This window comes from Tachyglossus aculeatus, chromosome 2 (assembly GCF_015852505.1).
Source record: "Tachyglossus aculeatus isolate mTacAcu1 chromosome 2, mTacAcu1.pri, whole genome shotgun sequence".
Lineage (NCBI taxonomy): Eukaryota > Metazoa > Chordata > Mammalia > Monotremata > Tachyglossidae > Tachyglossus > Tachyglossus aculeatus.
In genome coordinates this window covers 43,289,863-43,434,041 of record NC_052067.1, presented here as the reverse complement: position 1 = coordinate 43,434,041, position 144,179 = coordinate 43,289,863, and the positions used below count along the sequence as shown (strand labels likewise).

At 45.1% G+C, this 144,179-nt stretch overlaps 2 protein-coding genes and 1 non-coding gene across 3 annotated transcripts in view; 1 reads left to right on the top strand and 2 right to left on the bottom strand.

Annotated features, from left to right (window-relative positions):
- The window catches only part of DCLK3 (doublecortin like kinase 3), an 18,849-nt gene extending 12,435 nt beyond the window's left edge, over positions 1–6,414 (top strand). The window contains exons 8-10 of the mRNA XM_038761894.1: positions 370–502; positions 3,292–3,459; positions 6,123–6,414. Of these exons, the coding sequence (XP_038617822.1) occupies positions 370–502; positions 3,292–3,459; positions 6,123–6,316 (495 nt within the window). The 3' untranslated portion in view covers positions 6,317–6,414. The remainder of the gene's footprint in view (positions 1–369; positions 503–3,291; positions 3,460–6,122) is intronic.
- A 32,184-nt stretch (positions 6,415–38,598) lies between these two features.
- STAC (SH3 and cysteine rich domain) lies at positions 38,599–134,264 on the bottom strand. Its single transcript, XM_038772683.1, has 12 exons — positions 134,148–134,264; positions 100,270–100,546; positions 80,528–80,628; positions 78,415–78,496; positions 75,971–76,086; positions 73,448–73,526; positions 61,196–61,260; positions 57,082–57,159; positions 56,226–56,314; positions 48,401–48,452; positions 48,171–48,308; positions 38,599–40,059 (listed from the first exon to the last, which is right to left on the bottom strand). Exons 1-12 carry the CDS (start codon positions 134,262–134,264, stop codon positions 39,961–39,963), a joined length of 1,293 nt encoding a protein of 430 aa, XP_038628611.1. The 3' UTR covers positions 38,599–39,960.
- LOC119925127 lies at positions 116,000–116,137 on the bottom strand. The gene has a single exon (XR_005449795.1). It is a non-coding gene; the product is annotated as a small nucleolar RNA SNORA7 (small nucleolar RNA).
- Positions 134,265–144,179: the final 9,915 nt, after the last annotated feature.

Sequence of the window (144,179 nt, the reverse complement as noted above, 5' to 3'; positions counted from 1 at the left end):
TACTGGAAACTCTCCAGGTACCATCCAGAGAGGGGACAATCCCCATAGTTTCCTCTTTAGTTCAGGAAGCTTGTTTTGCCCTCGCCAAGATTTGGTCAAAAATTATAATTTCTTCTTGGAAAACAAACCAGGTGAAACAAGGTACTTTCTCAGAATGGACTTGTCTAGTCATTTGGTTGTGGTAGCTTAAAAATAAATATATATATATATTTTGTTTTTGGGCTCCAATAATAGACTGTTCTTATTCTTGAATTTGCCCCACTTAGCTAAAGGGTAAACCCAAAGTTCTGCTTTGATCTCTTATTTCTCCTTGGCTTGAATTTTTCACTCCCATTTCTGACACATTTCCTCGTTTATATCTCGTGGCAGGTTCAGCGCAACGCAGACAAATCTACCACACTCAAACTGGCTGATTTTGGCCTCGCCAAGTACGTCGTGAAGCCCATATTCACCGTGTGTGGGACTCCAACTTATGTGGCCCCTGAAATTCTTGCCGAGAAAGGTCAGTGTGCTGCAGAGGAGCAACAACCCCTTCGAATGGTAGAAACTTATAACTCTATTGCTACTGTGCTCTGAACCTCAAACAGGCATCTGAATTTTTTTTTTACAGCATTAAGCTCTTATTATGTGCCAGGCACTGTACTAAGCACTGGGGAAGATACAAAGTAATTAGTTTGGATGCAGTTCATGTACCACGTGGGGTTCACAGTCTTATTCAAGTGATTAGTACAGTGGTCTGCACACAGTAAGCGCTCAATAAATATGATTGATTGATTGATTGATTATTCCCCATTTTATAGATGAAATGAGGGAACTGAGGCGGAGAGAAGTGAAGCAACTTGACCAACATCACAGAGCAGTCATCCTGTACCTCCCCCAGGGCTTGGCATAGTGATTGGCATTTTGTAAGCACTTGGCCAATGCCACCATCATTACCACTATTCCATGGATCCTAAAATCAAAGGGTGGGATCCCAAGATGTATGGGGAAACCCATAAGGCACAAGTTTTAAAAACTCAGTTTTAACAAATCAAATGGGGATTAAGACTGTGACCCCCATGTGGGACAGGGACTGTGTCCAACCTGAGGATCGCCTAACTTCTGCAGCACTTAGAACAGTGCCTGGCACATTGTAAGTGCTCAACAAGTACCACAGTGATGATGATGATGAGGTATCTGTCAGCAGTCTGCTTTTTTGTTGGCTTGATTCTTTTGAAAAGTGTAGCATTTTTAATTGGAAATGGCCACTTGTCTGTGTGTGACCTTAGGTAAGTCACTTAACTTTCTTATGCATCAGTTCCCTAGTCTGAAAAATAGGGGTTAAAACTGTGAGCCCCATGAAGGAAATGGACTGTGTTCATTCATTCAATCGTATTTATTGAGTGCTTACTGTGTGCAGAGCACTGTACTAAGCGCTTGGGAAGTACAAGTTGGCAACATATAGAGACGGTCCCTACCCAACAGTGGGCTCAAAGTCTAGTGTTCAACTTCGTGACTTTGAATCTACCCCATCGCTTAGTACAGTGCCTGGCACATAGTAAGCACTTAACAAATACCATAAAAAAGGTCAGAAACCACAGAGAAAGTGGGCTTAAGTGGGAGGAAATAGTTGATGCTTTTTGACCTAAAATCATTAACTCATTAGATGAGATTGTAATTGGATTGAAATTCAGTTAGATTGCAAACTCTTTTAGGGTAGGGATTGTCCTTTTCTTTTGCTCCCAAGTGCCTAGTACAACTCTTTTCCACTGGGAAAGAGCATGGGCCTGGGTTTCAGAGGACCTGGGTTCTAATCCTGGCTCCATCACTTTGCTGTGTGACCTTGGGCAAGCCACTTTACTTCTCTGTTCCTCAATTTCCTTATCTGTGAAATGGGGATTATACCCTGCTCCCTCCTATTTAGACTGTGAGCCCCATGTAGGGCGGTGACTGAGCCCATCCTAATTATCTTGTAACTACTCCAGAGCTTAGTACAGTGCTTGGCCCATAGTAAGCATTTAATAAATACCCTGAGTATTATTACACAGGTTGCGTTTTTGAATGAATGAAATCCCTGAGGACTTTTTTCCCCCAACAACCTTTCCTTATTGAGAGGAATTTAGGGGTTTAGACTAGTTTAAGGATCCTGAAAGGCAGTTATCCTAAACTCCCCATCGCCCCCCTCCAAAATCCTCTGATTTAGACTGCATTTTCATGGGCACAGATAAGTGTAAAGTAGAGGCAGTTGTCAGGATAATTCAGACCTTAAACTTGCACATTTAAAAAAAATGGTATTTAAGTGCTTATTTAACTATACTAAATGCCAGGGACTATACTAAATGCTGGAGTAGAAACAAGCTGATCAGGTTGGACACCTATGGAGCTCACAGTCTTAATCTCCATTTTCCAGATGAGGTATCTGAGGCCCAGAGAAGTCAAGTGATTTGCTCAAGGTCACACAGGAGATATGTGGAGCTGGGATTAGAATCCAGGTCCTTCCGACTCCCAAGCCTGTGCTCTATCCATTAGGCAACACTCCCCTTCAGTCAAAGAGTGCTCTGTCTAGATTGATTTGGATTGGTACTACCAGTAGTGCCATTTATTGAGCACCCAGCGAGTTCAATGCACTATTCCAAGTCATTAATATGAATGAATAATTTGTGATTTTTAATTTAAAGATACGTACATAAGTGCTGTGGGGTTGGGAGTCCTTGTGACTCCCAAACCTGAGTGCTATCTACTAGGCCACACTGTTTCTCCTGAGCATCATCAGTGCTGACCTGAGCCTTGAGATGGGGAGATCCCAGGAGAGAAGCAGCATGGAGTGGTGGATAGAATCAGGGCCTGGGATTTAGAAGGACCTGGGTTCTAGTCCCGGCTCCTCCCCTTGTCTGCTGTGTGACCCTAGGGAAGTCACTTCACTTCTCTGTGCCTCAGTTCCCTCATCTGTAAAATGGGGACTAAGACTGGGGAACCCATGTGGGACAGGGACTGATAACATCGTATTTACCTCAGCACTTAGAACAGTGCTTGGCCCTTAGTAAGTGCCTAATCCCAGCTCTGCCATATGTCTACTGTGTGACCTTGGCAAGTTGCTTCAGTTCCTCATGCCTCACTTCCCTCATCTGTAAAATGGGGATTAAGACTGGGAGCCCCATGTGGGACAGGGACTGTGTCCAATCTGATTAACTTGTATCTACCCCAGTGCTTAGAGCAGTGCTTGACACATTTAAGTGCTTAACAAGTTCCATAATTATTAAATGCCATCATCAATCATCATTATCAGAGTGGTGACTGTGTGGTCCTCCGCAGGCTACGGGCTGGAGGTGGACATGTGGGCGGCTGGTGTCGTCCTCTACATCCTCCTGTGTGGCTTCCCCCCATTCCGCAGCCAGGAGCGAGACCAAGACCAGCTGTTCAACATCATCCAGCAAGGCCAGTTTGAGTTTCTCTCCCCCTACTGGGACAACATCTCTGAAGGTAATCAATCAATGGGTGGTGCTTATTGAGTGCTAACCATGTGCTTGGAACTGTATTAAACACTTGAGAGAATTAAGCACTTGAGAGAGTATGTTAGAACATCATTTTTTTTAATGGTATTTAAGTGCTTACTATGTGCTGGGCACTGTATTAAGTGCTTGAGAGAGTATGTTAGAACATAATTTTTTTTAATAGCATTTGTTAATAATAATAATAATGTTGGCATTTGTTAAGCGCTTACTAATAATAATGGTATTTATTAAGCGCTTACTATGTGCAAAGCACTGTTCTAAGCGCTGGGGAGGTTACAAGGTGATCAGGCTGTCCCACAGGGGGCTCACAGTCTTCATCACCATTTTACAGATGAGGGAACTGAGGCCCAGAGAAGTTAAGTGACTTGCCCAAAGTCCCACAGCTGACAATTGGTGGAGTGGGGATTTGAACCCATGATCTCTGACTCCAAAGTCCGGGCTCTTTCCACTGAGCCGTGCTGCTTCTCTATGCTTACTATGCTTACTCTATGTGCCAAGCACTGTTCTAAGTACTGGGATAGGTACAAGGTAATCAGGTTGTCCCACGTGGGGCTCACAGTCTTCATCCCCATTTTACAGATGAGGCAACTGAGGCCCAGAGAAGTTGTGACTTGCCCAAGGTCACACAGCTGGCAATTGGCAGAGTCAGGATTAGAACTCATGACCTCTGACTCCCAAGCCCGTGCTTTTTCCATTAAGCCATGCGGCTTCTCATAAGTGTATTGTTAAGTATATTAAGCACTTGAGAGCGTATGATACAATATCATTTTTTTAAATGGTATTTGTTAAGTGCTTACTATGGGCCAGGCACTGTTTTAAGCACTTGGGAGAGTAAACGTAATTTTTTTTTTTAATGGTATCTGTTAAGTGCTTACTATGCACTTGGGAGAATAAACAGAATTTTGTTTTTAATGGTATTTGTTAAGTGCTTACTATGTGCCAGGCATTGTTCTAAGCCCTTGGGAGAGTAAACATAATTTTTTTAATGATGTTTGTTAAGTGATTACTATGTGCCAGGCACTGTTTTAAGCACTTGAGAGAGTAAACATAATTTTTTTTAATGGTATTTGTTAAGTGCTTACTATGTGCCAGGCACTGTTCTAAGTGCTTGGGAGAGTAAACATAATTTGTTTTAATGGTATTAGTTAAGTGCTTACTATGTGCCAGGCATTGTCCTAACCTCTTAGGAGAGTAAACATAATTCTTTTTTAATGGTATTTGTTAAGCACTTACTATGTGCCAGGCACTGTACTAAGCACTGGGATAGATGCAAGCTAATCTCAGGTTGGATACTGTCCTTGTCCTACATGGGCCTCAATGACTTAATCCCCATTTTACAGATTAGGGAACTGAGGCCCAGAGAAGGGATGCTCCCCAAGGTCACCCAGCAGACAAGTGGTGGAGCCGGAATTAAAATCTTCTGCCTTCTGGCTCTAGCTACTAGGCCACACGTCCCCCACCCATAATGGATTTATAGTCTAGAGGATTTGGACTCAACTGACGCAGCTGGGATGAATCTGGGTGTGGGGTCTTATTTTGGGGTCTCCAGACCGGAGCCAGAAGGTGGTCTGTTTCCATCACAGCTGCTGGGAGGAGTTTGTGAGCTCTCAGAAGACATTGGTGCCTTTTGGATCTGGTCACTACGTCCCTTCCAAGCTGCTCCCCAAGTCTTGCTCAGCTCCTGGAGGGACACAACATGTCAGGAGGCACTTTGCCGCTCGCCAAGCCACATGACTCGCCTGCTTCTTCCTCAGCCCACAGAAAGAGTTTGTTCTGCTGGGTGGAGTAGGTGTATTCTCCCAAACTCACACAGCCTCCTTTAAATGCAGTCACTCTGGAGTAGTATATTCTTTTTTTCTTTTGTATTTGTTCAGTACACTGTACCAAGCGCTTGGGTCGATTCAAGCTAATCAGGTTGGATGGAGTCCAGGTCCCACATGGGGCTCACAGTCTTAATCCCCATTTTATGGATGGGGTAACTGAGGCCAAGAGATTAGAAGCCTGGTTCTTCTGACACCCAGGCCGGTGCTTTATCTACTGGGCCATGCTGGTTCTCTTGTCAAAGCTCTTAGTCAAAGTTCTTCCTTGTTGAAGCTCCAGGTTCTCAGGGCTTGCAGAATAATGAAGGCTTTTTCCATCTGATTTCAGCTTTGGAAGTGGTTGGGGAGCCCAAATAATAACAATAATAATAATAATTGTGGTATTTAAGCTCTTGCGATGTGCCACATACTGTACTGAGCACTGGGGTGGATACAAGCAAATCGGGTTGGACACAGTCCCTGTCCCATGGGGCTTTCAGCCTTAATCTCCATTTTACAGATGAGGTAACTGAGGCCCAGAGAAGTTATGTGACTTGACCATGGTCGTACAGCAGACAAGTGGAGGAGCTGGGATTAGAATTCCTCTGACTCCCAAGGCTCGGGCTCCACCTTCTAGGCATCACTTTTGAAAGTCTGACTTTGGTGCATTTATGGGGGTGGAGATGTCATTTTGTCAGCTTCTGGCTCGTCTGACCCTCACAGAGCACATTGAGTGCAGTTAGGCTGGAGCCAGACTGTCTGCGCCTCAGCCTTCTCACGGCCTCTTCCTTCCTCTTCTCCCTGTGCCTTCTCTCCGGGACGGATCGAGCAGCCGCCAAAGATCTGGTCAGCAGACTTCTGGTGGTAGACCCCCAAAAACGCTACTCTGCCCACCGAGTCCTTCAACACCCCTGGATCCAAACTGCCGGCAAGGCCAACAGCGTCGACCTACACCGGGAGGTGACGACCAACATCGAGCGCCACTTCCGGAGCCAACCTAAGCATGACCGAGGGGGAAACACGTAAAGCTGGCCGGGTACCTGTTCGACGAGATGGGGAGGAAATGAGGGACAGAAGGGGTAGAGCATGGGACAAGGAGACACACAGAGAGAGAGAGAAACAGAGAGAGAGAAAGTGGAAGGAGAGAAAAGGATGAGAGGCCGGGGGATGAGGAGAGAGAAGACAGGGAGAGGGGAGGGAGAAGATGAGGAGAGAGAAGACGGGAGAGAGAAGACAGGGAGAGGGGAGAGAGAAGACAGGGAGAGAGAAGACAGGGAGAGAGAAGACAGGGAGAGAGAAGACAGGGAGAGAGAAGATGGGAGAGAGAAGATAGCAGAGGGGAGAGAAGGAGGGGGAGAGAGAAGGAGAGGGAAGATGGGAGAGGGGAGAGAGAAGATGGAAGAGGGGAAAGGAGGAGAGGGAAGATGGGAGAGGGGAGAGAGAAGATGGAAGAGGGGAAAGGAGGAGAGAGAAGACAGGAGAGGGGAGAGAAGGAGAGAGGAGATGGGAGAGGAGGAAACAGGATGGGGAGAGAAAAGACAGTAGAAGGGAGAGGAGAGAAAAGATGGGATAGAGGAGAGAGAAGGCAGGAGAGAGAAGACTGGAGGGGAGACAGGAGGGAGAAGATGGGAGGAGGGGAGAGAAGATGGGAGAGAGGAGTTGTCAGAGGGGAGAGAAGGAGATGGGAGAGGGAAGGGAGAAGATGGGAAAAGGAAGCGAGAAGACAGGAGAGGGGAGAGAAGATTGGATAGGGGTGAGAAGATTGGAGAAGGAAAACGAGACAAGAGGAGAAAGGAAAGAGAGGAGATGAGAGAAGAGAGAGGGTAGATGAAGGAGAGAGAGGTGAGATGAGAGAGTGGGTAGAGGAAAGAGAGAGAAAGGGAAAAGAAGATTGGAGGTAGAAAAATTAGGTAACTTCCATCTGTCAGTCAATCTGTGGTATTTATTGAGCACTTATGGTGCGCAAAGCAGTGTACTAAGAGCTTGGAAGAGTTTAGTGCAACAGAGTTGGTAGACACGTTCCCTGCCCATGGGGAATTTACAGTCTAGAATGGGAGACAGGTGTTAAAAAATGAATTACAGATTTGTACAACAGTGCTATGGGGCTCAAGGTGGGGTGACTATCGAGTTTAAGGGGGACAGAACCAAGAGCATGGATGACTAAAGGGAGAGGGAGTAGGAGAATTGAACAGACACATGGTGAATCTGGAAAGAGAAGAATCAAGTACCTGAACAATTCATATTTTTATTTTCAACCAACTGGGCCTTAGTATTCAAAAAAGGAATAAAATGTTTCTCTTTGGGTAATTTTGGACTACCTAACCTCTGTGAGTTTGTTCTGTGTAAATGACTGTCAGTGACAAATTTGCTTGTTGTAATCAGTTTGTTTCAGGCTGCATTTCTACCAGGTGAATGATTCAAAAGGAGAAAACCACCTTTGGGAACCCCAGTTTACAATGCAAAAAGTCAGAATCTGTCTATTCTAATAAAAGGTAGCAAAAAATGAACCGAGACTTGGAATTTAGAGTAGAATTTGGGTTCTCCCTGGACTGAATTTGAGGTTGCTTTGCTGTCTTTTTGTTTTCTTAATGGTATTTGTTACATGCTTACTATGGGCCAGGGACTCTACTAAGCTCTGGGGTATGTACAAGCAAATCAGGTTGGACACAGTCCATGACCCACATAGGGCTCGCAGTCTTAATCCTCATTTTACAGGTGAGGTAACTGAGGCACAGAGAAATTAAGAGACCATACGGCTGACAAGTCAAGCAACATGGTGCAGTGGATAGAGCATGGGCCTGGAATCAGATGGTCATGGTTTCTAATCCTGGCTCCTCCACATCTCTTTTGTGCGACCTTGGGCAAGTCACTTTACTTCTCTGGGCCTCATCTGTAAAATGGGGATTGAGACTGGGAAACCCAAGTGGGATAGAAACTGTGTCCAACCCAATTTGCTTGTAGCACTTGTGCTTGGCACATAGTAAGTGCTTAACAAATACCATTATTAATATTACTATTATTAGGTGGTGGAGCCAGGATTAGAACACAGGTCCTCTGATTGCCAGGCCTGTGCTCTGTCCATTAGGCCATGCTGCCCATAAATCAGTATCAATTCCAGACATCCTGTATTGATAAGGATCAAAGGAAGCTCAGAACCTAGATATTCCACCCAAGAGCCCATTAATAAAGATGTATTAGATGCAGTGCAAACAGGATTTAATTCAGAACACAAATAGAAAGATGCAATGTGGACTACTATTTATACTAGGGACACCTCCACATAGGTCACGAACCCCCTTTTTTAATGGTATTTGTTAAGCGCTTACTATGTACTAAATGCTGGGATAGATACAAGCTAATCATGTCCCACATGGGGCTCACATTCTTAATTTCCCACTGTCCCAGGGACGGGGACTAATTTGCTTATACGCACCGCAGCCCTTAGTACAGCACCTGGAACGTAGTAAGTGCTTAACGAATACCACCATCATTTTACAGATCAGGTAACTGAGGCCAAGAGAAGTGAAGTGACTAACCCAAGGTCACACAGCAGACAAATGTCAGAGCACAGGATTAGAACCCAGGTCCTTCTGGCTCCCAGGCCCGTGCTCTATCCACTAGGCCATGCTGCTCTTCTGTGGTCTACTTTCCCTGGAAGTTAATTAAGAGGAGAGGGGCTTCCCCAGGTAGTTCCAGCTCTGAAGTAGATCCTCAAGAGGGGAAAGCCCCAGAGCAGAAATCTTTCCACCTTTATCAAGAGAAGCAGCATGGCCTTCTATTTATTTTATTTTGTTAATATGTTTTGTTTTGTTGTCTGTCTCCCCCTTCTAGCCTGTGAGCCCGCTGTTGGGTAGGGACCGTCTGTATATGTTGCCAACTTGTACTTCCCAAGCGCTTAGTACAGTGCTCTGCACGCAGTAAGCGCTCAATAAATACTATTGAATGAATGAATGATAGAGTCCGGGCTTGGGAGTCAGAAGGACCTGGGTTCTAACCGTTGCTCAGATATTTGTCTACTGTGGGTCCTAGGGCAAGTCACTTCTCTTCTCTGAGCCTCAGTTCCCTCATCTGCAAAATGGGGATTAAGACCGTCAGCCCCAGGTGAATTAAGGACTGTGTCCAACCTGATTTTCTTGCATCTACCCCAGTGCTTAGTACAGTGTCTGGCACATAGTAAGTGCTTAACAAATGCCAACTCGGTTGTATTCTCCCAAACACTCAGTACAGTGCTTGGCACAAAGTAAATACCATTGATTGATATATTTTTTAAAAAGAACTAACTCCATTCCTCCCACTTCCTGTTCCTCCCCCTATTTTTCCTTCTCCACCTTCTCTCCTCTCCTATCCTCTCCTGTCTTTTCTCACCTCTCTCTGTCTCTCTCTCGCTCTTGCTGTCTCTCTCCCCTTTTCTCCTTTCTTCTCTTTCTTCCCACTTTTCCTTTTGGGAATTTACTCCAAAGATATTCGTTAGCAACTGCAGCACTATTCTTATATTTCAGGCTTTTTGGTCCTCCAGTGTTCATCGTTTATCACTCCACCACTTTTGTTTCTTTTTTTATGGTTAAGCACTTACTATGTTCCAAGCACTGCATTAAGCGCTAGGGTAGATACCAGCAAATCAGGTTGGTCACAGTACCTGCCCCCATATGGGGCTCACAACCCATTTTACAGATGAGGTAACGGAGGGACAGAGACGTGAAGTGACTTGTCCGAGGTCACACAGCAGACAAATGGCAGAGCCGGGATTCCCATTTCCCAAAGGGATTAGGCCTCTTTCCCAGTTTCTATGGTAAAAAAACACTATTGTCAGCCAATCTGCGTGGAACACTAGGGAAGACTGTGGGTGGGGTGTTATCTCTTTCCCTTTAGAAGCTTAAAATTAGATTTTCTACAGTCAGGCCTTCGACTAAAAATGGGATGAATTCTCTGATCCCAGGATAACTGTGTGTGGCATGAATATTTGTACAGCAGAGGGGATGGTCTCGGGCATGTAGAAATGGACCCATCCAGCAAAACTTTCCCCAGCATTTTGTTTCCCTCTCCTGCATCACTGGGCTTTTATTTAGACACTCACACATTTTTAGGTGAATTCCACCATCAGCAGGGTTGTCTGAGCCAGAAGGACTCTGGGATGGACACACCTTTACCTTTGGCGAATGGGTCTGTTTGTTGTTATATTGCACTCTCCCAATTGCTTAGTACAGTGCTTTGCACACAGTAAGTGCTCAAAAATATGATTGAATGAATGAATGAAAGAGAAAAGAACTTCTGCCCCTGAAAATGAACTAATGAATGGATGAGAAACAGCATGACCTAGAGGAAAGAACATGGGCTTGGGCCTCAGAGGGCCTAGGTCTTAATCCTGGCTCCACCACTTGTCTGTTGTGGGACCTTGGGCAAGTCGTTTCACTTCTCTGGTCCTCAGTTACCTCATCTCAAAATGGGGATTAAGATCGTGAGCCCCGTGTGCGACAGGGACTGTGTTCAACCCTGTTACCTTGTATCCACCCTTGTGCTTAGTACAGTGCCTGGCACATAGTAAACACTTAAATGCCATTAAAAAATACAAAAAACTGGGGGGATGTTCATGTTACCTAAATGGCTGGGAAATGGAGAAGAGGAGAAGCAGCGTGGACAAGTAGATAGAGTGTGGGCCTGGGGGTCAAATGACCTGGGTTCTATTCCCTCAATTATTATTATTATTAGTACTCTATATTATTAGTACCATTTTATGACATTATTATATATTATTGTATTATTATATATTAGTGCTATTATTATTACAGCTAGTACTACTAATAAATAAAAGCCTCCCTGAGGGCTGGTTGAAAGCCCTGAGCCAGGAAGATTTTCTTAGACCCTAATTCGCCTTTTCAGTCACCAATTGAATGCCTTTTGGAAACAGAACACTAATATACCGTTTCAAACATAAACCCCGCACAGTTAGCTTCAGGGCATTCAATCAACTCTCCTCTTCTTGCCTTATCTCCCTGATCTCTATGTTTTACAGTATTTTTTAAGCACTTACTGTGTGCCATTACTGTGTGCCAGGCACTGTCCTAAGTGCTTGGGCAGCTGCAAGTGAAGTGGGACACAATCCATTTTCCACAAGGGATTCAGTCTTAATCCCCATTTTATAGGTAAGAAAACTGAGGCACAGAAAATTGAAGGGCCTGACCCAAGGTCACACAGCAAACAAGTGGTAGATCCAGGATTTAGAACCCAGGTTCTTCAGGCTCCCAGGCCTGTGCTCTATCCACTGGGCCAACCTGCTTCTCGCACCTATCTCCTGCTACAACCCAGCCCCCACACTACACTTTTCTAACACCAAGCTACTCATTGTACCTCAGTCTCGTCTATCTCGACACCAACCTCTTTCCCATGTCCTCCCCCTGGTGTAGAACTCCCTCCCCTTTCACATCTGACCAACCACTACTCTCCTCATCTTTTTAACCCTGCAACCCCTTCCAAAATCACATTTCTTTCAAGAGGCCTTCCCCAACTAACACCTAATTTTCCCACCCTACCCATTCACCTTTTTGCGTTGCTGTATCCTTTGAACGCTTGAGTCCGTAACTCTTAACTCGTAACTCCCCCTTTTAGACTGTGAGCCCACTGTTGGGTAGGGACTGTCTCTATGTGATGCCAATTTGTACTTCCCAAGCGCTTAGTACAGTGCTCTGCACATAGTAAGCGCTCAATAAATACGATTGATTGATTGATTGATTGATCTTAAGCCCTCTGAGACCTGGCCTTCCCTCAGCTCCAGAGCACTTATGTTACGATCATCGTACTCTACCGTCTCCCTTGTCTCTGTTTTATTTTAATGTCCATCTCTCCATCTGCACTGTAAGCTCCTTGAGGGCAGGGATCATGTCTACCAATTCTGTTGTATATTCCCCAAGCGCTTTATCCAGTGCTCTGCACACAGTAATCACACAATAAATAGCATTGATCGATCAATGGATTGATTGACGTGTGAACGTTCTGACTCTTAGGGCGCACTTGAGATCTCAACCCCTCAGCTTGTGTGGTAAATTTTTTGTCTTACGCTGTCGAGTCGTTTCCAATCCTTTGCAACTCCATGGACGCATCCTTCCCAGAACGCCCCACCTCCAACTGCAATCGTTCTGGTAGTGTATCCAGAGTTTTCTTGATCAAAATACAGAAGTGGTATACCATGGTTTTCCATTGCCGCCTTCCGTGCAGTAAGCTTGAGTCTCTGCCCTTGACTCTCTCCCATCCCGCTACTGCCCAGCACAGGGGACTTTTGAATTGTAGAAGATTGTCTTCCACTGTCTAGCTACTGCCCAAGTTAGGAATGGAATGGGTAGGCCTCTGCTTGACTCTCCCTCCTGTAGCTGAGACTGGTGGAGTCCTGGAAAGTCTCCAGGTACATCCTGAAAGGGGTGTGCGGTAAGTTCTGTGTGGCAAATACTGTTGAGTATTGATAATAATAATAATAACAATAATGATGGTATTTGCTAAGTGCTTACTATGTGCAAAGCCCTGTTCTAAGTGCTGGGGAGGTTACAAGATGATCAGGTTGATGGAGTCGGTTCTCTATGGGGTGGGGAAATATGTCTACCAACTCTGTTGTATTGCACTCTCCCGGGTGCCTAGTATGATACTCTGCAAGCACTTTGTCCAGTGCTCTGCACACAGTAAGTGCTCAATAAATACTGTTCATTGATTGATGGGTTCATTGACGAGTGAACAGTCTGGCTCTTAGGGTGTACTTCAGGTCAGCTTACAAGAGGCCATCTTGCCTGCTGTGAGGTAAACGTTGTTGAGTATTGATGGAGTCAGCTTGTTGTGGGTAGGGGTTGTATCTACCAAATCTGTTATGTTGTTCTCTTCCAAGCACTTAGTACAGTGCTCTGCACATAGTAAGCGCTTAATAAATACCATTGATTGATTTTTCAGGACCATAAGTGTCACCTGAATCACCCTCCTCAAGGCAAAAAAAGAATGAGCAATCAGTCATTGGTATTTATTGAGTGCTTACTGTGTGCAGACCACTGTACTAAGTACATGCTCTTTGTGGCTAGGGGAAGTGTCTACCATCTCCATTATACTGTACTCTCCCGAGTGCTTAGTCTGGTGCTCTGCAATCAATCCATGGTATTTATTGAGTGCTTACTGTGCTCAGGGCACTGCACTAAGCACTTGGGAGAGTACAGCACAGCAATATTACAGATACATTCCCTGCCCACAACGACCTTACACAGTAAGCGATCAATAAATACCATTGATTGATTGATTGATTTTTCAGATCATAAGTATCATCTGAATCACTCTCACCAAGCCAAATTATTAAGTGCAGTCGAGTTGTTTCCGATTCATAGTGACTCCATGGATATACTTTCTCCACAACGTCCTGTCCTCTGCCATAATCTGCAACCTTTTTAACGGTTCTTCCGTTATCGTTGTTATGGTCTCTCTCCATCTAGCTGCCGGTCTGCCTCTTCCACATTTTCCCTGGACTTGTCCTAGCATTAGCGTCTTCTCCAGAGAATTAGTCCCCTTGATTATGTGTCCAAAATTTTTTAATCTAAGTTGAGTCATTTGGCCTTCCAAAGACCACCTTGGTTTAATTTGCTCTAAAATCCATTTATTTGTCTTTTGGGGATATTGTTCCCTTCCAAGGCCTTAGTATAGTGTCTGCACACAGTAAGTACTCAATACCATTAAGAAAAGTAAGGAAACGAGCCACTGTAGAGGACTTTTGCTCTGAGAAATTCATTGGATTCGTAATTCACGGGCAATATAGGCTGCGATCCACAAGAAGGCACCATTGCCAGCCTCTTTACTTTCTCCTTTTCTTCCATGCTTTTGGCCTTTCTTTCTGAGCACCAGAAGGCAGTGAATTCCACTCCTGGTTCTGGTCAGAGAACGAGTAAGTTTCTTCAGAATGCGACCTATTGTAAAACTCAAGCCTGAGCTCTGCATATCTGCTTTTTACATTTTTTCTTTTGGTATTTGTGCCAAGTACTGTACTAAACGCTGGGATAGACATAGCTAATTAGATTGAACACAGTCCCTCTCCCATGTGGGGCTCACAGTCTTAATCCCTATTTTGCAGATGGGGTGAAAGAGGCCCAGAGAAGTGAAGTGACTTGCCATAGGTCACAGAGCAGACAAGGGGCAGAGAACCCAGGTCCTTCTGACTCCTGGGCCCGTGCTCTATCCACTAGGCCATGCTGCTTCTTCAAAGATTCAGAGTGTGATGTGGGTGGGCTCTCCAGAGGTAGGGCAGAGCAGGCAGGAGAATTGGGATCAGAGAAGGGGGACAGAGAGGGAAGAAAACTGACAGGTGAGTGTAGATATCAGTCAATCATATTTACTCAGCACTTACTATGTGCACAGCACTGTACCAAGTGCTTGGGAGAGTATAATATAACAATAAACAGACACATTCCCTGCCCATAATGAGCTTACAGTCTAGATGGGAAGACAGACATTAATATAAATAAATTACAGATATGGACATAAATGCTGTGGGAATGGTTTGGGGGGAAGAATAAAGGGAGCAATTCAGGGTGACACAGAAGGGAGTGGGAGAAGAGGAAAGGAGGGCCTAGTCTGGGAAGGGCTTATGGAGGAGATATGCCTTCAGTAAGACTTTGAAGTGGGGGAAGAGTAATTGTCTGTCGGATATGGGGAGGGAGGACATTCCAGGCCAGAGTCAGGAGGTGGGCGAAAGGTTAGTGGCGAGATACATGAGACTGAGGAAGAAGGTTGGCATTGGAGGAGTGAAGTGTGCGGGCTGGGTTGCAGTAGGAGAGTAGTGAGGTGAGGTAGGAGGGGGCAAGGGGATTGAGTGCTTTAAAGCCAATGGTGAGGAGTTTCTGTTTGATGTGGAGCTGGATGGTCAACCACCAGGGGTTCCTGAGGTGGGGAAACATGGCCTGAATGTTTCTGTAGCCCTTCCCCCAGCCTCAGAGATCCTTGTTGAGGGTTTGACTAGGGAGGGGAGGGGGTTCTGAGTGGGTCCTAAATGACCTCCTGATCTTTCCTGCCAAAATTTTTTTTTCCACGAAAACCCCAAGTGTCTTGGATCCAACTCCATAGCAGTGCCCACTCCCTCTTCCCCATTTGTCCACCATACCCAACCCATCAATGGTATTTACTGAGCACTTGATGCACACAGAGCACTGAACTGTTTGGGAGAGTACAGTACAATTGAGGTGACAGGTAAGAGGTCTGCTCTCAAGGGGTTTCCAGTCTTGTGAGAGACAGATGTGAAAATACATTACAGAGAGGAGAAATGCCAGAGTATAAAGATATGGACATAAGCCCTCAGCTGGTACAGCTGAGAATGGAAATCAGTCAATAAGTGGTATTTATTGAGCTCATACTGTGTGCAGAGTCCTGTACTAAGCGCTTGGGAGAGTACAACAGAGTTGAAAGGCCGACATGAACCTGGGTGTCAGCTTTTTAAAATAATATTCGCTAAGTGCCTACTATGTGCCAGGCACTGTACTGAAAGCTGGGTATATAAAGTGCCTGGCACATAATAAGAGCTTAACAAATAGCATAATTATTAATTATTACAAGCTAATCAGATTAGACACAGCCCATGTCCATCATGGGACTCACAGTCTTAAATCCCCGTTTTACTGATGATGGAACTGAGGCCCAGAGAAGTGAAGTGACTTCCCCAAGGTTACCCAGCAGTCTAGTGGAGGAGCCAGGATTAAAACCCAGGTCCTTTGTCTCCCGGGTCTGTGCTCTAGCCACTAGGCCATGCTGCCGCTCAGTCTTCTAAATCTTGGGAGCTCACACCACTGGCACTCCCCACCAGAGTCGGCCCAATTCGGCTCCAGCGTAAGAAAAATTTGCAGAATGGGTGGTCCTGGGTGATGGGACCGTGGGGATGGTGGGGATAGTGAGAAGCGGGCAGAGGAGAGCTGGGGCTGGGCTGGGCCGGGGAGGGGCTTGGACTGTCTGATCCAACCCCAGCCCCTACTCTGTCTGCAGCCTCTTATGACTCCAGCAATCAATTCCTTACCTCTCCCATTTTCTTCCAATACAGGATGATGTGCTTGGATCCAGAAGGCCTCTTGAGAAATCTCTGCAGAGTGGTCTACTGGAGAGACCCCGGGCCTGAGAGTCAGGTGGACCTGGGTTCTAACCCCGGCTCTGCCAGTTGCCTGCTGGGTGACCTTGGAAAATTCACTTCACTTCTCTGCACCTCGGTTTCTTCATCTGTAAAACAGAGATTAAGATTGTGAGCCCCATGGGGGATAGGGACTGTGTCCAACCTGATTTGCATATAGCACACACACTTCACTTCTCTGGGCCTCAGTTGCCTCATCTGTATAATGGGGATTTAAGACTGTGAACCCCATGAGGGACATGGAGTGTATCCAATCTGATTACCTTGTAATATACCTCAGAACTTAGTACAGTCTCTGGCACATAGGAAGGACTTCAGAAGTACCATAAAAAAAAAGTCTCCAGTTTGTCAGTTTAAAGCTGCTTGTTTATTCTCTGGGAATAATAATAATGATGATGGTATTTGGTAAGCTCTTACTATGTGCCAGGCACTGTACTAAGTGCTGGATGGGTAGAAACAAGTCAAGTTGGACGCAGTCCCTGTCCCACCGGGGGCTCACAGTCTCAATCTCCATTTACAGATGTGGTCACAGAGGCACAGAGATGTGAAGCAACTTGTCCAAGGTTACACAGCTCCGTTGAACAATTTAGGGAGACAGATCCTGTTCTAAGACTGCCAAGTCCTCGGTTACATCTTGAATTTTCCTTCACAGGTGATATTTACCCTGAAGGAAAATGGGCCTTTGTTTCCAAAGCACTCCTGAACTCTGTTTGTTTGTGATAGGCAGGCTTGGTTTTTCCTGCAGTGATCTTCATGGCCTGGATGGGGTTTCCTGAAACTGAAGACTGAACAAGCAACTAGTCTTGTTAGTCTGATTTGTAAACCTGAGGGCAAGCATCTTCATCATCGATGGCATTTATTGAGTACTTACCCTGTGCCAAACACTGTACTAAGTGCTTGGGAGAATACAGCACAACAGGGTTGGTAGATATGGTTCCTATCAACAAAGAGCTTACGATCTAGAGAGGGAGGCAGGCATTAATATACACACATAATTTAGAATATAGAATTTAAAGACCAGCACATAAGTGCTTTGGGGTTGAGGATGGGAAGAAAATCAAATTCCCAAAGGGCACAGATCCAAGCGCATAGATGATGCAGAAGGTAGAGGGAGAAGTGGAAGAGAAGGCATTATCAGGGAAGCCTTCTTGGAGGAGATGTGATCTTAGTAATATTTTGAAGGTGGGGAGAGTGGTGATCTGGTGTATATGGAAGGGGTGGGAGTTCCTGGCTAGGGGGAGGACGTGGGAAAGGGGTCGGTGATGAGAAAGACAAGATCGGGGCTCAGTGAGTAAGCCGGTGCTGGAGGAGCGGAGGGTGCGGGCTGGGCTGGAGTAGGAGATGAGAGAGAAGAGGTAGGAGGGGGGGAGATGATTGAGGGCTTTAAAGCCCAAAGTAAGGAGTTTCTTTGTACCACCATTGCCACAGTTTGAGAAACACCGCTTCGAATAGAATGCCCCAAAACTCCGGCAAGCTAGAAACTCATAATGTAAGGACACAAGTCAGATTCAGTGGAGCTTCTTGAGTACTTTCTATTGGTTTGTTTTCATCTTTCATTATGTACTTATCTTTTAAATTTCGCATTATGAATGGCTCATTTATATTAATGTCTGCCTCCCCATCTAGACTGTAAGCTTGTTGTGGGCAGGGAACGGGTCTGCTAACTCTGTTGTATTGTACTCTCCCAAGCGTTTAGTCCCGTGCTCTGCGTACAGTAAGCTGTCAGTAAAAGCCATTGATTGATTGATTGATTGATTGGAATGGAGTCTTGGGGAGGATTGTGCTGCAGTGGGTTGGATACTCTCCCCTTATAAATTTTCTCTCCATGTCATTGCCATACTGAGTATCCCTAAAATGATTATGGTATTTGTTATGCTCTTACTGTGTGTCAAGCACTGTTCTGAGCACTGGATTGATACGAGTTAATCAGGTTGGACACAGACCCTGTCCCACAAGCGGCTCACAATCTAAGTAGGGACTCATTTGTGGTGTTAAGCACTTAATGTGTGCCAAGTACTGTGCTAAGCGCTGGGGTAGATACAAGATCATCAGGTCCCACCTGGGGCTCACAATCTAAGTAGGAGGGAGAACAAGTATTGAATCTCCATTTTGGAGATGTGGGAACTGAGGCCCAGAGAAGTGAAGTGACTTGCTCAAGGTCACCCAGCAGGCAAGTGATGAAGGTGGGATTAGAACCCAGGTCCTCTGACTCCCAGGCTCATGGTCTTTCCACTTGACCATGCTGCTTTTCAATCTAACTTTTATCTATTCCAGCACTTGGAACAGTGCTTAGTTTAGTGCTTTGCACACAATAAGCACTCAATAAATACGACTAAATGAGTGAATGAATGAGTCGAAGGCTAGGTTGAAAGGCCTAGCCCTCAACAATATTAATGTCTGTTTCCCCCTCTAGACCCCTCTAGCTATGGCAGGGAATGTGTCTATTTATTGTTGTATTGTACTCTCCCAAGCGCTTAGCACAGTGTTTTGCACACAGTAAGCACTCAATAAATAGGATTGACTGACTGCCTGACACATAGTCAGCTCTTAAAAATTACAATAATAATCATTATGAAAAGAATGTATAGTTAATTCCTAAAGTGTTCTGGATTGGTCTAAATACTTAAGTACATATGATCCACTCCCCCATCCTGGTCCTGGACATTCTTATATATCCTGGGTACCCTGTAGAAAGGGAATCACTCTATTAATCAATGGTATTTATCAAATGCCTACTATTTGCAGGGCACTATACTAAGCACCTGGGAGAGTACAATAAAATAGTGTTGGTATATACATTCCCAGCCCTCAAGGTGCTTGCAGTCTAGTGTGGGAGACAGACATTAAAATAAATCAGGGATTTGTGCATAAGTGCCGTGGCTACCAAGTATTTAAAGGGTACATAGCTAAGGGGCTTAGGTGATGCAGAAGGGAGAGGGAGAAAAGAAAATGAAGACGTAGGGAAGGCCTCTTGGAGATGTGATTTTAGGAGGGTTTTTTTTTTTTTTACTGTGGGGATAATGACGGCCTGTCGGACATGAAGCAGGAGGGAATTCCAATCTAGAGGCGGGACCCAGGTAAGGAGTGCTGGCCAGCAAAATTTCAGACCATTTTCTTCCGATAGCTGAGGTAGACTTTTTTTTTTGACCGGGCTCTGAGGAGGTCAAAATCTCATTAAAGGAGCTGATGGATTGTAGGGAGATGTTGGCTCTTTGCCAAATGCGAAATTACCAATTTGTTTATGAAATCATTTACTCCCTAATCCCACCGAGTAATGAAGTGGGCTTGTTCCTTGGGGTTGGCATTTATGACAGGGACACTCTGATAGGTCTTTGTGAGTTACACAGCAGACCTACCAGGTAATTGATGAGCTGTAAGTAAAAATCAATCTGGGAGGAGTTCCCGGAGCTTGAGGAAGCGGACTGCAGCAGTGCCAATCAGTCTCCGCCTGAGAGGAAACAAACAAAACTCTGTTTTTCTCCTTCTCTGTTCTCCTTTTAGGGTGCAACTCGCTTTCAGGAGAATTTATTGAAGGATTTGGGGTAAGAGGGATGGACATACTCTTCCTTGAGTTGATGATAATGCGGTCTTTCCTCAAGTGGGAAAATGGCATTTCAGGGCAGCAGAAGTACTATTATTTTTTATGGTAATTGTGAAGAACTTACAATGTGCCAGGAACTGTACTGAGCACTGGGGCAGATACAAGCAAATCAAGTTGGACACAGTCCATGTTCTACATGGGGCTCACAGTCGTAATTCCCATTTTACAGAAAAGGTAACAGGAGCAGAGAAATTAAGTGACTTGCCCCAGGTCACACAGCAGACAAATGGTGGAGGTGGGAACAGAACCTAGGACTTTTTGATTCCTAGACCCATGCTCTATGATGATGATGATGATGATGATGATGATGATGATGGCATTTATTAAACGCTTACTATGTGCAAAGCACTGTTCTATCCAGTAGGCAGTTCTGCTTCTCATCATTATTATTGTTAATTATTATCAATAATAACAACAATAAACATAATAATAATGATAATAATGATGGTATTCGTTAAGTGCTTATTAAGTGCCAAGCACTGTTCTAAGCACGGGGGGAGATACAAGGTCATCAGGTTGTCCCACGTGAGGCTCACAGTCCTAATCCCCATTTTACAGTTGAGGTAGCTGAAGCACAGAGAAGTTAAGTGACTTGCCCAGGGTCACACAGCAAAGTGGCAGAATGGGGATTAGAACCCCCATCCTCTGACTCCTCAGCCCGTGCTCTTTCCACTAAGCCACGATCATCATTATTGTTATTTCACTGTCAGTCGTATTTATTGTGGACAGAGCACATTACTGAATGCTTGCATTTGATAATATGGGCTTGACGATTCAGCTGATACTGTCTTAGAGGAGTTACATGAAAAACCTTGAAGAACTTTAACCCTTTTTCTAATTGGCTCAGTCTCTACAAACCGAAGGTATTGAAGGTCAGGAACTAGAGGGAGCAGCCTCTTCTGGTCCTTTTCTTATTCCTCCCTGTCAAACAGGATTCACAGCTTCAGCTTCTTTAGCTTCCCAGGATCACGGCTCTGTCTGCTTCGAGCTCTGACGCTGCACTGGCTCCCAAATGGTTCTTCCCTCCCTCATCCATTTCTGAATCACATCTGTGCACCCGCTTGTCGATCCTATAAATCACCCCAGATAAGTAAATCCTCTCTCTAACCTTCTTCAGAGATAACGGGGCTAGTATTTTCTGCGTTCGGGCAGCCCTGCCTGGCTAGGGGAGATAAACGGGGTCTGTCACACTCCGCATGGCTGCCTGTGGGAGTCTGCTGGGGGAGGCTAGAGGGGAATTCTATAAATGTGGGCTCCCTGCTGTTGGGAGACAAACCCTTTCTCCTCCCTGGCCGTGGAAAACTGTAGTCAGCCAGTCAGTTAATCGTATTTATTGAGCACTTACCATGTGCAGGGCACTGTAGTAAAAGCTTAGGAGAGTACAACGCAACAATATAAAAGACACATTCCCTTCCCACACAAGGTGTTTACCATCTATAGACTCCGTCATGGTGTGGGCAGCAAGATGGGTCCCAGATTTATTGGGGTCACTTGCATTCTGCTACTCTTCTGAGAGGATCTGGTGTAGTGCATAATAATAGTAATAATAAATTACAGTATTTTTTAAGTACTTACTATGTACTTGTCAGTGTTCTAAGTGCTGGGGTAGATACAAGCTAAACAGGTTGGACACAGTCCCTGTCCCACCTAGGGCTCACAGTCTTGATTCCCATTTTACAAATGAGGAAAGTGAGGCCCGGGGAAGTGAAGTAACTGAGCCCCTCCTTTTCCTCTGCTCCTCCTCCCCTCCCCATTGCCCCCACACCCTCCCTCTGCCCTTTCTTCCCCACAGCACTTCATCATCATCAATCATATTTATTGAGTGCTTACTATGTGCAGAGCACTGTACTAAGCGCTTGGGAAGTACAAATTGGCAACATATAAAGACAGTCCCTACCCAACAGTGGGCTCACAGTCTAAAAGCACTATACAGCACTTGTGTATGTTTGTACATATTTATTACTCTATTTTATTAATGATGTGTATATAGCTATAATTCTAATTATTCTGGTGGTTTTGACACCTGTCTACTTGTTTTGTTTTGTTGTCTGTCTCCCCCTTCTAGACTGTGAGCCCGTTGTTGGGTAGAGACCGTCTTTATACGTTGCCGACTTGTACTTCCCAAGTGCTTAGTACAGTGCTTCGCACACAGTAAGTGCTCAATAAATGCGATTGAATGAATGAGTGAATGAACTGACCCAAGGTCACCCAACAGGCCAGGCTCACTTGTAGACATGGTCACTTCCTAAAGATGTGGTTATTCCCTTCATATAGAGAAGCAGCATGGCCCAGCAGATAGAGCATGGAGCTAGGAGTCAATAATATATGGGTTCTAATCCCAGCTCCACCACTTGTCTGCTGTGTGACTTTGGGGATTAAAACTGGAAATAAGGATTAAGACTGTGGGCCCTACATGGGAGAGGGACTGTGTCCAACTTGATTAGCTTGTGTCTAATCTGGCACTAGGTTTAGTGCCTGACGTGTAGTAAGCACTTAACAGATAGCATAATTATTATTGTTTTTATTGTTATTATTATTATGTCCCTTCCCTGTAGAGACACTTTCTCCTTGCAGACACGCTTGCTTCCCATCATTGTTCCCTTTCATTCATTCATTCTGTCATATTTATTGAGCACTTACTGTGTGCACAGCACTGTACTAAGCACTTGGGAGAGTACAAGGTAACAAGAGGGGCAGACAGGCATTGATATAAATAAGTAAATTACAGACATGTACATAAGTGCTGTGTGAGGGGGTGAATAAAGGAAGCAAGTCAGGGCGACACAGAATGGAGTGGAAGAAGAGGAAATCAATCAATCCATCAGTCGTATTTATTGAGCGCTTACTTTGTGCAGAGCACTGTACTAAGCGCTTGGGAAGTACAATTTGGCAACATATAGAGACAGTCCCTACCCAGCAGTGGGCTCACAGTCTAAAAGGAAAGGAAGTCTTAGTCAGGGAAGGCCTCTTGGAGGAGATGTGCCTTCAATAAGACTTTGAAGCGGGGGATAGCAATTGCCGAGTAAGCAGGAACAACGGTGAGGTGGAGGTCAAGTGTCTCTTCCAAACCCCTGGCACCAATTAGCTCAGGAACATGCAAAGTGAGTAAAAAAAAACAGACTTTTCTGGAGGAAAACATATCTTGTCTCTCTACCTCTGACCCTTTGCCCAGTCCAGCTGAGCTGAGGTACTTCAGAAAGACAGCATGGATCTCCTCTTCCTTGTCTCCTCCTCCTAGGAGAAGCAGTGTTGTCTAATAGATAAAGCACAGGCCTAGGAGTCAGAAGGACATGGGTTCTAATCTCAGCTCTGCCACTTGTCTGTTCTGTGACCTTGGGCAAGTCACTATGCTGCTCTGGGACTCAGTTACTTCATCTGTAAAATGGGGATTAAGACTGTGTCCAACTGGGTGAGCTTGTATCTACCCCAGTGGTTAGCATAGTGCCTGGCACTGAGTTCCAGGCCACACTGCTTCTTGCTTGACCAAATTGTGTCAGCGAAAGGAAGGAGCAGACAAGGTCTTGCCTGCTCCCCCTTCACCGTGTCTATGGAGATGCCACAGTTGAATCAGCAGGTGCTGATGGAATTTTCAAGGTCATGAGTGATATCTGATTCTTCCAGACATTTATTAATTCTTAATGAAACTGAGAGCAGTGCAGGGAGTCTTGTGGGATTTAGCCCCTAGGGTAGACTGACCTTTCGTGCTGTCCACACTTCCGGCAAAGTGGGATGGCTGTCCGTCTGACTCTGGCAATCAATCAATCAATGGCATTTATTGAGCGCTTACTATGTGCTGAGCACTGGACTAAGTGCTTGGGAGAGTAACAATGCAACAAGAATTAGTGGTCACCTTCCCTGACTGACAGACAGGTACTTTCCCCATCTTCAAAGATTTACTGAGGTCACGTCTCCTCCAAGAGGCCTTCCCTGACTAAGCCTTCCTTTCCTTTTCTCCTACTCCCTTCTGCATCACCTTGACTTGTTCTTTTTGTTCATCTCCCCCCCCCCACCAGCCCCACAACACTTATGTACAGATTTGTCATTTATTTATTTATATTAATGTCTGTCTCCCACTCTAGACAGTGTGCTCATTGTGGGTAGGAAACGTGTCAGCTTATTGTTGCATTGTACTCTCCCAAGTGCTTAATACGGTGCTCTGCATACAGTAAGCACTTAATAAATATGATTGAATGACTGACTGACTACCCATATCGAGGTTACAGTCTTAAGATGGTTTCAATTGTTGCCACAAACTTGTGGTTTGGGAAAACTTGGTAGAAGCTCAGTGCCACGACTTCTGCATGTTCACGGTTTACCATTTATTGAAAGAGATCTGGAGAGCTTTGGTGCTCATGGAAATTGACTCTGCCAGTTGCTTGCTCTGTAACCTTAGGCAAGTCACTCCAATTCTCTGGGCCTGTTACCTCATCTATAAAATGGGAATTAAATCCTCCTTCCAATTTAGGCTGTGAGCCCCGTGTGGGACTGTATCCAACCCAATAAACTTGTATCTACCCCAGCACTTAGAATAGTGCTTGACACATAGTAAGCACTTAACAAATAACTTTAAAAAAACTTGTAAGGAAAACTATGGAAGCTCCATTTTGAAAGTCTAAGAGTTCTATTCTGTCCTTAATAGTATCAATGAAGTGGTTGGCTTGTAGCACTGGTTGACTGATTGAAAGGCTGTCAAGTTGTTTGTGAAGAGTCAATAGTAATAGTATTAAGGGCTTTCTGTATGTAGGGCACTATACTAAGCACTGGGAAAATCAATCAATATTGAGTGAGCATTTACTGTGCGCAGAACACTGAACGAAGTACTTGGGGGAGTACAGTAGAACAGAGTTGGTAAAACATTCCCTGCCCACAGAGAGTTTATAGTCTAGAGGTGGAGACAGGCATTAATATATATAAATAAATTATGGACATGTACATAAGTGCTTCAGGACTGAGGGAGAGGCAATTAAGGGTACAAATCCAAGTGCAAGGATGATACAGGAGGGAGTGGGAGAGGGGAAATGAGGATTTAATCATTCATTCATTCATTCATTCAATCAATCGTATTTATTGAGCGCTTACTGTGTGCAGAGCACTGTACTAAGCGCTTGGGAAGTACAAGTTGGCAACATATAGAGACGGTTCCTACCCAACAGTGGGCTCACAGTCTAGAAGGGGGAGACAGACAACAAAACAAAACATATTAACACAATAAAATAAATAGAGTAATAAATATGTACAAACATATATACATATATGCATAATCAGGGAAGGTCTCTTGGCGATGGGATTTTAATAAAATTTTGAAGGTGGGGAGAGTGATGGTCTGTCAGATATGAAGGGGGAGGGAGTTCGGGGAGAGAGTTCCAGGCCAGAGCGGGATGTGGGCGAGAGGTGGGCAGTGAGGTAGATGAGATCAAGATACAGTGAGTAGGTTGGCATTAGTGGAGCAAAGTGAACCTGCAGAGCTCTTTCATAATTCGTTTTCTTATTTCGGGAGACAGACAGGATGAATGATGTTGCAGCCTCTGGGAATTGACTAGCGCTGTGGGAAACAAGCAGCCTTAAAAATAATAATAATAATAATAATGGTATTTGATAAGCACTATGTGTCAAGCACTGTTCTAAGCGCTGGGGTAGTTGCAAGCTAATTAGCTTGGATCTAGTCCCTGTCCCATGTAGGACTCAGAGTCTTAATCCCCATTTTTCAGATAAGGTAACTTAGGCACAGAGAAGTGAAGTGACTTACCCAAGGTCACAGAGTGGCAGAGTCGGAATTAGAACCCAGGTCCTTCTGACTCCCAGGCTCACAGTCTATCCACTAGGTCACGCTGCTGCCTTTCCTTTCCTTTGATCTTGTGCACGAGCCGCAAAGTGCTGCTGGTGGAAATCTGATTATCAGGATGACTTCATCCACTTCAAGTTTTTCCTTGCATGTTGTAACTCTACTCTCTCTTCTGCACAGAAAAATTATTTTTTTACCCTTATTGACACCCCTGCCCATTGCCCTCACCAGTTGTTCCAGAGATTTAACTCCCTCCACAGGCCTCCTGCCTCCTCATTTCCCCCATCCCTTGTCCCCAGTGAGCTGGCTACATACTTTATCAAGAAAATTGACACTATCAGGCATGAGATCCCTAAAATCTTCCCGTCTCTCCTCAGTCCCTTCCTATGACTACCCCCTCTTCCATTCTACTATCTTTCCTGGCAGTATCGCTAGAGGAGATTTCCTGCATCCTCTCAAAATCCACCCCCTCCACCTGCGCATCCCCATTCCTTCACACTTTATAAAAACACTTGCCCCTTCATTTGTTTCCTCCCTTACAGCCATCTTCAACTGTTCACTCTCCAATGGCTTCTTCTCCACTGCTTTCAAACATGCCCATGTCTAACCATCCTAAAAAAAACCCTCCCTTGACCCCATGTCTCCCTTCAGTTACCACCCTTCTCCCTCCTACCATTCCTCTCCAAACTTCTTGAGTGAATAATCTACACCTGATGTCTCAAATTTTCTCCTCCAATTCTCTTCGTGACGCCCTCCAGTCTGGCTTCTGTTCCCTTCATTCCAAAGAAACCACCCTCTCATGTCACCAATGATCTCCTTCTTGCCAAATCCAGTGGTCTCTGCTCCAGGCTCATCTTCCTCGACTTCTCAGCTGCCTTAGGCACTGTTGACCACTCCCTTTTCCTGGAAACATTATCCAACCATGGCTTCACTGACACTTCTCTCCTGGTTCTCCTCTTATCTCTCTGGCTGCTCATTTTCAGTCTTCTTCGTGGGCTCCTCCTCTGCCTCCCACCCCCTGACTGTGGTAGGGTCCCTCAGCATTCAGTTCTGGGTCCCCTTCTATTCTATTCTCCATCCACCCACTCCCTTGGAGAACTCAGTAGCTCCCATGGCTTCAACTACCACTTCTATGTGGCTGATGCCCAAAATCTACATCTTCAGCCCTGATCTCTGTCCCTCTCTGCAGACTTGCATTTCCTCCTGCCATCAAGACATCTCTATCTGGAGGTCCTCCTGTCACCTCAAGCTAAACATGTCTAAAACAGAACTCCTCATCTTCCCACCCAAACCCTGTTCCTCACTGATTTTCCCATCATAAAATGGCACCACCATCCTCCCTGTCTCACGAGCTTGTAACTTTGACGTTATCCTTGACTCCTGTCTGTCAGTCAACCAACATATTTAATCCATCACTAAATCCTGTTGGTCTCACCTTCACAGCATTGCTAAAATCCACCAGTTCCTCTCCATTCAGACCGCTACCACATTAATCCAATCAGCCTATCTCACCTTGATTACTGTATCAGCCTCCTTGCTGATTTCCCAGCCTTCCATTTCTTCCCACTCCAGTTCATACTTCACTCTGCTGTCTGGATCATTTTTCTTCAAAAATACTCAGTATATATCTCCCCACTCCTCAAGAAACTCCACTGGTTTCCCATCCACCTCTGCATCAAAAAACAAATAAAAAAACCTCCTCACCTTTGGCTTTAAAACACTCTATCATTCATTCAATCATATTTATTGAGCACTTACTGTGTGCAGAGCACTGTACTAACCGCTTGGAAATTACAATTCAGCAACAGAGACAATCCCTACCCAACATTGGGCTCACCTTGCTATTCTACTACAACCCAGCCCACACACTTCACTACTTTAATGCTACTCATTCATTCAATCAATCGTATTTATTGAGCGCTTACTGTGTGCAGAGCACTGTACTAAGCACTTGGGAAGTACAAGTTGGCAACATATAGAGACGGTTCCTACCCAACTATGGGCTCACAGTCTAGAAGAGTGCTAACCTTCTCATTGTGCCTCACTAGCTGCCAGTCCCTCACCTACATCCCTTCTCTGGCCTGGAATGCTCTCCCTTCTCAAATCTGACAGAGAATTACTCTCCCCTTCCTTCAAAACTTTACTGAGGGTACATCTTCTCCTAGAGGCCTTCCCTGACTAAGCCTTCCTTTCCTCTTCTCCCATTCCGTCTGTGTTGGCCTGACTTGCTTCCCTTACTCACCCACCCCGCAGCCCCACAGCACTTAGGTACATATCTGTAACTTCTTTATTTATATTAAAGTCTGCTTTCCTGCTCTAGGCTATATTGTGGGCAGGCAATGTGCCTTCTTATTATTGTACTGTATTTTCCCATGTGCATTGTACAGTGCTCTGCACACAGTAAGTGCTCGATAAATACAGTTGAATTGTACTACAACCTGCCTTTGAACTGCCCTTACTAAAATGAGAGATGCCAGTGACATCTGGCACTTGGACCACAATACCCAAGGTCAGGTTGCAAGCTCATTTCCTCTGGCCCAACCATGTATTTACAAGTTGCTGAATGTTGACTGAAGACAGATGGAATTTCATTTGCCTTTCCCATGCTCTCTAGTTCCCTGATAAATGCTTTTAGGGACTCCCCTCTCACCCCATTATTGTTCTGATTGTTATTAGGGAGGAGAAGCTGTGCAGAGAGAGGAGCAAAAGAGGTGACCACCCCCTTAGAGAGTGGAAGGCTGCATTCAGTTTTTTGAAAATGGTATTTGTTAAGTGCTTAACATGTGTCCGGTACTGTACTAAGCACTGGGGTAGATGCGAGGTTAATCAGGTTGGACACAGTCCCTGTCCCACATGGGGCTTACAGTCTTATCCCCCATTCTACAGATGAGATAACTGTGGTACAGCCAAGTGAAGTGATTTGCCCAAGGTGACACAGCAAAGTGGAGGAGTGGGATTAGAACCCAGGTCCTTCTGACTCCTAGGCTCCTGAGCTCTAGCCACTAGGCCACAATGATGTCTTTGAGAAGGGTGCTGTCATGGCTTGACTGATCATACAGAGGTAAGGTAGGGGATTGTAGCCATGGCAGGGGAACCAGGAGCTCCTGGTTTTTCAAGCAAGGTCAAGTGGAGAAGTGTGCTGTCAGTGGGGTCGTGAGAAGCCCATGGTGAGCTGAAACTCTGTGGCACGAGAGATTCTGCTGGAGTGAAGTGAATATTTACAGATACTCCCTTGGACTGGGGCTGCCTTGGCAGAATGGAAATTGGGAGAGGGCCCCTAGCTGAGGGAGGAGTCTCATCTCTCCCCGAAATCCAGAATTGTTTCTATTTTCAGAAGAGATTGTAAGCTCTATGAAGGCAGGGATAATTCTTTATATTCTATTGTACTCTCCCAAGTGCTTAGCACAGTGCTCTACCCAGAGCAAGTACTCAGCAAATACTACTGATTAAAGTGCTAAGGGATGAACCTTTCTTTTCCACAGCCAACTCCAAAATAGAAGCCAAGAAAGAAGGCTACTGTCACGGATTCAGTAATTGTACAGAGAAGCAGCATGGCATAGTGGATAGAGCACAGGCCTTGGAGTCAGAAGGTCATGAGTTCCAATCCCAACTCCGCCACTTGTCTACCGTGTGACCTTGGGCAAGACACTTCACTTCTCTTGGCCTCAGCTACCTCATCTGTAAAATGGGGATTGAGACTGTGAACCTCATGAGGGACAGGGATTGTGTCCAGCCCGATTGATTTGTATCCACCCCAGTGCTTAGTACAGTGCTTGGCACAAAGTAAGCACTCAACAGATACCACAATTATTATTATTATTATTATTATTATTATTATTATTATTATTAGGTGAGGTAGGGGATTGTAGCCACTAGGAGGGAGCTAGGAAGTGGCTTTTTGTCTCCAAAACCTTGTCTCTGACGATTCCTCAGTTGAAGCTTCTAGACTGTGAGCCCTTCTAGACTGTGAGCCCACTGTTGGGTAGGGACTGTCTCTATATGTTGCCAACTTGTACTTCCCAAGCGCTTAGTACAGCGCTCTGCACACAGTAAGCACTCACTAAATACGATTGATTGATTGATTGATTGATTGATTGAAGCTGGCTGGTGATATTGTTTTCAGCGGCCCCAGAGCCCACAGCCTTCCCAGCCCTGGGGTCATTTTGTGAGTTGGTTTACTAGGGGTCGAATTCTTGCTGTGATTTTTCAGAGGCAGATGGCCTGATGAAAGAGTCATGCGCTCAAAACGAAAGAATGTTTTGGGAAACCAGTGAGCAGTTGTTTTCATTACATTCCCAGCAGCTCGATGGGGGAACTAGAACAAAGGAATTTTCCGGGGAAACTGGCTATGATAATGTGGGCCCCCCAGCCCACGTCATCCCCCTGGCCTGGAATGCCCTCCCTCCGCACATCCGCCAAGCTAGCTCTCTTCCTCCCTTCAAAGCCCTACTGAGAGCTCACCTCCTCCAGGAGGCCTTCCCAGACTGAGCCCCCTCCTCCCCCTCCCCATCCCCCCCTTACCTCCTTCCCCTCCCCACAGCACCTGTATATATGTATATATGTTTGTACGTATTTATTACTCTATTTTATTTGTACATATTCTATTTATTTTATTTTGTTAATATGTTTTGTTTTGTTCTCTGGCTCCCCCTTCTAGACTGTGAGCCCACTGTTGGGTAGGGACCGTCTCTATATGTTGCCAACTTGTACTTCCCAAACGCTTAGTACAGTGCTCTGCACACAGTAAGCGCTCAATAAATGCGATTGAATGAATGAATGAATGAATGGTTATGTAGGGAGGAAAGGTGGCTAATTGTACTCTACTAAAGAACCCTCCCCTCCTCAAACCATCTCCAAAAGCCCGCCAGCTAGGACATCCATCTAAGCTCCTGAGGGTGATGTCTCTGGAACTTTACTGAAATGCATAAGCGGTCAGGAAAGCATAATGGCCTCCGAGTGGAAAGTGCATGGGACTGGGAGTAAGGAGACCTGGGTTCTAATCCCAGCTCCACCACTTGCCTGCTGTGTGATGTTGGGCAAATCACTTGGCTTCTCTGTGCCTCAGTTGTGTGGTGGATTCTCCCTCCCACCTAGCCTTTAAGCCCCAAGTGGGACAGGGACTGTACCTGCTCCGATTATCTTTTATCTATCCCAGCTTTTAGTATAGTGCTTGGGACATAGTAAGCACCCCCTGTAGACTGTAAGCTCCTTGTGGGTAGGGATCTTGTCAGCCAACTCTGTGGTACTGTACTTTTCCAAGAGCTTAATACAGTGCTCTACACACAGCAAGGGCTCAATCAATCGAGAAGCAGCGTGGCTCGGTGGAAAGAGCCTGGGCTTTGGAGTCACAGGTCACGGGTTCAAATCCTGACTCCACCAATTGTCAGCTGTGTGACTTTGGGCAAGTCACAACTTCTCTGGGCCTCAGTTCCCTCATCTGTAAAATGGGGATGAAGGCTGTGAGCCCCCTGTGGGACAACCTGATCACCTTGTAACCTCCCCAGAGCTTAGAATAGTGCTTTGCACATAGTAAGCACTTAACAAATGCCATTATTATTATTATTAATCTAACAATCAATCAATGGTAGTTATTGAGCCCTTACTGTGTGCAGAGCAGTGTACTAAGCATTTGGGTGAGTTATAATGCAACAGAGCTGGAAGACACGTTCCCTGCCAAAAATGATACCTTTGCTTGATTGGCTGATTAACAGGTACCAGGATTATTAGGATAGGGGTGGCTCAATAAATACGATTGACTGATTGACATCTTAGTGATCTTTGGAATGATCAAGGTACTCAGGGGTAGAATTGGAAATCACTTCAGACCCGGAGGCCTCCAGACCTTCAAATGTGTCAACTCACGGGCTATTACTGAGCCCCAAACCTATTAATAAAATCTTAAATTAAAAATAAGAAGCAGAGGCAGCAGAGAGAAGTCGCTTATAGCCCGTGGCTTGGAGAAATGTTCCCTCTCTCTCTGGAGACGTTTTCTCCTCGTATCTCCTGCTTCTGGTTTTCTTTTCTTAATGGTAGTTGCTAAGTGCTTACTCTATGCCAGGCACTGTACTAAGTAGTGGAGTATGTGCCAGCTAACCGGGTTGGACAAAGTCAATATCCTACATGAGTCTCATGTAATTAATCCCCATTTTGCAGATGAGAGGACTGAGACCCAGAGAAGTGAGGTCCCAGCAGACTGATTGGGGAGCTGGAATTAGAATCCAGGTCCTCTGACTCCCAGGACGGTGCTCTAGCCACTGAACCACAGTGCTTCTCATCTGCTTGGGGCTGGGGTAGGCCTCTGGAGGAGAAATATGTACCAATAAAATAAATAGAGTAATAAATACAAACAAACATATATACATATATACAGGGGCTTTGGGGAGGGGAAGGAGGTAAGGCAGGGGGGATGGGGACAGATGAGGTATATTTGGACAGTGTTAAAAGCCATTGGAAAACGTCTAGTACATATTTACTCTTCTTTTTATTTTGTTAATGATGTGCATCTAGCTTTAATTCTATTTGTTCTGACGATTTTGACACCTGTCTACATGTTTTGTTTTGTTGTCTGTCTCCCCCTTCTAGACCGTGAGCCCGTTGATGGGTAGGGACCGTCTCTATGTGTTGCCGACTTGTACTTCCCAAGAGCTTAGTGCAGTGCTCTGCACACAGTAAGCTCTCAATAAATACGATTGAATGAATGAATGAATGTGAGCCCGTTGATGGGTAGGGACCGTCTCTATACGTTGCCGACTTGTACTTCCCAAGCGCTTAGTGCAGTGCTCTGCACACAATAAGCGCTCAATAAATGCGATTGAATGAATGAATGAATTTAATTTACTTGTACATATTTATTCTATTTATTTTATTTTGTTAATATGTTTTGTTTTGTTGTCTGTCTCCCCCTTCTAGACTGTGACCCTGTTGATGGGTAGGGACCGTCTCTATATGTTGCCGACTTGTACTTCCCAAGCGCTTAGTACAGTGCTCTGCACACAGTAAGCCCTCAATAAATACGATTGAATGAATGAATGAATGAGACAGGGGTTAATAATAATAATAATAATAATTTTGGTATTTGTTAAGCGCTTACTATGTGCAAAGCACTGTTCTAAGTGCTGGGGAGGATACAAGGTGATCAGGTTGTCCCACGGGGGGCTCACAATCTAAATCCCCATTTTACAGATGAGGGCACTGAGGCACAAAGAAGTGAAGTGACTTGCCCAAAGTCACACAGCTGACAAGAGGCGGAGCAGGGAGCTAACCTTCTCATTGTGCCTCGGTCTCTCCTGTCTCGTCACCGACCCCTGGCTCACACCTTGCCTCTGGCCTAGAGTGCCCTCCCTCCTCAAATCCGACAGACAATTACTCTGCCCCGCTTCAAAGACTTATCAAAGGCACGTCTCCTCCAAGAGGCCTTCCTTGACTAAGCACTCCCTTTCCTCTTCTCTCACTCCCTTCTGCATCACCCTGACTTGCTCCTTTTGTTCTCCCCTCCTCCGAGCCCCACAGCATTAAAGTACACATCTGTAATGTATTTATTTTTACAAACTCTAAGCTCATTTTGGGCAGGGAATGCGTCCATTTATTGTTATATTGTGATTGCACTCTCCCAAGCGCTTAGTACAGTGCTTTGCACACAGTCAGCACTCAATAAATACGATTGAATGGATGAATGAAAGTGGCAGAGCTGGGATTAGAACCCAGGACCTTCTGAACCCAGGAGGCTTTCCCAGACTGAGCCCCTTCCTTCCTCTCCCCCTCGTCCCCCTCTCCATCCCCCCATCTTACCTCCTTCCCTTCCCCACAGCACCTGTATATATGTATACATGGTTGTACATATTTATTACTCTATTTATTTATTTATTTATTTTACTTGTACATTTCTATCCTATTTATTTTATTTTGTTGGTATATTTGGTTCTGTTCTCTGTCTCCCCCTTTTAGACTGTGAGCCCACTGTTGGGTAGGGACTGTCTCTATGTGTTGCCAATTTGTACTTCCCAAGCGCTTAGTACAGTGCTCTGCACATAGTAAGCGCTCAATAAATACGATTGATTGATTGATTGATTGATTGATTGATTACCAGGCCAGGCTCTAGCCACTAGGCCCCACTTCTTCCCTTCTGCTTCCCACGCTGCTTCATTTCTGTCTCCTCCCACTAACAGGGAGAGTAATGCAGAAACAGACATTGGGATTTTATCAGTCGACAACCAAGATTGATTTTTCAAATAACTGAAATATAATAGAAACAAGAGACAAAAAAAATCACAAAAAAACCGAACACCCATTGATTGATTGGTCTCGGTCAGCCTCGTTGGAGATACGGGAAGCTCCTCTCTGCTTCAACAGGGTCTCAAGGCCTGCCTCTGGTGGTCCTCTGCAAACAGACAGGGTCGGGCACTCTCCCAAGCGTTTAGCACAGTGCTCTGCACACAGTAAGCACTCAAGAAGTGCTATTGATTGAAGAAAAATTCAGTCCACCTCTCTTTGTCATTCATTCCCTCAGTCGTGTTTACTGAGCACTTACTGCGTGCAGAGCACTGTACTAAGCACTTGGAAAGTATAATTCGTCAACAAATAGAGACAATCCCTACCCAACAATGGACTCCAGTGCTCTTCTTTCTCTTTTTTTAATGGTATCTCTTAAGCATGGTGGCCTAGAAAATAGAGCAAGGGCCCGGGAGGCAGAAGGACCTGGGTTCTAATCCCAGCTCTGCCATTTGTTTGCTGTGTAACCTTGGGTTTAGCTTCCTTATGCCTCAATTGCCTCATCTGTTAAATGGGGATTAAGACTGTGCTCTCCATGTGAGACAGGGACTGAGTTCATCCTGTTTATCTTGCATCTACCCCAGTGCTTAGAGCAGTGCTTGACACACAGTGAACACTTAACAAATACCACCATCATCAACTCCCAAACTCTTGGAACAATGATCTTCCGTATAACAATCAATTAATCACTGGTATTTATTGAGTGTTTAACATGTGCAGAGCACTGTACTAAACACTTGAGCACTGGGCTAAGCGATTGAATTACAGACGCTAACGATTTATGTGGTTGACATTGATGTCGATGAAGCATTTTAGTTCTAAACAGTTACTGTTACTGTCTGATGGCTCACAGAGGAAGGCATAATAATAATTCTCGTGGCATTTAAGTGCTTACTATGTGCCAAGCACTCTGCTAAGTGCTGGGGCAAATACAAGCTAATCAGGTCGGACTCAGTCCCTGCCCCACATGGGGCTCTCGGTCACTGGGGAGGACAGGACAATGGTAGACTGTGAGCCTGTTGTTGGGGAGGGATTGTCTCTATTTGTTACTGAATTGTACTTTCCAAACGCTTAGTACAGTGTTTCTGCACACAGTTAAGTGCTCAATAAATATGATTGAGTGAATGAATGAATGTTGTGAGCCCAGATTTACTTTTCATTTATCTGTGGCTCATCGCAACTCGTTTACTATTCTTTTTTTAAGTTTGTCAGCCAGCCAGTCAATCATATTTACGTGCACTTACTGTGTGCAGAGCACTGTGCTAAGTGCTTGGGAGAGTACACTACGACAATAAATAGACACATTCGCTACCCACTACTAGCTTACACTCTAGAGGGGGAGAGCTTACATTGTAGAGGAGGAGTTTCCACCTCAGTTTCTCTTCATCATCCAAACGCTCCCCTTTTTCCCTCGCTTGGTACTTATGGAAGAAAATGACTGATATTTTAATTGCATTCAATTTGAACATGTTGGTTGGGCCCTCCAAAAATGCTGGAGGCAACTCGGGTCTGTTTTCTTACTGGGTGATTAATAACAGTTCTCTCCAACAAAATGTTACCTAAATGAAGGGACATCTGGTGTGTGTATGTATCGCTCTCCATCCAGAGTTGAGGTAAGGAACCGTAATTTCCCCTGTAAGAGTCCCTCTAATGGTGATGTAATAATAATTGTGGTATTTGTTAAACTCCTATAACAGTTAAGCACTGTACTAAGTGCTGGGGTAGATGAGAAGCAGCATGGTTTAGCGGAAAGAGCCTGGGCTTGGGAGTCAGAGGATGTGGGATCTAATCCTGGCTCTGCCACTTGCCTGCTGTGTGACCTTGGGCAAGCCACTTAACTTCTCTGTGCCTCAGTTACCTCATCTGTAAGATGGGGATTAAGACTGTGAGCCCCATGTGGGACAACCTGATTACCTTGTAGCTATCCCAGTGCTTAGAACAGTGCTTGACACGTAGTAAGCGCTTAACAAATACCATAGTTATTATTCAAGATAATTAGCTCAGTCACATTCCCTGTCCCACATAGGGGTCCCAGTGTAAGGGGGTGTCTAAGTAGGATTTCCAGGTAGGCTAGGGACCATGTCCCAATAAGTTTTTAGCACATTACTGTTATTATTATTACATCTTTCACACTGGTAGGAATCATCTTTTCTGCAAAAGCATTCAGTCCATGTTTCATTCATTCAATCGTATTTATTTATTTTTATTTTTTTAATGGCAATTATTGAGCGCTTACTGAGTGAAGAGCCCTGTACTAAGTACTGTACTAAGTGCTTAGCACTGTTTTCCCACTCCTCAAGAACCTCCACTGGTTCCCCATCCCACTTCTGCATCAAACAGAAACTCCTCACCATCGGCTTGAAAGCACTCAATCCCCTTGCCTCCTCCTATCTCACTTCACTACTCTCCTGCTACAACCCAGGCTGTACACTTCGCTCCTCTAATTAATGCCAACCTACACACTGTGCCTTGATTGCACCTGTTTCTCTGACGACCTCTCACCCTCATCCTGCCTCTGTCTTGGAATGCTCTCCATCTTCATATCCAACAGACAATTACTCCCCCCCAACCCCGGCCCCATTTCTAAGTCTTATTGAAGACACATCTCCTCCAAGTGGCCTTCCCTGACTACAGACTCATTTCCTTTTCTCCCACTCTCTTCAGCGTTGCCCTGATTTGCTCCCTTTAGTCGCGCCACCCCTCTCCAGCCCCACAGCATTTATCTACATATCTGTTATTTATTGATTTCTACTAATGTATGTCTCCCCTGCCAGACTATAAACTTGTTGTAGGCCTGTGAATGTATTTGTTATATTGTTCTATTGTCCTCTCCCAAGCACTTAGTATAGTGCTCTGCACACAGTAAGCCCTCAGTTAATTCAACGGATTCATTGATTGTCTTGTATCTACCCCATCACTTAGAACAGTGCTTGGCACATAGTAAGCGCTTAACAGATACCATCATTATCTCAGTAATCTCGTGCCACTCCCCACATTCTCCGTTGGGAAGCTGGCATCCAACCCTCCCTTCCTTCCTCTGCCTCATGTGTGCCCTCTTGCCCCATCGCTCCTTCCTGCCTGGCCTCTCTCAGCTTCAGACACTAAAACGTCCGGCCTGACCTCCAGTTTCCACTCTGACCTCCAGTTTCCCAGGTGGGAGTGAGAGGGAGGGCCTGTCTACAGGCCACTAGAAGAAGCATGGCATAATAATAATAATAATGATGATGGTATTTGTTAAGCGCTTACTATGGCAGAGTGGATAGAGCCCAGAACTGAAAGTCAGAAGATTGTGGGATCTAATCCCTGCTCTGCCACTTGCCTGTTTTGTGGCCTTGGGTGAGTCACTTCACTTATCTGGGCCTCAGTTGCTTCATCTGTAAAATGGGGATTGAGTTGGTGAGCCCCATGTGAGACTGGTACTGTGCCCAACCCGATTTGCTTGTATACACTCCAGCGCTTAGTAAAGTGCCTGGCACATAGTAAGCGCTTAACAAACACCAGGATTATTAGCATGATTATTACACACCAGGGCTAACAGAGAAGACAGAACTGAACTGGGCTGACAGGACGGGATCCTTAGTGGAACGGTAGCTCCGTCCCTTCCCACTCACGGAGCAGCAGTCTTCATTCATTCATTCAATCGCATTTATTGAGCGCTTACTGTGTGCAAAACACTTAATAATGCTGGTGGCTATTTGTTAAATGTTTATTATGTCAAACACAGGGGGAGATAGGAGATGATCAGGCCAGATGCAATCTGTGTCCCACATTGGGTGTTTCTGATTAAGGGGGAGGGTGTGGAATCTCCATTTTGTTAGATGAGAAAACTGAATCCCAGAGAAGTGAAGTGACTTGCCCAAGGTCACAGAACAGGCAAGTGGCAGAGCTGGGATGAAGACCCAGGTCTTCAGACTCCCAGGTTCATGCTCTTTCCACTGTTCTGGGAAAGAGTTAGGGAGCGGGAGGCGGCGGAGGAGCCCCCGGGTTCTGGGAACAGATGTCCTTTTGCCATTTAACACTCATCTCTTGAGAGAGGGCAGGAGGGCAGAGGGAGACTCAATGGATGAGAGACCTTCCCCAGGGATCAAGTTCCAAAGGTTCTACCATCTACTTCCTCCCAGGCAACGTGGCTGCTCAATTCAGAGGACTATCTGAGGAGATTTACAGAGCGCATAATTCTGGGAGCTCCGTTTTTCAGGGAATTAGGGACAGATTTTCCTGGGCCCAAGAGAGCCTGCCCGTTCTCTGCTTTATCTCTTTGGTTGTCCCTCACTCCCCCTCCCCACCCGCCCCCAACCCAGAGAGAGAAACCACAAACTCCCAGACACACTGAGGAGCATCCCCTTGCTGCTCAGAAGACTGGATAGCCAACAGCTCTCTCCCCACCTCCCGTTCGTATGAGACAGAGCAGAAAGGGATCAAATACACAACTAGGCTCTGCTTCTGAAGGAAAATGTCTGCCAACTCTATTGTATGTACTCGCCCAAGCACTTAGTACAGTGCTCTGCACATAGTAAGCACTCTAAATTACCACTGATGATGAAAAGCAAAGCTGATAGAAGTGGGACAGAATCTACTCAGGTCTTTCCCCAATCGCTTCAGTTCCTTTATTGCTTTGTATCAAAATAAATCTAACTGAAGTCGGTTCTAGGCTGTGGAGAGTGGCTCTTGACTCCGTTATCCTCTGACTAGATATTGCAAGTTGGAATACAGGGATGAGACTTGAGAGAAGATGGCATCATAGTATGCTGCATTCATGTAAACAATAGCATAAGAGCAGGGTCACACCCATTTCCTTAGGTGAGACCGGGCGGATGACAGGATTTTTCCTTGGTCGTCTGAGAGGTGTGAGGGAACCTCTCTGCTTTCCCACGTTGGTGGATACTGAAGAAAACGTCCGGATTCCTCCATTTTGGTTGCTTTGGAGCATGGTTTATAACTCGGCCTTTAATTTCCTTCTTCTATTTCCCAGTTTGGGAGACGTAGTCCGACCAAAGACAGCTATTTGTTTGCCTTGGAAATGGGGGCCATGGTTATGGGAAACTGAGTTGGTGGGCTTAAGCTAGACATAGTGAGGGGGTGGTCAAGCCCACCTCAAGCAACGGCTCCATCCCCTTGCCCCTCAGAACTCTGGGGAGCCAACGCTCTGAGACCCACGCGACTGAAACCCGAGGCAAAACCCATCTATACGGAGTGGAGAGGCACGTCCACCTGAACCGACTCCCTTCCCAATCTCGCCCTCGCCTTCGCTTCCTCTGAACCAGGCAGAGTGGAAAGTTGGGTCTCTTCAGGCAGGCGGCTTTTCTAAATTAGTCTGCTACCGCGCCCTGTGAGCCAAACTCAGGGAGCGAGAAAGGCCTGCGGAAATGAGAAAAGCGGGCAGTCCTGGAGCCCAAGCTCCAGCGACCCCTGACCCTGCCAATATACCCTTCTCCAGCCTCGAGACCAGGCTTAGCAGCAGTGAGAAACTCTGAGCCCAGTCTACTGACATTGTGGGTGGAAGTGGAAGGCCGGAGTTACGTGACCCTACCAGCCTCTGACAGGGGCTGGAGAGGATGCCAGGCCTTGGCATACGCTGCATCCGGCTGATCTTGCTGCCCTCATGGGCTTGAGCAGTCTCCTTCAGAGTAACCGGGAGGTTTAAGTCTCCACACTGGCTCCGCTAGTCCAGGAGCTGTTCCCACGTAGATGGTTTTTCTCGCTCATGGATCGCCCGGTGAAGACAAAGGCACCAACCTCGTGGCTTCGGGTACTCATCAGTCAAATTGGGGTGGGGGGTGGAGGCAGGCGTCGCTGTCCCCCCCCCCCAGGGTCCGTGAGGGTGGGCACGGTGCAAACAGGGCTGTTGAACGTTGCTGGCAAACCTTGCTTTCCATGGAGCTCCGAAGGGTTGGAAATCAGATGTTTTCCAAGACATCCAAAGGGACCAAGCCTCTCTTCTTTCCACTAGAAACTCTGATGAAGCCGTCGCTCTCCTCTTCGGATGTCACGCAGATCTGCATTCAGAGGGGCAGAGGAGTATTCAGAATGGTTCTGAGAAGCAGCGTGGACTAATAATGATGGCATTTATTAAGCACTTACTATGTGCAAAGCACTGTTCTAAGCGCTGGGGAGGATACAAGGTAATCAGGTTGTCCCACATGGGGCTCACAGTCTTAATCCCCATTTTACAGATGAGGTAACTTGGCCACAGAGAAGTGAAGTGATTTGCCCAAAGTCACACAGCTGACATTTGGCAGAGTTGGGATTTGAACCCATGACCTCTGACTCCAAAGCCCGTGCTCTTTCCACTGGGCCACGCTGCTTCCCTGACTAGTGGACTAGTGGCTAGAGCATAGACCTAGAGCATATTCCTGCTCTCCCACTTGCCTGCCATGTGACCTTGGGCAAGTCACTTCACTTCTCTGGGCCTCATTTGCCTCATCTGTCTTATGGGGAATAAGACTGTTAGCCCCACTGGGGACAGGGACAGTGTCCAATCTAATAAGCTTCTATCTACCATAGCATTTAGTACAGGGCTGGGCACATAGTAAGTGCTTCACAAATAGTATAAAAAAAAATGGGCATGCTCTGCCAAGATGTCCCCAGCAAAATGGGTGCTGCCTGTTTGGAGGGTGACTTTTTATGGTATTTGTTAAGCACTTTCAATGTGCCAGGCACTGTACTAAGCCCTGGGGTAGATAAAAGTTTATCAGGTTGGACACAGTCCCTGTCCCACATGGGGCTCACAGTCTTAGTCCCCATTTTGCAGATTAGGTAACTGAAGCGCGGAGAAGTGAAGTGACTTGCCTAAGGTCAGCAACAGACAAGTGGCGGGGCAGGGATTAGAACTCAGGTCCTTCTGACTCCCTGGACTGGGCTCTAGCCACTAGGCTAGAGGCCCCTGAAGAGAAAGGACAGGGAGAGAAGTCCCAAAATAGACCAGCTGTTTGACTGTGGACTCTGAAATCTCTGAGGCTTGGGCCAAAGTGACCATCTCTTTCGCAGAGGGGGAAGGGTCAAACTTGAGTCCCTCAGGGGGGTAGGTAGTCTTAAGTTCTCTGTGCCTCAGTTTCTTCATCTGTATAATGGGGATTCAATACCCTTTCTCCCTTCTCACTTGACCGTGAGCCCACAGAGACTACATCTGACCTGATTAACTTGCATCTCTCCCAGCACTTAGAACAGTGCCTGACATATAATAGGTACTTAATGAATGCCATTATTATTTTCATCTACAAGGTGACTGGAAAGGGGTTTGAGCTCCGGGGATTCAGAGAAAAGTGGGGAGTGTGTGGGATAATAATAATAATGATAATGATGGTACTTGTTAAGTGCTTACTATGTGCCAAGCACTGTTCTAAGCTCTGGAGTAAATAAAAGATAGGTTGTCCCACGTGGGGCTCACAGTCTTAATCCCCGTTTTACAGATGAGGTAACTGAGGCACAGAGAAGTTAAGTGACTTACCCAAAGTCACCCAGCTGACAAGTGGCAGAGCCAGGATTAGAACCCATGACCTCTGACTCTCAAGCCCGTGCTCTTTCCACTAAGAGAGTCAGATGCCCTTTGAGGAACAGCCCCCTCTAGACTATAAACTAGGTGTGGGCAACAAATAGGTCTGTTTCATCGCTATATTGTAAAAAGGAAATACGCTATTTGTTAAGCGCTTACTATGTGCCAAACACTGTTCTAAGTGCTGGAGTAGATACAAGGTAATCAGGTTGTCTCACTTCAGGCTCACAGTCTTAATCCTCATTTTACAGATGGGGTAACTGAGGCACGGAGAAGTTAAGTGACTTACCCAAAGTCACACAGCTAATAAGTGGCGGAGCTCGAATTTGAACCCATGACTTCTGATTCCCAGGCCCGTGCTCTTTCCACAGAGAGAGTCTGATGCCCTTTGGGGAACAGCCCCTTCTAGACTATAAACTTGGTGTGGGCAGGGAATAGGTCTTTTTCATCGCTATATTGTAAAAAAGAAATATGCTATTTATTAAGCACTTACTATGTGCCAAGCACTGTACTAAGTGCTGGGGTAGATACAAGGTAATCAGGTTGTCCCACTTGGGGCTCACGGTCTTAATCCCCATTTTACAGATGAGGTAACTGAGGCACAGAGAAGTTAAGTGACTTGCCCAAGTCACACAGCTGATAAATGGCAGAGCTGGAATTAGAACCCATCACCTCTGACTCCCAAGCACGTGCTCTTGCCACTAAGCCATGGTGTACTCTCCTGAGCGATTAGTACAGTGCTCCTCACACAGTAAGTGCTCAATAAATACCATTGATTGATTGATTGACCTGCAGCCCAAACTCTTCAGTCATGGAGGCTCATATGGTGGCGGCAACTATTTCTCATCAATCAATCAGTCAGTGGTATTTATTGAGTGCTTACTCTGTGCAGAGCACTGTATTAAGCGCTTGGGAGAATACCATACAACAGAGTTGATAGACACATTCCTTGTCCACAATGAGCTTGCAGTCTAGAGGGGCAGACAGACATTAACATGAATAAATAATTTAATAACCACATCTATGTAAGGGTGAGGACATGTGAACCCAAACAGACAGCATATACTTCCATATCCATTGTATCATGTTGGTCCCCATTTACAGATGAGGAAATCGAGCCCGAGGCCGTATAAGTGACTTGTCCAAGGTCACCCATCAGGTCAGTGGCAGAGCTGGGGTCAGAACAGGAGAGAAGCAGTGTAGCCTAGTGACTAGACCATGGTCCTGGGAGTCAGAAGGTTCTGGGTTCTAACCCTGGCTCTACCACTTACCTGCTGCGTGACCTTGGACAAGTCACGCTGCCTGGGGCTCAATTTCCACACCAGTGAATGGGGTCTGACGTGCTACACTTACTTACATGATTCAGGATACACTCACTTCTCTGGGCCTCAGTTACCTCATCTGTAAAATGGGGTTGAAGACTGTGCTCCCCATTTGGGACATGAACTGTGTCCGGCCTGATTAGCTTGTATCTACCAGCACTTAGAAGAGTTCCAGGCACATGGTAAGCGCTTAACAACGACCATTAAAAAATCCCTCCAAAAAACCCAGATCTCCTGACTCCCGGTTCCCTGACCCCCTTACTAGACATCCCCCCACCTCATTCCCTGCTGATCCCAGGAAAACCAACTTGTATGGGAAGAACTCCGGGACTGGAGGAGCCGCTATGAAGGCTCCAAACTCCTGGCTACTCTGAAGGAGACTGTTTAAGCCCGTTTGGGCAGCAAGATCTGCCTGGCACCCTTGCCAGCCCCTGTCAGAGGTTGGTAGGGTCACGCGACTCCGGCCTTCTGCTTCTGTCCACGGGCTCAGGATTTCACGCCGCCGTCAAAACTTGTCACGTCTGACGTGAAAGAGGGAATTTCTGGAGCTGAGGTTCCCGCAGTATGTGAATGAATGAAAAGCAGCGTGGCTTAGTGGGTAGAGCCTGAGAAGGACCTGGGTTCTAATCCTGGCTCTGCCGCTCATCTGTTGTGTGACCTTGGGCAAGTCACTTCATTTCTATGAGCCTCAGTTCCCTCATCTGTATAACAGGGATTAAGAGTGTGAGCCGCATGTTGGACATGGACTGTGTCCAACCTGATTAGCTTGGACCTACCCCAGTATTTAGTCAGGACCTGGCATAAAATAAGCGCTTAACAAGTGCCATTAAAAAAGCAAATATCCTTTGCCGTGAGCCTCAGGGAGGACAGGATTGTGTCTGATCTAATTATGTTGTATCTATCAAAAAACCAATGATATTTAGTGCTTATTTTGTGCAGAGCACTGTTCTAAGCCCTTGGGAGAGTGCAACATGAGAATTAGCAGACACATTCTGTACCTCGGTGCTAGACACATAATAAGTGCTATATATATATATATACCTGCATATATGTATATATGTTTGTACATATTTATTACTCTATCTATCTATCTATCTATTTATTTATTTATTTATTTTACCTGTACATATCTATTTATTTTATTTTGTTAATATGTTTGGTTTTGTTCTCTGTCTCCCCCTTCTAGACTGTGAGCCCACTGTTGGGTAGCGACTGTCTCTATATGTTGCCAACTTGTACTTCCCAAGCGCTTAGTACAGTGCTCTGCACACAGTAAGCACTCAATAAATACGATTGATGATGATGATGAAGTGCTTACCCTATACAACAATTACTATTTAGAGAGAAATAGGGTGTCTATCTTTAAGAGCTGGAGGAAATTTCATCCAGGTTCAAAATCCTTGCAAATTTACGTCATTCATTCAGTCAGTCATATTTATTGAACCCTGACTGTGGGCAAAGCGCTGTACTAAATCCTTGGGAAAGTACAAAAGAACGATAAACTGACATATTCCCTGCCCACAACAAGCTTACAGTCTACAGTCTATCTCCTATCTAGAGTCTGTATGATAAAGCCAGAATCAAACCATCCTTTGGTGCTTTGTCCTCTCAACTGGGGAGACTCAATCAGTTGATTGATGGTATTTATTGAGCACTTACTATGTGCAGTGCACTGTACTAAGCTCTTGGGAGAGTACGATACAGAATTAGCACACACGTTCCCTGCCTGTAACGAACTGAGAGTCTAAAAGATGAGAAAAGGGGATTCATTCATACAAAAATGTTTCCTCGGGAAGCCCGGCCAGAACCCTGCTAAGAGCCAGAGAGGCAGATGTTCGAATTCTGAAAGCAGCTCAAGTCTGACACATTTCTATTTGTTTTCCATTTTCAATGCTCTCATTTTAAAACCAGGAAAGTGATGTTTACCCATTCAAAGAGGTGGCATGCAATTACTCTGGGAACCAGTCGAGAACGCTAGATTGTTTAATTACGAGTTTGCCAAAGAAAATGAGCATCCCTCCCTAAACTGATCTCGCCTCTCATTCCAGCACGATTACTTTTTCTTAATGGTATTCTTTAAGCGCTTACAATGTATCAAACACTATTCTAAGCAATCGGTGTATATAGAATTTAATTAGATTGGAGACAGTCCCTGTCCAGCATGGGGCTCACAGTCAAAGTAGGAGAGAGAACTGGCATTTGATCGCCACTTTACAGTTATGGGAACTGAGGTACTGAGAAGTGAAGTAACTTGCCCTATGTCACACAGCAGGCAGGTGACAGAATCTGGATTTGAACCCAGGTCCTTTGACTCCCAGGCCGCCCTCTATCCTCTAGGCCATGCTGCCTCTTACTGCTTGTCTGGGTGAGATCCATTTGGGGTCCCGGCTGTTCCGATATATTTTAAAAGCCCCTTTCGCAGGAAAGTTCAGTAGCTCACAGACCTGTTGAATCGGCACCGCTGTCAGGTGGTGACCTAGAGCTTGCTGAGCATTGGTGTCCAAGAAGGCCGAAGATCAACTCCCACTGGCCGTCATGGAGTTTTGACAAGGCATGGGATAAAGTCCACCTCACATTGGCCATGGTGATCTTTCAACAGGACAAGGGTAAAGACCACCTCCCTTTGGCCATGGTAGCATTTTGACAGAATGTGGATAAATGCCACCTCCCTTTGGCCGTGACAGTGTTTCAACAAAACATGGATAAAGGCCACCTCCCAGTAACCATGATGACATCTGGACAAGGCATAGGGTAAAGTCTTCCTCTCACTGGCCATTGTGGTGTTTTGAAAAGACATGGGACAAAGACCACCTCCCATTGGCCATCCTGGCATTTTGATCAGGCGTGTCATAAAGACTATCTCACATTGGTCACGGTGATAATAATAATAATAATGATAATAATAATAATAATAATAATGGCATTTGTTAAGCGCTTACTATGTGCGAAGGCACAGAAGAAAACACAAATCCCATTGGCCATTATGGCATTGCAACAAGGCGTGGGATAAAGACCACCTCCCATGCTGAGGGAGGGTGTGGTGATGTTTCCCTCCCCACATCCGCCAAGCTAGCTCTCTTTCTCCCTTCAAGGCCCTACTGAGAGCTCACCTCCTCCAGAGGCCTTCCCAGACTGAGCTCTCTCCTTCCTCTCTCCCTCCTCCCCCTCTCCATCCCCCCCGCCTTACCTCCTTCCCTTCCCCACAGCACCTGTATATATGTATATATGTTTGTACGTATTTATTACTCCATTTATTTTACTTGTACATATCTATTCTATTTATTTTATTTTGTTAATGTTTTGTTTTGTTCTCTGTCTCCCCCTTCTAGACTGTGAGCCCACTGTTGGGTAGGGACCGTCTCTATATGTTGCCAACTTGTACTTCCCAAGTGCTTAGTACAGTGCTCTGCACACAGTAAGCACTCAATAAATACAGTTGATTGATTGATTATAAGACACAGGATAAAGATCACCTCCCAAAGACCACCTTCCATTGGCCATGGGGATGTTTCGGTAAGACGTGGGATAAAGACCATCTCCCTTTGGCCGTGGTGAAGTTTTGACAAGACACGGGATAAAGACCACCTCCCATTGGCCTTGGAGACATTTTGCCAAGCCATGGGAGCTACCTCAAGGGTGGGACACCCCTGTGGAACCCATTAGGGGAATCCATTCCCAGGAGCGAGTGGATTCCCCAAAGTGAGCCAGGCTGTGGAAGGGTTCCGATTTCTTGGGAGAATGCCACGGAATTGGATGAGATTGGGAAGCCAGGATACTGTCCACCCTGTTAGCCTCAGGTTTTGAGTAGGAAGGAATTCCTCAGTGGTCTCTGAACTAGTCTCTTCCTGAATCTGCAAGGGAGGGAGGAGCCATTGGGAAATGACCATCAGTGGGTGGAGAGGAGAGGGCCAGGCGGTGCTATCTTCCCTGTCCAGCGTAAATCCTCCAAGTTGAGATGTGCAGAAGAACTCAGGCCAGATGTCCCAAGAACTCAGGCCGGATCTAGGTCACCGAGCCCCCTCCTTCCTCTCCCCCTCGTCCCCCTCTCCATCCTCCCCATCTTACCTCCTTCCCTTCCCCACAGCACCTGAATATATGTATATATGTTTGTACATATTTATTACTCTATTTATTTGTTTTACTTGTACATATCTATTCTATTTATTTTATTTTGTTAATATGTTTGGTTTTGTTCTCTGTCTCCCCCTTCTAGACTGTGAGCCCACTGTTGGGTAGGGACTGTCTCTATATGTTGCCAACTTGTACTTCCCAAGTGCTTAGTACAGTGCTCTGCACACAGTAAGCACTCAATAAATATGATTGATTGATTGATTGATTGATTGATGAAGAAATCGAGGTGAGGAGCAGTGTGGCCTGGTGGCTAGAGCAAGGCGTCTGGGCATCCTCAGGACCTGGGTTCTAATCCCGGCTCTGCCGCTTGTCTGCTGTGGGGCCAGGTCACTTCACTTCTCTGGGCCTCAGCTCACTCATCTGTATAAAGGGGATTAAGAGTGTGGGGCAGGGACTGTGTCCAACCTGATTAGCTTCTATCTACACTAGCATTTAATACAGTTCCTGGCACATAGTAAGCACTTGACAAATACCATTTTGTAAGAAAAAAGAGTCCCCTGAGCAGGGGAGAGAAGTGTGTTTTCCTGACTGTAGAGTCTGTCTGGGATGGTTTTGAGATGCTTTAGGATCCCTCCCCCTCCCTGGGGGAGCAGTGTGGTCCTAGTGGATAGAGCACTGGCCTAAAAGTCAGAGGACCTGAGTTCTAATTCTGACTCTGGCAGTTGCTTGCTGTGGATCATGGGCAAAGTCACTTGACCTATTTTTTTCAAGGAGGTGGTTACCTCATTACCTCATCTGTAAAATGAGGATTCAATATTTGTTCTCCCTCCCCTGGGAGCCTTGTGTGGAACAGCGATTGGGTCTGACCTGGTCATGTGCTTAGTACAGTGCTCTGCACACAGTAAGCGCTCAATAAATATGATTGAATGAATGAATGAATGAATCTCATATCTATCCCAGTGCTTGTACAGTGCTTGGCACCATATTAAGCTCTTGATGCAATAAATACCCCTCCTCATTCGTATTATCAGTCACTCCTAACTGATAAAGCTTGAAATCTCACCATTTTTGGCTTCCCCTTCAAACCTCAAAGGACAGTGATATGCACCTCAACCCATGGAGGTAAGGAGTTAGCATCTCACTCCTCCCACAGTGTGGATGAGAGTGGGAGCGGGGTTTATCCTACGCCTCTCTCTCCGGTTACGTGCATGGGTTCACTCGCCTGGTTCTCTTTCAGCGTTATCTGCCCTTGCTCCTTGCAGCCAGTAAATGTTCGGACACACCTGAAGACCTTCTCATCTTGCTGCACCTTTTGAACAAAGTTGGCTGGGAAATAGCCGATCCGGTCTTGGATCATCCCCTGTAACAGAGAATGGAGCATGAGGTCACTGGGGTCCCTTTCCCCAGAACTGAGAAAACAGATCTGTTTTTTAGGAAAGAAAACCACATCACCTTCCACCAGTCTTCGCTGGAGTCTTCCAGAAGAGTGATCATGTCTCCTGGCCTATGACAGGGGAGAGAAAAGGGTAGAAAGGATAACCTAGTGAGAGACCCTAGTCAATTCCCAGAGCGGGCAATTAGGCATTCGACACACACTTGTTGGTATGTTCTTCTCTTCCGCCCATAAAATGATCCTTGTTGTAAGATGGCAGCTCACGAGCTTCCTGTGTTGGAATTCCCAGTCGGGCTAAAACACTTCATTATAGCAGAATCCAAATATAACCAACGTGTAAATGCTTGAATCGCTAAACCGAGGTTGATGCTTGGCTTTTTAACAGCCGTGTTTTCATGCTGTTGCTCCTAAACTTAGGCAGCTGAAAAACACAGGAATGTGGTTGGTGAATTGAATTAAACAGCAGGATTTCTGAAATTTGATAGAGAAGAAACTTCAGGGGCTGTGGATTCTGTTTATTGTTATGATGTTTGTTAAGCACGTACTATGTGTCAAATGCTCTCCTAAGCGCTGGGGTAGACACAAGTTAACCCAGTTGGATGCTGTCCCTGCCCACATAGGGCTCACAGTCTAAGCTGGAGGGGGAACTGGTACTGAATCCCACTTTTACAGATGAGGAAACTGAGGCACAGAGAAGCAAAATGACTTGCCCAAGGTCACACAGCAGACAAGTGTCAGAGCCGGGATTAGAACCAAGGTCCTTCTGCCTCTCAGCCCCATGCTCTTTTCCACCAAGTCATGCTGCTTCTGTGGGTGTTAGGGGGTCTGGTTTTTTTACTTCTTGGGGATGGTTGGGGGGTAATGAAGAGAGTCTTAAAACCAGTTTTGAAACGTCACTAGATTCTCCTAGATTCCATGGATCCCACAGAGGGAATATTTTCCAACCCCAGCCATCCTGAAATTATTCACTCCTAGAGAGGAGGACTGATGTATCAGTCGGGAGAGGAAGAGGGTGAGAACCTTCAATAATCATTCTGGAAAAACTCGTTGGAGGAGACAAAGATTCTGTCTCCCTCTACCACCCTTAACCTAGCTTAGGTGTTTGCTCTTCCATTGTAGACTGAGCCCGGCCCACCCTCACTGACAAAGAGACGGGGATTCAACTTCAGGGTATTTCCATAAAAACTATGACCTGATCTTTAGACTATAAGCTCGTTTTGGGCAAGGGACTGTCGTATTGTACTCTCCCAGGCACTTAGTACAGGGCTTTGCACCCTTCAAGTGTTCAATAAATACCATCTATTGTTTCATTGACCTAATTTCCACTGCTCCTTTACTCCACTTTCAACTTCTCCCCTCATTGCTAGACTGAAATGAGATCCAGACTCCCATGAGAAGTGGAGAGAAATAGTTTCTCTTGAAGTTGCTGCCTGTTATTTTCTCTTTTCCCCAACGCCTGTGGTCCTGTGTTCAAGATTATGACTGGATTAACAAGATGGAGTGATTGGCCTCTCTCCTCCATCAGGCCTCCCTGGGCTCAGACAGTGGCTTTAACGGGAGCCTAGAATCAGTTAGAGTTGACCTGATTTCTGTTATCTAAGGCAAGCCATGGCCTAATGGAGAGAGCGTGGGCTTGGGAGTCAAAAGGACCTGGGTTCTAATCCCAGTTCCCCCACATGTCTGCTGTGTGAACTTGGGCAAATTGCTTAATAGCTCTGTGCCTCTGTTTCCTCAACTGTAAAGTGGGGATACATGTTTTCCCTCCTACATAGACTGTGAGCCCAAGGCAGGACAGTGACTGAGCCTGACCTAATTAACTCATCCTATCCTAGCACTTAATAATAATAATAATAAGAATAGTGGTATTAAGTGTTTGCTATGTGCCAGGTACTATACTAAGTGCTCGGGTGGATACCAGCAAATCGGGTTGGATACAGTCCCTGTTCTATGTGGAGCTCAAAATTTCAATCTCCATTTTACAGATGAGGTAACTGAGGCCCAGAGGAGTGAAGTGACTTGACTAAGGTCACACAGCAGACAACTGGCAGAGCCAGGATTAGAACCCATGACTTTCTGACCCCCAGGTCTGTGCTCTATCCACCAATACTAAGTGCTTAACAAATGCTTAAAAAAAGCCTCTTCAACAGAGGAAATCCAGGTGGCAGAATTTGGAGAAAGAACATCTATAAATGGACAAGTGTCTGAGAGTAGTGATGGAAAGAAAGGAAGTGCTTAATCCTATTGACTATAAACTTGTTGTGGGCCAGGAATGTGTCTAATATATTGTTACATTGTACTCTCACAAGCACTTAATACAGTGCTCTGCACACAGTAAGTGCTCAGTAAATATGATTGACTGACTTATGAAATCTTGACGGTGATGAGAGGACTATGACTACTAAATGGATCTTACCCTTTGGAAGGAGCTGGGTTTTTTGACATAGGGCAGCTTGAGAAAATAACAATGACATCAGGAGTTCCTCTTCAGTAGCCTTAATCGCATTTTGAGGATCTGGGAACTGGGATGATTATTTTTAAATTAAATTGGGTGCCTTCTAATTACATTTAGTTTCAATTAAGGTGATGCATTTGCTAAATGGTACTGAACAACACTGTTGGAAATCAGATGCTCAGAGAGTGAGTCCTGGTCAGAGTTTCATCCTGTCTGATAAGCTTCTAGAAACCTTTCATCCTTAGATTACTGGTTCTGATTCGATTCAGGGTCCTGACAGGCATATCTGGGTTATAATGAGAAGCAGCATAGCCTAGGTGAAAGAATACAGGCCCGGGAGTCGGAAGACCTGCGTTTTAATCTCTGCTCTGTCACTTGTCTGATGTGGGGCCTAGGACAAGTCACTTCGCTTCTCTATGCCTCAGTTACCTCATCTGTAAAATGGGGATGAAGACTGTGAGCCCCTTGTAGGACAGGGACTATATCCAACCTGATTAACTTGTTTCTATCCCAGGTTTTAGTATAGTGCCTGGCATATTACAAATACAGTTAACAAACAAGAAGATAAGCAAACAAAAAAACTCCAGTGTGTGTCCAATGTGAGATTCCTTGTCCTTTGTCTTTATCTTCATTCATTCATTCAATCGTATTTATTGAGCGCTTACTGTGTGCAGAGCACTGTACTAAGCGCTTGGGAAGTATAAGTTGGTAACATATAGAGACGTGGTCCCTACCCAACAGCGGGCTCACAGTCTAGAAGGGGGAGACAGACAACAAAACAAAACATATTAACAAAATAAAATACATAGAATAGATATGTACAAGTAAAATAAATAAATAGAGTAATAAATATGTATAAATATGTATACAGGTGCTGTGGGGTGGGGAAGGAGGTAAGGTGGGGGGGATGGGGAGGGGAAGGAGTGGGAGAGGAAGGAGGGGGCTCAGTCTGGCAGTATCTCTGCCAATTACCTGTTGTGAGACCTTCACTTCACTTCTCTGGGCCTCAGTTTCCTCATCTGTAAAATGGGGATTAGAAACCCTTTCTCCCTCTGACTTAGACTTAAGGCTGATGAGGGACAGGAATGACACTGGGTGGATACAAGCAAATTGGGTTGGGCAGAGTTCCTGTCCCACATGGAGGCTCACAGTCTCAATCCCCATTTTACAGGCGAGGTAATTGAAGCCCAGAGAAGTGAAGTGGCTTGCCCAAGGTTACACAGCAGACAAGTGGCAGAGCCAGGATTAGAACCCATGACCTTCTGACTCCCAGGCCTGTGTTCTATCCACTATGCCATGATGAAAATCCTCACCATCTCTCTCTCTATGAGACATATCCATTTGTATAATCTCATTTCTATCTATGAAGTGGATCGTAGCTTTTCCTTACTCGGGCCTCTCCAAGTTTTTGTGTTTTTCCAAGAGGTTAGGGACCTAGAAATCCATTTCCATCTTCTACTTGATGGACTTTGGGATGCCTCAGAGTGTTTGATGATGATGATGATGATGATGGTACTTGTTAAGCACTTACTATATGCCAAGCATTGTTCTATGTGCTGGGGTAATGGTAATAATAATAATAATGATGATGGTATTTGTTAAGCACTTACTATTTGCCAAGCACTGTTCTAAGCACTGGGTAGATACAAGGTAATTTAATTAGGTCATCCCCACGTGGGGCTCACAGTCTTAATCCCCATTTTACAGGCCTAGAGAAGTGAAGTGACTTGCCCAAAGTCACACAGCTGAGAAGTGGTGGAGTCAGGATTAGAACCCACTACCTCTGACTCTCAAGCCCGGGCTCATGCAGCTCAAACACTTTATTTGTTTAGTTCTTAGAATGGTCCTTGCCAACCTAGAAGATGCTGTTATTACTATTATTGTTATTATTTATTATATTGTATAGGATATAATAATAGTAGTACTAGTATTTGTTAAGCACTTACTATGTGCCAAACACTTTACTAAGCCCTGGGTAGATACAACTTAATCGGGTTGGTCATAGTCCCTGGGGCTCACAGTCTAAGTGGGAGGGAGAACAGGTCTTGAATACCTAGTTTACAGATGAAGAAACTGTAGCCCAGAGAAGTTAAGTGACTTGACCAAGGTCACACAGCAGACAAGTGGCAGAGCCGGGACCAGAACCCATCTTCTCTGATTCCCAGGCCTGTGCTCTTTCAAAGGGTGGCGATTAATGCCTAAATCATCCTGGGTAGAACAAACACCAGGGGAAATTACTTACAAAGGGAAGGCTTTTTTGAAACAAAATTTGGAAGGTTTAGACAAATCACTCTATTTCTGCACCTCTTTCCTATCTTTCCTGTCAGTGACTACTTAGTGTGGTTAAAATCTTCTGGTTCCATGTATATGATGCCAGGCAGAAGTGGCCTGCCCTTGGTTGCTGTTCGAATTTTTTGAATCTAAGTCAAACAGAACAGCTTCGGGCTTCTGTCAGGAGGATTTTGACCAGAGGCGATGTCTCAAGGTGGAAATTTCTGGGCCATTTCAAAGCTGTTCCAACAGGAACAGACCAGTGACTCGCCCTTACAGCCTTAATTCAGCACATTGGCTCACGCCTCTTCAGCGAGACCCTAGTGGGAATAGCTGCAGGGCTTCTGGCATGGCTACCTGGCATTAATTAGACTCCCCCCGTCCTGGAGTTGGCATCACTCCTTCCATTTGGGTTGAGTTTTTTTAAAAATCCATTCTCTCTGTAAATCAGTTTGAAATCTTTGCCTCCAGGCTTTGGGAAACAGGATGGTGAAACAGGGGAGGGCTTTTCCCCATGTCTGGCTTGGAGTGAAAATTAGGAGAGGGCTCAGGGCCCAGAGGGGCGCAGCCTGAATGAACCGATGGGTCAGAAGGTGTTTTCGATCTCATTCGTTTTCTCGGCTGTTCCTTAGGTGAGGGCTAATTGAGTTGTTTGGGAGGTGTAGACATTCCCCCACTCTGAAAGCGAGCCCTGATACTCAAGGACTCTGAGGTAAAATAGCCAAGATGGAGGGATAGCGGAGTTTTTGTTGTGTGCCAGAGCTCCTGGTTCAGGATGACGGTAATAATGATGGTGGTATTTGACAAGTGCTTACTATGACCTAAGCACTGGGGTTGATGTGGAGATTGGACACAGGCCTGATCCCACATGGGGCTCACAGTCTAAGAGGGAGGGAGAATGGGTTTCGAATTCCCTTTTTACCAATGAGGAAACTGAGGCACAGAGAAGTTACGTGATTTGCCCAAGGTCTCAAAGCAGCCAAGTAGCAGAGCTGGGATTAGAACCCAGATCCCATGACCCTCCCTGGGCCTGTGCTCTTTCTTCTAGTTCCCGCTGTCACACATGCCCTTGAGGGGGAGAGCTGGCTTCGTGTCCAGTTGGCACAACAAAATGGAGTCGCCATTTAGGGATGACTAGGGTTTGTTCTCTTGAGCTTCACAAGGCCTCAGAAGGACTGAGAGGCAAATCTGCGTGTGTGGAGATGTTGAAGCCTCGTCTAAGAAGTGGAGGACTGCTAACAGAGACTGAGGTAACAGGTTTTCCAGTGGGGGTGGGGTCCACCACCCAGCCCCCCTGCCCACTTCTCCAAACCCTCTCCCCGAGGCACTGGCAGTAGTAGGTTGCACTGTTTAGACAGCCACAAACAGGTTTAATAGCGGGCAAGTTCGGGGCGGGGGGATGGAGGGAAAATTAGGGGTGTTGGAGGGTCCATCTATACCCTTAACTTTGGATGTCCAGAAAGGTGATTCTCACTCTGACCCGCAAATGTCCTTGGGGCTTCTCTGTCCGAGAGACAGAGTCCTGGGAGGATGAATAGTGAGCCCAACCCAGTAATTGTGCTGTTTAGGTTCCCCGCTGGAGTTAATCCAGTAATTGGGTAAATCTCCTTAGGTCTCATATTTCAATAGAAAGAGTCCCCAAGCATGAAATCATTTCTAAATGTGAAGTAACTTTCCATTCTCCTCCAGTGACAAAGGGCGACCCTCCAAGGGGCCATTTGTCTTGGAAAATGGCCTCTTCGATCCTGTAACTGTGTTGGAAAATCCATTAACATTCTCATGCAATTTCTAATGTTTCCCGGTCTGGGAAAGGGGAAGTGACTTTACTTGAAAGCACAAGTAAAGCCTTAATTAAAAGCACATCTCCTCCAAGAGGCCTTCCCCGACTAAGTCCTCATTTCTTCTTCTCCCATTTCCTTCTGTGTCGTCCTTGCACTTGGATTATGCACCCTTTATTCACCCTTCCCTCAGCCCCACAGCACTTTTGTACAAATCAAAAATTTATTTATTTATTTTATCAATGTCTCCCCTTTTAGACTGTAAACTCAGTGTAGGCAGAGAACGTGTCTATCAGCTCTGTTATATTGTACTCTCCTGAGCGCTTAGTACAGTGCACTGCACAAAGTGCTCAATAAATATGATAAATTGATTGACTTGAAACCAACCTAAGAATTTTTCAGGGGTAACTAAACAGCAGAGACCCTATCTGATCTAGCTATTCATCTAATCTAGGATTCAAATACCATGCTTCTAAATCAGTGTTTTTCCAGTCTCGAAAGCTCCTGTGCTATTTGGATGCTTTTCTACTCTACCTATCAATCATATTTATTGAGCGCTTACTGTGTGCAGAGCATTGAACTCAGGGTTTGGGAGGGGACAGTGCAACAGAGTTGGTAGACACAATCCTGGACTACAAGGAGCTTACAGTCTAAAGGGGGAAACAGACATTCATATAACTAAATAAATTACAGATACAGACTTAAGTACTGCGGGGCTGAGGGAGGGGAGAATAAAGGGAGCAAATCCAAATGCAAGAGTGAAGCAGAAGGGAGTGGGAGAAGAGGAAATGAGGGCTTAGTCAGGGAAGGCTTCTTGGAGGAATTGAGAAGCAGCATGGCCTAGTAGAAAGAGTATGGCCGTGGGAGTCGGAGGACCCGTGTTCTAATCCTGGCTCTGCCAATTGCTTGCTGTGTGACTTCAAGCAAGTCACTTAACTTCTCTGTGGCTCAATTTCTACAACTGCAAAATGGGGATTAAATCCTACTTCCTCCAATTTAGACTGTGGGCTCCACGAGAGACAAAGACTGTGTCTAATGTGATAAACTTACATCGACCCAAGAGCTTAGAACAGTGCTTGACATACAATAAGCACTTAACAGATACCATGAAAAAGGGAGATGGGCTTTTAATGAGGCTACTTTAGAACTGCCGCAGTACCCCAAATGCTTCCAGTTTGAAACCTTCAGCAGCTAACGATTTAGCTGTTGTGTGAGCCATCCCCCGAGCCCAACATAATCATGGCTTCGGGAACATTTACGATTTATTTGAAACCTGGTTGTGCCTATAAATTGGGGTGTTAGATCATCTGCCGGGGTGTAGAGTGGAAACCAGCACGGGACGGTGCCTTCTTCCCCCGTGGAAAGATGTGGACCTTTTCTTACCTCATTTCCAAGTCTTCACTCTCTTGTGGTACAAATTTGTACAAGGCCACATAGGTGTTCACCTGGAATGGGTCTTTGCACAGAGATCCCTGAAGAGAAGAAAGAGAGAAAAGAAGTAAAAGCAGAAATGCTTTGGGGGGGAACGCAAATTTGAGGTTCTGGCTTGGGTGGAAATAACACCCTTCTCACAGGCTGTCCTCCTCTGGTCTCTCTGCCATTCCTCCCTCTCGTTTTTGGATCCATTAATTCAGTTGTATTTATTGAGCATTTATTGTGTGCAGAGCACCGTACTAAGTGCTTATTCCCTCTTGGGGGAATGGGGAAATGTTAACCCAACTTGCTTCTTTTTATTTTTGATTATTATTATTATTATTTTTATATTTGTTAAGCACTTACTATGTGCCAGGCACCTTACCCAGTCTGAGGTAGATTTTTTTTAATGGCATTTAAGTGCTTACTATGTCTCAGGCCTTTTTCTAAGCGCTGGGGTAGGTAGAAGTTACCTGTCCCACGGAGGACTCACAGTCTTAATCCTGGTTTTACAGATGAGGTAACTGAGGCCCAGAGAAGTGAAGTGACTTGCCCAAGGTCCCACGGCAGACACGCGGTGGAGTCGGGATTTGATCCCAGGTCCTCTGACCCCCAGACCTGGGGTCTATCCCCATGCTTCTGTCCTCAAAAAAACCTTGAATGACTTTTATTTGTTTCAGTATTTCTGAAGATTACATCAGTCTTGAACCCTACACAGCATAGGGATTGGGTCTGATTTGATTATCTTGTATCCACTGTGCTCAGCACAGTGTCTGACACTATTGAGTGCTTAACAAATACCGCAATCATTATTATTATTATTAGCCTTAAAGAAAGTCACGAATCTTTGGAGTGGGCGTTTCTTTTCACCTTTGGCTGGGATCACCAGCCTCCTCTTGGCAACCTGGCAGATAAGAGGGGTGAAGCAGAGTCACCTACTTATATGTATCTGGCCTACACACTTCCCTGTTTAATGCCAAAGTCTCCACACTAAAGCCCCTAACTGGACCTCAATCTTGTCTATTTTGCTGCTGACCACTCACCTGTGTCCTGCCTCTGGCCTGGAACCCCCTTCCCCTTCTAATCTGACAGACCATTACTCTCTCCACCTTCAAAGCCTTACTGAAGGAGCCCACTGTTGGTTAGGGACTGTCTCTATATGTTGCCAACTTGTACTTCCTAAGCACTTAGTACAGTGCTCTGCACACAGTAAGTGCTCAATAAATATGATTGATGATGATGAAGGAAAATCTCCTCCAAGAGGCCTTCCCCACTCTTCCTCTTCTCCCTCTCCCTTTGCATCGTCCTGAGTTTCTCCCTTCATTCATCCTCCCCTCCCAGCCCCACAGCACTTATGTATATATCTGTGATCTAGTTATTTATATTAATGTCTGTCTGCTCCTCTAGACTCTAAGTTTGTTGTGGGCAGGGAATGTGTCTGTTCCATCTGTACTCTTCCAAGCGCTTCGTACAGTGCTATGCATACAGTAAGTGCTCAGTGAGTACGATTGACTGATGGACTAATTTCGTTGCGGTCTGGGAACGTGGCTACCAACTCTTTTGTACTGTAGTCTTCTAAGCACTTAATACAGTGCTCTGCACACAGTAAGTGCTCAAGAAACACCTTTGATTGATTGTTTGAATAGCAGATTGCTCAGCTCGTTTTGTCTTTGGCTTTTGTGGAGATCTTTCATGTATCTACCACCCCTGTTTTATTGTAATCAATAATGTAATCATATTTATTGAATGCTTACTATGTGCAGGACACTGTACTAAGCACTTGGGAGTACAATATAATGACATAACAGACTTGGTATATATGTTCCCCTCCCAGAAGACCCTGGGTTCTAATTCTGGCTCCGCCAGTTGTCTGCTATCTGACCTTGGGCAAGTCACTTCACTTCCCTGTGCCTCAGTTCCCTCATCTGTAAAGTGGAAATTTAGACTGTAAGCTAAACTGTGTGGGACATGGACTGTATCTACTGATTACCCCTGGCACACTCAACAACCATTATTATTACTATTATTATATTATTATTTCAGTTTCCTCATCAGTAAAATGTGGATTTTACTTTTCCCTTTTCCACTTAGACTGTGAGAACCATGTAGGATGGGGACTGAGTCCAACTTGATTATTTTGTATCCACCCCAGGACTCAGTGCTTGACATACATGCTTTACAAATGCCCTCATTATTATTATTATCATCATCATCATCATCATTATCATTATTATGATCATAATAATAATTTACATTCAACAGAATACCAGGTATCTGTCAAGCACCAAAGACATGTTCTAGTTGGTTAAGAACTGGGAAAATAGAAAATGGTGGTGGAGAAAAACATAAGTAGCGAGACTGAAGCTTTAATTCTTTGGTTTCCTATATTAAGCAAGTGCATTATTTTAAAGGGCCCAAGTTGGAATGGAGTGCAGGTGGACTTATTGGCTTTTATTTCCAGTATTGTTAACCAGCTTGATTCCTTGCCTCTTTCCACCCTCATTCCATTATGGGACTCAGAATTGTGATTTGAAAGATATGTGCTTTGAGAAACTACTTGAGAAGAGTCATGCGGTTGAGTCTGCCGCTTCCACTCTTATCTTTTTTAAAAAAGGTATTAAGGCTTACTATTTTCCAGGCACTGTAGTAGGCACCTGAGTCGATACAAATTAATCCACGTCTCATGTGGGGTTCACCCCCATTTCACATATGAGGAAACTGAGGCACAGAGAAATGAAGTGATTTGTCCAAGGTCACACAGCAGACAAGTGGTGGAGCCGGGATTCCTGTGTGATGGACCACCAATCAGACAACTTAAATTCCCATCAACACCACTTGTTGATGTCTTCATATGTCTTCAAGGCCCTACTGAGAGCTTTCAAGGCTCTCTTCCTCCCTTCAAGGCCCTACTGAGAGCTCACCTACTCCAGGAGGCCTTCTCAGACTGAGCCCCTTCCTTCCTCTCCCCCTCGTCCCCCTCTCCATCCCCCCCATCTTACCTCCTTCCCTTCCCCACAGCACCTGTATATATGTATATATGTTTGTACATATTTATTACTCTATTTATTTTACTTGTACATATCTATTCTATTTATTTTATTTTGTTAGTACGTTTGGTTTTGTTCTCTGTCTCCCCCTTTTAGACTGTGAGCCCACTGCTGGGTAGGGACTGTCTCTATATGTTGCCAACTTGTACTTCCCAAGCGCTTAGTACAGTGCTCTGCACACAGTAAGCGCTCAATAAATGCGATTGATTGATTGATTTGCAATATACAAGATCCGCTCTCTCCAAACTCAAAGCCAAGCTCAAGCCCAAATCTGCCATTCTTTAGTTCAGGATTGAAATGAAGAGTCCTCCAACTAGTTTTCACCATTTCATTCACCCTTGGAATATACCTGTGCTTTAGCGGTTAGAACATGGGCCTGGGAGTCTGAAGGACATGGGTTCTAATCCCAGTCTGCCACATCATCATCAATTGTATTTATTGAGCGCTTACTATGTGCAGAGCACTGTACTAAGCGCTTGGGAAGTACAAAGTGGCAACATATAGAGACAGTCCCTACCCAACAGTGGGCTCACAGTCTAAAAGGGGGAGACAGAGAACAAAACCAAACATACTAACAAAATGAAATAAATAGAATAGATATGTACAAGTAAAATAAATAAATAAATAGAGTAATAAATATGTACAAACATATATACATATATACAGGTGCTGTGGGGAAGGGAAGGAGGTAGGATGGGGGGATGGAGAGGGGGACGAGGGGGACAGGAAGGAGGGGGCTCAGTCTGGGAAGGCCTCCTGGAGGAGGTGAGCTCTCAGCAGGGCCTTGAAGGGAGGAAGAGAGCTAGCTTGGTGGATGGGCAGAGGGAGGGCATTCCAGGCCCGGGGGAGGACGTGGGCCGGGGGTCGATGGCGGGACAGGCGAGAATGAGGTACGGTGAGGAGATTAGCGGCAGAGGAGTGGAGGGTGCGGGCTGGGCTATAGAAGGAGAGAAGGGAGGTGAGGTAGGAGGGGGCAAGGTGATGGAGAGCCTTGAAGCCCAGGGTGAGGAGTTTCTGCCTGATGCGCAGATTGATTGGTAGCCACTGGAGATTTTTGAGAGGGGAGTAACATGCCCAGAGCGTTTCTGGACAAAGATAATCCGGGCAGCAGCATGAAGTATGGATTGAAGTGGAGAGAGACACGAGGATGGGAGATCAGAGAGAAGGCTGATGCAGTAGTCCAGACGGGATAGGATGAGAGCTTGAATGAGCAGGGTAGCGGTTTGGATGGAGAGGAAAGGGAGGATCTTGGCAATGTTGTGGAGCTGAGACCAGCCGGTTTTGGTGACGGCTTGTATCAGCGTGCAGAGCACTGTGCTAAGTGCTTGGGAGAGGTACAATACAACAGAGTTGGTAAACACGTTCCCTGCCCACACTGAGCTTATTGTCAAGAGAGGGAGTCAGTCAGTCAATGGTATTTATTGAGCATTTACTGTGCAGAACACTGTACTAAGCTCTTAGGAGAGGACAATGTAACCGAATTGATAGAGGGGGAGACAGATATTAAGGATATGCACGTAATCAATCAGTCCATCAATGGAATTCACTGAGTGCTTACTGTGTGCTGAACACCAAACTAAGCCCTCCAGAGAGGACTATACAACAGAATTAGCAGACACGTTCCCTGCCCAAAATGAGCCTGCAATCTAGAGGGTGAGACAGACGTCTGCTGTGTGACCTTGGGCAAGTCACTTCACTTCTCTGACCTTGGGCAAGTCACTTCACTTCTCTGGGCCTCAGTTACCTCATCTGTAAAATGGGGATGAAGACTTTAAGCCCCCTGTGAGTCAGGGACTGTGTCCAACTGATTAACCTGTATCTATCCCAGTGCTTAGAACAGGGATCAGCACATAGTAAGTGCTTAAGAAGTACCTTGATAATTATTATTATTACCTGGCAGTTTGTGCCCTTCAATTCTTCTTTGAAATCATCTGTGCCATTTTCAGAATAGGTGAACACTGGAGGAAACAAGAGAAACACAGGACTTTAAAGCACAGGAAGACCCAATTCACTGGTTCACTATTACTACTACTACTAATGCTAATAATAATATTTGTTAAGTACTTAATATGTGTCAAGCACTGTTCTAAGTACTGGGTTAAATATTAGATCATAAGGTCTGACACAGTCCCTGTCCCACATGGGACTCACAGTCTAAGTAGGAGGGGGAACAGGTATTGAATCCCCATTTCACAGATGGGAAAACTGAGGTCCAGAGAATAATAATAATAATAAATAATAATAATGATAGCATTTATTAAGCACTTACTATGTGCAAAGCACTGTTCTGAGCACTGGGGAAGTTACAAGGTGATGAGGTTGTCCCACGGGGGGCTCACAGTCTTAATCCCCATTTTACAGATGAGGGAACTGAGGCCCAGAGCAGTAAAGTGACTTGCCCAAAGTCACTTTGGGCAAGTTAAGAGAAGTTAAGAGATTCGCCCAAGCTCACAATGCAGTCAAGAGGCAGAGCTGGGATTAGAATCCATGTCCTCTGGCTCCTGAGCCCAGGCTTTTTCCAGTAGGCCAAGCTGCTTTCATTATCTGAGACAGTTGAATTTGCACAATAACCCTCATTGTCCAGTGGAACAGAATAAGAATCCATGTTGGTGTGAGCATTGCATTTGGGTAATTAGCAACAGAGTTACTAACCCTTAATCGGAACAAGAGCATGTGAATTGATTATGGACATTCCCTCTTCTAAACTGTCAATCAGTGATATTTATTGAATCAATCGATCAATGGCATTTATTGAGCACTAACTACATGCAGAGCACAGTACTAAGTACTTGGGACAGTACAACAGAATTAGCAGACACATTCCCTGCCCATAACAAGCTTACAGTCTAGAGGAGGAGACAGACATGAGTATAAATAAGTTATTTATAATATTGAACACCTACTGGGTGCAGAGCACTGTACTAAGCATTGGAGAGACTACAAGACTGTAAGCTCGGTGTGGTCAGGGAATGCGCCTGTTATTATATTACACTGTCCCCAGCACAGTTAGTACTCAGTAAATACGATTGACTACGATAGAGTTAGCAGATATGATTTCTGCCTTCAAGAAGCTTACAATTTAGCAGGGTAGTGAGGCACAAAATAATTTAAAAATAGAAGAGAAATGAATATGCAGATGCATAAGGGTTTAAATAGCAGGGTATATAAGTTCCTATGTACAGAAGTGGTCCCTGTGGGTTATGACTGCTTTAATGTGTTATTGATGCAGAATGGCTTAATTAATCAAATTTATTGAAAGTGTAACTGTCTGCAGAGCACTGTATTAAGAACTTGGGAAAGTACATGATAACAGAGTTGGTAGATATGTTCCCTGCCTTCAAGGAGTTTGCAGTCTACAGGGGGAGACAGACATTAAAATAAATTATGGATACATAACATCAGTGCAGTGAGGCTGAGGGAGAAGTGAATTAAGGGAGCAAATCCAAGTACAAGGGAGAGGGAGAGGGAGTAAGGGAAAGGAGAGCTTAGTCAAGGAAGGCCTCCTGGAGGAGAGGTGATTTTACTATGACTTTGAAGGTGGGGAGAGTGATGGGTGTCACTTTGAAAGTGGGGAGAGTGATGGATCAGTTGAAGGGATTTCACCAGGGAAGAAGAAAAATTTCGGGGGAAAAACCTGTTCTCTATCCTCCCTCCAGCCTCATATCTCCTCCTGCCTTCAGGACATCTCCATCTGCATGTCTGCCTCCCACGTAAAACTCAACATGTCCAAGACCGAGCTCCTTACCTTCCATCCCAAACCCTGTCCTCTTCTTGACTTTCCTTGACTTTCCCTTCTTTCCTCTCCCCCTCGTCCCCCTCTCCATCCCCCCGTCTTACCTCCTTCCCTTCCCCACAGCACCTGTATATATGTATATATGGTTGTACATATTTACTACTCAATTTATTTATTTATTTATTTATTTTACTTGTACATTTCTATCCTACTTATTTTATTTTGTTGGTATGTTTGGTTCTGTTCTCTGTCTCCCCCTTTTAGACTGTGAGCCCACTGTTGGGTAGGGACTGTCTCTATGTGATGCCAATTTGTACTTCCCAAGCGCTTAGTACAGTGCTCTGCACATAGTAAGCGCTCAATAAATACGATTGATTGATTGATTGATTGATTTCCTGTCACTGTAGACAGCACTACGATCTTTCCCGTCTCACAAGCTTGCAACCTTGGTGTCATCCTCGACCCCGCTCTCTCATTCACCCCTCACATCCAAGTCGTCACCAAAACCTGCCGGTCTCCCCTCCACAACATCGCCAAGATCCGCCCTTTCCTCTCCATCCAAACTGCTACCTTGCCGGTTCAATCTCTCCTCCTATCCCGACTGGATGACTGCATCAGCCTCCTCTCTGATCTCCCATCCTCCTGTCTCTCCCTGCTTCAGTCTATACTTGATCTCTGCTGCCTGGATTATCTTTGTGCAGAGACGCTCTGGGCATGTCACTCCCCTCCTCAAAAATCTCCAGTGGCTGCCTGTCAACCTACGAGTCAAGCCAAAACTCCTCTCTCTCGGCTTCAAGGCTCTTCATCCCCTTGCCCCCTCCTACCTCACCTCCCTTCTCTCCTTCGCCAGCCCAGCCCACACCCTCCGCTCCTCTGCCGCTAACCTCCTCACTGTGCCTCGTTCTCATTTGTCCTGCCGTTGACCCCCAGCCCATGTCCTTCCCCGGCCCAAAATGCCCTCCCTCCACACATCCGACAAACTGCCCTCTTCCTCCCTTCAAAGCCCTACTGAGAGCTCACCTCCTCCAGGAGGTCTTCCCAGACTGAGCCCCCTTTTTCCTCTCCTCCTCCTCATTGCATCCCCTCTGCCCTACCTCCTTCCCCTCCCCACAGCACTTGTATATATTTGTACATATTTACTACTCTATTTTATTAATGATGCACATATAGCTATAATTCTATTTACTCTAACGGTTTTGACACCTGTCTACATGTTTTGTTTCGTTGTCTGTTTCCCCCTTCTAGACTCTGAGCCTGTTGCTGGGCAGAGACCATCTCTATATGTTGCCAACTTGTGCTTCCCAAGCACTTAGTACAGAGTTCTGCACACAGTAAGTGCTCAATAAATACGATTGAGTGAATGAATGAATGAGAAGCTGTGATTTGGAGATGGAGAAAGCTATATTCTGGTGGACTTCGAGGGGGTGGGATTTCCCAGCAGGAGAAAAGATTTGAAGAACAAATTGGTGGTGGGAAAGCTGAGATCAAGGCACACCGAGTAGGTTTGCTTGAGAGGAAAGAAGAGTGAGAGCTGGGCGTGGTGGGAGAAGAGAGTGGATAAAGACGAAAAGCAGTGTGGCCCAGTGGATAAAGCATGGACCTGGGAATCAGAGGAGCTGGGATTAGAACCTAGACCTGCGTTCTGATTCCAGCTCCGCCACTTGTCTGCTGTGTGACTTTGGGCAAGTCACTTCATCGCTCCGTGCCTCAGTTACCTCATCTGTGAAATGGGGATTAAGTCTGTGAGCCCCATGTGGGGCAGGGACAGTGTCCAACCAGATTTGCTTATATCTATCTACCCCAGTACTTATTATAGAGCTTGGCACATAGTAAGTGCTTAAGAAATATCACAATTACTATTTTTCTTCTTATTATGTAGAGCTGCCTTGTTGGACCTGAAAGATCTGCTGCTTCAACAAGAAAAAATTCTCAGGGCTTGGTTTCAATTCACGGTGGGCTTTCTCTCTCAGGCTGTTTTTTTTATTGGCCATTGGGTTAGCTGATCTCAGTCAGTCTTCCAATCGTATTTATTGAGCACTTACCGTGTGCAGAACACTGTACTAAATGCTTGGGAGAGTACAATACAATGGTAAGCAGACATATTCTCTGCCCACAATGAGTTTTCAGACTCTATATATGGTGCAGTAGCACTTCAACACCTCAAGCACCAAACCTTCAACCACACCTCTTTTCCAGGCTGTGGTTTCTTTGCGGCTTCTATCACAAGAGGAGAGATTCCAGGGGTGCAGGGGAAATGGTTCCCCCCAGCTCGATTGCTAGGCCTGATTCATTCTGGATGACAAGGTTCCTTGAAGCAAAGGTCAACATCTCTGAGTTTAGTACAATGTCTTCAAAACAAGGAATGGCAAGGAGTAATTCCATCAAATCTCTCCTTTCTTAAATGGTTTCTCGTCATGTGATTTACAGTCCTATTTTGAAGGGATCGATTCCATTATCCATAGGAAATCAATCTTCGGTAAGAGGAGTGTTGTTTGTGGATAAGCAAACAATTATAGGGCTCCTTTCTTTGCCTGTGCCTTTCTTTGATCGTTTAGTCTGGCGCTTGCTCATTTAAAGCGAGTGTAGCAGTTAGGCAATAGAGATTTCCTTCTTTTGTGTTAAGTTGTGATGTTTCTATTTGTTGCTTACATATTTGTGGGGAGAGTGGTCCAAAGTCTGAGTGATTTTTTTAATGATATTTGTTAAATGCATACTATGTGTCAAACACTGTTCTAAGCCCTGGGGTAGATACAGGTTAATTAGGTTGGACACAATCTCTGTCCTGCAGTTCCAAGTAAGCATTTAACAAATACCATAAAAATGATATTATTCATTACATGCCACAGGAAGAGCATAGCATAGAAAATGAAAGTTCAGTTGGGTCACTCTGAATGTCCATGGTGAGCTGGAATACTGCATGTAGTTCTAGTTGATACATTTTAGGCTGTAAGATCCCTGAGGTCAGTGGATCATGCCCACCAATTTTATTGTACTATTGTTATTCATATTGTTGTATTTGTTAAGAGCTTACTTTGTGTTAAGCCCTGTTCTAAGGTAGATACAAGTTAATCAGGTTGGACACAGTCCCTGTCCCACATGAGGCTCACATTCAAAGTAGAGGGAGGAAAGGCATCAGATCCCCATTTTACAGATGAGGAAACTGAGGCACAGAACAGTTAAGGAACTTGCCCTAGGTCTCCCAGCAGGCAGCTGGCAGAGCCAGGATTAGAATCCAGGTCCTTGGACTTCCAAGCCTGTGCTCTTTCTGGTAGTCCACTTTGCTCTTCAACACACTGCACACAATAAGAGCTCAATAAATATCAATGATCAGTTGACTGGTTGATTTACAAAGGAGTAAAACTGGAGAAAGCATGGAGAGGAACAAGGTGATGAGTGATCAAGGTGATGAATAATCATAATAATTGAAGTATTTGTTAAGCGCTTACTATGTGCCAGGCACTTACTAAGCGCTAGAGTAGGTACAAGATAATCAGGTAGGACAGTCCCCCTGTCCCACATGGGGCTTACAGTCTTAATCCCCATTATACAGGCCCAGAGAAGTGAAGCAACTTGCCCAAGATCACCAAGCAGACAAATGTCGGAGGCGGGATTAGAACCCAGATCCTCTGACTCCCAGACCTGTGCTCTTTCCTCTAGGCCATGCTGCTTCCCAGAAACTCTTAATTCTGGAAAGAAGCAGGCTGTGAGGGGATCTGATTGAAGACTGAAGAATTAAGAAATGCCGCTCACCAAATCCCATCACACCAGGGTGGGAGGCCACCCACTGATGCGCCAAATCAACAAAAGGAAACATTTATTTAGCCAACAGTTGGTAAATAGACTGGAATCATTACCACAGAAAGCTGTGCAGCAGAATCCATTAGGAGGCTCAGGGAGGATTTGGGCAAATCCAGAGACAAGATGGAGAGAAGGATAGCAACATAAGGGGAAAAGTTTGGGAGGTTAAGTGGTCCACCTCTAATGCTGAAGATGAATGCTCAGGAGGGCATAGACCGTAAGCTTGCTGTAGGCAGGGAATGTTTCTGTTTATTGTTATAGCCTACTCTCCCAAGTACTTAATACAGTGCTTTGCACACAGTAAGCGCTCAATAAATATGACTGAATGAATCCTGGCATCACCATTGGTGGAACCACCGGTCTACTCTAACCTTGGTGAACTCATTGGCTCCCACAGCTTCAGCCATCATCTCTACGCTGATGACACCCAATCTACATCTCTGCCCCTGCTCTCTCTCCCTCCCTTCAGGCTCGTGTCTCCTCCTGCCTTCAAGACATCTCCATCTGGATGTCTGCCTGCCATCTAAAACTCAGTATGTCCAAGACTGAACTACTTATCTTCCCTCCCAAACCCTGCCCTCTCCCTGACTTTCCCATCACTGTTGACGGCACTACCATCCTTTCCGTCTCACAAGCCCGCAACCTTGGTGTCATCCTCGACTCAGCTCTCTCGTTCACCCCTCACATCCAATCCGTCCCCCAAACCTGCCGGTCTCACCTCCGCAACATCGCCAAGATTCACCCTCTCCTCTCCATCTAAACCGCTACCCTGCTGATTCAGTCCCTCATCCTATCCCGACTGGATGACTGCACCAGCCTTTTCTCCGATCTTCCATCCTCCTGTCTCTCCCCACTTCAGTCTATACTTCACGCTGCTGCCCAGATTGTCTTTGTGCAGAAACGCTCAGGGCATGTTACTCCCCTCCTCAAAAATCTCCAGTGGCTACCAATCAACCTATGCATCAGGCAAAAACTCCTCACTCTTGCCTTCAAGGCTGTCCATCACCTCACCCCCTCCTACCTCACCTCCCTTCTCTCCTTCTACAGCCCAGTCCACACCCTCCGCTCCTCTGCCGCTAACCTCCTCACTGTGCCTTGTTCTCGCCTGTCCCGCTGTCGACCCCCAGCCCACGTCCTCCCCCTGGCCTGGAATGCCCTCCCTCCGCACATCCACCAAGCTGGCTCTCTTCCTCCCTTCAAATCCCTACTGAGAGCTCACCTCCTCCAGGAGGCCTTCCCAGACTGAGCCCCCTCCTTCCTCTCCCCCTCCTCCCCCTCCCCATCCCCCACTTTACCTCCTTTCCCTCCCCACAGCACCTGTATATATGTTTGTACATATTTATTACTCTATTTTACTTGGACATATTTACTATTCTATTTATTTTATTTTGTTAATATGTTTTGTTTTGTTGTCTGTCTCCCCCTTCTAGACTGTGAGCCCGTTGTAGGGTAGGGACCGTCTCTGTATGTTGCCAACTTGTACTTCCCAAGCGCTTAGTACAGTGCTCTGCACACAGTAAGTGCTCAATAAATACGATTGAATGAATGAATGGCACTAAACCTGGTGGCCTTGTGGTTTAAATCTCTCTAGGGGAATTGAACATTCACATCCTATTCAACCAGAAAAAAACCCCAACCAAACAAATTACTCTTTTTCTTTACCAATACTGCCACTTCCCTGCATCATGGAGTCTGTGGAGATGCAGCAGGGTTAGTGCCCACGAACTTTACTGTCTTGTACTTTCCCAAGCACTTAGGTGGCTCTACATGAAGAAAGCACCCAGTAAATATCACTGATTAATTAATTGCTTGTCGAGGCATTTCTCCCAGTTTTCTTCCTGCATAAAAATGGTTTGGGACACAAAAATCAGTGGAAGTTGGCCCCCACAATTCTTTGATTTACCACTTGAGGGTGCAAGGGACTGGTGGTACTTGCCATTCTTTAATTGCAGGCAGAAGTGTTTATATTCCTCATTTTGGCAGCCTTTCAAAACTTGAGGACCCAAAACATGCCAAAAGACAGGGAAGGCTTTCCAAATTTGGCCTTACCCTAGTTTTCTCTTTTCTTGGCCCAATCACCTTGCACTTTTCTGTGAGGATTGAGATACTATCACTTCTCTGGTGGGTTATCAAAATAACAATTCAACAATTTCTGCAAAGTCCTTCTAGGAATTAGATTTCTCATGTCTGGTCTCTTCTAACCACTCCAGTTCCTGGTAGTTATTCATTCATTCAATCGTATTTATTGAGCGCTTACTGTGTGCAGAGCACTGTACTAAGCGCTTGGAAAGTACAAGTTGGCAGCATATAGAGACGGTCCCTACCCAACAACGGGCTCTCAGTCTAGAAGGGGGAAACAGACAACAAAACATGCAGACAGATGTCAAAATCGTCAGAACAAACAGAATTAAAGCTATATGCACATCATTAACAAAATAATTAGAATAGTAAATATGTACAAGTAAAATAAATAGAGTAGTAAATCTGTACAAATATATATAAGTGCTGTGGGGAGGGGAAGGAGGTAGGGAGAGGAGATGGGGAGGAGGAGAGGAAAAAGGGGGGCTCAGACAGGGAAGGCCTCCTGGAGGAGGTGAGCTCTCAGGAGGGCTTTGAAGGGAGGAAAAGAGCTAGCTTGGCGGATGTGTGGAGGTGAGACTGGCAGGTTTTGGTGACGGATTGCATGTGTAGGGTGAACGAGAGAGCAGAGTCGAGGATGACACCAAGGTTGTGGGCTTGTGAGATGGGAAGGATGGTAGTGCCGTCTACAGTGACGGGAAAGTCAAGAAGAGGGCATGGTTTGGGAAGGAAGATAAGGAGTTCAGTCTTGGACATACTGAGTTGTCCCTCTGTCCCTCATGGGGCTCACACTCTTAATTCCCATTTTACAGATGAGGTCACTGAGGCCCAGAGAAGTGAAGTGACTTGTCCAAGGTCACACACCAGACACGAGGCGGAATCCGGATTAGGAGTTATGAGTATAAAGAGCTATATGAAGACACAGTTATTAAGAGCCATTAGAAACATTTATACGAGCTTTTGGTTTCCTTGGGTCTTAACCCATTTTCGTGGCCAAGTTTTTTTTTCCATTCAAGTTTCCAATGGATTGGTTGTGAGTAGAGGTGGCAGGTGTCTGTAGATAGGAATTATTTATCCCTTTGTGATTACTGCTAGAGCGTAAGCATTTTGTGGGCAGGGATCATGTGATTTAGTTATTCTCTATTTTCCAACCACCTAGTATAGTGCACTGCACTAAGTGGAGGAGTGCTCAATAAGTGCCACTATTACTACTATTAATACTACTACTACAACTACTGCAACTACTACTACAGCTATTACTGTGCAGCATGGCTTAGTGGAAAGAGCACGGGCTTGGGAGTCAGAAGACATGGTTTCTAATCCCAGCTCTGCCACTTGTCTGCTGTGTGACCTTGGGCAAGCCACTTCACTTCTCTGGGCCTCAGTTCCCTTATCTGTAAAGTGGGGATTAAGACTGTGAGCCCCACGTGGGACAACCTGATTACCTTGTGTCTACCCCAGTGCTTAGAACAGTGCTTGGTACATAGTAAGCCCTTAACAAATACCATCATCATTATTATCATTATTATCAATCAATCAATCAATCAATCAATCAATCGTATTTATTAAGCACTTACTGTGTGCAGAGCACTGTACTAAGTGCTTGGGAAGTACAAGTTGGCAACATATAGAGACAGTCCCTACCCAACAGTGGGCTCACAGTCTAGAAGGGGGAGACAGAGAACAAAACCAAACATACTAACAAAATAAAATAAATGGAATAGATATGTACAAGTAAAATAAAAATCATAAATATCATCACTACTAGAACTACTACTACAACTACAACTAGTAGCAACTACTACCACAACTACTACTATAACAACAACTAATAATAATAATAATAATAATAATAATAATAATAATAATGGTATTTGTTAAGTGCTTACTATATGCCAAGCACTTTTCTAAGCACCGGGTGCGACTGCTACTATGACTGCTGCTCCCTGTTGCCTTTAAGGGAAGTAGTCACAGTCCTGATCTGCTCCATGCATAGGCTTCCTAAAATTGACTTTTAAGTCTACCGGGGGAGACAGATGGTAAAGTAAATTGCGAATAAGCACATCAGTGCTGTGGGACAATATCACCAGTCTCTGTACACATAATCACTGCTTCGGACCCAAGGAGTATGGCTCTGGAACTGAGGTAGACAGACGAGGCGTGTTTAAAATAAAAAAAAAATACCCTACATAAGAGCAAATTATACTGTATCCAGTTCAGACTGGACTGAGAAATGGGTTACCACCTGAAAAACAGCTGCAGGCTAAATCTTTGCTCTTAAGGCAATGCCGTCTTGTTAGGCTATTTCTATATAAAGGACCACAGTGGAAATGAATTATAACTCCATTTTAGCAGCCTCTCATTTTTACTTGAATTTTTGTGTGCGTCTTTCATCTTTTAAATGGTGAAAACCAAACAAACAAAGCCCAAACTTCTATCGAAGAAAAACACAGGTGATTTAGAGCCCGACTCAACTGGATGAATTGAAAGACCTTGGCAGGTCTTAATCTCTAAATAATTTCCAAGTTATGTGAAATGATTCCTTTGATCAGCACGAGTTTTCATTTGGACTCATCCTTCAGAGGGCTGGTGGTTTCCTTATACAGCAGAGTGTTCCAAAACAATTTCCATGGGTTGATTTTAATCAACAGTCCATGCTGTCCAAGGGAATGGTAGAAAAATATCAGCCAAAGCTGGGTTGTTATTTCTTTCTGTATTTTTTATGGTATTTGTTAAGCACTTACTGTGTGCCAGGCATTGCATGAAGTAGTGGGGAAGCAGAATGGCATAGTGGATTGAGAACAGGTATCTGAGTCAGAAGGTCATGGGTTCTAATCCCCTTTTCTGCTGTGTGGCCTTGGCAAGTCACTTCACTTCTCTTTGTCTCAGTTACCTCATCTGTAAAATGGGAATGGAGACTGTGAGCTCCACATGGGACAGGGGCTGTGTCCAACATAATTTGCTTGTATCCACTCCAAGCTTACTACAATGCCTGGCACATAGTAAGCACTTAATCACAGAGAGTAAGCACAGAGAGGCAGCGTGGCTTCGTGGAAAGAGCCCGGGCTTGGGAGTCAGAGGTCATGGGTTCTAATCCCGGCTCTGCCACTTAGCTGTGTGACCTTGGGCAAGTCACTTCACTTCTCTGGGCCTCAGTTACCTCATCTGTAAAATGGGGATTAAGATTGTGAGCCCCACTTGGGACAACCTGATAAATTTGTATCTCCCCCAGTACTTAGAACAGTGCTTGGCACATAGTAAGTGCTTAACAAATACCATCATTATTATTATTGTTATTAATCCCAGCTCTTCCACTTGTCAGCTCTGTGACCTTGGGCAAGTCATTTAACTTCTCTAAGCCTCAGTTACCTCATCTGTAAAATGGAGATTAAGACTGTGAGCCTCACATGGGACAAACTGATTACCTTGTAACTACCCCAGCACTTAGAACAGTGCTTGGCAGAAGCAGCGTGGCTCAGTGGAAAGAGCATGGGCTTTGGAGTCAGAGGTAATGGGTTCGAATCCTGACTCTGCCATATGTCTGCTGTGTGACCTTGGGCAAGTCACTTAACTTCTCTGAGCCTCAGTTACCTCATCTGTAAAGTGGGGATTAAGACTGTGATCCCCACGTGGGACAACTTGATCACCTTGTATCCCCCCAGCCCAGAGCTTAGAACAGTGCTCTGCACATAGTAAGTGTTTAACAAATGCCATCATTATTATTATTATTTAGTAAGCACTTAGAACCCAGGTCCTTCTGATTCCCAGGTCTGTGTTCTATCCACTAGGCCACGCTGCTTCTCAAGCCCTTATTGAGAGTTATTGAGGACTCGGATTGCCACTAATTTTATTCAGGTTTATTTTCTGACATAACCTGGGCAGAATCAGGACACGGAGATGGAAATGGGATCACCTGACTTTCAAAGGGCTCCATCCCTTTGACCAGAATATTGGGCAAATTCCCCAAGGAATGTTTGAGTTGTATTCATCTGAAACTCATAAAAACTCATAAAAACTGCAGGAATGAAACAGGCCAGGGGGAGAGTCAGTGAGGTCTGGCTTCCTCATCTCTTGCTGAGGATAAATTTCATTCTCTCTTTTCATGTTGTGAGACTGTAAGCTAGTCATGGGCAGGGATCATTTCTCTCCCAAGCGCTTCGTACAGTGCTCTGCACACAGTAAGTGTTCAATAAATACCACCGACTGATTGAGCCAGGACTGAGTATGCCTCCAAAATGATAGCAGCAAGAGCTTAGTACAGTGCCTTGCACATGGCAAGCAATCAGTAAATACGGCGGGTCGATTGACGTTACTAACCACTGAGCAGGCCGAAACTGAGGTCCTGTTGGCCACAAGAGAGAGGAATCAGACAAATGTAAGTCCCTTTAATCAAATGTACCTTTTCCACAATACATTGCTGTTACACTTTGGGTAAAGCGTGATGGGGCGAGATAGAATTAGCAGAGTGTTTTTGGACCATGATTGGTCCTAGGGCTGGAGAGCAGGCCATTTTCCCACTGTCCCGCCTCACTCACCACTGTTGCTCCGCTTTCTGGCATCAAAAACGCTCTCTAGACCATCCACTTCCTCAGGAACCTCCACCAGGTCTGATGTCTGTGAGGAACGAGAGAATGGGGGTAGCCCTGGGGTGAGACCCGCCAAATTCTGCTGGGATCCTAAAAGAAGTTTTTATGGTGCCTTCCCTTCCCCACAGCACCTGTATATATGTATATATGTTTGTACATATTTATTGCTCTATTTATTTATTTACTTTACTTGTACATATCTATTCTATTTATTTTATTTTGTTAGTATGTTTGGTTTTGTTCTCTGTCTCCCCTTTTTAGACTGTGAGCCCACTGTTGAGTAGGGACTGTCTCTATATGTTGCCAACTTGTACTTCCCAAGCTCTTAGTACAGTGCTCTGCACACACTAAGCACTCAATAAATACGATTGATTGATTGATTGATTGATTGATTAAGAGCTTACTCTGTACCAGGCACTGTACTAAGCACTGGGTGTAGATACAAGATAATCAGGTTGGACACAGTCACTGTCCCACATGGGGTTCATGGTCTTAATCCCCATTTTACAGATGAGGGAAATGAAGCGCAGAGAGGTGAAATGACTCACCCGAGGTCACCCAGCAGATGAGTGGCAGAGACAAGATTAGAACCCACGTCTTTCAGACTCCCAGGTCAGCGCTTTAGCCACGAGGCCACACTGCTTCTCGGGCAGGGGCAGAAGAAAGCTGGGGGATTTACTGACGTCAGGGGACAAAGGTGAAGATTAAAGGATGATTGAGGAGAAGCAGAAATAGGTAACAGGACTGAATCCAAGAGACTCCGAGCAATATTATTTACTGAGCAGCAATAACTGTAAACTTGTTTTGGGAAGGGAATGTATCTGTTCTATTGTTGCATTGAACTCTTCCAAGCACTTAGTACAGTGCTCTGCACACAGTAAGTGCTCAATAAATACAATTGACTGATGACTGAGAAGCGGTAGTGTTGAGTTGCAGGGGTAGACAGCATGGCCTAGAGGAGAGAGCATGGGCGTGGAAGTCAGAAGGACCTGGGTTTAATCCCTCCTCCACTACATGTTGTCTGGATGACCTTGGGTGAGTCACTTCACTTCCACTGTGTCTCAGTCACCTCATCTGGAAAATGGGCATTAAGACTGTGAGCCCCGTGTGGGTCATGGATGGTGTCCAACGTGATTAGCTTCTCTCTACCCCAAAGCTTAGTACAGTGCCTGACACATAGTAAGAGCTTAACAATAACTAGAAAAAAATGAAAAAGCAAAACAAAAAACCCACACTTGCACTCATTCACGTGCACACAATCATCCAGCTAACAAATTCACAAGAGAGAAAGGAGAAAAAAAAGAGAGAGAGTGTGTATCTGATCATGTTGCGATCACTACAAGGGAAAGGGTTGAAATTGTTTCTAACTAAAAAAAAAAGAAAATAAACAGCCAGTTTGCAATCAGAGAGACAGAGGAAGACCCAAGAGATAAACACAGCAGTTTGCAAAATAGTCATATATACTCAGGAAGGAATTGCAAATTTACTCTCCCCACCTTCAAAGTCTTATTTAAAGCACATCTCCTCCAAGAGGCCTTCCCTGACTGAGCCCCCATTTCCTCTTCTCCCCCTTCCTTCTGCATCACCTGACCTGCTCCTTTTATTCACCACCCTCCCCACCAGACCTATAGCACGTGTCTGTTTCCCCTTCTAGACTGTAAACTCACTGTGGGCTGGAATATGTCAGTTATATTGGCACATGGGAAGTACTTAATTTTTATTAAATCCTGTTGGTCCCACTTTCACAACATCACTAAAATCCATTCATTCCTCTCCATCCAAACTGCTACCATGTTAATACAACCACTTCTCCTATCCTGCCTTGATTACTGTATCAGCCTCCTTACTCACCTCCCAACCTCCTGTCTCTCCCCACTCCAGTCTATACTTCACTCTGCTGGCCAGATCATTTTTCTACGAAAACATTCAGACCATGTTTCCCCATTCCTCAAGAAACTCCAGTGGTTGCCCATCCACCTCTGCATCAAACAATAACTGCTCGCCTTTGGCTTCAGAGCGCTCAATCCCCTTGCCCCCTCTTACCTCACCTCACTAATGCTAAACTTCTCACTGTACCTTGATCTCGTCTATCTTGCTATTGACCCCTCGCCCATGTCCTGCCTCTGGCCTGAAGCTCCCTCCCTCCTCATAACTGGCAGATAAGTACTCCCCTACCCCTTTCAAAGCCTTACTGAAGGCCCATCTCCTCCAAGAGGCCTTCCCTGACTTACTCCCCTTCTCTCCCCGCAGCCCCACAGCCCTTATGTTCATACATGTCATTTATTTATTAATTTATTTATTCGTATTAATGTCTGTCTCCCCCTCTAGACTGTAAGCTCATTGTGGGCAGGGAATGTGTCTGCTTATTATTCTATTGTACTCTCCCAAGCGCTTAGTACAGTGCTGTGCACACAGTAAGCGCTCAGTAAATATATTTGAATGAAAAGAATGAAAGCAAAATAGGGGAATTACAGAGTTTCTGTTGGGTGAGTCGGATCCTGTTCCAGAACTGCCCCTCTTGGTCTTCTGGGCGAGCGAGGTTCCAAATCGGAGGGTTTCATAGACGGGATCCACCTTGTTGCCACAGGCTGTGAAGAGAGGAGAGGAGGCACATGTAAGATGGGTCCTCTCTCAGAGAAAACACCTTCCCTCTCCCCTGTTCTTTCCTCTTTCCTGCAGGGATGGGCAGGAGTCAAAGTGGGCAGGTGATGTTCACAGCTTGGCCGGCCCAATATTCTCCGTTCTTGGGCACCAGTCCGCCCCAGAGGGTTTTTGTTTCATATTATTTATTCACTGCTTACTATGTGTCAGGTACTGAATTAAGCACTGGGGTAGATAGAAGCTAATCAGGTTGGACACAGTTCCTGCCCCGGGTGGGGCTCACAGTCTCAACAACCATTTTACAGAGGAGGGAACTGAGGCCTGGAGAAGTGAAGTGACTTCCCCAAGGTCATCCAGCCAACAAGTGACAGAGCCAGGATTAGAACCCAGTGCCTTTCAACTCTCTGGCCCGTGCTCTATCCACTAGGCCACTCGACCTTCTTCCAGGCAGAAGGGCTTACAATAATACCCTTCCAAGCATTTAGTACAGTGCTTTGCACACAGTAAGCACTCAATAAATGTGATTGAATGAGTGGATGAATGAATGAAGCCCATCACTAAACAACATGGATATCCATAATATGCTGAACCCACTGGGTATTTTAGAGTTCCAACATCCTGTTCTCAGTGTCCCCCAATCCCGCTTCATAGACCTCTTACTGTTCTCAACTGCTTTCCCTCTTGCTGCTTGACTATAGAGCTATACTCCCTAGTCTTCTTCCCTATCACCCCACCTCACTTTATATCCAGGAGCCATGGGTAAAAAGAGAAAACCCTGAAAGAAAAACGCAGGCTTGGCTCATCTAGGAACTGGGAAGCCTCCCTAATCTCTCCAGCATTTTATCTATGCAGGAAAAAGATATGTGGAGGAGTTCGGGGAATAGGAAAGGAGAGGAAATGAAGTGGAGAGAGGAGAGACAATGGAAATACAGAGAGAGAGAGAGTGAGTGGTTAGATGGGGAGAACCTCCACAGTTAGTCAACGGTATTTATTGAGTGCTTACTGTGTGCAGAGCACTGTACTAAGTGCTTGGGAGAGTACAATGCAACAATAAACAGACACATTCCCTGCCCGCAGTGAGCTTACAGTCTAGATGACTTATGTCTGTATTCATAGTTCATTCACTTATATTAATATGTCACCCCTCTGGACTAATATTATATTATTACTGTTGTGTTGTCGAGTCATTTCTGATTCATACCGACTCCATGGTTATACTTTCTCCAGAACATCCTGTCATTTGCCATAATCCGCAACCTTTCTAATGGTTTTTTCGTTATCGTTGTTACAGTCTCTATCCATCTAGAAGCTGGTCTGCCTCTTTCACGCTTTCCCTGGACCTTTCCTAGCATTAGTGTCTTCTCCAGAGAGTTAGTTCTCCTGATTATGTGTACAAAATATGCTAATCTAAGTTGAGTCACTTGGCCTTCCAAAGACCAGTTTGGTTTAATTTGCTCCAAAATCCATTTGTTTGTCTTTCGGGCAGTCCATGGTGTTTGCAAAAGCCTTCTCCAACACCACATTTCAAAAGAATCGATGTTCTTTATATCCTGTTTTCTCACTGCTTTAAGATCCATACATTGTCACTGGAATCACCACAGAGTTGACAATTTGTATTTTTCTGGCAATTGTTACATCAGGACATTTCATGACTTTTTTCAGGCTCTTCATAGCAAGTCTTCCTAACATTAATCTAGACTACCAACTCTATTATATTGTACACTCCCAAGCACTTAGTTCAGTTCTCTGTACATAGCAAGTGCTCAATAAATATGATTGATGGATGGCTTGTTTATACGCCTGCAGTTTACGAAAGGTAGTTGTGTCGGACTATGGTGAGAATGTTTAGAATAGGAGCATCGTGGCCTAGAAGAAAGACCACAGCCCTGGGAGTCAGAGGACCTGAATTCTAATCCCTTCTTTGCCACTTCCCTGCTGTGTGGCCTTAGGCAAGTCACTTCACTTCTCTGGACCTCAGTTCCCTCATCTGTAAAGTGGGGAATCCATATCTGTTCTTCCTCCTACTTGGCCCCACGTGGGACCTGATTATCTTGTATCTACCCCAGCGCTTAGTACAGGACTTGGTACAGAGCAAGTGCTTAGCAAATACCACCATCATTATCATTAGAAGAGAGGAGTCTCAGCATCCCGCCTCAATCTCGATCTGAGCGGTGGAGGAACCTAAAAAATCCAGACAAAGCCCTCTCCCAGTACAGAAGCCAGCACTTAGTACAGTGCTTGGTATATAGAAAGCACTTAACAAAAACCACAGTTATTATTATTAGATTCCCCCCCCCCTCCACCTCCAGACTCACCAATGGGCATCACTTCCTTGATACAGCCAAACTGTTCATGAATGAGCAAGGGGGAGCTGTAGTAACGTCGAAACCCCTTTGGCTAGAGAGAGGGAGAGAAATAGAGAGGAAAGCAAGAGGGAGATAATGATAATATTTAATAATGATAATATCTGTCAAGTTCTTATCTTGTGCCAGGCACTCTACTAAGCACTGGGGTGGATATAAGCAAATCGGGTTGGATACAGTCTCTGTCCCATGTGGGGCTCATGGCTTCAACCCCCATTTTACAGATGAAGTAACTGAGGCCCAGAGAAGTGAAGTGACTTGTCCAAGGTCACACAGCAGAGAAGTGGTAGAGCTGGGATTAGAAACCGTGACCTCAGATTCCCAGGCCCTTGCTCTATCCATTAAACTGTGCTGTTTCTCATGAGAGATGAGAGAGAGATGAGATGGATGACACCGCTGAGATGGATAAAAGTAGTTCAGATTGCCAAAAATAAACCCAATTTGTTCTGCTGGAGACATCTCCAGTCTCTCCCAACGAGGTGGCTCAGCAAGCGTTCGCTGGTTCAGACCTATAATTTCCTTCCCATGGTGGCCAAGTGCGGCTTACTGAATGAGTAAAGACTTTGTCCTTTCAGATTCTTTCTCCACCCACTCGCTGCCCCTCCAGGCTCCTTCACTCCAGGGCTCCTGTCCTTCTCTGTAATGGGCATCTTTAACCTGAAAGTCTGTGGCATCAGAAAGAGTGGGCATTGAAGCAGCCAGGCTTAGGGGAAATGCATAACAACTTTTTCTTCTCTTGGGATTCCTTGGGTCAAAACTGCCACCTGGCTGGACTCTGCTTTTTATTTATTTATGGTATTTGTTAAGCGCTTACTAAGTTCCAGACACTGCATTGAGCACTGAGGTAGATATAAGCTAATCAGGTTGGGCACAGTCCATGTCCTACTTAGGACTCATAGTCTTGATTTCTATTTTACAGATGAGGTACCTGAGGCCCAGAGAAGTGAAGTGTGTCTGTGGTGTTTGTTAAGCGCTTACTATGTGCCACATGTGTGTGTGGTGTATGTTAAGTGCTTACTATGTGCCAGCACTGTTCTAAGCACTGGGGCAGATACAAGCTAATCAGGCTGGACACATCTCTGTCCCACATGGGACTCATAATCTTAATCCCTATTTTACAGATGAGAGAACTGAGGCCCAGAGGAGTGAAGTGACTTGCCCACGGACTCATAGCAGACAAGTGGCTGAGCTGAGCAGAACGTCTGAATTTCAGGCCTGTGCTCTTTCCACTAAGCTAAGATGCTTCTCTGTTTTGGTGTCTGTCACTTGGTGATTTACTCAATCCTTCCGTGGTCCCAGAATGGCCTCTGTGAGGGGGAATGAGCCAGCCAACCAGCGGTTGTGGACTTCCACTCTGCTGGAAGCTCTTTATCAGTCAGGCAATCAGTCAATCATATTTATTGAGCACTTATTATGTTCAGAGTGCTGTACTAAGTGCTTGGGAGAGTACTTTAGAACAATATAACAGGCACATTTGCTGCCCACAATGAGCTTACAGTCTAGATGGAGAGACAGACATTAATAGAAATAAATAAAATTTCATATATGGACCTAAGTGCTCTGGGGCTTGGATGGGGGCAATATAGGCAGGGAACATATCTGCTAATTCTGTTGTACTCTCCCAAGTGCTTGTACTATCCCTATTTTGTAGAGGAGGGAACTGAAGCTCAGAGGAGTTAAGTGACTTGCCCAAGGTCACATGTGGAGGAGCTGGGACTGGAACTCAGGTCCCTTGACCCCCAGGACCGTGCTCTTTCCACTAGGCCATGCTAGTTCTCTAATCCAATGGATGTCCAGTAAGAGGAGTGAGATTTTGTGCTATGGAAATCTCTTGGGATATTGTTCTATTGTACACTCCCAAGTGCTTAGTACAGTGGACTGCACATAGCAAGTGCTTGATAAATACGATCGACTGATCAACCCTTGGAAGGAAGGTTGCTCTTGGATTTCACAGTCCATTCCTCTACCCTCAAATCCCCTCTCCATGTGTCCCATCCCCCGTAAGATGGTGAAAATGAAATGCTTGCCCTAGGGACGATTGGCAACGTCCCTTTGACTTTCTTACCAATTTGCCCATACAGCGTTGCTGGCTGAGCCCCTCAGTACACTTGTGGTGGACGCTCATCTTGCAGGCCTTACAGCGGAGTCCGTGCTTGGTGGTGGTCCCTGCCCGACACAACCAGAGGAGGAAATCCAGTTAGATCGCTCATTTCCCAGCCATCATCCTTTAGAAAACAGCCCTCTCCCCGCTCCCCCTCCCACATCTCCATTCCAGGACCAGAAACATCAGTGGGCCGGTGGGGTTGGAGTGGGCTGCTTACTGGTGTCTCCGCACTATGTTATCAGACTCCGCCGATATCGTTCCCAGGGGCAGATCCAGAAAGCAGTTCACACTGGAGGTGTCTTCCCTCCACCCCATGACTGGCCTTTCGTGTTGAGCAGCAATGAGGTAGGTTTGATTCTTGCTTCAAAACACTGATTCCATCTTCCTATCCCACTCCTAACTTTATTGTGCATGACCTTCCAACTCCCAGGCCCGTGCTCTATCTACTATACACTGGTGCTTGGGAATTAACAGTTTTGATTCAAGCACAATTAAGTTAGCAGGCCCAGAGCCCGGGCCTGGGAGTTGGAAGGTCACATGGCTTCTAATCCCAGCTCCACCACTTGTTTGCTGTGTGACCTTGGGCAAGTCACTTCACTTCCTTGGAAGTGAAGTTATCTCATCTGTAAAATGGGGACTGAGACTGTGAGACCCATGTGGGGCAGGAACTGTGTCCAATCCAATTTGCTTGTATCCTCCCAGCCCTTATTATAGTATTTGGCACATAATAATTGATTAGCTTATGACTTCCGTGCCCATGCTCTATCGACCTGGCCACACTGCTTCTCTATCATCCTCATCACCATGATGATCAACACCAACGTTACCGTCATCAACCTCATTATTTTTGCATGCCTACTGTGTGCAGAATCCTATGCTGATTAACTCCTAAGAGCAGCATGATCTAGTGGATAAAGCTTGGTCCTGGGAGTCAGAAGGACCTGGATTCTAATCCCTGCTCCATCACTTGCCTGCCGTGGACCTAGGGCAAGTCACTTCATGTCTCTGGGCCTCAGCTGCTTCATCTGCAAAATAGGGAAGATGACTGTGAGCCCCATGTGCGACAGGGACTGAGTCCAACCTGATATGCTTGAATCTGCCCTAGTGCTTATTCCAGTGCCTGGCACATAGTAAGCACTGAAGAAATACCATATTATCCCTAATATCCCAAAATACAGTATACCAGGTGGTTGGAAACATAGAAAATGTCACAGTCTCTGGCCTTGGGGAAGTTCCATTCTAGTGGGGGAGACATACTATTTACTGAATGCTTACTCTGTGCAGAGCACTATACTAAATGCTTTGGGAGTGCAGTAGAGTTAGTAGACACCATTTCTGCTCTCCAAAGGGAAAACATAGACATAAATGGTAACAGTAAAAATAAGCAAAACATTCAGTGAATGGAATAAATAAATCCACATAAACCTAAGTGCTAAGAGAGGCTGATGAGATGGCCTGATTGGAAAGGATATTTTTATGAAAGCTTTGTATGAAAAACTGCAAATGTTTAGCCTTCTGCATTTTGATGAGGTTTTTTTCGTAAAACTCTTCCAATGATCTTGTTAGCTGGTCAGTGCTAGCCCTGCCGAAACTGTTACATTTCTAGATGGTTCTGAATTCACAAGGTTTATGGCATATAAATGTTTATTGTGGGCAGAAAATACACTGTGTAGGCTGGGTCTCGAAAACACCACAAATTGAGTCATCATTCAAAAGATATTAGAATTTCAGAAAGGCATCAGAAGATGATTTGAAGATTTACCCTCTCAGCCCCCAAGCACGTATGTAAATATCCATAATTTATTTTAATGCTTATCTCCCCTTGATGATAATAATTAGTAATAATTTCGGCACTTGTTAAGCACTTACTATGTGCCAAGCACTGTTCTAAGTGTTGGGGTAGATATACGTTAATTAGGATGGGCACGGTCTCTGTCCCACATGGGGCTCACAGTCTTAATCCTTATTTTACAGTTGAGGAAGCTGAGGTCCAGAGAAGTGTAGTGTAGAAGTGACTTGCCCAAGGTCACACAGTAGACAAGTGGTGGAGCAGGGATTAGAACCCATGCCATTCTGACTCCCATGCCACTAAGCCATGCTTCTTCTCCTTAGCACACTACCATTGATGATGAAATGCTAAGGCAATCCCATTGGGCCAATGAAGACATGATCTAGGAAAGACTCGATGACATTCTTCAGCTCTATATACTTGCACATTCCATGGCGACTTGCAGGGCTGTGGTTGGACTTCGCAGCTGGTATTTCTGCATTCAATCAACCTATGATATTCACTGAGTGCTTACTGTGTGCGCAGCCCTCTACTAAGTGCTGGCGAGAGTACAATGGGACAATATAGCAGATATGATCCCTGCCCATAACGAGCTAGAGGGGGACACAGATATTAATATATTAATTGATATATTAATTATATTAATATATAGACAGATATTAATATAAATAAATAACCAAGGAAATAAATAAAAACAACCCACGTCAGTCCCATTCTGAGCCTTAGATTCAAAATCGCAGCTTCTTATCCATACACCCCCTGAGCTATCTCATCTCAAAGTAGAATCAACCCTTTAGCTTTTCCTCAGCAAGTTTATTATCCAGCCCTTCAATACTCCTTGTTATGGTCTTCTGGTCTTTAAATTCCTCACATTTTTTTTTTTAAATGGTATTTGTTAAGCACTTACTATGCTCCTGGCACTGTACTCAGCACTGGGGTGGATACAAGGTAATCAGGTTGGACACAGTCCGTGTCTCACATGGGGCTCACAGTCTTCACCCCCAGTTTACAGATGAGGTAACTGAGGCACACGGAAGTGAAATGACTTGCCCAATGTCACCCCACAGCAGACAACTGCTGGAGCCGGGATTAGAACCCAGGTCCTTTTGACTTCCAGGGCCTTGCTCTATCCACTAAGCCATGTTGCTTCTCAATACATTTTTCTTAATATCATGGCTTCCAGGGTTGATATGTTGTTCAGTTGAAGAGCTGGGCACTGTGGAAATATTGCTTTGTGGTTCCTCTACCGTCACATAGGAAAGAGCACGAAGCTGAGAGGCAGGAGACCCAGGTTCTAATTCCAGCTCTGCCACTGTCCTGTTGGGTGTCCTTGGGGCAGATCACATAACCTCTCTGTGTCTCAGTCATCTCATCTGTACAATGGGGCTGATACCTCCTCTCTCTACCTTTTTAGATTGAGCCTTTTGTGGAACAAGGATTGGATCCGATTTGATTGTCTTAAACCTTCCCCAACAATTAATGCTGTGCTTTCACCAGTGTGTATTATTCCTGTTTTTGTAGGAATATACAAATTCAGTTTTCAGCTCTCCCCCTGCTAGAGTAATGTATTCAGTGTTGAATTATGCATGTGGAGTTAAGGCAACATTTGACTATGCTGGGTGAATGTAGCAATATTCATATATCTATATCTAAATCAATCGATCATATTTATTGAGCGCTTACTGTTTGCAGAGCACAATAATAAGCTCTTGGGAGAGTACGATATAACAGGGTTGGTAGAAATGTTCCCTGCCTATAACGAGCTTGCGGTTTAGAGGGGGAGATGGACATTGATATAAATAAATGAATAAATTATGGATATATGCATAAGTGCTGTGAGGCTGAGGGGGAGTGAATAAAGGGAGCGAATCAGCGTGACAGGAGGGAGTGGAAGAAGAAGAAATGAGGGCATTTATCTATCTATATCTGCATAAATATCTATATCCACATGGACATCTACATCAACATAATAATTCTAGACTGTGAGCCCATTGCTGGGTAGGGGCCGTCTCTATATATTGCTGACTTGTACTTCCCAAGCGCTTAGTACAGTGCTCTGCACACAGTAAGCGCTCAATAAATACGATTGAATGAATGAATGAATAATGTTAACTAGGGTATTTGTTAAGCACTAACTATGTGCCAAGCACTGTTCTAAGCATTAGAGTAGATACAAGGTAATCAGGTTGTCCCACGTGGGGCTCACAGTCTTAACCTCCATTTTACAGGTGAGGTAACTGAGGTACAAAGAAGTTAAGTGACTTGCCCAAGGTCACACAGCAGACAAGTGGCAGAGTCAGGATTAGAACCCACGTCTTCTGACACCCAAGCTCGGGTTCTTTCCACTAAGCCACACTGCTTGACATCTATATCTATATTTATATCTACATCCACATCCACAACTACATCTATATCTTATATGTATACCTGCATATTCACTTACATCTATATCTACATATCTATATAATCTATATCTATTTCTATATCTATATCAATATTAATCTATATTTGTTGGTGAGCTCTATCTTGTCTCAGAAAAAGAGACCGGCGAACAAACAAGCTATGAGCTATTTTAACATCAAAGAGTTGTTCCTTTCACCGAATACCTAGCATTACCTGTGTAAGCATGTAATAACTTCAAAGAGGAGTTATTTCTGTTATTTGTATTGCTTTCATCCTTTGCATCAGGCTCTAAAAGGAGTCTTTGTACATTGGAGACAAACGTCACAAATTCCTCAATTTCCATCTTTTCGTGGCTGCAGGAGGTGAGTCAGGTAATTTGGGGTAATGTTGATGTATCTTTTTTTTTATGATATTTGTTAAGCACTTACTATGTGCCGGGCACTGTACTTAAGCGCTGGGGAGGATACAAGCTAATCATGTTGGACACGGTCCCTGCCCCGCATAGGGCTCACAGTCTTATTCCCCATTTTACATTTTGAGGGAACTGAGGCGCAGGGAAGTGAAGTAACACAGTAGACAAATGGAGGAGGCTTCTAACTCCAAACCCATGCTCTATCCACTAGGCAATACTGCTTCTTATGTTCTTTCCATGTGGAAGAACAGAAGCCACTGGGAGATGGAAATGTGTATGACAGAGCTGGTCTGCTCCTTGTCCAGAAGGTAGAGGGCATCCTTATGGGTAAATAAATAATAATAATAATAATAATAATAATGGCATTTATTAAATGCTTACTATGTGCAAAGCACTGTTCTAAGCGCTGGGGAGGTTACAAGGGGATCAGGTTGTCCCATGGGGGGCTCCCAGTCTTAATCCCCATTTTACAGATGAGGTAACTGAGGCCCAGAGAAGTTAAGTGACTTGCCCAAGGTCACACAGCAGACATGTGGCGGAGCCGGGATTCGAACCCCTGACCTCTGACTCCGAAGCCCAGGCTCTTTCCACTGAGCCACGCTGTTTCGCAGCCAGAATTCAGGCAAACACCATCGTGAATAAGGTCAGTGCTGACCCCAACCAAGAGGATGGATGTTCTGGAAGGATACTCTCGTGCTATTTGAGAAGCAGCATGGCCTAGTGAAATGGCCTGGGAATCAGAAGACCTGGGTTCTAATCACGGCTCTTTCACATGTCTACTGTGTGACCTTGGGCCAGTTGCTGCACTTCACTGGGCCTCAGTTATCTCATCTGTAAAAACAGGGTTTAAGTCTACGTAGCCTGTGAGCCCCATGTGGGACAGGGACTTTGTCCAATCTAATTGGTTTTTATCTACCCCAGGGCTTTGGGCAGTGCTTAGAACAAGGTAAATGCTTAACAAGTACAACAACAACAATAATAATAATAATGATTAAACCTGGACCTGGGATTCAGAAGGACTTGAGTTCTAATTCTGCCTCCACCACTATGTCTGCTGTGGGACTTGGACAAGCCACTTCACTTCTCTGTGCCTCAGTTTCCTCATCTGTAAAATGGGGGTCAATACTGTGAGGCTTATGTGAGGCTCATGGACTGGGTCCAACTTGATTAACTCATATCTACCCCGATGTTTATTACAGTGCCTGGTACATAGTAAGCACTTAAATACCATGATGGGGAGTTCTGGGGCCTTGCAGATTTGAAGAAGAGGGAATATAAAACCATTTGGCCATCTCATCCAGAGGGAAGACAAGGACAGTGCTTGGCACAAAGTAAGAACTTAATAAGTACCATAATTATTATTCCCAGACAATGAGAGTTTAACAGGGAGACAACAGGGCCTGTGGTGAGTCTACATTTGACCTCTGCCCTTTCTGGAGGAATTATTATCCTTCAGGGAACACCATTGATAGTTATGTGTTTTTCAACAGTGGTGATGGCTTGCATGGAGTTATCCACACTCTCCCAGTTTCTCGGCGGGGAGCCAAAAGCACATATCGAGAGGGGGATTGGTTGGTTAAGGATTCAGTTTGGAACAGTTTTATTTCTCAGATCCAGCAGTACACAGAACTCACTGTGCTCACAACAGGTGAGCACGCCATTGTTGAGACACAAAAGCTGAACAACATAATGGAAATCAGGAGGCGTTCAAATTGTCAGTGTCATTTGTAGGGTGAAAGAATGGAACATAAGAAAAATGAAAATATATAGGATTCCCATGGAAAACGCCTCAACACTTCCCAAGCCAATCACCTCTATCATTTCATCCTAAACCTTCTCCAATGGAGAAGGAAGGGCAGGAGTTAAAGGGTTTTTGGTAAAAGGAGATTTTTAAAAGTCTGTCTTTTCCCTAGTTCTTCAACTTCAGTGCACGGCATGCATTAAAAATAGTTCACCGGCTAGCCCCGACTGCATGAGGAATTGCTAACACAGAAATTGTCCATGTCCTGGGTCTTTTGGGAAATTGAATTCTCAGGGTTATTCAGTTAGGCGGGCCTAGGCGAGACCCCCTGAGACCCCTTTCTCTCTCTGCCTTTGTCCGCTTTGTCGACTGCCCCTTCACAACAGCTGAAAGAAACGAATGGCATTCACTGTTTATAAATGCCTCTGTTGATCTTTCATATTTCTGTGTCTGACGGGCAGTGGGAAAACTTTCTCTTTCTCCCCGACCCCTAGCCCTAACTGGGGTGCAAAAATAGCAATAGGAGACAGGGTGGCTCAGAGACTCGCCTTTCACATCCAGGTCACTGGGTCACATCCAGAAAGCCCTCAGGGTGGTTAGAGCCAGATCTGCTGTTCAGGAGAGGATATGTCTGGCCCCTAGCAGGTGGGAGATTTGGACAAAGATCATTTTCCCAAATTGGTTGGATCATTTTTATGGCCAAAAATCACCAGCCTGGGAATCAGAGGACCTGAGTTCTAGTTCTGGTGCTGACGCTTTTTTTAAAAAAAAATGATGTCTGTTAAGTGCTTATTATGTGCCAGGCACTGTACTAAGCACTGGGGTAGATAAAAGGTTGTCAGGTTGGTCATAGTCCCTGTCCCATACAGGACTCACAATCTTAATCCCTATTTTACAGATGAGGGACCTGAGGCCAAGAAGGGTAAAATGACTTGTGCTTGGCACATAGTTAGCGCTTAATACCATAATTATTATTATTATTACTTGTACAAGGTCACAACAGCAGACAGTTGGAGGAGCTGGGATTAGATCTTCTGGCACGCTGCTTCACACTTGCCTGCTGTGGACCTTGGGCTTCTCTGTGCCTCAATTTCCTCTTCTGTAAAATGCGGAGTCCCTCCTACTTGTACTGCAAACTCCATGTGGGACAGAAATGTTGTCTGACTGGATTATCTTACATCTTCCCCAGCATTTAGTATGGTGCAGGATGTACAGTAAATGCTTTGCAAATAAATTATTATTGTAATTACTGTTATTATCCTTCAGCACCCGCAAAGTTTTGAATAATAATAATAATGATAGTAATGATGATGGTATTTGTTAAGCGCTTACTATGTGCCAAGTACTGTTCTAAGCGCTGGGGTAGATGCAAGGTAATCAGGTTGTCCCACGTGGGGGCTCACAGTCTTCATCCCCATTTAACAGATGAGGTAACTGAGGTCTAGAGAAGTGAAGTGACTTGCCCAAAGTCACCCAGCTGACAAGTGGAGGAGTCAGGATTAGAACCCATGACTTCTGACTCCCAAGCCCATGCTCTTTCCACTAAGACATGCTGCTTGAAATTTAAGTATCAGTCTGGTCCCTGCTGTATTCACCATTATAGCCTCAGGGAGTGAAATACATTTATTCATTCAATCATATTTATTGAGTGCTTACTGTGAGCAGAGCACTGTACTAAGTGCGTGGAAAGTACAGTTTGGCAAAAGATAGAAACAATCCCTACCCAAAAATAGGTTCACAGTCTAGAAGAAATTGCCCTACCTTCTGCTCTAACGGAGACCCCGAAGCAGGACGCCCTATGAGGTAGAAGATAGAGCTAAGAGTCAGAAGACTTGGGTTCTAATCCTGATTCTGCCATTTGCCTACTGTGTGACCACAGACAAGTTACTTAATGTCTCTGGGCCTCAGTTTCCTCATCTGTAAACTGGGAAAAAGCTACCTGTTGGACCTCCCTCTAGACTGTGGTCCCTGTGTGGGTCAGGGACTGTATCTGATCCAAGAATGTATGATCTTTTGTCTACCCTAGTGCTTGGCACAGAGTAAGCGTTTAATAAATACCACCATGATCACTATTTTGAGGTATCCATTACGACATCCAACCAGGCTCCTGGGAACACCACAGTTTTGCTCACTGAGGATAAAATTAGCTCTAGCTTCCCAGCTCAGAAATTCTTTTTTAAAAAAATTCTTCAGCAAAATGAAGCATTAACATTTCCCTTTCTCCCTGGACAACTTTTCCTGGGGGAAAAGGTCCCACAGACAAGAGCTTTCCATCAGACTCTTTTCTGTTCTTCATTGTGAGCACTCACTTGGAAACAGGACCATGAACAGTATCATTCCTGGGTTAGGTCCGCCAGCTATCCAGCCTAGATTCTGTCTATAGCCATCTTGCGAAGCATTATCCTGATTATTATTATATTGTTATTGTTATTATTATTATCATTAGTATTGCAATTATTATTGTTTGTTAAGTGCTTACTATTTGCTAGGCACCATACTAAGCACTGGGGTAGACACAGGTTAATCAGGTTAATCAGTCCCTGTCCCACATGGGGCTTACAGTCTTCATCCCCATTTTACAGATGAGGGAATTGAAGCCTAGAGAAGTGAAATGAATTGCCCAAGGTCACACAACAGACAAACGGAGGAGCCGGCATTAGAACCCAGGTTCTTCCGACACCCAGGCCCGAGCTCTATCCACTAGGCCGTGCTGCTTCTCTAAGCATGAGTTTGGCTAGAAAGGAACTGTGAGAGTTTTGATGTCAGTGGAAATCTCACTATACTGCAAAACAACTTAAGCCCGTCTCCTGCAGGATATAAGGTATACTTTTCCTTTCTTGACTGTAATTTATTTATTTATTTGAATGCCTTTCTCCAGTTCTGGACTATGAGCTCCCTCTGGACAAGAACTGTATCTATAAGCTCCATTGTATTGTATTCTCAGTAGATAGTATTGAGAAGTGCTCAATAGATACTACTGATTGATTAATGACCATATCTGACCAATACTTACCAAAATTGCAGGGGGCCAGGAAAGGTGCCCTATATTAATTCATTCATTCAACTGTATTTATTGAATGCTTACTGTGTGCAAAGCACTGCACTAGGCTCTTGGAAGGATGCAATGCGACAACAGACACATTCCCTGCCCAAAATGAGCTCACAGTCTATAGAGGGAGACAGACATTAATATAAATGTGCAAAGTATTCAAGAAGGAAAGTGAACCCCTCTCAATGATCCTCATCCTTATAAATGCAGCCCTCAACTGGCAGCGAGCCCTTCATTTCAAAGAGCTTCTCTATATCATCATCATCATCAGTAGTATTTATTGAATGCTTACTGTGTGCAGAGCATGCCTTTGGGAGAGTACAATCCAAGAATTGGCAGACATGTTCCCTGCCCACAACACGCTTACAATCTATATGCCCTCAAACTTCAGAATAGTAAGTAGGCTATTTCTCAGTCTCCTTTTTAGACTCTTCTTCTTCTCACCTTTCAATTCTGGGTGTCCCTATAGGTTTAATTCAAGCCCTTTGAATGCTCATTAAAGACTATTAATTGGCTGATTGATTAGTTCAAGACCTTCAGGACAGATAGTGCTGTGGGGCTGAGGGTGGGGTGAATATCACATGGTTAAGGGGTACAGACCCAAGTGCACTGTTGATAGATTTGCCAGGGAAGGTCTCTTGGAGGAGATGTGAATTCAGTAAGGCTTTGCAGGTGATGGAGGATGGTGGTCCTAGTGGATTCAGAGGTGGAGGGAGTTCCAGGTCAGAGGGCGGATGTGACCAAGGGGTTGGCAGTGAGGTAGATGGGATTGAGGTATAACGAGTAGGTTGGGAGACAAAGCCCCTAATTCTAAGAAACAAATCAAATGCCATGGGTCTGATTTTCTTCCTCCATTGAAGGGAGTTTACTGGGCTGCTTTAAAACCCCTTCTTATTCTTGGCTTTCCTCCAAAAAAGGGGAAGAAAAGTGACTTATACTACTTGCAGTACTACTTGAATTCACAATAGATCAGAAAAAAGTATAATAATAATAATGATGACATTTATTAAGTGCTTACTATGTGCAAAGCACTGTTCTAAGCACTGGGGTGATCAGGTTGTCGCATGGGGGGCTCACAGTCTTAATCCCCATTTTGCAGATGAGGTAACTGAGGCACAGAGAAGTTAAGTGACCTGCCCAAAGTCACACAGCTGACAACTGGTGGAGCGGAGATTTGAACCATGCTCTTTCCATTGAGCCAAAGGACATGTCTGTGGAATTAGGAACTGAAAGGTTTAGCACTTTCAATCTTGAAAGACGTGGGAGAGGACATGATTGAAATTTACGAAATCTTGAAAAACAGGGACAGAGACAATACAGTGAAACTTAAGGGTGGTAGACATGGGTCATGGGTTCTAATTCCAGCTCTGCCATTTGTCAGCTGTGTGACCTTGGGAAAGTCATTTAATTTTTCTATGGCTCAGTTACATCATCTGTAAAATGGGGATTAAGACTGTGAGCCCCACGTGGAACAACCCGATTACCTTGTATCTACCCCAGCGCTTAGAGCAGTGCTTTGCACATAGTAAGTACTTAACAAATGCCATTATTATTATTATTATGGTAAATATATGGAATGAACTATCCATGTCCTAATGGAGAGAGCATGGGCTTGGGAGTCAGAGGACCTGGATTCTAATCTGGCTTTGTCAATAACTTGCTGTGTGATCTTGGGCAAGTCACAATTTCTCTGTGCCTCGCTTCCTCAACTCTAAAATGGGGATTCAATACCTGTTCTCCCTCCTACTTAGACTGTGAGTGCCATGCGGGACAGGGACTGTGTCTGACCTAATCACCTTAGACCTACCCCAGCACTTAAGCAGTGTTTATCACATAGTAAGCATTTAACAAATACCATAAGGAGAAAGAATGAAGCCAACTGCAACAAATCAATCAGCCTCTTCAGCTTCCAAACCAAGCTCAAATTTCACTGGTGTGACCTCCAGAACACACTCACTTTAATTCTGAGAGGATCAAGAAGAGGCAAGAATGGATCGAGAACCAATTAGACTAATGTCTAAGGGACAGAGAGTATAGAAAAAGGCCCTGGGGTGGGGGGGGGAGAGGTAAGTGAGCTACTGCAATATTTACCCTTGTTTGATTATTTATGTGAATGGTTTTAATGCACACCTTACAATCAGGAAGATCTTCAGGGGGCCCGCATTTTCCATCCATTCTGAGAAAGAGATGCCTCTCATATTGGTTACTGAGTGGGTGAAGCTGATTAAGAACATAGACAATTGCCAAGGATTTTTCTTCAGGCTTGGGAAGAATAATAATGATGGCATTTGTTAAGCACTTACTATGTGCCAAGCACTGTTCTAAGTGCTGGGTTAGATAGAGTCTAATCAGGTTGTCCCACGTGGGGCTCACCGTTTCAATCCCCAGTTTACAGATGATGTAACTGAGGCACAGAGAAGTTAAGTGATTTGCCCGAAGACACATAGCTGATAAGTGGTGGAGCCGGGATTAGAACCTTCGACTCCCAAGCCTGTGCTCTTTCCACTAAGCCGTGCTGTTTCTCTGCTTCTACTTCTGCTTCTTCTCTGCCAGGAGCCCCCCAAATAAACCTGGGGTGTAATATTTCTTCATTTTTTCAGTCACCTGCCTTTAATCAGATAACCTTAATACAGGGACTGAACCCTGAGGCGGTGAAATGCACTGCCACTGTAAATGTAGTAGACATGAAAATGTCTGTGTAAGCTCATCGTGGGCAGAGAATGTGTCTGTTTTCTGTTCTATTGTACTCTCTCAAGCACTTAGTACAGTGCTCTGCACACAGTAAACACTAAATAAACATGATTGAATGAATAAATGAATGAATGAAGGAAGGAATTGGGACTGGACAGAAAATAGGTCAGTTGAAAACTGGACTATCCTTAGTAAAACCTGTCTCCCCCTCTAGTCTGTAAGCTCATGGGGACAGGGAATGCATCTGTTTATTGTTCTACTGGACTCTTCCAAATTTTCAGTATAGTGCTTGGAACACAGTAAGTGCTCAATAAATACAATTGAATGGCTGAATAAAACTGGATGATTCGGTACAGAGACTCAACCAAATGGCAACCATTTCAATCAATCCATCAATCAAAGCTAACTGCAATCCTGGTTTTCTTTCCAACTTCAGGAAGATGGGTGAATTGGAAATGGGGGTGTCTCATATATAGTAGGGAGCCTAAAGCTCTGAAGAAGCCTTTTGCCACTGACTCTTGAGTTCTGGTCCAAAAGGAGCAAAACTAAGGAGTTCAGGAATGAAAATATTCAGTCAGTCAGTCAATCATATTTATTAACTGATTACTGTGTGTAGAGCACTGTACTAAGTGCTTGGGGGAGTACAATAAGCAATGTAACAGACACATTCCCTGCCCACAATGAGCTAGGACTCAAGGAGACTGCTCTTGTAAAATGTAAAGTTTTCTATTATATTTGTAGTGTCCTGTAAGCACCTCTTACGTGTCAAGCACTGAACTAAGCACTGGTGTAGATACAATACAATCAGACTGGGCGCAATCCTTATGCCACCTGGGGCCCTCAGTCTTAGAGTGAGAAGAAACACCTCAACCCCATTTTCCAAGTGAGTTAACTGAAGCCCAGAGCAGTTAAGTGACTTGCCCATTTTGTAACTAACCATTTTGTATTCAACGATCAATCCAAGATACAGGCCTCGGGAAGATTTGGACTTTTCTAAGATATCATCTGAATTATGGTCCTGGGTTATGAGGAAAGGTCTCTTTCCTGAAAGACATAGAACGCAACAGCTTTCCCTGGCATGGAACTCATAGGAGAGTGCAGGCCTGAAGGCAAGCACCCAAAATCTCTCAAGAATGCTGACACCAAGCCATGTGTGAGGGGTCCCTTGTCCAAAGGATTCAGAGAGAAAGATAGCCAGACCCCTGTGCCCTTTTCTCCTGATGTTTTTCAACCCACGCGTGGCTCCTAAAATGGCACTTCTTCCCCTTTGTGGCATGAATCCATCAGAGAATTCTTCTTCACTTCCTTTCCTGAAAAGAACAGCGCAGCTTGTGAGCTGGGCTAGTTTCTTTTTTGCTCCGCAGCTGCCTCTTTGGTTCCTATTCTGGTACCATTCTGTTCGGTGTGGAGCGCCCTTCTGGGCCCAAAAGATCGATTCACAGACAGAGCCTCCTCTTCAGGGGGGTGTGGAATCCTCTTTGATGAAAATAAATCAGTTTGGTTTTCTATGGATCCTTTCCTTTCTTAGTCTTGGATGGATATTTTCAGCCCCTCTCTCTTGGCCCCCCTCAGGGAGGAGAGATGGGAGGGAGATATTTGGCAGCCCAGGGAGACCAGAATGGAAAGGGGAACAGAGCTTCCTGAGGAGGATTAGCATCGTTGTTCCCCTCTGTGTCAGCGCATACCTTTTCACTTCAGGTTCTCCCCAGGGGGAACCTGCCTACCCTGGGGATGAGGGGGTCACTGCTTCTCAGGGGTCTTAAATATTTCAGCACATCCCCCTTAGTCCCCCACTTGGCAGAGTCTAGTGATCCCTTTTGGCCTAGTGGAAAGAGCCTAGTGGAGTTAGAGGACCTGGGTTCTCATTCCAGCTCCACCATTTGCCTGCTGTGTGAGCTTTGGCGAGTCACTTAGCCTCTGTTTCTTCATCTGTAAAATGGGGATTTAATACCTGATGATAATAATAATAATGATAATAATAGCGTTTGTTCAGTGCACTGTGCTAAGTATTGTGGTAGATAGAAGATAAGTAGGTCAGATGTAGTCCCTGTACCATGCAGTCCTCATAGACTAAGTAGGAGGAAGAACAGGTATTTAATCCCCATTTTATGGATGAGAAAACCGAGGGTCAGGGCAGTTAAATGACTTGTCCAAGGTCACACAACCGGCAAGGGGCAGAGCTGGGATTAGAACCCAGGTCCTTTGACTCCCAAGCCCATGCTTTTTCTAATAATAATAATAATAATAATAATAGTAGTAGTAGTAGTAGTAGTAGTAGTAGTAGTAGTAGTAGTAGTAGTAGTAGTATTTAAGTGCTTACTATGTGCCAAGCACTGTTCTAAGTCCAGGGGGAGATACAAGGTGATTAGGTTGGACACAGTCCCTGTCCCACAAAGGACTCACAGTCTCAATCCCCATTTTACAGATGAGGGAAATGAGGCCCAGAGAAGTGAAATGACTTCCCCAAAGACACACAGCAGATAAGTGACATAGCTGGGGTTAGGTCACTGCTTCCCCATGCTGTCCTCCCTTCCACTTTGCCTGTGAGCCCCCCATAGTGTGGGAACTGTATCTGACCTGATTATCTTATTCTCACCCCAGTACTCAGTATAATGCTTGGCATATAGTATGCACTTACCATAATTATTACTATTACTATTATTATTATTATTTAGCCTCACATAGGAAACTCAAAGAAATGCCCAGAGTCAGATTCTATGGGAAGGAACTCTGTCTGACATGATTATCTTATATCCATCCCAGTGCTCAGAATAGTGCTTGTTACATAGTAAGGGCTTACTGTTATTATTATTATTATTATTGCTATGATTTAGCAACACACAGAAAACTCACAGAGATGCCCAGAGCCAGGTTCAGGGGGTCAGCGAGAGCAGGCCACCTCCAGGAGCTAAGGCTGGGGAGTGGTCTTAAGGTTGGCCACAGTTAAAAATTTGACCAGGATGACTCTGGAATTTGTTAGAGTGTTTACTTAGGAGGATTGTGCTAAGCTTTGAGGTAGACACAAAATGATTGCAGCAGATCTAGTTCCTGTCCCACATAAGACCAATATTCTAAGGAGGAGGGAGAACAGGCATGAGAAGCAGCGTGGCCTTGTGGATAGAGCATGGGCCTGGGATTCAAAAGCACCGGGCTTCTAATCCTGGCTCTGCCACTTGTCTACTGTGTGATCTTGAGCGAGTCATTTCACTTCTCTGTGCCTCAGCTACCTCATCTGTAAAATGGGGATTAAGACTGTGAGCCCCATGTGGGACATGGACCATGTCCATCCTGATTGGCTTTTCTCTACCCTACTGCTTAGTACAGTGTCTGACATGTAGAAAAAGGTTAAGAAATACAATAAAACATCAACAACAAGGTATTATACAGATGAAGAAAATGAAGCACAGAGAAACCCAGTGTCACACAGCGGGCAGGTGGCAGAGCTGGGATTAGAACCCAGGTCTCCCAACTCCCATCCTGTGGTATTTTCACTAGACCACGCTGAAGTCAGTCAGTCAGTCAATCATATTTATTGAGTGCTTACGGTGTGTATAGCACAGTACTAAGCCCTTGGGAAAGTAGAGCATAATATAACAGACACATTCCCTGCCCACAGTGACCTTACAGTCTAGACGGGGAGACAGACATTAATATAAATAAATTAAATTATGGATATGTACATAAGTGCTGTGGGGCTGAGAAGAGGGATGAATAAAGGGAGCAAGTCAATAAGAGAGTCGAAGAAAAGGAAGTAAGGACTTAGTCAGGGAAGACCTCTTGTAGGGAAAGTGCCTTCAATAAGACTTTGAGAATAAGGGACGAGTAATTGTCTGTTAGATATGAAGAGGGAGTTCCAGGCTAGAGGCAGAATGTGAGCTAGAGGTTGGTGGCGAGATAGACTAGATGGAGTTACAGTGAAGTACAGGATGACATTAGAGGAGTGAATTATGTGGGCTGGCTTGTAGAAGAAGAGCAGAGAGGTTAAGTAGGAGGGGGCAAGGGGATTGCGTGCCCTGCTGCCTCTGTGAACAAGGATCTGGGAGGGAAATGGCAGTAGAGCAAGGTGAGATGAGGGCCTAGATAAAGCTTCTAAGCTTCGGATTTAGGGTGAACGCTGAATGATGACATTACCCCTAACTAACAGACCACCAGACCACCACTTCACATGCAGGGGACGAAGTCAGTCAGTCAGTCAGTAGTATTTACTGAGTGCTTACTGTGTGCAGAGCACTGTACTAAGTGCTTGGGAAAGTACAATATAACAGTATTACAGACACATTCCCTGTCCACAGTGACTTAGTTGCCCTAAAGAGGGGGCAGCTTTCTTTTCCATTCATTCAATCATGTTTATTGAGCGCTTACTGTTTGCAGAACACTGTACTAAATTCTTAGGAGAGTATATTTCTCCTCTTCAGGGCAGCCAAATATCCATAAGTGGCTCTGGTTGAGCCTAGGCTGGAACAAGGGCTATAGCAGCCTGTCAGATGAGCACAGTGAGAGCTGGGCATCAGGTGACTGGCAGAGGCGAGGTGCCAGGATTCAACTGCCACTTCCTATTGCCCCTCAGGACTCCCATCTCTGGATCAATCAGCGGTTGAGGGCCAGGATCGGGGGGGACATAGGCAAAATCAGACCAAAGTCTCCCAGTTCCAACCCCACATGAAAAATCCCTAATTAACTGTCTTCATTTCCCGATTTCCAGTCCTGTTAATAACAGAAACTTGTGCGCATCATGTCTCTTTTGCAGGGAGCCTCAAAACTCATTAGAAAGCTTTATTTCATTAACCCTAAAACATCTTATGGATACACATACCGGAACGACTTTATGACAGATGATGGGATGCTCTGAAGAGGGAGTGTTCATGGAGTCTCTATGGGTCGGGAACAACTAAAAGGTATTTGAAGAAGAAAAATGTCTTCCTGGAGGAGGACTGGTGGTGGGAATTTGCATCCTTCGCTTAAGACAAGAAGCCACAGTTCAGTGGTGTCAAGCCATTGACCCACATCCCTTGAAGTGAGGGCTGTGTGTACTAATTATGATTGTGGTATTTGTTAAGTGCTCACTATGGGCTAGGCACTGTACTAAGAGCTGGGGCGGATTCAAGCAAATCAGGTTAGACACAGTCCCTGTCCTCTAAGGAACTCACAGTCTTCATTCCCAGTTTACAGATGAGGTAACTGAGGTCCAGAGAAATGAAGTGAGTTGCCCAAGGTCACACAGCAGACAAGTGGCAGAGCCAGGATTAGAACCCATGATCTTCTGACTCTTAGGCCCATGCTCTATACACTGAGCCATGCTGTCTGGGTGGCATCCAGGTGCAGCTGGGCAAGGGGTGGGAAGACTCACAGCCTCCGTGCCAAACCTATCAATCAATCAATCAATCAATCAATGTCGTATTTATTGAGCGCTTACTGTGTGCAGAGCACTGTACTAAGCGCTTGGGAAGTACAAGTTGGCAACATATAGAGATGGTCCCTACCCAACGGTGGGCTTACAGTCTAGAAGAGTGGGCGCAAAGGCTCTACCCACCCTACGGATCAGCCTGGCTCACTTCCGCTCAGTCTGCCAGCCTGTTGTCACTCCATAGGTTTGGTCGAGGCTGGGAGGCAGGGTGGCCAGTCATTTGTACTTATTGAGCGCTTACTGTGTGCAGAGCACTGTACTAAGTGTTTGGGAGAGGACAATATAACAGTAAACACATTCCCTGCACACAACAGGCTTACAGTCTAGAGGGAGAGACGGACATTAATAGAAATAAATATATTACAGAAATGGACTTAAGTGCTGTGGGGGAAAGTGGAAAGAGCAGCTGACCGGCGGTCAGGATACGTGCCCACTCTGCCCCTGATGTGCTGTGTGACCTTGGCTAAATGTCTGAGCTTCAGTTTCCTCATCTGTAAAATAGGGTTAAGATACTTCTTCTCCCTACGCTTGTGAGCCCCATGCAGCACCCGAACAGTGTCCGATTGGATTGTCTCGTATCTGCCCCAGTGCTTAGCACAGGGTTTGGAATGTTGAGAAATGCATCATAAAGACCATAATGAAAATAGCAATGATAATGCCTATGTGGGGGTGAAATGAGTCTCTCAGAAACTGAAAGCAAGTTTGAGGCAGACCTAGCATACTAGACCTGGATTTCTATTCCCATTCCACGTTCATTCCATTCCCAGTCTGATGATGATGATGATAATGATAATAATAATAATGATGATAATGATATTTGTGAAATGCTTACTATGTGCCAAACTCTGAGGTAGATACAAGATAACCAATTCAGAGTTATGCACAGACCCACAGTCTATGGGGTAGCGAGACTAGGCATTGAATCTCCATTTTACAGTTGAGAAAACAGATAGAGATAATTTTTAATCACATAGGTCACGCAGTAGGCAGGTGGTGAAACTGGGATTAGAACCCACGTCCTCTGACTTCCCTCAGGAAGCTTACAGCCTTAGTCGGGGGAGACAGTCACTAAAGTAAATTGCAGAGAGAGAGAAGCGCCAGAGTTAAAATATGTTCATAAGTTTTCCTGGATGGAGACCCACGTAATTAGGGCAAAAATGAGGAAGTGTTGAAGCGGCTGTAAGGGATGTGGAAAAGACAGTGAATCAGGGAAGTTCTCCAAGAAGAGATGTGATTTCAGGAAGGCTTTGACGATGTGGAGAGCAGTGGTCTGCTGGATGTGAAGGGGAAGGGAATGCCAGACAGGAAGGAGGGTGGGATTGGGAGATTGACTGTGAGAGGGACTAGAGGGAGGTTTTCTTTGGCTCAGTTTCCCTTTTATAGCCTTATCCAACCTATTTTTACTTGCCACCTGGGATAGCTCTTTCCTTCGAAACATCTGTGATTTCCTTCATAACACTGTCTCTGCACTCTGACCCACCAAGCCACTGGTCTTACTGCTTTGCCTGTTCTCATATCTTTTTTTTATGACATTTGTTAAGTGCTTACTATGCGCTAGGCACTGTATTAAGCTCTGAGATAGATACAAGCTAATAATAATAACAGTGGTATTTGCTAAGTGCTTACTATGTGTCAGGCACTGTATTAAGCTCTGGGATAGATACAACTAATCCGGTTGGACACAGTCCCTGCCCCACATGGGGCTCACAGTTTTAATCCCCATTGTACAGATGAGGTAACCAAGGCAGAGAGAAGTTAAGTGTTTTGCCTGAGGTCACACAGCAGACAAGTTGCAGAGCTGGGATTAGAAACCAGGTCCTTCTGACTCCCACATTTGTGCTCTATCCAGTAGGTCATGCTGCTTCTCTAAGATAAGGAATTGTCCCTGAAGCTCTCACCTGCTCACGGCCTTCTCTAGTCCAGGCTTTCCTCAGATCTGCATCCCAAGGCAGGCTCATCCTCAGACAGGCCAACCTGATCAAACCTCTCAGCCTCTCCTCTCTCCCTCACCCCCACTAGGGATTCTGCCACACATCCTCCGTGTTTTCCTCTAGTCAGCCCAGCCCAAAGCTACATCCCAAAGCTCTCCTCTGGGCACAAGCAGGCCGGACATGGGCAGTGAGGCGGATCTGCGACCCTCTGGACCCCCCAAACAGACAGCTCCCCATCCCAATCCCCCTCATCCCCACGCAGGAAGAAGGGCAGCCTCCTCACCCACGATCATGTGATTGCAGACGTCACAGAAAGTGGGCTTCTTGAAGACGTGGTCTTGGAACGCGTGCACTTTGGTGGCTTCTGGCTGCGGGTGGACCCTGGCGGGGGTGGTCCCCTTGCCCTCCGGGTCTGGGAATCGGCCGCCACCGACCCTCGCTTCGGGCAGCAGGCCCATCTGCAGCCGGACGTCGTGGTTCGTCCTCTGGAAGAAGTTGTCGGCGCTTTTACTCCGTAAACTTTTGGTCTTGAAAGAAAGTGATCGTTTTAGTTTCTGCAGCTGGAATGCAATGACAGAACAATCACTCTTACTACGATGCAAGTTCTGGCCGTAGCGCGTTTCGGGGAGGCGGTTGGCCTCTTTTTTAAGCTCGTGGTGGGCAGGGAATGTGTCTATCTGTCGTTACATCTTCCAAGCGCTTAGTATAGTGCTCTGCATTCAGTAAGGGCTCAATAAATACCATTGAATGGATGAATTTTCTTCACTCCCTCTGCGTTCCCTTCTGCTATTGCATGGCCTAGTTAGACATTGAGGAGTAACAGAGGAAAGAGCACTGGCCTGGTAGAGGACTTGGGTTCTAATCCCTGCTCTGACAGTTGCTTGCTGTGGGACCTTGAGCAAGTCATTTAACTTCTCTCTTCTTCAGTTTCCTCATCTGTAAAATGGGAATCCAATCCCCATCCTCCCTCTTACTTTAGACTGTGTACCCCATATAGGACAGGGACTATGTCCAACATGGTTAATTGTATCTTCTCCAGTTGATGCATTGTAAGTCTTAACAAATTCCATAATAATAACAATAACAATAATAATAATAATAATAACAACAATAACTTGGCCTAGTGGAAAGAGCATAGGCCTGGGAGTTAGAGAACTGGGTTCTAATCCCGTTCCACCACAAGTCTGCTGTTTGACCTTGGGCAAGTCACTTCACTTCTCTGTCCCTCAGTTCCCTCATCTGTAAAATGGGGATGAAGACTGTGAGCTCTGTGTGGGACAGGGACTGTGTCCAACCTGATTAGCTGGTATACACCCCAGAGTTTAGTACAGTGCCTGGCACATAGTAAACACTTAACAGTTACATGTACAAATAACATTGACATCAACTGTCCTCTTCTCTTTGACTCCGGTTATCTGGATTTCCCCTCTGAAGTGGCACCTTGTGGACTGTGAAACCTTGGGCAAGTCACTTAAGCACATAATACAGTGCTCTGCACATAGTAAGCACTCAGTAAATACCATTGATTGATTAACCTTTCAGTGCCTCAGTTTCCTCAGCCATAAAATGGGGACAAAACCTGTCCCCCTCATCCTTCAACGAAATGCTGGGAAGAGAGAAAGTAAACTTATGTGAAAGTGTTTTGGGTAAATAAAACTCTACAAATCCATCGGGCTGCTATGATTACTAGAAGCAAAACATTAACAAACCAGAGAACCAACCAGTCAATCAATCAATAGTATTTATTGAGCTCTTATTCTGGGCAGAACAGTGTACTACTTGCTTGGGAGAGTTCAATGGAAAAAGTAAAATCATGCCTTTGCTCTCCTGTTTCCCTGTTGCTTTGGGAAGCAGCTTGGCCTATTGGATAGAGCCTGGTCCCAGAGCCAGAGGACCTGAGTTCTAATCCCGGCTCGACCCCATGTCTGCTCTGTGATCTTTGGCAAGTCACTTCACTTTTCTGGGCCTCAGTTACCTCATCTCTAAAAGGGAATTAAGACTCTGAGCCCCATGTAGAACAGCAACTGTGTTCAACTTTGTATCTGCCTCAGTACTTAGTACAGTGCCTGGCACATAGTAAATGCTTAACAAATGCCATTCAGAAAAAGTGGCTGCTTTGCATTTCCCATTCTGCCTTTCACTGGCATGTCGACAGCCTCACCTCTTCATCAGAGATCTCTGCCTCCCCTCCTCTGGCCTAGCTAAGATTCCTTTGTGTTAATTTTATTTAATTTCATTAAATGGAATTTAATGAAATTTCACTTAATGAAATTTCATCTACCTCCACATCCAAAGGAAACTCCTCATCACTGGCTTTAAAGCGCTCAATCCCCTTGCCCCCTCCTACCTCACCTCACTACTCTCCTACTACAAACCAACCCACACATTTCACTGCTCAAATGCCAACCTTCTCACTGTACTTGTTCTCATCTATCTCACTACCAACCCCTCGCTCAGGTCCTACCTCTAGCTTGGAATACCCTCCTTCCTCATATTTGACAGACAATTACTCTCCTCCCTCTTCAAAGCCTTACTGAAGGCACATCTCCTCCAAGAGGCCCTCCCTGACTAAGTCCTCCTTTCCTTTTCTTCAACTCCCTTCTGTGTCACCCTGACTTGCTCCCTCTAGTCATTCCCCTTCCCAGGCCCACAGCACTTCTATCCATATGCGTAATTTATTTATATTAATATCCATCTCTCCCTTTAGCTCACTGTGGGCAGGGAATGTGTTGATTGTATTGTTACATTGCACTCTCCCAAGCACTTAGTACAGTGCTCTTCCTCTAGTAAGCACTTAATAAATATGATTATTTATTAAGGACTGAGTGACTGACTGCCTCCTCCCATTCACGGTCTTTTTTTGAGTCCAAAGACAGAGATAGCCGTGAGCAAGTCCTTGGGCAATCCTGCAAATAGTAAGCACTCAATAAATACCATTGATTGACTGACCTTTCAGGGCCTTAGTTTCCTCACCAATATAATGAGGATAAGACCTGCCTCTCCCTGCTTCACAGAAATCCTGGAAAGATAGAATGAGTAAACTGATGGGAAAACACGTCAGGTTCATTGACTTTTCTTGGTTGGAAAAAGGAGACGGGCAATTCAGAAGAAGTGCCCAGGAGTCAAATGGAGATTCCGCCATCTGTCCGTAGTCTGTCTGCTGTCCCAGTTATTCGTAAAGACCAGAATTCCTCCCAACCCCAGGACCAGGCAGCCCCCCAGTTGCCCTGGCAACCTCAGCTGTCCCACGTGGTTCACTTCCACAGGACTCAGACCCGACCCCAGCTTGGGCGAATGTGAGATTCCCCCACTTTGCTCATCCCCAGAAAAAAACAAAACACACCCATCAGGGTCCTTCATCTTCCCTTCATCAACTGGGGAGCTCAGCAAACAGTGACCCTGATTGCTTATTCGAGTGGCTTTTATGACAACTTATCCCAGAATGCAGAAATCAGACCTAATCAGCACACTGTAACAGAGAATAACAGCCCTGAGAGGTGCCTGGATTGGCATTCATTATTGATCTACGGTGGAACATGAAGCTAATTAAGTAGCATGTGCTAGTTTATTCCTGCCAAGGGGAAAAGAAACTGTTCTGCCAGAAGAGATCGACTTGATACATTAGCTTGCCTTTAGAGCTATCCATGTTGACCAATAAAGGATTCAGTGCGGGCATATATCAGCTGTCCTGGGACTGGGCTCAATGACCCCTCCTCCAGCAGATGGCTCAGAATAGCTCAAAACGCTTGAAGGGTCTAAAACAGAAATCTCCTCTTTTCTCCTCAATTCCTTCCTCCTCCATCTTTCCCATCTCTGCCAATATCATCAATCAATCAGTGTTATTAATCTAGTGCATTCTGTGTGCAGAGCACTGTACTGAGCGCTTGTGAGAGCATAGTACAACGGAGTCGGTAGGCACGTTCCCTGCCCACAGTGAGTTTATAGTCTAAAAGGATGGGGGAGGAGGGCATTTTCTTTCCCAGAAGCTTGTCACCCTAAGTTCACTGTGGGTTGGGAGTGTGTTTACCAATTCTGTTATTTTGTACCTCCCAAGCACTTAGTATAGTGCTCTGCGCCTGGTAAATACTCAATAAATACAATTGATGGATTGATTGATTGATTTTGGTATGATAATAATAATAATGATAATAATAATAATAATGGCATTTGTTAAGTGCTTACTATGTGCCAAGCACTGTTCTAAGCTCTGGGGTAGATACAAGGTAATCAGCTTGTCCCACATGGGGCTCACATTCTTAATCCCCATTTTCCAGATGAGGTAACTCAGGCACAGAGAAGTTAAGTGACTTGCCCAAAGTCACACAGCAGACAAGTGGCAGAGTTGGGATTAGAACCCCCGACCTCTGACTCCCAAGCCCGTGCTCTTTCCAGTAAGCCACACCTCGACTATTCATTGCTAAATATAATGTATATATAGCTATAATTCTATTTATTCTGATGGTATTGACACCTGTCTACTTGTTTTGTTTGTCTCCCCCTTCTAGACTGTGAGCCCATTGTTGGGTAGGGACCGTCTCTGTATGTTGCCAATTTATACTTCCCAAGAGCTTAGTACAGTGCTCTGCACACAGTAAGTGCTCAATAAATATGATTGAATGAATGAATGAATGAATAAATAATTCTTGGATCTGTCCAAAAAGTACTCAAAAATTCAAGCTCTCTTCAGATCACAATTAGTTCGCTGTTTTGGCCTCCCTGATGGGCTCCCAGTCTCCAGCCTCTCTCCCATTTACTCTGTCCCATTTAGTCTGAACTCCATTCTGCTGCTTGGAGTGTCACTCAGCACCCTTCTCTCCACTTATTTATTTATCATCATGGTATTTCATAAGCACTTACTGTGTGCCAGGCACTGTACTAAGCACTGGAGTAGCTAGAAGCTCATCAAATTGGACATAGCCCATGTGCCACACAGGGCTCATGTCTTAATCCCCATTTTACAGATGAGATAACTGAGGCACAGAGACATTACCAAGGTCACGCAGAAGACAAATGGCGGAGCCAGCATTGGAACCCAGGTCCTTCTGACTTCCAGGGCCGGGCTCTACCCACACTGCTTCAAAGCTCTCCATTGGACACACAGTCCTTATCCGTGGTTTTGCAGGTCCTTAGCAGCTCTCCCCATCTTACGTATCCATCTCTTTATTCACTTATTTTAAAAATCATTTCTGTTAAGCACTTCCAATGTGTGCCATGCGTTATACTAGGCCCTGGGGTAGATTTAAAATAATCAGATTGGTCACAATCCCTGTCTCACGTGGGGCTCACAGTCTAAGTAGGAAGGAGAACACATATCAAATCCCCATTTTGCAGTTGAGGGAACTGAGGCACAGAAAAGTGAAGTGACTTGCCCAAGGTTACACAGCAGATGAATGGTGGATCCGGTATCAGAACCCGGTGCTCTTTCCACAAAGCCAAGCTGCTTCCCATGCCTTCACCCATTGCTTCTCAGCTCCCACGTTTCACTCCTCCCAACATCACCTCCTAAACGTACCTCAGTCTTGACTCTCCTGTTGCCGGCCCTTTTCTCTCACTGTTTCTCCTGGTTTGAATACCCTTTTCTCCATCACAGCCTTTCTAAAACCCTAGCTTCTCCAGGAAAACTTCCCCTATGAATTCTCTACACCCCAAAGAGTTTCAACTGAACAGGCAACCTCAGTAGTTCTGTTTTTATGTATATTCAGTTTGCACCATTACCTACTTTATCCTTGTTTCTCCTCCTGCTCCCATTATTTATAAATGTGATTCGACTTCATCTCCCCCGTTACAGCCATGAATTCTGGAGGGCAGAAAATGTGCGTTTGACTCTACTGTATTCTCCCAAGAGTTTAAAGACAGCCTCTGCACTCAGGAAATAGATTGACTGAAGACTCATCTCTACCAGCAGGACACCTGAACATTGGATGTGACCAATGCCATTAGTGGGTCAGACCAATAGCCCATCCAGCTGAGAATTATCTGATAGAATTCAATCAGATTTAATTTCTGTGGAAGCAGCATGGGTTAGTGGATAGAGTACAGACCTAAGTTCAAATCCCGCCTCCACCACTTGTCTGCTGAGTGACCTTGGGCAAGTCACTTTGCTACTCTGTGCCTCAGTTCCCTCATCTGTAAAATGGTGATTGAGAGTGAGCCCCATGTAGGACATGGGCTGTGTCCAACGTAATTAGCCCAGCCCATATCCTCCCCCGGCCCCGGCCTGGAATGCCCTCCCTCCACACATCCGCCAAGCTAGCTCTCTTCCTCCCTTCAAAGCCCTACTGAGAGTTCACCTCCTCCAAGAGGCCTTCCCAGACTGAGCCCGCGTTTTCCTCTCCTCCTTCCCATCCCCCCACCCTACCTCCTTCCCCTACCCACCGCACTTGTATATATGTTTGTACAGATTATTACTCTATTTATTTTACTTGTACATATTTACTATTCTATTTATTTTGTTAATGATGTACATTTAGCTTTAATTCTATTTGGTCTGACGACTTGACACCTGTCCACATGTTTTGTTTTGTTTTGTTGTCTGTCTCCTCCTTCTAGACTGAGCCCGTTGTTTGGTAGGGACCATCTCTATATGGTGCCAACCTGTACTTCCCAAGCTCTTAGTACAGTGCTCAGCACACAGTAAGTGCTCAATAAATACAATTGAATGAATGAATGAATGAATACTCCAGCATTTAGTTCAGTGCCTGGTGCAGAGTAAGCACTTAAAAAATACCATAAAAACAACAATAAAAAAGACTTGATTGTGTTCTGGGCTGGTGGAGGCGGTGTTGGTGGTGATAGTTGTGCGTGTTTCCTAAAACTAAAGAGCCACTCTGCTCAATGCCCTAATGTTGTTGTATTTACCATTGCTGCTGTCTTGTGTATTTTTTTATGTCTTCTTCATTTCTTCTTTCCTTGTGTGTCTGTTTCTGATCCATTCTCTCCCCTTATTTTTGAATTGTGTCCACCCTTGGGGCCAGTGGCCATGTCAGGTTCTCATGCCTCTATTTTATTCCCAGCTCTTAGAACAGTGTGCTTACTTGACACAGAGTAAGCGCTCAGTAAATACAATTAGTTGATCAATCACCTTGTTAAGTGCTTACTCTGTGTCAAGCACTGAACTAAGTACTGGGTAGATGCAAGTTAGTATTTAGTACAGTGCTCGTTATGGATCAATTAATCAATTGTATTTATTAAGCACTTGCTGTATATAGAGTATTGTACAGAGCACTTGGGAGAGTACAATAGAGGATTCAGTCCAGTTAAGAGGAGGAGGAGGAAAAGAGGAATAGAAGGTGGAGGAGGAAGAGGAGAGATAGAAGGGGAGGAACAAAGGAGGAGATAGAGGAGAAGGAGAAATAGGAGGAGGAGGAGGGAGAGGAGCAGGAGAAACAGGAAGAAGAGAAAGAGGAGGAGGAGGACAAGGATGGAGGAGAAAGAGAAGGAGGAGGAAGAGAGGAGTAGGGATTGGAGGAGGAGAAAGAGGTAGAGGAGGAGGAAGGAGGAGAAAGAGGAGAAAGAAGGAGGAGAAAGAGGAGAAAGAAGGAGAAGGAGGAAGAACAGGAGGAAGAGGAGGAGGAGGAGGAAGAGGGAGAGAGGAGAAGGAGGTGAATGAAGAGGAGGAGGGACAGGAGGAGGAGGAGGAAGAGTAGGAGGAGGAAGAGGAGGAGAAAGAGGAAAAGGAGGAAGTGGAGGAGGAGAAAGAGGAAGAGGAGGAGGAACAGAGGAGTAGGAACAGGAGAAGGAGGAGAAATGGGGGGAGGAGGAGGAGGAGAAGGAGGTCTCCTGGACAATGCGGGTTGGCTGTACTTCCTCATCCCTCTAGCCCTGGTAACCTTGTAGTCAGGCTGTGTTCTCATGGGGACCAAATTCAGTGTAGATGCTCTGAATTCACATCTCCAGAAGCAGTGGAGCCTAGTGGAACGAGCACCGGCTGGGGAGTCAGAGGAGCTGGATTCTAATCCTGGCTCTGCCACTTCCCTGCTATGTGACCTTGGGCAAGTCATTGAACCTCTCTGTGCCTGTTACCTCATCTGTAAAATGGCGATTAAGACTGTGGGCCTCATATGGGACCTGAATGGTGTCTGAGCCTACTAGCTTGTATCTACGTCAGTGCTTGACACATAATAGATGCTTAACAAATACCATTAAAAAACAGACTGTGAGCCCCTTGTGGGACATAGACAGTGTCCAACCTGATTAGCTTGTATCTACCCCAGGGCTTAGTACAGTGCCTGGCACATAGTAAGTGCTTAACAAATATCATAAAAGTATGTATATGATATAGAATTTGTAGGTGTGTGTAGAAGCACCGTGGGGCTAAGGGTGGGGCCAATACCAAGTGCCCTAAATCACAGATCCAAATGCATGGACAATGCAGAAGGGAGAGGAAGCCAGGGAAAAGAGGGCTTAATCTGGGAAATCCTCTAACCCTCTGCCGCTGCTCCTCGAGGAATTGATCATTATTGTATTTGTAAAGCACTTACTTTATTTGAGGCCTGGGAAAGGGGCTTCCAATGGAATATTACCGGCTATAGAGGTAATAAACGACATGTCTTCAGCCCCTTGTATTACAGCCTCTCAGATTATGGTTGTCAATTAACTTCTTTCCAGGCTGAATGAATATCAGAGTGGCAAAGTGCAACAGGATCACGTTAATCTGAGCTGTGGTTAAAACTCTATCTGCATTCTCCCCTGACCTGTTGGGTTTTTCTGTTTAGAAACACGAGGAAGGAGGGCGGGTATCATTTGCCAAATGGGTAATGGAGTTTTCTGACTTCTTTCCAGATGACCTTAAAAAAATCAACTAAAAGTTAGATTGAACTAAATGAGAACAGACTACTGGGGTTTAAAATAGCAGCGAGTCAAAGCATTGAAAGTCACGTTGATGTAGTTTTTTTATGATATTTGTTAAGCACTTACTACGTGCCAGTCACTGTACTAAAGCACTGGGGTAGATTCAAGCTAATAGGGTTGGACATAGTCCCCGTCCCACATGGAGCTCACAATCTTAATCCGATTTTGCCGACGAGGGAATTGAGACACAGAGAAGTGAAGGGACTTGCATGAGGTCACCCACAGCAGACAAGTGTTAGAGCCAAGATTAGAACCCAGGTCCTCTGACTCCCCACCCCTCTCTTTCCACTAGACCACATTGTTTCTCAGGGACTTTGTCCTAGATCAGACCAAGTCCTTGTCCCACATGGTGTTCACGGTCTGTGGGAGATGGAGAGTAGGTATTTAGTCTCCATTTTCCAGATGAGGAAACTGAGGAACAAAGAAGTTCAGTGACTTGTCCAAAGTCACAAAGTAGACAAGTGGTGGAGCTGGGATAAGAACCCAAGTCTCCCTTGTCAGTCATCTTCAGAAACTAAGGGGGAAAATACCCGAAGAGCACAAAAATGGATGTGATGGTGATGGTGTTTGAGGATTGAATAAATAATAGTAATAATTGTGGTATTTGTTAAGCACTTACTATGTGCCAGGCACTGTTCTAAATGCTGGGGTGGGTACAAGATAATCAGATTGGACACAGTCCTTGCCCCACATGGGGCTCACAGTATTAATCTCCATTTTACAGATGAGGGAACTGAAGCATAGAAAAGTTGTGACCTGCCTGAGGTCACACAGCAGACAAGTGTCAGAGCTGGGACTAGAACCCAGGTCCTTCTGACTCCCAGCCACCGGCTCTACCCATTAGTTCCCACTGCTTCTCAAGCTGAAGTGTTTAGTACAGTGCTCTGCAACCAGGAAACGCTTCATAAATGCCACCGATGGCCTGATTGTGGTGGTAGAAGTGGTGGTTCTGGATCAGGAAAGCAGAAGGAAGAGTGAAAGAGAAGTTCAAGCGGAGTGAGGAAATAGCAAATTTGGAAGAACCATGATCCCAGCCCTGCTTTTGATGACTTCCCTCAGCAGTCTATCCTGATTTTCTCCCTCTTGGATTGGCACCCCAACTGAGTCTGTGGAAGGACCTGTTTTCCAAAGGAAAGATCTGCCTTCAGGGGAGTCTAGGATGGAGATGACAGATGTGGATGGGGAGCCTGGAGCAGTGTGGTCCGATGGTTAGAGACCCGTGCTCTAACCTGAGCCAGCTGACCTGGGTTCTAATCCCCACTCCTCCACTTGTCAGTTGTGTGTCCTTGAGCGAGTCACTTCTCCCTGGGGCCTCAGTTCCCTCATCTGTCAAATGAGGATTCATGCTAGAGAAGCAGTGTGATCAAATGGTTAGAGCAGAGGTCTGCGAGTCAGAAGGACCTGGCTTCTTTTCGTGGCTCCACCTCCTATCTACTGAGTGACTTTGAGCAAGTCACTTTACTTCTCTGAGCCTCAGTTCCCTCATCTGCAAAAAATGAGGATTAAGACTCTGAGACCAGTGTGGGACATGGAATATATCCAAACTTTTTAACTTGTATCTACCCCAGTGCTTAGTACAGTGCCTCATACATAGTAAGTGCTTAACAGATACCACAATTATTAATAGTTGCTCTCCTTCCATCTTTGACTGTGAGCCCCATTTGGGACAGGGACTGTGTCTGACTGGATTATCTTGCATCTACCCCAGTGCTTGGCACAGAGTAAGTGCTTAACGATTGCCACAGCTATTAAGGGTGGATGGGAACTGGCCCCAGATGGGTGATTTTTCCAGGCAGGAAGTGGAGGCTGCCCTGCTGGAGAGGTCAGTGCTGTGTGACCTTGGGAGAGTTGTTTAACTTCTCTGTCCCTCAGTTCCATCATCTGCAACATGGAATCATACTTTGAGTTTGGTACAGAACTTTTAGTCCCAGAGCACTCTCATGTTACCGATCTCATTTTTGTCTTCACAGAAACGCTGAGAGGTAGGTTGGAAGATATGTACTTTTATTCCCATTTTTCAGTTTAGGAACTGTGGTACGGAGACTGAGGAACTTAGAATGTGAGTCCACATAGGGCCAGGATTGTGTTCAACCTGACTAACTTATATCTACCCAAGTGCTTAGTACAGTATTTGACACATAGTCAGTGCTTAACAAATTCGATACTATTAATACTAATACAGAGAGGTTCAGACTGAAGCACTTAGTACAGTATTCTGCAGACAGTAAGGGCTCAGTAAATTCATTGATTGATTGACTGGCTGGGTGGGAATTGGGCCAAACCACCAGCGAGCTTGTGCTCTGAGATTAGTGAATGAGCAGTCTCCCATCTCATCTGAATTTAGTTTTAGCTGATGGCCCAGGACTGTATTCCCAGACCAGCAGGTCTGCAAAACTGGAAATTTCATTTTCCATTCTAAACCATTGGCTTTAAAGCTCTCAATCCCCTTGCCCCCTCCTACCTCTCCTCACTACTCTCCTACTACAACCCAGCCCGCACACTTTGCTCCTCTAAAACCAACCTACTCACTAGGCCTCAATCTCGTCTACCTTGCTGCCGACCTCTCGCCCATGTCCTGTCTCTGGCCTGGAATGCTCTCCCTCCTCATATCTGACAATTACTCTCCCAACTTTCAAAGCCTTATTGAAGGTGCATCTCCTCTAAGAGGCCTTCCCTGTTTAAACCTTCCTTTCCTCTTCTCCCACTCCCTTCTGCATCAACCTGATTTGCTCCATTTAGTCACCCTGCCTCAGCCTCACAGCACTTATATACATATATCCCTAATTTATTTGTTTATGTTGATGTCTGTCTCCCCCTCTAGACTATAAGCTCTTTTGAGCAGGGAATGTGTTCTGTTCTATTGTTATATCATACTCTCCCAAGCACTTAGTACAGTGCTCTCTACACAGTTAGTGCTCTATAAATACAATTGACTGATGGATTGATTGTCAATAGCAACAACTTGTGTTCCAAAAACCCTCTCCCTTTGATGTCATCATCATCAAATCCTCACTGCCTTTCTGCATGCCCTTTCAAACCATCAATCGATGGCATTTATTGAGCACCTGCTGTGTGCAGAACACTGTACTTTTATTCATTCATTCATTCAATCATTTTATTGAGCATTTGCTGTGCACAAAACACTGTAGTAAGTTCTCGGGAGAGTACAATATAACAATGAACAGACACATTCCCTGCCCACAAGTGCAATACAACAGAACTGTAAATCCTGCTGTTTTTTCCTCCATAACATTCCCCGGACTTGCTTCTTCCTATCTGTCAGAACAGCTACAATCTTGGCTCAAGTTCTTTATGTAGCATGGATAGAGTATTGTATCTGGCCTCCAGCCTCTCCCACCTTCAGTACTACGTGGCTCAGTGGAAAAAGCACGGGCTTGGGAGTCAGAGGTCATGGGTTCTAATCCAGGCTCCGCCACTTGTCAGCTGTGTGACTTTGGGCAAGTCACTTAACTTCTCTGTGCCTCAGTTACCTCATCTGTAAAATGGGGATTAAGACTGTGAGCCCCCCGTGGGACAACATGATCACCTTGTAACCTCCTCAGTGCTTAGAACAGTGCTTTGCACATAGTCAGTGCTTAATAAATACCACTGGTATTATTATTATTATTATATACTGCTTCCACAGTGATTCTCCTGTAATGTCAGTCCGCACATATCTCAATCCTTTCTCCAAAACAATAGCTACAATCTCCTTCGGTATCAGGCAAAATATCCTCGTGACTGGCTTTAAGGATTTCCACCAATACCTCACATCTTTCACATTGGCTGTTTTCACTGGCTTCTCCCCAGTTCTGCACTCTTTGTTCTTTCCAAGGTCAACTTCTAACTATTCCTCTCTCTCTCTCTCTCTCTCGACACTCCTGCCTACTGAGTTAAATCTACTGTATTCCCCCAAGCACTTAGTACAGGGCTTTGCGCACACTAGACACATAAGTTGTTGGCCACTTCTACTTTTACAAAAAACAAACCTACCTCTTTCCTAATCACCCCCACCTCTGACTTCAGTTTCCCAAAGAGCTACTGACTAGAAGCAGAAGCAGAGGAGTTGGGTTTGAGTCCCGGACCTGCCACTGGCCTGCTGCGTGACCTTGGGAGAGTTGTTTAACTTCTCTGTCCCTCAGTTTCATCATCTGCAACATGGAATAATACTTTGAGTTTGGTATAGAACTCTTAGTCCCAGAGCACTCTCATGTTACCGATCTCATTTTTGCCTTCACAGAAACGCTGAGATGTAGTTTGGAAGATATGTACTTTTATTCCCATTTTTCAGATAAGGAACTGTGGTACGGAGACTGAGGAACTTAGAATGTGAGTCCACATAGGGCCAGGATTGTGTCCAACCTGATTAACTTGTATCTACCCCAGCGCTTAGTACAGTATTTGACACATAGTCAGTGCTTAACAATTTCGATACTATTAATACTAATACAGAGAGGTTCAGCGACTTGTCTCTAGTCACACAGCAGCCCAGTGTCAGAGTTCAGACTTTAAATTGGGTTCTCCGGCTTCTGGATCAGACCTCTTTCACTATATCAGAGGAGCAGTGTGGCTCAATGGATAGCTCAGAGGCCTGGATGTCAGGAGGACCTGGGTTCTAATCCTAACTCCATCACATGTCTGCTGTGAGACCTTGGCAAGTCACTTCACTTCTCTGGGCCTCCATTACCTCATCTGTAAAATGGGGATTAAGAGTGTGAGCCCCATGTGGGACAGGGACTGGGTCCAACCTGATTTTGCGTACCGCAGAGCTTAGAACAATGCTTGGCACATAGTAAGCACTTAAGAAGTACCATAATAATAATTATTATTATGTTGCTCTGCCTTATAAAGCCTTTGTAAAGTGCTATAAAAAATTAAGGTATTAATGTTATTGTGGTCATTTTTCTGCTCAGAGAACACAAGCATCTGCTTTCTATAAAGTCTTATCATTATTATTGTACTTGTTAAGTGTTTACTATATGCCAAGCACTGCTCTAAGCACTGGGGTAGATGCAAGATAATCAGGTTGGACACAGTCCCTGTCCCACTTAGAGCTCACAGTCTAAGTAATACAATACAATAGAGTTGCTAGACATTGCCTACAATGTCTAGATTCAATGAGCCTCTCTCAAGACACACGTTCCCAGGAAAAACAAACTGGAAAGGTAGAGAAAGGAGACACAGAATACACTGCTACTCTCTAACCCTCTGACTGGTTTCTCTTTGACCCAGTTTGATTTCTTTCAGACCCTGGGGATATAGGAACAGACGCATTTCCATGTCTGAGCTAAATTGTTCAGAGATGTATTTATTATTATTATACCAAAGAGGATCCTCCAAGAATCTTCCAGTCCAAGAATGGACTTCCTCCCATGCTTAGTGGGAAGAATACAGGCCTGGAAGTCAGAGGAACTGGATTCTAATCACGCTCCTCCACTTACCTGCTGTGTGACCTTGGGAAGGCCACTTAACTTCTCTCTGCCTCAGTTTCCTCATCTGCAAATTGGGTATTAAAGCCCCATCTCCCTTTCCTCTTAGACTGTGAGTCCCATATTGGACAGGGACTGTGTCCTAGCTGCTTACATTGTTAAGCAAGAGACAGAAGACAGGAGGCAGTGAGGTCAGTGAGGAGGTTGATGGGATGTGATAAGTGCTTGAACCAGTGGAGCAGGACACTCAGCATCGGCCCCGCCAATCCACACTTAGCACAATCACAATCTTCCTCCCCAATCTTCCCCAACCACCCCCCCCCAACCATGACCACCATCACCAGATCATCATCCCTAAGCCAAATTTCTTGCGCACCCCTTGGTGAACACATCACTTTTAAGCCCCCTCATCTTTGTGGCTTTAAATCATCAGAATGTCCTTCCCTTCAAGAGCCGAGAAACATTCCCCAGACTTATCAACCCTTCCCAGCCCCGCAGAGGATCTAGTAACAGGCATTCTAGATCTGCATTCACCTGACTTCTCTACAGAGATCAAAAATGGAGTCTAGATCCCTTCTTTTGATTGAGGTTTAGGGAGCAGGACTAGAGATGGCCAGCTGGAATTGAACAAATTCCCTTAATCCTCATGATTCCTCTTCCTGAGCTTACAAGTTCAAGCTGTTGATGCGAAGGGTATCTTCTTGAAAGTTCACCAACTCTGTGGCTCAGAGGAAAGAGCACAGGCTTGGGAGTCACAGGTCATGGGTTCTAATCCTGGCCCCGCCATTTGTCAGCTGTGTGACTTTGGGCGAGTCACTTAACTTCTCTGTGCCTCAGTTCCCTCATCTGGAAAATGGGGAATAAGACTGTGAGCCCCATGTGGGACAACCTGATTACCTTGCCCTCCAGCACTTAGAACAGTGCTTGGCACATAGTAAGCGCTTAACAAATGCCAACATCATCATTATTATTATATAGAACTCTCCAAAGTGCTTAGCACAGTGCTCTTCACAAAGTAAGCATTTAATAAATACAATTGATTACATGGTTTGCTGGGGAAGGAGTCATGCACACCGACCTCTATTATGAGGATGTTTTGGCCTGACCGTTTGGGGATACGCTTCATAAAGCATCACTAATGAGCATTAGAAAATCAAAGTAGCATTGACTTGTCTAGCTCTTCACTCCTGTTGTGCCAAACAGCCCTTTCAAAAGTTCTCAGTCTTATCTCTGAGCAAGAGGGTCTGTATGTTGCCTAATGGAAAGTGGCAGATCACGTCGTTTGCATCTTAATGAAAGAAGGCTAGGTTGCCATCTCCAAAATAATAATGACCGGTAAAATGAGAAAATGCATTTGGATGCTGTTGTAAGGATTCTGTGAAATGAACTGGACTTATATTCTGCAATGAAAGTTTAGGGGATTTATGAGCCGTCCTTGATCATCAGGTGACACCTGTTTCGATCCATTTCCTGCTCACTTTATTTTATCAGGCACCCTGCCAATCAATTCCTTTCTTCTTGTCTTATGCTATCGAATAATTTGCGACCCATAGTGGCTCCATAGACACATCTCTCCCAGAACGCCCCACATCCATCTGCAATCGTGCTGGTAGTTCATCCAAAGAGTTTTCTTGGTAAAACTACAGAAGTGGTTTACCACTGCCTTCTTCCTCACTTGAGTTTCCACCCTTGACTCTCTCACATGCCACTGCTGCCCAGCACAGGTGAGTTTTGACTTGTAGCAGATTTCCTTCCACTCGCTAGCCACTGCCCAAGCTAGGAATGGAATGGCTAGCCCCCTGCTTGACTCTCCCTCTCATAGCTGAGACAGGTAGAGTACTGGAAACTCTCTGGATGTGATCCTGAGAGGACTCCCTTCTTCAGATCTCCAATCATTTTTTTTAAATGATATTTGTTAAGCACTTAGAGTGCATCAATCACCGTTCCAAGCACTGGGGTAGATATAAGTTTATCAGTTTGGATACTGTCCCTGTCCCACATGAGGTTTGCAATCTAAGCAAGAGGGTGATCAGGTATTGAATTTCCACTTTACGGTTCCATTCTCTCATTCCCATCCACTTTGACACACTTTCTTTACAAAGGAAGTATCCTGGATAGGATATTTGAATATTGGGAACTCTATTTATTGCTTTAGAAAGAGAAGGAAGGGAAAAGATGGAACAGAGAAGAAAGGGAGAAGTGAAGGAGGGCCTGGTAGACACATCAATGAATCAATTCAATGGTCTAGACTAAACTCGCTGTGGCGAGGGAATGTGCCTGTTTATTGTTATGTTGTACTCTCCCAAATGCTTAGTACGGTGCTAGTGCTCAATAAATGCAACTGAATGAATGACATTTTTACTGAGTGCTTACTGCATGTGCAAACCATTGTACTAAGCACTTGGGAGAGTAGAATACAACAGAGTTGGTAGACTTAATCCTTGCCCTTAAGGAGTTTATAGTCTAGTGGGGGAGAAAGACAATTAAATAAATCACAGAAGGACCAGCAGAGTATAGAGATATTTAAACATATCTAGACTCTGGACTGTTAGCTTGCTGTGGACAGGGAAAGTGTCTGTTTATTGTTTTACTGTATTCTCCCAAGCGCTTAGTCCTGTGATCTGCACATAGGAAGTACTCAATAAATATGATAGAATGAATTCAGAAATGAAACCTTGTATGTATGGATAGGAAGCTGAGAATGCATGGAAAGAAGAAAGGAGAAAGAATGCAGGAAAATCCCTTCAATCAATCAATCAGTACTTATTGAGCACTTACTTCATGCAAAGCACTATACCAAGGGCTAGACTGAAAGCACCTTGTGGACAGGGGTCTGGCTTGTCAACTCTATTGCCTTCTCCCAAGCACTTAGTACAATATCAATTGATCAAACACATTCATTGAGCACTTACACTATGCAGAACACTGTTCTAAGCTCTTGGAAGAGTACAGAGTTGGCAGACATATTCCCTGCCCACAAGGATCTTACAGTCTAGACTGTAGTCTACATTCTAGTACTCAATAAAAACTATTGATGGATACAGTGGGAGAACACAATAGAGTAGGCAAACATGATCTCTGCCTACAAGGAGCTCAGAATCTAGTATGGGAAACAGTCATTCAAATTGTCTCTGTTGCAAAATTTGTACTTTCTAAGCACTTAGTACAGTGCTCTGCACAGTAAGCACTCAATAAATGCAATTGAATGAATAAAGGAAGCAATGGAGTACAAGAACGTAGTCAACATTTCCACTCCTACAGGTGCCGTTTATCCTGCCAGCCTTTTGCACCCTGTTTTCTTTTCTGATGCACAGTAAGGCATATCACCAAATTACTTTCCTTCTTAATGGTCTCCCAGAAAGAGACACTAAGCCCCCAGGGGCCTTTCCGTCCTTCATTACAAGGAACCTTTAAGATAAACTACAATTCCACAGATGACACCAGCCATGGAAATCAATGCCCAGGTTCCTACAGGCAAGAAAAGTCTTCCCTCGCTGGTTCACTGGAGTTGGAAAAGACAGAATCAAAACACTGACTTCACTAGACACTGCCAGATCAGTGTCCACCTTCTTTAGCTTTCCCATCTTCCATTTTCTTCTGCTTCAGCTTCTTATCTGCTGGACAATTTCTCTCCCTCCTTTTAAGGCCTAATTAAAAGCACATCGCCTCTACAGCTTAGCCTAGTGGCTAGAGCCTGGGTCTGGGAGTTGGAAGGCTCTGGGTTCTAATCCTGGCTCTGCCACTCGTCTTCTGCGTGACACTGGTCAAATTACTTCTCGGTGACTCAGTTCCCTCATCTATAAAATGAGGTTTAAGAATGTAAACCTCATGCGGGACAGGGAATGTGTCCAACCTGATCAGCTTGTATTTACTCCAGTGCTTAGTAAAGTGCCCGGAACACAATAAGTGCTTAACAAATACCCCCCAAAAAGGCCTTCCCCAACTAAGCCCTAATTTCCTCTTCTCCCATTCCCTTCTGTGTCACCCTTGGATTATGATTTGCACCCTTTATTTACCCACCCCTCAGCCCCACAGCACTTATGCACATATCCATAATTTATTTAAATCAAGCTAATTGTGTAAGCTCATTATGTGTAAGCTCTTTGAGGACAGGGAACATGCCTATCAACTTTGTTTTGTTATATACTCTCTCAAGGGCTTAGTACAGTGCTCAGCACACAGTAAGCCCTCAATAAATATGATTGATTGACTTCAGCTCGATAACTTAGAATTTCTGACTTAGAAAGCACTTTGGATGAGGATTAGCAGAGTAGGCAGGACAAGCTTTGTGGTAGATCAGTCAATCAATGCTATTTTAACTGAGGGCTTCCCGTATGTAGAATATTGTATGAGGTGCTTATGGGTGTGGGGCTAAGAACTGTGATAAGTGTTTAAAACAGTGTTTTGCACACTGTCAGTGCTCAATAAATACCACTGACTAGCAGAGGACAATAGAGTTGGTAGTCACAATCCTTGCCGGTAGTTTAGGGTTATTGTTTCTGTCTGGCCTCAGATGGAAAGCTATGAGGTTGTAGGAGGGAGGATCTGTTGTCTAATCCACAAGACATAATTCCCCTGACTTACATCATTTTCTGGGCAAAGGACACTTGTTCACACTCTTCTCTTCCTCCACAGAATGGATTTTGTTTTCATGCATAAAAGACTCTTAAAAATGTCTGCAATCAAGAAGGTGGCTACTGGCAATACTGGCTCCTGGAATGAAAACAGGAAGCCAATTTACGACTTCAAGAGGCAAAACCAACTCATTTCTGAAGCTTGGATATAACTATTCTGCAGCTAGCTTAGATGTGAAAAAGGGCATTTAGCCAAGAGTCGAAATGAAAATATTATGATCGAATCACCCAAAGCCTGAAATGGGTATTAGTGCTTCAGACTTTTTATCTTGCTTGGCGTCAGCTTCAGAAACTGTGGAAAGTTTGATCTACACAGGATGTAGATGAAAATGAGGTGCCTCAATTTTTTTTTCTCCTCCTCCTTCACTGTTGGACGTGAAGTTCATTGCTCATGATCAGTCAATCATTGGTATTTACTGAGCACTTTCTGTGTGCAGAGAAGTTCATTCATCCATTCAATCATATTTATTTAGCACTTACTGTGTGCAGAGCACTGTACTAAGCTTTTGGAAAGTACAATAGAGCAATAAAGAGAGACAATCCTTGTCCACAATGGGCCTACATTCTAGAGTGGGGGGAGACAGGCAGACATCAAAACAAATAAATGGGAATCAATATAAATAAATAGAATTATAGATATATACACATATACATAAGTGTTGTGGGGCAGGAAGAAAGGGGGAAGAGCAATGTGGAAGGGAGGGGGAGCTGAGAAAAGGGGGCTTAATCTGGGAAGGCCTCTTGGAGGAGGTGTGTCTTCATTCATTCAATTGTTTTTATTGAGCACTTACTGTGTGCAGAGCACTGTACTAAGCATTTGGGAAGTACAAGTCGGCAACATGTAGAGATGGTCCCTACCCTACAATGGGCTCATAGTCTAGAAGGGGGAGACAGACAACAAGACAAAACATGTAGACAGGTGTCAAAATTGTCAGAATAAATAGAATTATAGCTATATGCACATCATTAATAAAATAGAGTAGTAAATATGTACCAGTAAAATAAATAGAGTAATGAATTTGTACAAATATATACAAGTGCTGTAGGGTGGGGAAGGAGGTAGGGCCAGTGAGTGATGGGGAGGAGGAGAGGAAAAAGGGGGCTCAATCTTGGAAGTCCTCCAGGTGAGCTCTCAGTAGGGCTTTGAAGGGAGGAAGAGAGCTAATTTGATGGGTGTGTGGAGGGAGGGCATGCCAGGCCAGGGAAAGGACGTGGGCCGGGTGTTGACGGCAGGACAGGTGAGAACGAGGCACAATGAGGAGGTTAGCATCAGAGGAGCAGAGGGTGCGGGCTGGGTTGTAGAAGGAGAGAAGGGAGGTGAGGTAGGAGGGGATGAAGTAATGGAGAGCCTTGAAGCCGAGAGTGAGGAGTTTCTGCTTGATTCGTAGGTTGACAGACAACCACTGGAGATTTTTGAGGAGGGGAGTGACATGCCCAGAGCATTTCTGTACAAAGATAATTCGGGCAGCAGAGTGAAGTATAGACTGAAGCGGGGAGAGACAGGAGGATGGGAGATCAGAGAGGAGACTGATGCAGTCATCCTGTCAGGATTCAGGATAGGATGAGAGATTGAACCAGCAAGGTAGCGGTTTGGATGGAGAGGAAAGGGCGGATCTTGGTGATGTTGTGGAGGGGAGACAGGCAGGTTTTGGTGACAGGTTGGATGTGTGGGGTGAATGAGAGAGCGGAGTCAAGGATAACACCAAGGTTGCGGGCTTGTGAGTGGGGAAGGATGGTAGTACCATCTACAACTTCAGTAGGGTTTTGAAGAAGAGTGATTGGTGGATTTGAAGAGGGAAGCTGTTCCAGGCCAGAGGTAGGACGTGGGCCAGGGGTCGACTGCAGGACTGGTGAGAACGAGGCACAGTGATTAGGTTAGCACCAGAGGAACAAAGTGCACGGGCTGGGAAGTAGAAGTAGCGAAGGGAAGTGAGGTAGGAGGGGGAAAGGTGATGGAGAGCTTTGAAGCCAATAGTGAGGAGTTTTTGTTTGGTACAGAGGTTGATAGGCAACCACTGGAGATTTTTAGAAGGGGGGTGATGTGCCTGGGAGAGTACGGTTCACCAGAGTTGGTAAGGGGATCAGGTGTCATCTATGTTTTGCCAGACAGACAGACCCTCCTGTTGACTTCTCTTTCTGTGGCAGACAGTGCAGTGGCTCTGAGCTGGCAATGAAGCCGACACAGATTCTAGCCAGTCACCTGACATCCGATAAGGGATTAAACAACGCAGCTCTCCCTGACTGTCAGGATGGCATTGGGGAGAATGACATATGGTGCTTAGTACAGTGCCTGATGCATAGTAAGCGCTTAACAAATACCACAGTTATATGGGTAGGGAAGAGCAGTTTGAGCCCTGTCACATCAATCGATGGATGCGGGGTGCTGGTTATCCATGTTCATTCATTTGATTGTATTTATTGAGCGCTTACAGTACAGTGTATTAAGTGCTTGGGGGAGTACAATACAACAATAAACAGACACATTCCCTGCCCACAACGAGTTTCCAGCATACAGGAGGAGACAGACATTAATATAAATTTGATATAATAATAATAATTATTATGGTATTTATTAAGTGTTTATTATGTGCAAGGCACTGTTCTAAGTGCTGGGGAGATACAAGGTGATCAGGTTGTCCCATGTGGGGTTCACAATCTTAATCCCCATTTTACAGATGAGGTAACTGAGGCACAGAGAAGTTAAGTGACTTGCCCAAAGTCACACAGCCAGTAAGTGGTGGAGCGGGGATTAGAAATCATGACCTCTGACTCCCAAACTCATGCCCTTTCCACTGAGCTAAGTGCTGTGGGTCTGGGGCGAGGGATGAATAAAGGGAGCAAGTCAGGGTGATGCAGAAGGGAGAAGGAGAAGAAGAAAGGAGGGTTTAGTCAGGAAAGGCCTCTCGGAGGAGATTTGCCTTCGGTAAGGCTTTGAAGTGGGAGAGAGTAATTATCTGTTGGTAATATGGTAACCCCTGTTATGAACATTGAGTCGGTAACCCTGCGTATCTACTCAAGCCTCTCATTAATACCAAAAGAGGGAAGTCTCCCCAGAATCATTTGGTCCTGGGGAGGAAGAAGAGGCCATATGGTGGTTATTAATCAATTTTTAAAAATAGTATTTGTTAAGCACCTTCTATGTGCCAGGCACTGTACTAAGCACTGGGGTCACTACAAGCTAATAAGGTTGGACTCAGTTCATGCCCCACATGGGACACAAAGTCTTTATCCCCAGTTTACAGATAAGGTAACTGAGGCCCAGAGAAGTGAAGTGACTTGCCCCAGGTCACACAGCAGACAAGTGGCAGATCTGGGATTAGAACCCTGGTCCTTCTAACTCCCAGACCTGTGCTGTAGCCACTAGGCCAGGCTGCTTCTCATGTTGTCTTGCCTTGTCTGTGTTCGAAGCACTGTACCAAGCACTGGGGTAGATACAAGATAATGAGTTGGAGTCTCTGTCTTGCACAGGGCTCACAGTCCAAGTGGGAGGAAGAACAGGCCATGTTACACATGAGGAAACTGAGGCCCAAAGGAGCTAAATGACTCATCTAAGGTACAACTACTACTACTATAACTACTAATTGCAGTATTTGTTAAGCACTTATTCTGGTGTATAAGCACTGGTGTAGATACAAGCTAATCAGTTTCCCTGGAATTTGGAGACTGAGAGCATGGAACAAGCAGCATGGCCTAGTAGAAAGAGCATGGGCTTGGAAATCAGGAGGACCTGCCATAGCTCTGTCTGCTATGTGTGACCTTGGGCAAGTCACTTTACTTCTCTGTGCCTCAGTTACTTCATCTGTAAAATGAGGATTAAGGTGTGAGCCCCACGTGGGACAGGAATTGTGTGAAACATGAGTAGCTTGTATCTATCCCAGCACTTAGTAAATGTCTGGTACACAAATAAGTGCTTAACAAATACCCCAAGTGTTTAGTACAGTGCTCTGCACACGGTAAGCGCTCAATAAATAAGATTGAATGAAAGAATGATTTTTTTTAAAAACCCACTAAAAATATCAAAAAAAAATCTGGGTTCCAGCCCGTCCTCAAGTAGTTCACAATCTAGTGACGGAGACTAACAGTGAAGAAAATTAGAGAAGCAGCATGGCCTAGTGGATAGGTTGTTTTCTTGTTATTATTTTTTGGTTTTGTTCTGTTTTTAATGGTAGTAGGCACAGTTTCCCCGCTTGCCTCATTTCCCATACATGCAATCAGACACTTTCAATGATCCTCTGAAAAAGGGGTTTAAATTGATTACATTCCGGACAAAAGGTTGGGCTTGGAGGGTGGGACTCTCCCAGCCACTGTGTGGAAAAAACAGAATTTACCACAACACTACCATTGTTATTATCCCTGTTTTTCACACATCTCCCCATGCTAATTCCCCTCTAGGGAGTCACTTAGGGACTTGAATCCCTGCCCCCTAAGCACACAGTCTATCACCCCATATCTTTATGCTTGTTTATTCCCTCTCTCTGTAATTTTTTATGGTGTCTGTCAAGTGCTTACTCTTTGACAAGCACTGTACTTAAACGCTGGGGGAGATGCAAGCTAATCAGGTTGAACACAGTCCCTGTCCCACACTCTTAATCCCCATTTTTCAGAGGCAGTAACTGAGGCCCAGAGAAGTTAAGTGACTTGCCCAAGGTCATACAGCAGATAAGTGGTTTAACGGGGATTAAAAGCCAAGTCCTTTAGACTCCCAAGCCCATGCTCTATCCACTAGGCCACACTGCTTCTCTAATTTTCTTCACTGTCTGTCTCCCTCACTAGATTGTAAGCTACTAGTGGACAATGGATTAGGTGCTACTAACCCTATTGTACCCTTCCAAGGGCTCAGTACAGTGCTCTGCATAGGGTAAGTGGGCTATACATATCACAGATTGATTCAAACTGAGTCCAACTTGACCTTTCGGGAGAGCTATAATTCCTTTCAGATTTCCAGTCTGAAAGGTAAAATGTAGACTATCAATTCTGCTGGAAGAGTGCATCTGCTGAAACTATTATTTTCTGCCCAGGTGCCAACATCTTGCGGTTTAAAATGAGGCCAGACCCTAGACAAAGATAAATGTTGTTTTCTTCACATACATCAAACAGCCTCCTCACCATTTTCAGGTAATTCCTGAGGGAAAGAGACGCAACTAGGACCTTTGACCTAGCTGCTGCTTTGTTTGTGGTTGGGGCAATCACCACACTTTCACATTCCTCAATCAACCAATCAGTCATATGAGAAGCAATTGTAATGAGAAGCAGTGAGAGTCAAAGTCCCCCGACTAGACTGTAAACTGCTTAAAGGCAGGGATCACATCTACCAGCTCTTTATATTGTACTCTCTTAAGCGCTTAGTTCAGTGCTCTGCCCACAGTAAATGCTCAATTAATACTATTCACTGATTGATAAAAAGGGAGGCAGAGTGTTCTAGTGGAGGGAGGACAGGTCTAGGAGTCAAGAATCTGTGTTCCAGTCCCAAAGCTACCACTGTCCTGCTAGGTGACCTCTGGCAAAACACTAATCTCTCTGAGCTTCAGTTGCCTATCTGTAAAATGGGAATAATAATGTCTGCTTCTGCTTACCTCCCCAGGATGTTGTGAGGATAAAATGAGATATGAAAGCTCTTTGGTAAAATGAAAGTGCTAACCAAATTCAAGGTGCCATTGTTATTATTATTACTACCAATAATAATAATATTATTGCTACTACTGCTACTATTAGTCATAATGATAAAATGCTCTTTAGCCAGCCTGATGTTATGACTCTAGGTCCTCTGCTAATAAAGGATTCTCCATCAGAAAAGTCTGAAGCTAAACCCAAGCTGAAATTAAAAATTTCCCACATTTTAAGGGAAGGCACAACCATCATTTGCTAAACATGATACTCCCAGGCCCTGGCTATTCTGCTGCTTTTAGGTTTCACTTACTAGGTTGCCTGGAGTCACCATTCTCTAGTCAGGCAGTAGGAAGATGTCTTATTTTGGGGTCAAGTGTTATCTGCTAAAAGGCTTCTCTTCCAAAGAGCCTCCAGAATGATGTCATTTAACAACGGCCCCTTCACCCCAGGTCACATTACAGCTCAGCAGCTGGAAGGAAATCAACAGCCATCCAGCCTGTCAAGATTTTTTTAACGATATTTGTTAAATGCTTACTATGTGCTAGGCACTGTTCGAAGTGCTGAGGTAGGTAGATTCAGGCTAATCAGATTGGACACTGTCCCTGTCCCACATGGGGCTCATGCTCTTAATCCCCAATTTTACAGATGAGGGAACTGAGTCCCAGAGGGGTAAAGTGACTTGCCCAAATTCTCACAGCAGACAAGTGGCGGAAATGGGATTAGAACCCAGGTCCTTCTGACTCCTAGGCCTGTGGTCTGTCCAATAGGCCATGCAGTTCCTCTGCAGGTCTCAATTAGACATTCCAATTGGAGACTGGAATCCTGGCTCTCCTGTTGTCCCCATTGATGACAGGGCATTTCAAATCACTGGGAGGGATTTGCGCCTGAATGGTCAAATTGGTGGAATTTGTCCCAGAGAGATTATCCCAGGCTCTAGGGATATAGGTGGGAGTCCCACAGTCCCACTTCCTTTTGTCTTCCTCCATAACACTGCGTTAATTCTATCCTTCTCAGTGCATCACAATCTCATCTATCTCACCACCGACCTCTCATGTGCTGCCACTGGCCTGAAACGCCCTCCCTCTTCATATCTGACAGACATTTACTCTCCCTCCCTTCAAAGCCTTATTGAAGACACATCTCCTCCAAGAGGCCTTCCCTGACTAAGGCCTCCTTTCCTCTCCTCCCACTCCCTTCCGCGTCCCCCTGACTTACTCCATTTATTCTCCCCTCTGTTAGCCCCACAACATTTATGTACACATCCATAATTTGTTCATTTATATTAATGTTTGTCTTCCGCTCATTGTGGGTGGGGAATATGTCTGTTTATTGTTCTGTTGTCCTCTCCCAACTGCTTAGCACAGTGTTTTGTTCTGTTGTCCTCTCCCAAGTGCTTAGCACAGTGTTTTGCACACAATAAGCGCTCAATAAATACGATTGACTAATTTACTGACTGTCAGTTCTTCCAGTGATTCAGATAGGCTTCAGTCTTTATGGGTTTTTCTTTTTTTGTCCTAAATTATTTGTGCCCTCCCTCAATGCCCACAATCTGACCAACCAATCAATTGATAGATGGATTATATTGATTGAGCGCTTACTCTGTGCATAGCACTGTACTAAAGCTTGGGAGAGTCTGATAGACTACCCCCAGTGTGAAAGGGCCCTGGAGGGGTTTCAGAGACCAGTTCAAACAAAGCCCCGTGGTGGTTATCTAAGGCAGATGGGAGAGGAGCGTTCAGGCAATGTCTCACCCCAATGTCTCACCCCCAGCACGGCTTCCTTCGGGTTTCGGTTCCGGCAGTCCCCTCGCAGAAAGCAGAATGGTTTCACTGTGGCTCTCGGAGGTCTGAACACAAATGACGTAACTGAGTGAAATATACCCAAGGGAAACACGCTCTCTACCCAACAGAGGTTAATGTGATTTAGAAAAGGAGCAGTAAATTCCACCTTCCCAAGGGCTGGACTTCAGTGGCCCAGTCGGACATATGGTCAACAAGGGAAACTTCAGTCTATCAGTGGTATTTATTGAGTGCTTTCTGTGTCCAAGGCACTGTACTCAGCACTTGGGAGAGTGCAATACAACAGAACTGGTAGACAAGATCCCTGACAACGTGGAATGTGGCCTACTGGGAATTAGAGGAGCCTTGGAGTCAGAGGACCTGAGTTCTGATTCTGGCTCTGCCACTGGCTGCTGTGTGACATTGGGAAAGCCACTTCACTTCTTGGTGCCTCAGTTCCCTCATCTGCAAAATGGGGATTCATACCTGTCTCCTTCCTAGACTGTGAGCCCCATGTAGGACCTGATAATCTCGTATTTACCCCATGCTTGGCTGCCATGACTGTCACAGAGTAAGCACTTAATAAATCCAACAATCGTTATTGTTATTACTGACAGTTTTTTATGGTATTTGTAAGGCTCTTACTGTGTGCCAGATGCTGTACTATGCATTGGGGTAGATACGAGTTAATCCGGTTGGACACAGTCCGTGTCTCACGTGGGGTTCACAGTCTTAATCACCATTTTACAGATAACTGGGGCACAGAGAAGTGAAATGACTTGCCTAAGGTCACACACAGCAGACAAGTGGAGAAACCGAAATTAGAACTAGGTTCTTCTGACTCCAGGTCCAGGGTCTATCCACTAGACTACGCTACTTCCGAAGTTCACATGCTTGGGGAAAAACAACAAAGAGCAAGCTTATGAGGAAAGGGACAGAGAGGAGGGAGAGACAGAGAGAAAGAAAGGCAGAGACAGAAAGAGAAAAAAGGGGCTGTTAGAAGAAAACTAATTAGGGTTAGGATTAGTTTTAGGGAATGTTATTGTGAGACTAGAGACTCAAAGTTGGGTCTCCTTTGTGTTGCTACATCTGTCTCCTGACAGCTCCACCACTTGATATTCACCCCACCCTCAGCCCCACAGCACTTACGTACATAGCTATAATTTACTGATTGATTTTAATGTCTATGTTCCCCTCTAGACTCTGGTCCCTTTGAAAAGCAGCATGGCCTAGTGGAAATGGCACAGACCTGGCAGTTGAGGCCCTGGCTTCTAATTCCAGCTCTGCCAGTTCTTGTCGTGTGACCTAGGGCAAGTCACTTAACTTCTCGGTGCCTCAGTTTCCTCAACTGTAAAGTGGTGATTTAATTCTTGTTCCTTCTCCTACTTAGACTGTGTCTCCATGTGGGACAAGGGCGGAGTCCAATCTAACTTGTAACTAACAGTGTTTAACACACAAAAAGCACTTAACATATATCATAATAATGATACTAATGACAAGAACTGTACTCTCCTAAGTGTTTAGTTCAGAGCTCTGCACAGAGCAAGTGCTCAATAAATACTATTGATTGATTGAAGTATAGCAAGTCACAGTTGCTATTCCTCCAGACTGTAAACTCGTTATGGGCAGGGAATGTGTCTACCAATTTTGTTGTCTTGTACTCTCCCAAGGACTTAGTACAGTGCTCTGCACATAGCACTACTGATTGATTAACTGATTTATTGATTGAGTAAATGTTGATAAGAGTAGCTCCTGGCAATCATCCCCTCCCCCAACCCCCAGAGTTCAGGATCTTTTCCATCTAGAGCTTGGTTTAAGAGACCCCACCCCCCACCCCATTTCTTGTTTTATGGCATTTGTTAAATGCTTTCTGTGTGCCAGGCACTGTCCTAAGCACTGAGGTAGATATAAGCTAATCAAGTAAGACCCAGTCCCCATCCCACATGGGGTTCACAGTCTTAATCCTCATTTTACAGATGAGGTAACTGAGGCATAGAGAGGTGAAGAGACATACCCAAGGTCACACAGCTGACAAGTGGTGGAGCCGGGATTAGAACCCAGGTCCTTCTGATTCCCAGGCCCATGCTCTATCCACTAGGTCATGCTGTTTCTCTGCTCTTTCCTTGGACTGTGAGCCCGTTGTTGGGTAGGGATTGTCTCTATCTGTTGCCAAATTGAACTTCCTAAGTGCTTAGAACAGTGCTCTGCACATGGTAAGCGCTGAATAAATATGAATGAATGAATGAATGAATGAAATCAAAGCTGGACTGGGATTGTCAGCAGTCTTCACTGATGTTTGAAGGGCCTGCTTCATAGGAGTTAAACAGTAAAGCTTGTTATGGGCAGGGAACATGTCTTCTAATTCTGTTGTATCGTACTCCCCCAAGGGCTTAGTACAGGGCTCTGCACATAGCGAGCATTCAATAAATACCATTGATGGAATAAGTGAAAAAAATACGATCAAGTGGGTCATCCCACTGACTTCTTTGGTCATTGTGGTTGATGATCACCTGATGAAGTGTACCACTTCCTCCCACCCCCATTTCAGATGCCTCCGTCCCCTTCACCCAACCAAAGCATCCTTCCTTCCCCTTCTTTGGGATGACAGATGGAAATGAGAGGAACCAGAAGAAGAAGTAGATGGACAAACAGTCTCATGAGAAAAAAGAGACAAATTGCACAATATCTGCAATGATGTTCTGATAATAATGGTTTCTGTTTAGGCTTGACATTCCCAAATAGCTGTAGTAGGAGCCCAGAGAAGCAGTGTGGTCTAGTGGAAAGAGCACAGGCCTAGACATCAGGGGCCTGGGTTCTAATCCCAACTCTACCAATTGGTCAAGACACTTAACTTCTCTGGGCCTCAGTTTCCTCAGTGGTTAGCTGGAGATTCAATACCTTTTCCCCTTAGTAGATTCATCATTCTTCGACTTAGACTGTGAGCCCCATGTGGGACAGGGACCGTGTCCAACCTGATCAACTTGCTATCTACCCCAGCTTTTACAACAGTGCTAGACCCGCAGTAATCACTTAACAAATATCATAATAATTAATAATAAAAGCCCAGATAGCTCTGTCTTCAAAGATATCAAGAGTCAAAATGATCTCTCTGGTTGATCTTGGTCCCTGCTACCCCAGCTTCACATATGCCAGCAAACAGGAATGAGTCTCCCTTCTTCAGAATTCCCTGAGGCCAGAAGGAGAGCTTTGGGGTACAATGTCCGGATGCCATTTCCTAGTTCTTAGACTGGTCAGCCCCGGGATAATAACAATAACAATAATGACAATAATAATAATAATAATAATAATAATGATGGTACTCGTTAGGAGCTTACTATGTGCCAAGCACTGATCTAAGAGCCAGTGTGCAGAGTCAATCAGATTGGACACAGTCCCTGTCCCTCATGGGGCTCACATTTTACAGATGTGGGAACTGAGGCACAGAGAAGTGAAATGACTGCACCAAGGTCACACAGCAGACATGTGGTAGAGGCAGGATTAGAACCCAGGTTCTTCTGACTCCCAGGAACATACTCTAGTCATTAAACCATGCTGTATCTCCATGCATGCCATGGGTTGTGTGCCCCAAAGAGTAGGAAGAGCACTTAGGGTGTTAAAAGCTGATAACCAGTCTGACTTAGATCCATCAAGATCCATCAATGGTATTTATTGAGTGCTTACTGCATGTAGAACACTGTCCTAAGTGGTTGGGAGAGTACAGTATGATGATATAACAGATACATTCCCTCCCCGCACTGAGCTTATAGCATAGAGAGGGAGACAGACATTAATATGGATAAATAATTTACAGATATGTACATAGCTGGTATGGGGCTGAAAGTGGGGAGAATAGCAAATGCCCAAAGGGCAGCGATCTAAGTGCAGGGATGATGTAGAGGGAGTTGTGAAAAAGAGGTCTTAGTAGGGTAAAGACCTCTTGGAGGAGATGGAAACTTAATTAAGGCTTTGAAGGTGGGGAGAGTGGTGGTCCGTCACAAATGGAGGCGGAGACAGTTCCAGGCTAGAGGGAAGATGTGGGTCAGGTGTTAGATCTGGATCTTATTTAATAATGATCAATAATAATAATTGTTATTTCCCCAGTGCTGGAGTAGGAGCAAGTTAATCAGACACATTAATCATCCACATGGGGCTTTTAGATGGGGTCTTCTAGCTCATCCCCATTTTATACTTGTGGAAACTGAGGCACAGAGTGGTGAAGTAACTACATTTTATAAGACAGTTGTAAAGCTGGGACTAGAGCCCAATTGATCTAACTCTCCCCGTTCCCACGCACCCCCCTAAAAAGAAAAAAAACCCTCAAAATTAATCATCTGAGTTCCCAGAAAAAAAGTTTATGGTAAGATAGAATTCTAGCCATGACCGACCTGACTTTTCAACCACAAGTGGAATTTCAGTTGGACTGATTTCCATCTCTGGTGTCTTGAAGAGTTTTGGGTTTGAGATGACTTTGCCTGGAGTTGTTTTGATTTAGTAGATTCATCACCAGGATCAACAAATTAGTAAAATCAAGTCAAATCATCCGAAATTCAAAACACTTGAGGACTCCAGAAATGGAAATAAGTTTGAGTAAAGACCAGTGTCTGTCGAATGCAATGGAAGCTTGGTTGGCACCTTATTTTTGCTTATTTCCGTCTGGTGGGATTTTTTTTCTTTCAGGAAAGTAGGACGAGTCTCTGGTTTGATTTTAATTGTTTCATTTTCATTAATTTGCCATGGAGTCAATCAGTAGTATTTTTTGAGAACTTACTGTGGACAGAGCACTTTACTAAGGGCTCAGGGAGTACAATATTCATTCAGTCAATCGTATTTATTAAGCGCTTACTGTGAACAGAGCACTGTACTAAGTGCTTGGGAGAGTACAATATAACAATAAACAGATACCTCCCCTGCCCACAACGAGCAGAGGTAGAAGATGTCATCCCTGTCCATAAAAGAACTGACAATCTAACACTGAAGAGTCAAAAACTTCTTTGTTTTTTCCTTTAAAAATCAACTTCCTTCAGGCACAAAGAGCAAGGGGCTGAATGGCCCAGTGGGCAAGAGAGTTATGGGAAAGTACAACGATGAGATTTATGGGACTTTCTCCAGAGTTTTCTCCGCCCTAGAGGCAGTGGGCCCCAAAGATACTGGGGCTGGATGACCCCAGTAAACATCGAGTCTTGACTGCCAAACTTGACACACGAGGTGGGCTGCAGGGGGGAGAGAGCTGAAAAAGACTCCGTGCTCTTTCCAAATGCCTAATTCTGCTTCTCTACCTGTTGTGTGTGGGTGCAGTTGATACATTTCCTGCACACGCAAACACATGATGAAAATGACATTATCCTCTAGCGTTGGTGCTAAACCTCATGGCTTCCCTGAGTATTCCTGAAGTTCAGACAGCCTTTTCTGTAGATGCGTTTGGCAGAGCTAAGATTACTTATTATCCCACACACCCAGTTTACGTTGGAGGAGGAAGTTAAGAATGTGGCTTTCCTTCCTGTTCCTTTTCATGTACCTTTAGGGTAGGAGGGTGGATCGGTACAATTTGGGAGCTGGTGGACCATTCAATCAATCAATCAATCAATTGTATTTATTGAGCACTTACTGTGTGTAGAGCACAGTAATAATAAGTGCTTGGAAGTATTAGGATAACACCCTGGACTGTTCATTCTAATAAACCAGGTAGCTGTTTGAGAGATGATTTGAGCTTCTTCCAATGGTCTCATGGTCAAGGATTGGGCATTTAGCAGTAATAATAACCACTGTAGTATTTGTTAGGTGCTTATTATGTGTACTCCCCTTTCAGGGTCACACCTGAAGGGTTTCCAGTATTCTACCAGTCTCAACAACAGGAGGGAAAGTCAAGCAGAGGCATATCCATTTCATTCTTAGTTGGCCAGTGGCTAGTGAGCGGCAGGCACCCTGATACAAGTCAAAACTCCCCTGTGCTGGGCAGTAGCATCACGGTAGAGAGCCGAGGGCAGAGACTCAACTTTACTGCACAGAAGGAGGCAATGGTAAACCACTTCTGTATTTTTACCAAGAAAACTCTCTGGATACACTATCAGAATGATTGCGGATGGTAGCAGGTCATTCTGGGAGTGATGCGTCCATGGAGTCGCTATGGGTCGGAGACGACTTGACAGCATAATACAAGACAAGATATTATGTGTGCTAAATGCCAAGATAGATACAAGATAATCAGATTGAACACAGTCCCTGTCCCTCATGGGGCTCACTGTCTAAGAGGAAGGGAGAACAGGTATCTAATCCTGATTTTACAGATGGGGAAATTAAAGCACAGAGAAGTGAATTGACTTGCCCAGAGTCGCACAGCAGGGAAGTGGCTGAGCTGGGATTAGAACCTAGGTCCTTTGACTCCCAGGGCCATGCCCTTTCCACTAAACTATGCTGCTTCTCCATCCAGGACACTGGATATCTCTTCCCAGCTCCATCTGACTGTGAAGGGGGACTATCAGTGCCTCAGTTTCTCCCTTCTGTGCCCTAAGGCCAACACCACCTCCCCTAGGGGTTGTGGGCACGAGGTACCCTATAGACATACCACAAACTCTTGTATAAAAGCATCCTAATATTGCAATTCCAGGAACAGCCTGCCGCTTGGCCCAGACGCTCATTTTCAGAGTGATAATTTCCAAACATTTGTCTGGCTCCCTGAGAGAATGAGAGAGAGCACTTAAAAGGCAAGCATCTCAGTCTAGGGGATAGAGCACGATCTGGAAGTCAGAAGGATTTGAGTTCTAATCCTCACTCCTTCATTTATCTGCTGTGTGACCATGTGCAAGTCACATCCCTTCTCCGGGTCTCAGTCACCTCATCTGAAAAATAGGGATTAAGACTGTGAGCCCTGTGTGGGACAAGAACTGTTTCTAACCTGATTAGCTTGTATCTATCCTAGTGTTTAGCCCAGTGCCTGGAACACAGTAAGCACTTAACAAATGCCATAAAAAAACCACACAGGCAACCAAAAAGCATCAGCCTGGAGATGATGAAGGGCTGTAAATTTCAGCTCACTGCTTGGCTACTTAACTTCAGCACGGCCCTGAGAAACTTTCTCTATCTCTGCTCCCTCTAAGCAAACTACCCTCCCCTTTCCCCAACCCAGTAGTTCCCTGACACAAATAACACTTGGAATCAGGGCTCTGAAGAACACACACGGTAAAGGAAAGAATTATTTTTATCCTGAAATACCTTCAGCTCTCCCCCCTCAACTTTCCTCCTTGGTCACATTAGGAGAACACCCTGGAAACATCAGGTCTGAAAAGAATTCGTTCACCCTAGAATACTTTTTCAGGCAAGGTAGGTGAAAGTTTTTGAGGCGTTCTTGGAATTCCTGGGTGAGGGTTGGATTTTAAAACTTTTCTGCCTGGCGCTCTGTAGTAAGTGCTCAGCATGTACTAGCAGTGGTTATTATCATGACTGGGGTGAAAAAAGGAAGAAGTCACAAATGTTTTGTGTGGCTCAGGGAAATCGAGAGAAGCTGTCTTTGCCCTGAAGCACCTGAAAACATTTCCTTTAGCAAGAAAGCCTTCACCCCCAACTCTGGCCACCCCAACCCCTTCCACGACAAAGAAATGCAGCCAGGGGCTGGCAGGCTGCTGGATAATCATAATTGTAATAATTGTTGTATTCATTAAGCGCTTACTATGTACCAGGCACTGTACTAATCACTGGGGTAAATGCAAGGTAATCCCAGTCCCATGTAGGGCTCATGGTCTTAACCCCCATTCTACAGATGAGGTAAGTGAGGGACAGAGAAGTGAAGTGACTTGCCCAAGGTCACACAGAAGACAATTAGTGGATCCAGGATTAGAACCCAGGTCCTTTGGAAAGGAGCAACAATACCTTGGATTCCTGGCCGCTTGATGATGCTGGCGAAGGGGGCTGATCTATAGCCTTCAGTTCACGCTCCTTTTCCACCCCATCCACGCTGCCTCCGGCAGAGCCGCTTGGAGGAATCATCTTGTCACTGGTATGGAATCGTTGGGAGCAGGAAAAGCCTGGGAATTCTCTCCCTCTCCTTTCCCTCCTTCTCTCGCTTTCCTAGTTTCTTTCTCTCTCTCTCTCTCTCACTCTAATCTCCTCGTTCTCTGTCTTCTCCAAGCAGAGTAGTTCTCATCCTCCTTTAGAATCAGGATTTGAGGCTGAAATTCTCCAGTGTTGCCGCGGCTGCTCTCTCCTGACACTGGTCTCTTTGACACGGCCTCCTCCTGTCTCTCTCCCCCCTGCTTCCCCCACACGTCCACCCGCCTCCCTCCCTGGATCCCCTGGGCAATCCCGCCACCGGGAAGAAAGTTATGGATGGCTGGGCTTCTGCTTGGGTCGCCACTTCCCCGGGTGCCACTTTGCTCTGAAGAGGAGGAGGGACAGCCTCAAGTCGTGACTGCCAAGAGCCCGGCTGGCAGAAGGCGAGTGAGCTGAAGTAGAGAGCAGGAGAACTGCTCTCTCTCTTTCTCTCTCTCTCTCTCTCTTTCTCTCTCTTTTCTTTAACACACACACACACAGCACTGGGGGAGGAGTTGAATTTCCTAATCCTTGAATGGCTCTAACAGAAGCATGTGTTGTCATAGTAGTGAGTGAAGGTAGTACAGACATGCACACACACAAATACATACACACATCTGGGCACAGATGCGCGCCCATGCATGCACACACAGATGCAAGCATCTGTACATCATCATCATCATCAATCGTATTTATTGAGCGCTTACTATGTGCAGAGGACTGTACTAAGCGCTTGGGAAGTACAAATTGGCAATACACAGAGACAGTCCCTACCCAACAGTGGGCTCACAGTCTAAAAGGGGGAGACAGAGAACAAAACCAAACATACTAACAAAATAAAATAAATAGAATAGATATGTACAAATAAAATAAATAAATAAATAAATAAATAAATAGAGTTAAAAAATATGTACAAACATATATACATATATGCAGGTGCTATGGGGAGGGGAAGGAGGTAAGATGGGGGGGATGGAGAGGGGGATGATGTGTGTGTACACACACACATGCACACCTACACACCTGTACATGCCTGCACATAAACACACAGCACTGGGGGAGGAATTGCATTTCCTAGATCTTGAATGTTTGCCAGAGAAACATGCGCTATCACAGTGGTGAGTGAAGAAGGTAAGGTACATGCACAAACAAGCCCACACATGCACATATACAAACGCATACACACATCTGTGCACACATGTGCACCCACATGCATCTGCAAAAATACACACATGCGCACACATGTAGAGAAGCAGCATGGTGCAGTGGAGAGAGCACGGTCCTGTGAATCGTTCCCACTTTGCTGTGGGATTGTGGGCAAGTCACTTCACTGCTCTGGGCCTCAGTTCCCTCATCTGTAAAATGGGGACTGAGACTGTGAGCCCTACGTGGGACAGGGACTGTGTCCAACCTGATTTGTTTGTATTCACCCCAGTGCTTAGTACAGTGCCTGGCACACAGTAAGCGCTTAACAAACGCCGTAATTATTATTATGTATGCACGCGTACACACACACACACACACAATGTTGGACCCCTGTACTTGGGCTGAGAGCTGTTCCAGAGGGAATCCAATCAAGATTTTCTTTGAAACTCACTGTTTCAGAAAGGACTCTATTGCCTGTAGGGAACGAGGACCCTTTCGCAAGACATATTAAAGGCCACATGTGGATCTGTCTCTCTGTTCTTCCTGGGCTTGCTTACTATGTGCCAGGCACTGTTCTAAGAACTGGGGTGGGTACAAGCAAATTGGGTTGGGCACAGTCCCTGTCCCATAGGGGGCTCACAGTCTTAATCCCCATTTGTTAGATGAAGGGACTGAGGCATAGAGAAGTGAAGTGACTTGCCCAAGGTCACACCGAAGATAGATGGTGGAGGCTGGATTAGAACTCAGGCCCGCTGACTCCCGGATTCCGGATCTTTCCAATGGGAGCCAACCAACTTTTACTCTCCCTTCCTGTCTGACTCCTCTAATTAATCCCCATTTTACAGATGAGGCAACTGAGGGATGGAGAAGTGAAGTGATCTGCCCAAGGTCACACGGCAGAAGAGTTGCAGAGCTGGAATCAGAACCCGGGTTCTTCTGACTCCCAAGCCTGTGCTCTATCCACTAGGCCATACTGCTCTTCTGTCTGCTGTGTGACCTCAGGTAAGTCACTTCGCTTTTCTCTGCCTCAGTTCCCTCATCTGTAGAATGCTGATGAAGTCTGGAAGCCCCATGTGGGGCTTAGACTGTGTTCAACATGATGATCATGTGTCTATCTCAGTGCTGAGTACAGTGTCTGGTACCTAGTAAGTGTTTAACAATGCCATAAAAAGGAGGAACGATTGAAAGGAGAAAGGACAAGGGACGCGAGAAGAGTAACGTTGGATGGAAGTGAATAAAAATAAGGAAGAGGCTCAGAAAAAGCAGAGGAAAGAAGGAGAATCCTAATTGAAACTGGTGTTTCTGAGCCCCAGTTATAAGGAGGAAGACAAAGACTAACGCAGTAAACCTGGGAGACCCATCTTCCACGAACTTCCTTCCTTGCTGTGTCCCTTCACCGGTCCTTCTCCTTGAACGTCCCAAACTACTCTTGCTCCATATCTCTATCTATTATATGAAATATCACATTATTATTCTTGGGCCTCCGACAGAACACAAGAGCATTAACCCACACCCCAAAATACTCAGTAAACAGCACTAAGCAGAGCCAACGTACTGAGCTTCAAATAAAAGTTGACCCAGCTAGGAGATTTATTGGCCATTTCTAAAACTGTAAACCACTGAACATTGGAACCACTGCTACTCATCGCCCTTCGCAGGGATGCAGAGAACTCGCTCCCGAACTGCGGTGGCTGAGACGTGGTCATTTCTGTTTTTTCCCTCTCCCTGTTCCTCCTCTGCCTGGGGAGACAATGGGGAAGACTGACATCCTGGTGATAGAGCCTGGGCCTTTTGCCTGTCAACACCTCCCTGTCTTCACGTCAACTCTGCCGTCTGTTTTCTCCTGAAGATTGGCCTCTTTTCTCTCAGGGAGCCAGGGGTCTGCCTAGGATTCAGCACTTGGTCAAGGGAACCACCAGATTAAGCAGTTGCTACTGATGGTCTTTTCTATAACCCTTAATCTTCTGTGACTTCGCCTCGTCTCTCTGATCCCCTCCCTCTAATCAGATCATATCTAGCCTTCCTTATAATCTTAGATATAGTCATCTGTATGTAATATACATAAGACTATAAGGCCATGCTGCTTCCCTGTAAGAATATAGGATAGACCATGGTCCTGGGAGTCAGAAGGACCTGGGTTCTAATCCTAGATCCACCAATTGCTTGCTGCGTAACCTTGGGTATGTCACTTAATTTCTCTGTGCCTCAGTTACCTCTCTGGGAGTTAAGACTGCGAGCCTCATGTGGGACAGGGAAGGTGTCCAACCTGATTACCCTGGAGCTTAGAACGGTGCTTGACTCATAGTAAGTGCTTAACTAATACCATAATAATGATAATGATAATAATGATGATGATGATGGTATTTGTTAAGCACTTACTATGTGCTAAGCACTGTTCTAAGCACCGGGGTAGATGCAAGGTTCTCAGGTTGTCCCACGTGGGGCTCCCAATCTTAATCCCCATTTTACAGATGAGGTAACTGAGGCACAGAGAAGTGAAGTGACTTGCCCAAAGTCACACAGCTGACAAATGGCAGAGGCAGAATTAGAACCCATGACCTCTGACTCCCGAGCCCATGCTCTTTCCACTATGCCACGCTGCTTCATCCTCTCTCTGTAATTTGCTTTAATGTCCATCTCCCCCTTTAGACTTTAAACTCCTTGTGGGTGGTGATTGGATTTGCCAACTCTATTATATTGTACTCTCCTAAATGCTTAACACAATGGTCCGCACGGAATAAGTATTCAATAAGGAGAAGCAGTGTGGTCTAGTGAAAGAGCACAGGTTTAGGAGTCAGAGGACCCGGGTTCTAATCCTGACTCCTCTGCTTGACCACGTTGTGACCTTGGACAAGTCATTTAACTTCTCTATGCCTCAGTTTCCTCAACTGTAAAATAATAATAATGATAGCATTTATTAAGCGCTTACTATGTGCAAAGCATTGTTCTAAGTGCTGGGGAGGTGATCATGGTGATCAGCTTGTCTCACGAGGGGCTCACAGTCTTAACCCCCATTTTACAGATGAGGGAACTGAGGCACAGAAAAGTTAAGTGACTTGCCCAAAGTCACACAGCTGGTAATTGGCAGAGCCGGGATTTGAACCCATGATCTCTGTCTCCAAAGCCCGTGCTCTTTCCACTGAGCCATGCTGCTTCTCTGAGAATTCAATACCCGGTCTGACTCTTGCTTAGAACATGAGCCCCATGAGGGACAAGGACTGCGTTCAACCTAACTTCTACGTACCCCGGGGCTTAGAACAGCATCTGACACATAGTAAGCATTTAATAAATGCCTTAAAAATACTATTGCTAGATTGATTGAATGCCTCCCCCAAAAGGGACCACTTCAGAGAAGGGCTAAGAGGTCTTTTGGAATATCTGCCAGCCTAACCCTCATTCCACTCAAAGGGTAGAGAGAATCTCATTTGAGACCTCTTAAACCAGGAATCCAGCAATGAAAATAAACATCACCCCGAACGCCCATGGCATTAAACAGAACAAGACAGATCTAATGAATGCCAGGAGGACAGCCACACAGATGCTTAATCTGCACTCTGCTTCACCCTCCCTATTCCCTTTGTTTCTCATTATGGGCAGGGAACGTGTTGGCTAATTCTGTTCTATTGTACTTTCCCAAGAGCTAAGTGCAGTGCTCTGCGCATATTAAATGCTCTGTTTTATGATGCTGGGTAAGTCACTTCATTTCTCTGTGCCCCAGTTACCTCATCTGTAAAATGGGGATTAAGACTGTGAGCCCCATTTGGGACAGGGACTGTCTCCATCCCGATTTGCTTGTAACCAACCCAGTGATCAGTATAGTGCCTGGGACATAGTAAGTGCTCAGCAAATACCATATTTTTTTTTATGTCTCCGGCCCATTTTCTCCAAGGAGAATCTGCGTTTTTGAGAGAACACGGCGGTCAGGACCTCAAGTTAGTGTGGTGTCAATAGTGTTTCCAGGAACATAGTCTGCATTTTTTGAGGCCCTCGGTTCAATGGGAGGAACTTGTCAAAAAAAGCATGTGAAAATTTGCACACACACACACACACACAAATACTCTCTCTCTCTCTCTCTCTCTCTCTTTCTCCCTCCCCACCCCCCACCCCTTACCCCCTTCTCCCAGGGCCCTGGGGGACAACGAATCTTCAACTTCTGTTCCATTAATGGTCGAGAATATCAAACGAGCTGCGTAAAAGCCAGAAGGAGGATTGACTTTTTACAAATTAAGGGCAGATGCTCAGGAGAGGCTGAGTAATAGGTACTGTTCTGCGTATCATAAAATCGGGCGTGTATTTTGTAACCCTCCAAAACCAACTCCTCACGTCACCCTGAGGGCCAGCCAGCCTCTGGATTTGCTGAATATTTGGGGTGGAGGTGGGGTGAGGGTTGACTATATTAGTACCAACCCCTGGTGCACCTCTAGTCTCTAATTATCCATTTGGCAGCAATGACCCATCCTTCAGGGCTTTGACAATCAGCCTGGAAAAGATGACTCAAAGCTTAAGTCCTTATATGCCTCTTTTTCTTCTTAGCTAGTAGGGGGACAAGAGGAGAAAACACACTAACAGATTGCTCAGCAAAAGCCAGGTTTTGCCACACTCAGCCTTTATTTCTGATACCTTTTCTCTTGGTTTATTGTTATTTGTACTCTCCCAAGCACTTAGTACAGTGCTCTGCACGCAGTCAGTGCTCAATAAATATGACTGAATGATAAATATGATTGAATGAAATGGTAGGAGGAGGGAGTTATTTGTGAAGCACTTACTGTACAGGCACTGGGGTAGATATGAGACGACCCAGTCTGACAATCCCTGTCCCACGTGGAACTCAGAGTCTAGTCCCCATTACCCCATTAATGAGGTAATTTAGACACAGAAAAGTTAAGTGACTTGTCCAAGTTCACACAGTAGAAAAGTAACAGTACCAGGATTAGAAACCAGGTCCTCTGACTCTTTTTTTATGGTATTTGTTAAGTGCTTACCATTTTCCAGGCACTGTAGTAAGCCCTGGGGTAGATACAAGATAATTTAGTTTCACACAATCCATGTCCCACATGGGGCTCACAGTCTTAATCCCCACTTTACAGATGAGGGAACTGAGGCTCAGAGAAGTGAAGTGATTTGTCCAAGGTCACAGAGAAAACAGGTGACAGAGCAGGGATTAGAATCCAAGTCCTTCTGATGCCCAGGCCCCTGCTCTATCCACAAGGCAACCTGGCTTTCTTGGCTGCAGGGACAGAGAGTTGGGGAGGGTCATAAAACTGACTGGAGGCAGGACAAAGAGGAGGAGAGGGGTTGAATCAGTTCATCAGCCATGGGGGACTCAGAATATTAAGCTTCTAAGATCAAGGTTGTTTCTGTTTCACAGGGGCAGCTGGGTCTAGGGGAATGGCAGGGTCAATTTGATCAGTTCGTCACACTCTTCTATTCTTAGGGCCAGTTGATTTTCATTGCTCTTTCCTTCTTTGGAACTTTGATGAATGGTCCTGAGGTTAGTTTTATCCTTTTTTCTCCCGCCATGGAACACCGGAGTTCACCTGGACTGAAAGAAGCCAAGGGAAATGGAGGCTAAAAAGAGGGAAAGTAGATGCACTTGGAGCTGATCTTTTCAAAGATGGGGGGTGAGGGGAAGTTTCTGTCAGGGAGAAGAGAAATATGGAACCTAATAATGACTGTGGTACTTGTTAAGTTCTTACTTCATGCCTAGCACAGTACTTTTTGCTGGGTTAGATACCACATAATCAGGTAGGACATAGTCCCTATATTCCATGGGGCTCACAGTCTCAAGGGATTGAAAGATGAGGAAATTGAAAAATGGAGACGTGAAGTGACTTGTCCACGATAGCACAGGAGGTAGATGGCAGAACCAGATCCGTGTTCTTCCCATGGGACCACACTGCTTCTCATTTTGCTACTTGCTACTTTCACATGGGGCATTTTCAACCTTTAAACCTAGGAATAGCCTCCTGTTCTATGTCAGAACTAAGGAAAAAATATTTGAAAACTGCAGAGATTATAAGGAACCGGGGGTCAGTCCCACACAACCACTGTGACAAAGACCCAACTCCCAGTTTAAGGCAGAATTTCCTCTGATGAAACACTGTAGCCTGATGTCTGATTTGACATATTTTTTGATGGGGAAGCAACATGACCTAGTGGATAGAGCATGGCCCTGGGAGTCAGAAGGACCTGGGTTCTAATCCCAGCTCCACCACTTGTCTGCTGTGTGACCTTGGGCAAGTCATTTTACTTCTCTGTTCCTCAGTAATCTGTAAAATGACAATTGATTGTGAGCCCCACGTGGGAAGTGGACTGTGTCCAACCTGATTAGCTTGCCTCTAACCCAGTGCTTAGTACATTTCCCGAAACATAGTAAGTACTTAACAAATAGCTCTACCACTTGTCTGCTATGTGATCTTGGGCAAGTCACTTCACTTGTCTGTACCTCAGTTACCTCATCTGTAAAATGGGGATTGAAACTGTGAACCCCATGTGGGACAAGGACTGTGTCCAACCCAATTTCCTTGTATCCACCCCAGCTCTTAATACAGTGCCTGGCGCATAGTAAGCATTTGATGAATACTACAATTAAAAAAAAAAGCTGACCTATCATGCATTTTCCAAGGAAATAGCAAGAAGACAAAAATCTTTCTTAAGGTTGACAAACTTCTTATCAGGTGTGGGTGTTTGCATATCTGGTCTGAATGGAAGTCCTTTAGAAAAAAGATGATGCTCCTCTGTTGACCTCATGAAATTTTTAGATTATAGGGATCCAGACTTTATTAGAGGAAAAGGATAACGCATGAAGATCACTTCCACTCAGAGAACTGAAAGGGAAGTTATTATGGTCCTATATGAGAAAACTATAAAGGAAGATTTTTATTTTGGTCTGGAGGTAAATCAGTTGAGCACCAACTGGCAGCCAAGAGAAACAAGATTGATCCTTTAGCAACAGAAGGGAAAAACTCTGAAATTGAAAGCCAAGATTTATAATCAGAATAATAATTATGGTATTTGTTATGTGCTTACTATAGTGAGCCCACAGTAAACTGCCTCTTTAGTGACTGTTTGTGATCCAGTGAACAACAACAAGGAAGAGAGGTGAACTCACTGATTGAGCTCTACCTGAAACAGGTGATTGCTGGTCTGCTGGGGTGGAGCATGGAGGGAGACATGGCCTTCGCTCCCTGCTCTACCCAGTAATGGGCCTGTATCGATCAATGACTGCCACATACAGCCACAGCTGTGACTCCTAAGGCAGATAAAAGGTGGCTGCTTTGAATTGCAAGGAGGCACACAGAAAGCACCCAGGGCAGGAGGTAAGAGGAAGTGAGCATTAGGAGAAGCACTTGGCACAGAAAAGAAGCGTTGGCGGAATTGGGCTCCCTTGACCATCAGACTGGTATTGGACCCTTGGTGGAGTGGATTGAGTATGTGTGTGCATGTATCACTCCCTTGCACATTGGTAAAACTAATTAAAAAACTTTTTACAGTAACCTTGATGATCAGAGGTGTGGTTTGACTGTACTGTCACCGAGAATCCCCTAGTCCAGGAAGGTCCTGGTTGGTATAAAATTGGGGCTTGTGAAACTTACTACTTGTCAAGCACTGTTCTAAGCTCTGGGGAAGATACAGGATAATCAGTTTGGTCATAATCTCTGTTCCCACATGGCTCACAGCCTAAGAGGGAAGTAGTATGATTTAACCCCCACTTTACAGATTAGATAATTGAGGCATGGAGAACTTGACCAAAGTCATATAGCCTAGTGGAAAGGGCACAGGCTTGGGAGTCAGAGGACCTGGGTTCTAAACCCGGTTCCGCCACTTGTCTGCTGTGTGACCTTGGGCAAGTTGCTTCACTTTCAGTGCCAGAGTTTTTCCTTTCAGTTGTGAAGAACTTATCCTACCACACCTTGATTACGGTATCAGCCTCTTCGTTGACCTCCCTGCCTGCTATTTCTCCAAACTCCAGTCCATACTTCACTCTGCTGCCCGGCTCATTTTTCTACAGAACTGTTCAGTCCATGTTTCCCCTCTCTTCAAGAACCTCCAGTGGTTGCCCATCTGCCTCCTCATCAGACAGAGACTCCTTAGAGTTGGTTTTAAAGCACTCAATCACCTTGCCCCTTCTTACCTCACCTTACTACTCTCTTACTGCAACCCAGCCCTCACTTTTGTTCCTCTACTGCCAACCTACTCTCAATCTCACCTATCTCACCGCTGAACTCTCTCCCTTATCCGCTTCTATTCTGGAACTTCCTCCCTCATCCTAACTGATGGAAAATTACTTTCCCCGCCTTCAAAGTCTTATTAAAGGCACATTTCTAAGAGGCCTTCCCTGACTAAGCCCTAATTTCCTCTTCTCTTCCTCCTTTCTCCATCACCCTTGAACTTGGATTTCCATGCTTTGTTCACCACCCCCTCAGCCCCACAGCATGTATATACATGTCCATAATCTTTTAATTTATATTGATGTCTGTCTCCCCTTCTAGACTGTAAGCTTGTTGTGGGTAGGGAATATGTTTGTTATTGTGTTATTCATTCATACAATTGTATTATTGAGTGCTTACTGTGTGCAGAGCTCTGCACAGTACTAAGCACTTGGGAAAGTGCAATATAACAATAAACAGAGACATTCCCTGCCCACAATGAGCTTACACTCTCCTAAGTGCTTAGTTCACTGCAGATAGAAGCACTCAATAAAATCTAAGCCCTGGGCTTAGATAC

Bases quoted from the DNA above. Each gene is read 5' to 3' on its own strand.
- STAC (XM_038772683.1), bottom strand. From the start codon at position 134,264: ATGATTCCTCCAAGCGGCTCTGCCGGAGGCAGCGTGGATGGGGTGGAA. The intron at 100,547-134,147 runs GTATTGTTGCTC...ATTGCATTCCAG, and splicing joins CAAGCGGCCAGGAATCCAAG to CTGCAGAAACTAAAACGATC. The intron at 40,060-48,170 runs GCGAGTGAACCC...CTCTGAATGCAG, and splicing joins TAACGCTGAAAGAGAACCAG to ATCTGCGTGACATCCGAAGA.